Source organism: Gymnoscopelus braueri, assembly GCF_963280865.1.
Source record: "Gymnoscopelus braueri genome assembly, chromosome: 22".
Lineage (NCBI taxonomy): Eukaryota > Metazoa > Chordata > Actinopteri > Myctophiformes > Myctophidae > Gymnoscopelus > Gymnoscopelus braueri.
In genome coordinates, this window is record NC_137624.1 from 34,421,866 (window position 1) to 34,566,044 (window position 144,179).

The 144,179-nt window shown below is 41.2% G+C and overlaps 5 protein-coding genes across 6 annotated transcripts in view; 3 read left to right on the top strand and 2 right to left on the bottom strand.

The window, feature by feature from the left end:
- Nucleotides 1-1,557: 1,557 nt before the first annotated feature.
- On the top strand, nucleotides 1,558-2,292 carry LOC308078980 (ubiquitin domain-containing protein 1-like; the record flags this gene model as incomplete). The annotated part of the gene is made up of 1 exon (XM_080420319.1): nucleotides 1,558-2,292. One exon carries the CDS (start codon nucleotides 1,558-1,560, stop codon nucleotides 2,290-2,292), a length of 735 nt encoding a protein of 244 aa, XP_080276445.1.
- A 7,645-nt stretch (nucleotides 2,293-9,937) lies between these two features.
- On the top strand, nucleotides 9,938-39,326 carry agpat2 (1-acylglycerol-3-phosphate O-acyltransferase 2 (lysophosphatidic acid acyltransferase, beta)). Its single transcript, XM_080420076.1, has 6 exons — nucleotides 9,938-10,514; nucleotides 23,642-23,775; nucleotides 30,152-30,327; nucleotides 31,773-31,868; nucleotides 35,162-35,234; nucleotides 35,811-39,326. The coding sequence occupies exons 1-6, from the start codon at nucleotides 10,339-10,341 to the stop codon at nucleotides 35,987-35,989; spliced, it is 834 nt and encodes a 277-aa protein (XP_080276202.1). The 5' UTR covers nucleotides 9,938-10,338; the 3' UTR covers nucleotides 35,990-39,326.
- A 624-nt stretch (nucleotides 39,327-39,950) lies between these two features.
- On the bottom strand, nucleotides 39,951-62,804 carry egfl7 (EGF-like-domain, multiple 7). Of its 2 annotated transcripts, none has more exons than XM_080418713.1 (9): nucleotides 62,561-62,804; nucleotides 54,638-54,928; nucleotides 52,838-52,960; nucleotides 49,626-49,738; nucleotides 49,092-49,187; nucleotides 47,747-47,980; nucleotides 42,449-42,525; nucleotides 41,137-41,299; nucleotides 39,951-40,469 (listed from the first exon to the last, which is right to left on the bottom strand). In XM_080418713.1, the coding sequence occupies exons 2-9, from the start codon at nucleotides 54,721-54,723 to the stop codon at nucleotides 40,450-40,452; spliced, it is 912 nt and encodes a 303-aa protein (XP_080274839.1). In that variant the 5' UTR covers nucleotides 54,724-54,928; nucleotides 62,561-62,804; the 3' UTR covers nucleotides 39,951-40,449. The 2 variants fall into 2 exon arrangements, with proteins under 2 accessions (XP_080274839.1, XP_080274840.1); XM_080418714.1 differs by lacking the exon at nucleotides 62,561-62,804 and adding an exon at nucleotides 58,971-59,131.
- Nucleotides 62,805-102,991: 40,187 nt separating this feature from the next.
- LOC308078745 (torsin-1A-like) lies at nucleotides 102,992-109,132 on the top strand. The gene is made up of 5 exons (XM_080420078.1): nucleotides 102,992-103,325; nucleotides 104,951-105,216; nucleotides 106,105-106,280; nucleotides 106,977-107,104; nucleotides 107,553-109,132. Exons 1-5 carry the CDS (start codon nucleotides 103,190-103,192, stop codon nucleotides 107,795-107,797), a joined length of 951 nt encoding a protein of 316 aa, XP_080276204.1. The 5' UTR covers nucleotides 102,992-103,189; the 3' UTR covers nucleotides 107,798-109,132.
- A 24,722-nt stretch (nucleotides 109,133-133,854) lies between these two features.
- The window catches only part of LOC308078746 (disabled homolog 2-interacting protein-like), a 209,859-nt gene continuing 199,534 nt past the window's right edge, over nucleotides 133,855-144,179 (bottom strand). The window contains exons 17-19 of the mRNA XM_080420079.1: nucleotides 139,418-139,620; nucleotides 138,319-138,406; nucleotides 133,855-137,005 (exon numbers count right to left, since the gene is read on the bottom strand). Of these exons, the coding sequence (XP_080276205.1) occupies nucleotides 136,838-137,005; nucleotides 138,319-138,406; nucleotides 139,418-139,620 (459 nt within the window). The 3' untranslated portion in view covers nucleotides 133,855-136,837. The remainder of the gene's footprint in view (nucleotides 137,006-138,318; nucleotides 138,407-139,417; nucleotides 139,621-144,179) is intronic.

Genomic DNA, 144,179 nt, shown 5'->3' on the forward strand with positions numbered 1-144,179 from the left:
TGGGATCAGGGCCCGCTACAGTGGTGTCTGATACGAACAATCAGAGAGATTTATCTTGCCACTTGCGTGTGATCCAGAGACGATTTCTTTAGCAATAACACTAAATAGCTCAATGGTAGGCTTGAAGGTACTGATGTCATTAATAATATGATGTCATAGTGGTGAAGACATAGTCTGGCCTCCAAGCATGATAATGGGCACTGCACTAAGTACTCTGACAACGGGTACAACGGGTACCCTGACAACGGGTATTGCAAAATTTCACCAAAACATTTCCCTCATAATATGGGGTCGTGGAATAAAAAGGTTTGAGAACCCCTGTACTAGACTAACTAACTACGCGGCCCGCACATCTAGAATTCGGGCGGCTAAGCGGCCCTCACACCTACGTCATACCACTGATCCGAATGATATGCCCATATATGGAGATCTCTCTATCTGTCAGTCCTTGTCTCTTTTATGCCCATATACGGAGATCTCTGTATCTGTCAGGCTTTGTCCCTGTTATGCTCATATATGGAGATCTCTGTATCTGTCAGTTCTTGTCCCTTTTATACCCATATATGGAGCCGACTGATTTGTTTACTGATGCCATGACGACACATTGAAGTTAGACAACACACTCCATATTTAGGCGTAGCTACATTGGGAACTACATTGGGGTTATGGCTGACATGAGCGTGATGTCAGAGGTCCGTCCCTTAAGCCAATTTTAATATAGGAGGATACTATACTAACTGGAGGTTCGGAGATCTAGAGTTTATGGTGTTAATCTGTATTGAAGTAAATTATTTTCTGGCTAAGGAACTCAATTCCCTAAAAATGTTCAAATCAGTCAACAAAAACGATGTCATTTTTGTGAATTAATGATCGCAGAATAATTGTTCTTTCGGTTAATGGGATATGCGCCATGCGAACCCATGGACACCATGGTCAGTCGGGCGTGAGCTGTCTGACCGGCATATGGGATCTTCACTACTACTAATTACAATGTGCCTGTCCATCCGGCTGTCAGCCATGCAACAATACACCGGCACAAGCCAAGGTTCCAGACTGAAACACAAACACGTCAAACATTAGTTTGAATGAAACATAGTTGATCATCTATGCATGTAAAAACATATATTTTTCAGAGAATCCCTTTCACACCAATACTTTCTACTGTCCAAACCAGGTCGCTCTTGAGAATGACACTTCAGGTCTCAATGAGATTAATAAAGGTTAAATAAATCACATAAATCTCACGTCTCACATCCATGCTTGTTGATAGCAGGTTGCCACGGTTACCCAATCCCAACCAAAATGTGAAGGCCAGTCTGGAGCCTTGTGGAAGTCCATATTTGGGCAAGGCTGACATCATGTTTGATGTCTACACACAGTGTGAGGGGACAAATTCTTCATAAATTGATACACCCACTTAGCCACTCCTTCACACCGGAGTGAAGAAAGCAAAAGGCTGTTTAGAGAGTTCTAGTAGTAGCTCATGTTTTTTAATGTCGAACTGAGACCAGGGAACAGACAGCCAGTGAAACATTTTAAGAGAATCCAGCTCTCACCATGGGAGGATGTCTGGCCAGAATAAGTCGTGCATACACATCACCATCAGCCCACAGCTCTTCCGGGAACAGCAGAAGGAGAGGCCTCAGAAAATTTGGATTTCGTAACGAGTCTCTGAAGAAAAAGCGCCCTAACGAGCGGGTCGTCACTATCATTCCTAAGTGGAATAGCGATGAGCGGATGTCGGCGGCTCAGCTCAGGGGCAAACGGGACGAGTTCTGGGACACGGCTCCGGCCTTCGAGGGCCGCAAGGAGATCTGGGACGCCTTGAAGGCTGCAGCCTCCGCCCTGGAGGGGAACGACCTGGAACTGGCCCAGGCGATAGTGGACGGAGCCTGTATCACGCTGCCACACGGGACTCTGGCAGAGTGTTACGACGAGCTGGGCAACCGCTACCAGATTCCCGACTACTGCCTGGCTCCACCCGCCAACCTCATCCCAGAGCCAAGTAATAAGGACCAAAGCAACAGCTCCAAACGCCCCGTAGCACCCAAGAAGGAGTTTCAACTTAAGGTGCGTCTGTCGACGGCGAAGGACGTGTTTCTGAGCGCTAGCATGACGGACACCATAGGCGAGCTGAAGACGCAGCTCCAGGCACAAGAGGGCATCGACGTGTCACACCAGCGCTGGTACTTCTTTGGGAAGCTGCTGACGGATAAAAGCCGCCTGCAGGACACCAAGATCCAGAAGGACTTTGTTATCCAGGTCATTATTGTGAACCCGGCGGGCCATTGACCGTAGTACATGAGGTATATAGGGTTTAAAGGGATAGTTCACCCCCAAAATGACTTATTTCTATCGATTACACACCCCATGGAGACTTGAATCCATTGAGATTTTTTTGTTTTTGTCGTATTCCTAAACCGATAATTTGATGATTGGCGGCGGCTCCGGTAGGAGACTCAATGTGTAAACTTTGAGTCATTAGCATCTTTCCACTGGTCATCAAATTATTGGCTTTAAACTAAAAATGTCCATGAATTCAAGGCTTCATGGGGTGAGTAATTGATAGAAAATAAGTCACTTTTTGGGTGAACTATCCCTTTAAGTGGTTAAGGAGAGGCGTGAGAAAATATTATTTCGATGAGCAAAAATACATGAGAAAGAAACTCAAAAGTGCTGCTTGTTTTTTTACAGCGTGTAGGAGGCACAGCCGTCTAGAAGGGGGTCTGCGTGTTTGTCTCTGTGTTTGTCTGTCCAGGGCTAATCTCGCAAACTACTGGTCCGATAATTGCCACATTTATTGTACGCTCTGTCAGTAGGCCAAGGAATTAAGAATCTCCACTACTTTGTTTCCCCCCCACACATTATGTTCTATATTTTCTGAAATATTTAACTCTAATTATAGAATGGATGTTAATGGTGGTCGGATCTGGCTGAAACCTTGCCCACATATGGAGTCACGTCATAGATACGTCATAGATTACTGACCACATGAAGTCTGAGATCCAACTGGGTGCCATTTTTGTTTATTTCATCACTGACCGAGGTTATTGGTCATTATTTGTATTTTTGGGACAACATTGATATTGGCAGTTATGCAGCCGATATGTCCCACTTTTTAACCACTTTCAACCTGTCGTCCATATTTGGGCATGTCATTACAGGCATCATTTTCAAAAGACTTTCGAAAATATCAGATCTACAAGCTCACGACATGCCGTGGGGCTTGTAGATTATTAGCTATAAAAGTAGCTAAATAAAATAAGGTTTGTGTTTAATATTTATCCATTAAAAAGTTAGTTGTTATTTTTTTTATATTTCTCAAATATAAACGTTAATAAAATCTAAATTAAAAAAAAATATTAGAAAATGTTGCACCTTTTCAAAGAATATTGGTCAAAACATCTGTAATCGGTGGTCTAGGACTCCAAAATTGGAATAGTCATCGTACCCAGAAATCTGGCATTGGTCAGACTCTAGTTATAAGAAGTCATTATTTTTGACGTGCAACTATCTTCTCTGGCTCTGCTGATTTCTATCAGGGTTCTGTCTGATATACAGTAATAATCACGTCTTTGGGCCTAAATCCATTGTGTGTGTGTGTGTGTGTGTGTGTGTGTGTGTGTGTGTGTGTGTGTGTGTGTGTGTGTGTGTGTGTGTGTGTGTGTGTGTGTTTGTTTATCCTTTTAGCGTAGCTTTTGACTGTACTACTTGTACTGTTAACAAACTTGTTAATAAAGTATACAATCAATCAATCAATCAATCAATCAATCAATCAATCAATCAATCAATCCATGAATCAATCAAAACCTCATTAAAGTTCCCAACTTCAATATCTGTTCTCTTACCGGAAATCCTGGAATCATCTTTTGATGTTGGAATCCACTTTGTCGGTGGGAGAAGGTTAAGCCTCACAGCACCTAAAACAGACACATGAACATGTAAAAGTCATGTTTCTGGCTTAGTTGGTTTCTAAAGAGGTTCTGTTGAAATGTCAAAATGTGAGTCGCAAAAATAGCCAATTTACAAGCTCAAAACGTGTCATGGTGTGATGTGTTTTGAGCTTGTAGATCGGCTATTCTTACTTTTGAATTTGAATCCTGAAAAGTAACAGTTTTGGACATATGAGAGCAAAGATAATAAGGTTCCTCTTTGCTTGGCCACTGCTGATGAACACAGAGCATTTAGTGGCCAATCTTCATTGGTACAGAGACAGTTGCAAAAAAAGGGGAACTGGTGTGTACATCCAACCCAAATGAGTTCAGATGCAGGGTACAATGTGTGACATCACAGGATTTTTTTTATTCCTGTGACAGCTAGTATCAGTGTATATGGGGGTCACACCACATTGTGTGAGTTTCTGTGTGCGAGAGAGAGCGCCATACATTTAATGTAATGTTACTGCAGCATAAAAAGCTAACAAACAATAAATTGGCCGGCCTAAGGACAGACTAACCCTCTGAGAATATTATTAATTTGATTTGTTATTTTACAATATGATTTTTTATTGACTGTTGCTGTGTATTCCTTATGGCTATACTTTATCTTGCTATCATAATGCACTTTGCAACCCTGTTTTCCACAAGCGCTTTATAAATAAAGTTTATATTGTTATTTATATTTTCCCCAAACTTCCCGATGGCCAGTTATACACATTATACATGTGTTAATGGTTTGAATGTGAATAGACAGGCAGCCGTTGTGTGGAGTGTACATTCAATGTATGTGTAGGTTCTGGCTGTGTGTGTCACCAGCGTGCATTTGTGTGTTGGTGGGGGGGAGCAGGTCGGGGGGCTCTGAGGCAGTCTCAGACCCAGAGGCCTATGGACTCAGGATCCGGCCCTGGCAAGGTGGAGTTTATTCCACAGCTTGGGAGCCAGGAGAGAAAGGAGTCTAGGATGTGTGGTTGTCCAGGGTTCTCAACCCTGGACAACGTTCTCAACTTCAATATGTGTTCTCTTACTGGACATCCTGCAGCGTGTCTTCATGTCTTCTTCTCATCTGCTCTTTCCTGCCGCCAGCCCTGTCAGGAGCCAGATGGAGCCATCCTTTGATGTTTGAATACACTTCTTTGTCGATGGCCACAGACGCCTCACAGCAGCTGAAACATACATGAACACCATATTCATGGTTTAAAATGAACTTTTTGTATCACCAGCTAATGTGGCTATACTGCATTTAAAGGCCTGTACCCAGGCCCTATTGACAGACATTCTGGTGTGAAATCTACAAGACCAGAAATTTGTAGCAACTGTAAGTACAGTAATAAGTTGGCAACTTGCCATCATCCTACTAGGCTCCAATGGCATGGACCTGACTGCTGGTATGTCTCTGCATACGGAATGGATCTCACTGCTGACATGTCTCGGTTTAAATGGAGCAAAGGGAGAGGGCAGTGACCAAAATAAACAGACATGTCGCTCATGGTGTCATGTCAAGAACATATAACATAAATGGATGACATGTAACCACTTCACACACAATTCCCCCACAACATAAAAGCATAACTTATATTCAAATGATTACACTAATAAACCAATAACCCAAATCTACGCCATGGGACATTCTGTGAAATCCAATTCCCCTTCTAACCAGCCAGGACCGGGATGCCCTTTTCACAGCAGCCATATTGGCATGAAATAGCAGTGTAATGTTACTTCCTTCACAGGTTTTACCAATGACACCAATTATTAAGGCTTTCCATTTCCTGAAAAGTAATGGTTTTGGACATACAAGGTTTCCACCCAACAATGACTATGATTATGTTAAATCACCCTCCATTCCGGTTATGTACACCGTACCAAAGATCCACATTCAGGTCAAACAGTGTCTGAGTGCTGCTGCTATTGTGCATGTTGACTCACTGGAAAGACTCTACTACACTCACAATGTGTCCCGATGTGGCTATTCATCGTACAACAAAGAATATATACCATATATACTTTGTTGCACGATGAATAGCGAAAATAGCCACTATATATTATATAGTATAGTGGTTAAAGGATATACACCATGAATTAAAAAAATCATAATAATATTTAATATCATATTGTTTATGTCCCTCAAACGTTTTTCAAAAGGTTTGAGCCTAAATCAAGCCTCAGATATACTCATTCCAACTAACTTCTCTCTGGCTTATAAAGCACTTTCACCTGCAATACCACATTGTCCTGTTTGGCACGGGGCGCTATTGAGCCAGTTTGTATGCATGTTATCTCCTGGTTCTGTGTGGGATAAGTAAAAAAAGAAAAAAGAAAAAGAAAAAAAAATGGTTGGAACTGAAAAACGGGAGGTATTGTACCCTGACGTGACATCACGTCAGGGTGCAAATCAGTTTGGCCTGTTTTTAAACCAATTTACAGAAAACCCCAGATTTGCTGTGAAAGCCTGAGTGTTCAAACTGGGGTATTTTTGGGGATAGATGAGAGGTAGGGGAGACCAAAAACACACAAAAAAGAAGAAAAAGTTCAAATTCATGGTGTAGACCCTTTAATACATCTTCCCAAAACAACCGTTCTGAAAGGGGTCATTCTGGGAACTCATTCGGTAAAAGTTTTCAACTGAAGGATCTGTCTTGAGAGATTAGACAAGGGTAAACCGTGGAAAGGAATTTTAACAACACAACAAAGGCCAAACCGCTTTATCTCCCTCCACCTCAAACTGACAGGAACACGGTCACACATGAGGAGTTTATGCTACTTCAGGGTTTCTGTCTCTGATAAGAAACTTGCAACAAAGGTTTTACAGTCAACACCAGACTTCAGACTCAGAAAAACTCAGGTAGCCAAAAGAAAGCCAGATTAACCACATGAAACCTAGTGTCCCTACTATACTCTGGGGTGAACATTCCTCTATTTTTAGCAAAGTGATTTGGAGTGCATAGAGGGATAAACGGAGCGGACCAAGTACTCAAGTACTGTACTTGACTACAATTTTGAGGTATTTTTACTTGCTTCAGTATTTTTTTCAATACTTTTACTTCTACCCCACTACATCTCAGAGGAAAATAATGTACTTTTACTCCACTACAATTATATGAAAACTTTAGTTACTTTGTAGATTTTGATTATTATTACAAAACACACTAACCACTTCAGCCGTGTAATTGTATATATTTCGGCCATTTGAAAATAGCCGATCTACAAGCTTGATCTACAAGTGATTTTAAAAATATGTTTTATGCATTTTTAACAGGTGAAACTTGTGATGCATGGACACCTGTGCAAATGTGATGTAAGTCATCCTACAGGTGCGAATGACAGCGGGCCTGTGGCTAACATCAACTCCTCCAGTGACATGGGTCCTTCCTCTGTAAAACAAATACACAGCAAAATCCTCAGTGTTAGTTTAACTCTGAGGATGTTCCACATGTAACCAAATGGACCCATTTGTACACTCCCAGAGTTAACCCATTAAGACCTGGAACGCATCTGTGTCACTTAAGATTTATTTGGCTATTCAAAAATAGCAGATATACAAGCTCATAGCGCGGCACCGAGTGCGCTATGAGCTTGTAGATCTGCTATTTTTGAAAAATCGTGATTTTTTTTTCCCCAAAAACTGTTAGTATTTAGATTTTTTTTAAGAATCGCCTCAGAACTGACAAATAAATGGTATAAAGAGTCGTTCAAGGCTCTGTAGCAGTCAGTCTCAGGTCCATGTGACAGATCACTGGGACTAGTCCACCAGTGCAGTGGTTCTCAACCTTTGGGTTGGGACCCACAAGGGGGTCTCCACATGATTTTGGGGGGGTCCCCAGATGACAGTAAAGTGACGATTTAAGGACTTTTAAGACCTTTTTAATACCTCGAAAAAGAAAAAAGACCATTACTGCATCAAAAGTAATCAACAAACTATACAATAAAAGCTGGTGAAACATAGGCCAAATTGTCAAATAATATAAGAAAGAGGCAAAAAAAATAAAAATAGCCAATCTACAAACCCACAACGCCTTGCTTTGTGAGGCGTTGTAGATCTGCTTGTAGATCTGCTATTTAAAAAAAAAAATCTGTGGAATCGAAAATCGAATGCCTCAACTCCAACAATTCCAAGTGCTTGTCAGGGTGGGGGGTCCCCAGTTCAAATATGATTATTTTGGGGGGTCACGGCCTGAAAAGGTTGAGAGCCACTGCACTAGTGCAGTACAGGTATACATTACAGGTTGGCATCCAAAAAGAGTAAACTTGCCAGTCCATCTTTGAATTTAATCAAAAGGATGCAAAGTGAATTGTTACAAGTAGTAAAACTAATATTTTTGTTTGTTTTTCATGAATAAACACCAACATTTAAGACATAATAGGACTAAACTTGACAACGTGTGTAACATGTTTTATGCAGTGCATGTAGTCATGCAATGCATATAGTATGAATAATATATATAGGCCTAATTGTAACGGTCATGCATAACTAGGCATAGAGCATACAGTTGTACACTGTACTGTAATGCACTAAGTACAGTAACCTGAGCATTCCTACAGCAGAGCAGCAGTGCTTTTTTCCTTTAATTTTACTTTTTACCTTTGGCTAATTACTACTACAATATAGGCTTACTCATATAAGCTCTGTAATACATGTATTGATCAATATTGTACAAAAATAAATCCAGTTCTTGGTCTTAGTTTTGAGCATAATTTGTTTACGCACTTTGATGACGCAATTTGTGGTTGAGTAAAACTGATGCCAAGTTGATGGTACACCATGATCACTGTATTAAATTAGGATTAATGAACAATTGATCCTAAGCTTCCAAATGATTTCAATGTGAGCTGTTCTACATGGATTGAGTCTACTTGACAGGCCTGGGCTACTGCAGTGTCAGATTACAGACAAGGACTGGATTATCACCACTAATCTAATTACATGTAATCGTCTGTAAAACGGACTCATATAATCATCTTAACAGTATAACCGTCCAGAGACAGTGGATTTCAGAGTCCAGTGATGGCATAATAACGTCCTTCAAATATGCTTAATTTATATACACAATAATAAGCAAGCAATATATAGCCTTTGATGTTCTACAACTGGACAGGGCGAGACAGTGACAGTCACTGTCATGTGATCTGCATCATGGCTGTTTGAACTACTTAATATATACTTTGCCATATGGACAAACAGCGGAAATAGCTGATCTACAAGCTCCCAACGCATTTGAATAAAAAAAATTGAAAAGATATACTGTACAGTACATAGAAAACAAATATATAAATGATATACTGTATAACCTGTACTTTATAGTAATCTTTGCCACACTGACTGTTTGTTCAGTAACAGGGGTCTCTTCAGCGCTTTAACAGGAAATACATTTTCAGCTCAGGAGGATACCAACAGGATACCGGTTGAACACTATGGTTGAACAAGTGAAACTGGAAGTCATGAAAAAAAAGCAGACAAAATTATCTTTGAGGGGTTCTCCTGATTGGATGACATGTGCAACCCACCAAAGAATATATCTTCTGCTTACTAAAGAGCTGGAGAGACAGGAAGGAAGAGCCCTATTACTGAACAAATACTCTAGTATATTAGAATATAGTTGTTTTTGTTTTTTTACAATAAACTTTGTTACCAAAAACATATCACTTCAGTTACAGCGCCTTTAAAAAAACGAGGTCAGAATCTGTCATCAGCAACTTAACATCAACAACTGCAAACAGCAGTAGCCCTACACATCATCATCACCTAAAACCAATGCTTCTCAGTGGGGTCCATAAATGGACTCTCAGGGTCCCTAGAGGGGGTTCCAAAGGGGGCCCCCCCTAACCCTTTAAAAGGGGTCCTTGAAATGAAAACGTTTGACACAAACACACCACTACCTCAAACCAACAACAGGCAGCACGACCACATCTGCATTTCTGCAACGACCGGAAATGGAAGAAAACTTCGAGGCTCGCCTCGACGATGACGCCTGGACTTTGACTCCACCTCATGATGATGCTATTTAGCAACAGATGAACAGCCTCACACTTCTTCCAGCAGCACCACGTTCATTTCTCACCAGCAGAACGCTTTATGATCGAACCAACAACAACACTATCGACCCTCTCTATCCCTCTCTCTCTTCTCATATGTGGTGTAAACGGCTCAAAGAGGAGGAGAGACAGAGCACTTTTACTTTTCAACTTGGTAATGTTCGCCGGGGGACCCTGCTGTGCTCGCCTCACACAGTGACAGTGAAGTAGACAGTGGCCAAACCCGCCACCAACCAACCAACCCACGACCACCCGAGAGAGTCCAGGGAGAGTCTCCTTGCGCCGCTGTCCGCTCTCCTCGAGTCCCCGTCAAACCGTGCGTGTTCCTGGGGGCTTGGTGTGTGTATTTTCTCCGCCGTGGTCGGCTGCTATGGATGCGATATGGATCCCTCCCCTGCTGCTCGTTCCGCTCCTGATGTTTTGCAGCACCACGTTCGTCTTCTACTTCAAGAAGTGCTTCTACGTGGGATACATGATGTGCCTGGCCCTGGTGTGCATTCCCCTGTGCGTGCTGAAGAGCGGCGGGAGGGACGTGGAGAACATGAGGTAAAGTTGTGTATTATGTGTTTTTTATGTTTATAAACAGGCGTGAGGAAGGAAGGAAGAGCTGTGCCCGTTGGCCGTAGCGTGGGATCCAATTCGCCTCGGCGGTTGTGCGTATCCGGTGCCGGGAGAGAATCAGCCGGATACGGAAACTGGCTTGTTTGTGTGCCTGTATTAATAATAATAAACAATAAAACTATTTATATAGCACCTTTCAAAACTGGGTTACAGAGTGCTTTACAAGGCAAAAGAAAACTCAACACACAGAACAACTGTGTTAACATGTATTATGTGCGTGGACATTACCGGATACACTCTTTAGAGTAGGCGGGCTTTAGGCCGGATGTCACTGATTACAATGGGGAATGGGAACCAGGCTTTCCAACAGTCCTGCGCGAAACAAGCCTGGTTAATTGGAAGCACAACCCGTTAGCCACTCGGCTAGCCCGTAAAGCCGTTATATTATGAAACTAATGCACATCATAACATGCTTCCACTCTCATGTAACGTTATTATGTTGCTTTAAAAACGTGATGGTGGCGTTGTGGTGGAGCTTTTTTTCAATGAACGTGCTAAATCTTCCTTTTTGGAATGCAAATGAGCAGCATGGACGTGCACAGATTGAGTGATGTTTTATTAAAACTATGATGACAGGAGGTATGCAGACAGAGGCAACACGTTAGCACTAAACGTTAACGTTTACCTCCTCGACACAGTTGTAATGCTAATGTTAGCAGGCTAACGTTTCTCATAACAACAGAACTATTGTATCCTGAAGTGGGGTTGTGTTGTCAATTTGTAGTGTAGAGTGGGAAAGGGCAAAGTTGCCCCCACAAATCTTAAAATGCCCCTGAATTTACCAAAAAAATCAAGCCCTAATTACCCTAACAGACAGTAGTATAATAGGCCTGCTTATTTTTTCTTATTAGTTGAATTAAATGTGTAGATAAAGCCTTGTTTTTATATATGAATGAAGGTATTTTATGGCACTAGGCCCACCATTATTTCAAAAAATACTCTCAGATTTTAGGCAGCAGAGGTTTTGCCCTCATAACATTTTTAAATTCCTTCACATAAACCATCCTACATGGCTTAACGTGTTGGTTGATTCCCCTAGTGGTTGTAATCAGAGTAAATCTATTAACTACATTACTTGTCACTTGTTAATGTTATCAATGTAGGCATGATGGTGTTAACATAGCTGTAGTATACAACCCTCGTAGACGTATTTATGATTCTGACGTCTTCAATCTATCAGAATCATAAATACGTCTACGAGGGTTGTATACTACAGCTAGTGTTAACATAGGTTAATCTAGTGTTACCGTTACCCTTATCAAATGTGTGAGGCCAATAATATTGCCTCCTTAAAAACCACTTAAACCCGGCTATATACTTCATTGACTGGGGTTCCCCAGGGGTCCATACTAGCACTCCCTCCTTTTTTCCCCCTGTACCCCACATCTCTTTGGCAAAAATAGCAGGTATGTGAGCTTGTAGATCGTCTGTTTTCAGAGATGCTACGCTAGGTTCCACGTGTTGGTTAAGCACTGTCTTCTTAATGTTTAAGGAAGTTTGTTATGTCACTGGGTCAACTGCCCAGGATATAGAGACACTACACCTTCAGTCTCAGTGTCCACTTCCACTTTGTGTCAGAGGAACTCTGTGTTGTGGCTGCTTGGTCAGACTGTTGGACATGGAGTAACTGCATCTGGTAATTGGGTTGAAAGAGGTCAGATCATGTGTTCCTCCTCACTAGGTTTTACATTACTGGTTGTAGAGGTTGAGCCCACCCCAGTAGTACACCCTGGCCAGTAATCAATGCCCAGTTCTCCTCGACATTGTTAGCTCTGCCAGTAACAACAGAAGCCTGTCTGCCCCCCAGTACTCTTAGAATAACTGTTTCACAGTCATGTTGGCCAGTCTGGCGGTGTCATGTTGCACCCAACACACCATTCTGTTAGCTCAAAGGTTATCTGGAATCCATTCACTGTGACTAATAAGTGTTGGACAGGGAGAGAATGGCGTTGTAGACACAAGCGGTCAGTTCAATTCGAACTTTATTCCAGACTCTCCAGAGGGTCAGTGGAGTTACATAAGACATATAAAACATGCAGTAATTTTGTCGATACGTTGACAGAGTTTTTCAGAAAGACTTCACTGATTCATTAAGGACACAGCAGCCTGTCGCAGACATAATTGCCTTCTTTTATAAGGAAGTTAAGGCCTTCATTCTGGCTGCTTTAAATGTTGGGGACCTGGAGCAATAGATTATAGCAGGGAAGTAAGACTGTGGTGGTCAGTTTAAAAGAGGAAAAAAGTGTTGCACGCTCTGGCTGCATAGTAACGTTTAATGGTTGACGTTTCGAACCACAGGCCTTCCTCAAAACCAACACAACCGTTATGGTGGTGGTTAGGTAATATTGGCTAGATCAGTCCATTACACTACATGTAACATTAGTTACTCAACACTGGCTTGAAGTTGCCAGCAATACTGTCCTGAAAATATTTTGTTGGCTTGAAAATTTGGTGGATATAGGCACAAATACACTTAGTGTTTGTTGGGTGAGCCTGTTATATTTATTACCATGGAGCATCAGGGGTGCTGTTATTTGCTATTATTCTAATGTCGACCCATTTAAACCGGGAAAGCATCTGTGTGATTCTCGATTTTCTTTGGTTGGCTATTCAAAAATGGCAGATATACAAGATATACTTGAGATATTGAGATATAGATATCTGCTATTTTTGAACATTTTCTAAACATCTTGAAGGTGTGAGAACTGTTGGTTTAGAATGAATTTGTAGAGTCGGCCTCAGGTCTTAATGGGTTAAAGTCCTTGGTGTGGAATGTGGACAGGCCTTTACTCTGCTCATCTCATTAGCTATCTATCACATTGGACGAAACCAGAAACTGAGATACTTTGGCACCAAGAGTGTACTTTTCAATGTGTTGCAAGATCGATTTATCATATCGACTAAATATTGAAAAATCCTTCTAACTCGACTACTAAAGTGGATGGCAGGGTACACACCACAACTACAAGACAACAGATGGTGCTTGCCTTGGGGTAAATGGCCCTTCATGCTAGTGTGTCTCTGGGTGATAAAGAGTGATCATTTAACAACTTAAGTCCTAGTTTGTTGTGCGCTGAACAGCGCATTCCCCCTTTTGTGACCAAATATGGAGCCGACTGATTTGTTTGCGCCTGATGCGGCCAGGACGACACATTGTTGAGGTTAGACAACACACACTCCATATTTGGGCGTAGCTGTATTGGGAACTCCTTATATGGTTATGGCTGAGTCATGAGTGACATGAGCGTGACGACGAGCCGGTCCTCCGTTAAGCCAATTTTAATTATTGTTGTAGTTCTTTGCCTTTTTTGCAGCTATTTATTTTTTTAATACATTTTTAAGTTATGTAATCTTCTGTTCTATCAATGATTTGGAACATGTGGGTAACCTTTTTGGCAACAGGTCATCATTCTGCTCATGTGTAACCTTTATCACCAGCAAGGTTCTTTTGTGTCTAATTTTGTCGCAGGTGAATAAGATAAATTTGTTTTCTACTTTTTAATCAAAAGGGAGTGTTAAATGGATTTGACATAACCGCACACAGTTAATATGGCCACTTCATTCCTCTTTACAAATCTTAATAAATTGCTTCAGCCCTGCTAGAGCCATTGTCGTTGCATTACTAAGAGGCCTTTCACACAAGACTAGCCTAGATGTTTTATCACACTTTCTTGACAGATAGTGGGTGCAGATTGCACCCTGGCTTGAAATGTGAATCAAATGTATGTTATTTTAATGCATGAATGAAGTGTAAATCGCAGGCTATTATCCACATCTTCGTGTGCCAGTAATGTGTGAGGATAACACTGAATTGGAGTCATGAGACATGGGGCCAATGCGAACAGGCTAAGTGAAAAAGGCTCACATGTCTGTCATTAGTTTAAAACACTGACAGCTCTAAGTCTGGTTACATCTGCCTTGAAAAAAGCCCAATCATCTAGGTCAGTGGTTCCCAAACTGGGGGTCGGGACCTTTTTTAGGGGGTCCCCAGATGATTAGCTTAATGTGCAACATTGTTAACCCTTCTCACTCAACAGTAAACAAACCAACATACAGTATAAGTGCATACGTATATCTGCACATATGTAAAGTGACAATTTAATGACTTTTAAGATCTTTTTAATATTAAATTGGCCAAATTGTCAAATATTACACAAGAAAGAGGCAAACATTGTGAAAATAGCCGATCTACAAGCTAACCGCCTCGCAGCTTGTAGTTAAGCACATCTTCACAATATTTATCTGTGGAACCGAGTCTACAATTCAAGTGCTTGTCAGGGTGGGGGGGTTCATTATTTTGGGTGGTCTTGGCACTGAAAAGTTTGGAAACCCTTGATCTAGGTTACCCAGGCCAGCATGATTTAATTATAGTCCTGAAGCTTGACTAGTAAGATACAAAACATTTAAATATTTTAGTTATATTGAATACCGGGAAAATGTTTTTCAATAGCCAGTGATCTGAAAGCTCAAAGCTAAACCACTTATTGGATATGGCTGGCTGCATGAAACTGTCTTGTAAAAGACTACTGATCGTTGCATACATTACTGAAAATATTTTGGAAAGTTGTAGCCTAATGTGACTCCGTCTGGTCTCTCTCTGCTGTGCTGTATGCCATATTGTGAGATGGCAGCGAAACTCAACTAACAAGCAGCAGCCTTTTTTCCCCAGGCTTAAAATGCATGAATTGAAATAGCATAAATGTATTTGAACAGGCAAATTAATAGACACATGTTGATGTGTAGCCAGGCCTAGGACTAAATGACTGTTCGATAATAATGGGAGTGGGTGACTGGAGGAAAAGTGGGGAGGATCATGCTTTCTTAATTTTAAAGATGTATCACATCTCAACCAATAAATACGTGTTTATTTATATTTGAACTCAAGTGCTTGTAGCTGTTTTTTCCCTCTTTTTTTCCAGCATTCTTTTAAACAAATTGTCAGAATTGTTCAGGTGTGAAGATATTTCTAAAAGTGGATGGATGGATAGGTAAGGTAGGTAGGTAGCTAGATAGATGGGTGGATAGAAGATAGATATACAGTACTACCGTGTACTGTACAACATAGCCTGTCTGTGTATTACACACACACACAGGCTATGTATACTGTAGTGTACACTCACACAATTTAATTCTTTATTTGGATCCACAAATTACAATAAATTTTCAGGGAAACAAATATAACGGGTTGATAGTTCATGGTCCCTAAGGATACACATGGCACCTCCTCCTCCACACAGACAAACTGCCTATAACAGCTGAAACAGAGCAATATTTCGCAAGTTGTTTGGCTTTGTTTTTTGTCATGCCAGCGATTGCTAGGCCACTCGTGTTCAGCTTATATACATGGCCCAGGCTTCCAAATATGAGTACAGAGAATCTGCATCTGTACCCAAGGTTTGTTATGATTCTCAGTAGCGGTTGATGGTTAGAATGCTTATCTTGGTAAGAGACACACACACACACACACACACACACACACACACACACACACACACACACACACACACACACACACACACACACACACACGTGAGACATATAGGGGGAAACCGTAAATTAACTGTAATAAATGTGTTGTGCTACCATAAGCTGCCAGGAGAGCTTCATTGTGCCGTGGCTTAAATTATACAATTCTCTGGAACTGTACTGGAGGGATGGAACACCATTCTGACTAAGTGAACATATTCTGCCTCATTTGCTCTTTTGATGATGGTGGTGGAGAGGGCGCTGTCCAACATGTCGTCGGTCCTAAGTATCCCATAGGTGTTCAACTGGGTTGAGATCTGGTGACCGTGAAAGCCATAGCATATGATTAAAATGATTTTCATACTCCTCATCAAACTATCAAAGAGACCCCTGGTGTCCTGTGGATGGGGGCATATTGTCATCCAGGAAGAGACCACTCCCATCAGAATAGAGGTGTCATCATTATAGGATAAAGGTGATCACTCGGAATACGTTTTGTATTTGATTTGTAGTGACTCTTCCCTCTTTGGAGATTTGTAGTGACTCTTCCCTCTTAGGAGACCAGTGGACCCAAAACCATTGCACGAAAACACCCCTCACAGCATAACAGATCCACTAGACCCCCTCACTGTCTGTGTGAGGCATTGAGGCCTGTACCGTTCTCTTGGTGAACTGTACAACATGCCCTTTCCAACCTGTACTAGATGGTGAACCGTTGACCGTGACACTTTTCCCACATCTCTGTTGACCAGTGCCTATGGTTTATACACCACTGAACTCTCAAATGTGCATTAGTCTTTGTAATGAAGGGTTTATGCACGGCAACCCTACTATAACGTCCCTCTCTGTCGTTGTCATGGACTGTGTTCTTGCTGACACGGGTCTAATAATAATAATCACGTCCTGCAGTGACCTGAGGAAGAGGTGCTCCTCTGTTTTCCTTTACATATTGCACTAAAGCAGGAGTATCGCCACCGCCATCAAAGGTGCGCTTTTGAGTCAATTTCCAAATCTTATTTATCTGATGTCTTTCCCATAGCAGAAGGCACTTTAGTCATTGTTCCTACTGAAACGCCTGCCAGTTGGGCAGTCTCTGTGGCTGAAACTCCTGCCATTCGTACCCAATAATCAACGAACCCTCTATAATAGCCACTTAGATATTTTCCTCGTCATCTCAATTCTAAATTGAGCTGAAATGGACCTACTCAGCATTTTTATGCATGCCACAGAGAGCATGATGGGATGTTAATTGTTTAACCAAATAAACCCTATCGTTGACTGGGGTCTAATTGTATCATGCAGTCAACCTGTATGGAAGCAGATGCATTTGTACTTTATGTTCCCCCCCCCCACTCGGTTATTCATGTTTTATGTGTGTGCATGCGTGTGTGTGTGCATGCGTGTGTGTGGTCATACAAAAATAGTTTTTTTCATGGCATGTGAACTTTGAAGCAAGCAGCCAGTGCAACCAAAATGTGTACCAAATACCTCTGTGTGTGTGTGTGTGTGTGTGTGTGTGTGTGTGTGAGAGAGAGAATGCAGGCCAGAGCAAGTTGATGTCATTGAAAGCAAGGCAAGAAATATGTCTCGTGACGGATTGCACACTACTAGCCTATGCCTGTAACGTCACAGCTTGCAAAACAGCTCTGCCCCAACTAAGCGTATTATAACTAAAAATCCAGACATCCATGACCAAATAAGCTAATATTAAGCTTATTTGAACATGTATTAGTTCATTTATGCAGTAAACTGTCTATCTTTTCTGATTTATTTGTATTAGTTCTTTTTTTTTAACCCAGGGTAGTAGCTGAGCACAAGTGCTCATTTTCAGCAACACCCTGCACATAGACACACACAGACAGACACGTATTAAAACCTGGGAGCAGACCAGTACAACCACAGTCTTATACTGTGAGCAGCTCCACTGGAGTAATTGGGGTGCCTTGCTCATGTGCACTGACTTCAGTGGTGTTGAAACCAAGCCTTTATGCCTGCATTCGTCGTCATTTCCATAGACACAGTGAGTAAACAAGGCTGCACAGGTGCTGTGAAAATTAAATTATTTAACCTTTTCAACTCATTTTTGGTTATTTATATAAGAGACTAAAAATATGTGGTGAACAATAATATATTATTCATTCAGTATGATAAGGGGGAATGAAACGAGTATAGGTAGCACCGCACCGGATTGTTCACATCCTCTTTGGACAGAGAGAGATGTTTGACAGTGGAACATGGTCCAGCTCTCTGCGTAGGAAATGTCTTCATAATAATTTGTTGGTTGATTGATATCTTTATTGATCATGAAATTAAAACTTGTTGTAACATACATCTGACCCACCATAATCAAAAGGATAACGCAAAAAAGCTTACTGCTTGTTTCAATTGTGGTCCTTAGTTTGAGGTGTGTATGATGTCATGTAGTGTCAAACGGTGTGTATGATGTCATCTAGTGTCAAAACGGTGTGTATGATGTCATCTAGTGTCAAACGGTGTGTATGATGTCATCTAGTGTCAAACGGTGTGTATGATGTCATCTAGTGTCATACGCTGTTGTTTACAAGTGTGGTTTATGTTTTACTTCATCTAACAGCCAATGAAGAAAAAGTCAATTGACTGCAGTTCTCCTTTCTAGTTCCGTAGTGAAATGTACATGAACATCCCTTCTGTTACTGTAGGGCTTGTTTGAAGGTATATTATACACTTATTTAAATGCCTTTTAATGGAGCGCCTGGAGAGCAGTTAGCGGTCAAGTGTCTTGCTCAGAGGCATTTCTTTGACACATAGAATGGGGGGCGGGGGGGGGGCAAACTGGGGACCTTTTGACTACCAGGCGGCCTCTACCCATTTAGCTACAATCTGATGCTTTTCAGAGGCTAGAAGCAACAATATTATTACATATTACACTTGACTTTTACCTCAATGAGGCCAATACGTGCTGACGTCCTAACAGTTTTCTGAAAAACTTATGTCACGATTTTTGAATAGCCAAAGTATAAAAAAGTATGCTTTTTGGCTGCAATCTAAATTGACAACGATTCTTTCCCGGTTTTAATGAGTTAAAGCCTAAAATACACTCCTGAATGAATTCCTGCGTTCCAATCAGGACATTTTGGGGCCGATGCCAACTGCTGAGCTCATGTAAGCAGATTCAGTGAGCAGAGATCCTGCAGCGTGGATTGGATTCCAGCAGAGTGTGTGTGGATTGGATTCATTAAACTTTAACAATGTGCTACACATTCTTATGCTAATCATGCTAGTACATTAGCATTCAGTGTTCTGTACGTTAGGGTAGTGTCTGAAATCCAAGCAATTAAACTGACTATAAGTAAGTTGTCTTTGCCCTGGAGCCACCTGCCAGATTGGACAACACCCAGTGTAAACAATTCTGTTATTAGGTATAGGCGATTGCCATTATGCACGAAATGCACTAGAATAATCTCCCAGGTCTATTATTTGGCCATAGCCTACTATTTAAATAACTAGAAATGCTAAATTCTAACCAAGGATTATAACAATAATTTGACTTGGCATGTCATCTTCAGTGAATGATAATAAATAAACTCCTTGGTGTATATGTCACGTATATTTGCACATACCTACCCGTCCTAGCCATTTAGGAACATTGGGTGTTCACGTGGGCAGTGCCCGGGGAGCAGTTAGGGGTTAAGTGTCTTACTCATGGATACTTGGCAGTGTTCAGTGTTGGGATTGTTTTTCTATAAAATTGCTTGTAAATATTGGTAGTTGCAGGTTGTGTTTTTTTTTTGGGCTTGTTTCTAAAGTGTAGTTGCTTATTTGGTCTTGTTTCCTAAATGTTGTTTAAACCAGTGGTTCTCAAACATTTTCATGTCAAGAACCCCCACATTAACTCTTTGACTGCGGACGACGCGATAACGCGTCAAGTGCTACTTTGTCCAGTTGGCCGTCGACGCGCTCGACGCGCTGGACGCGCGTTCATTGTTTAATCTCTGATTGCGCTATGCTGCTTAATATTCAATGTTATTCTCGAGTTCCACTTACTTCACGGACATCTGCATCCGGTTTCATGACCTGGATTCCGTTTCCGGTTTTTGATTCTTTTCCCCAGTCATTTTCGTCCAAAATAGGTAAATAAACGGTCTTTCACACGGTATGACGGACAAACGGACAGTTTCTCTTCTATAATCTATGGTCTGGGTGACGATCAGTCATCGCCGTCGTATATCACAACGTAATTTTCGCCGATCAAAACAATGGGGGGGACGTCACATCCGTTTTCATGTTTTTCCTTGTCTAATCTATGAAGAAGGGTGAGAGAGACCCAACGACATGATCAAAGCTGTCATGTGCTGCGCTCTAGTGGCGGATTTGTGCTGGGTCTTTACATTATGTGTCCTTAAATTATTTTCATGAGAAAAATTCAAAATATAAAAATAAAAATAAAAAAACACGAAAATTGCTGGCACTGGGGGAGTACTTTATGAAAATACTCTGGCAGTCAAAGAGTTAATATGTAATTGTCCGCGGACCCCCATCAGAAAATAATTTGTGCCAGGGACAAGATTTGCGTTGTTAAAAATTACCTTAAAAAAAATATATAAATAGTCTTTTTTGTTTTGGGAAAATAGCAGATCTACAAGCTCACAATGCGTCGCGGATGCGACTGGTTGTGCGCTTGTACATCGGCTATTTTCAAATAGCCGTAGCCTAGTTGCTTCTTTTGGGCTTGTTTTCATAGACCTGGTTGCTTATTTCTCTCACAAAATCTCTTTCCTAGGACTAGAGCGCATCTCTACCCACTCCGCTTTGGCCGCCCCTCTTCAGTGAATGACATATTACTCGTGACATTGGACTTCTGTCAATAGTTGTCCGTGTCATGATACTTTATCTTGTACAGCTTAAAACGGTGCCTAGGCCACCTGTCCACCACAACTGTTTTTTTTTCTTTTTCAACTGAAAACGCAAGGCACTCTCATCCAAGCGGCCAGAGTTAAAAAATATTTGAACTGTCTGCGACCAGGTACGAAACCCCATTGGTGAACAGTGATACACAGCACAGACTAGACGCTCAGCGCCTCGTCACGCCGCTGGTGTTTCCAGCATAGCGTAAACACGTGGCTCTCCCTTTTTGAAAACAATTAATAACATAAGCTGCAAAAACAACTTGGTGGACACAGCCCCCTTATCCTATATATATCGTCACTGTCGGGCAGAAACCTCTTATCTCCATATTCTAACTTTTTGTGTTTTTTTTTCGTAAATTAATGCCCTACTTGATCATACTAGCGATCTACAGCGTCGCACAAAAGTAGCAGATCCACAAGCTCGAAACGCAGAGCGAAGCGACGCGTTTTGAACTTGTGGATCTGCTACTTTTGGATTTGAATCCTGAAACCTGAAAAGTTTCAATTTTGGACATATGAGGTTTCCACCCGACAGAGACGATATACTGTATGATTCCCTGGCTAATGCAATGTTTGTCTTTTAAGGGCCAGCTGTTGACCATGTCAACAGGCATTGTTTGCCATGCAGCCCGAGGCATGCCAACTAAAATAGTCCCATCCCATTACCCAGAATGCCATGGAGAGTAATACAGACTTGACCACAATTACTTTACAAAATAAAGCACATTCCACGTTTTATTCCACACGGACAATGATGTGTATCCAAACAAACAAAAGCTTGTTTGACGATTTAAATACAAAAACGGCACATTGAATCTGTTGTGGAATTCTGGTTCGACCAGTAATTGATGAAAAGGCAAATGGAGTCAAGAGACGCTTATTGAAAGGTGGTGGTGTTTTAATTAATGCATGATAACAGGGCTCCCCCAAGTACATTGACACAGGCATGTGGTCAGGTAGTTCTGCTACGAAGTACGAACCGAAGGGATCAGGGGGATCAGACCATGGGCCCTATTTTCACCGGTGCCTTACCCATTATCTCTAAACTTCTTTGCCATTTCTTACTATTTTTTGAACTATTTGAAAATGTTTTTTAAAAAATGGAAGAAGTTTAGGGATAATGGGTAAGAAACCGGCGAAAATATGGCCCCAATAGTTACTCTCCAGTGTCACAAGGACAAGCTGTACCAAAACAAGAAGAGCTTTACCAAAACAATCAGGGATCAGGCCTAAGCGAAGACATCTTGACTCTTAATAACATGAAAAATATCAGATCACATCATAATGCAAAGATGAGCATCATAAGGAAAAGGATACATGGTAGCAATCTAGTATATAATTCTGCCACGATTCCTCCACAGAACCCTTACACTGAACAGTGACTGTAAAGATGAGCTACTTATGAGTGCACTGAACCATGGCACTACTACTGTCTGTACTCGTCAGCTAACTCCTCTAAATCGATATAATCAGAGGAGTAAGTGTGTACATGCATTTCTTTTTACCACAGTTTTCTAAATTTGTATTAGATAAAGTTCAGTCAGAGTGACATTTTGCACAGTGCCAAATGTTTACAGAGAGCAGGACAAACTCATGTTTGTGTACTTCTGACAAACTCATGTTTGTGTACTTCTTACAAACTCATGTTTGTGTACTTCTGACATCTCTCTTGGATCATATATCGATTCGACAAATTGGGCCGTCGAGACAGCTTAACCCATTAAGACCCGAGGCCGATTCTACAAAATGTCTTCTAAATGCTAACGGGTTTTTGAAAAACTTCCGCTATATCGGTGGTTCTCAAACTTTTTCAAGGACCTCCAAAATTATATGTATTTGGCCGCGGATCCCCATCTCAAAATATTTTGTTCCAGGGACCCCCAGAAGCAAAAAATTTAGTTAAAAATGTTTCCTTTAAAAATATATATATATTCAAAGAGTTGCACTAATGTCCCGATTTTTCCAAAATGGCATTCAAAAATAGCATTCGTGCCACGCTATGAGCTTGTAGATCTGCTATTTTTGAATAGCCAAAGTATAAAATAATGGTCAAAGTGGTTACACAGTTGCTATCCCGGTTTTAATGGCTTAATGAGTTGAATGAATCTTGGGTTTTGCTGTATAGTCTAATATATGCAGTGTCAGAATCGGCCTGCTTATTATAGTATGTCAGACAGATGGTAACACTCCTTTGATAAGACTCATTGGAGCGTTTTGCTTACTGCAGGCTAATAATTAACCAGCCAAGAAACACAGCAGAAATGCTTAGCCTAGATTTGGCTCTCTGGTTTCTTGTGCTCAGAATTGTGTTTTGTATCATATTAGGTCTGAGGTAGAAAATCATCCACACTTACTATAACCACCGCCCAATTTTGGGCCTTTCATTGTAGGTGACATTTTTCAAAACCTCAGGCTCGTCGTAACGTTATGAGCTTGTAGATCAGCTATTTTTGCTACGTCTTATGATTTACGATTAAGTGGTTAAAATATCAATTTCTATGCATTCTTACATTTCTATTGTGAATTGTCCCACTAAAAGTTATTTTATTTGAAATATATTTGAATATTTCTTTGGTTATAACCTTGGTTCATATACACGGATGGCAAGGCTTTACTGCACTTACTAGGTTGTAGTGTACTGTTGTATTGCACAATAAACCATACGTTATCTGTACTTTAATGAGCCTTTCCTTCCCTCAGGATAATCCGCACCCTGGTACGTCATGTGAAGTACTACCTCGGTCTTCGCTTTGATGTTACTGGATGGGAGCATCTGCAGACAGAAGGACCCTACGTCATCATCTCCAACCACCAGAGCTCCCTGGATGTTCTAGGTGGGTTTTGGGTTTATCCTTCATTGCAACAACAGTAGTCAAAGATGTGTCATGTTTGCCACGCTATTAAAAATAAATGGATAAATAATAGTAATTATACATCAAACTTATAGAGCGCTTTTCTGGGTCCTCAAAGATGCTTTACAAAAAAAAGAATGTTGCTATATCAGTGGTTCTCAAATTTTTCATTTCAAGGATCCCCAAATGTCAAGGATCCCCAAAATTATATGTATTTGGCCGCCGACCCCCATCTCTAAATATTTTGTTCCATGAACCCCGAGAAGTAAAGATTTGAGTTAAAAATGTTCGCTTAACAAAATATAAATATTCAAAGATTTGCACACATTTTCAAGATTTTTCAAAAATAGCAGATCTACAAGCTCTATAGCGCACCACTCCGTGCTGCGCTATGAGCCTGTATCTGCTATTTTTGAATAGCCAACCAATGTTGGCTAATCAGAGCTTGATCCTGGGGACCACAAGGAGGTTGCTGTCACTGGACCGGAGGGAACAAGAGGGGACATGATGTTGGAAGAGGTCAACTTGGAGAGCTGTGCAACAAAGTATACACAGTTTAGTGCAGTTCACCTGATTGATTTCTGTTCCTGTTCTAGTACAGCAGTGTTTTACAATGTTTCTTTTGTATGTGTGTGTGTGTGTGTCTGTGTGTGTGTTCAAATGTTTCACTTCATATTTCCGTATACCCCCTTTTGAGTACTTTGTAGACAACATCAAGCAAAAGCTAAACTGGTATATAGATTTTTCCTTTCAAGAGTCAGATTCAGTAGGTTTGTGTGCATAGCCATACATGATGACATTAGAAGATAAGATCTATACAAAATGCATTATGCCTGGCATCAGGGGGACCCATGAATGGCACAAAACAGTGAGTTCATAGCTGGCTGGTAGGTTACTGAATACGATATCAAATGGATTTCGATTATCAACACTAAGTTACAAGCTTCCAGTAAGAGTAAGCTGCAGTGCCCCTCATTCAGTAGAGGTTAGGTTATTGGCTTTTGTATGTGTGTTGACCAGGAGTGTAGTGCTCGCATCACGTGCCACCACGGCGTCTGATTTGGTAGAGGGCTAAAAAGAGAAAAAACTAGAAAAAGTGCTCCTCGGAGCACAGGTCTCCGCCAGGTCAGGTAGGTTATTATGGGGCAGCAATGTTCAGAATTTGCCAATCAGGATGGAATATGAAAAATCGGACAGAACCATCTTGATCACTTGACTATAGAGATAATGGGTACCGATTTGCATGATTGGACAACATTTGTAGGAGTAATATATAAAAGAAAAGTGTTGCAAAAATCGGCCTCCTGGTGGCGCTATAATAGGGCAATGTTAAAAGAGTGTTATTTGTTCTTCAACGTAGTGCGAATGTTCGTGCAAAGTGTCACCGCAATCGGACGCTGCGTTCATGATTTGTGGCATTTTGTTCAAAACGGGCCACTCCTGCAAACTTTAGATGTCAATGTTAGCCAATCAGGATGGAATATGACAAATTAAACAGATCCATCTTGATCACATGACTATAGAGATCATGTGTACCGCTTTGCGTGAAATTTGGATACATTCTGAAGGATTAAATCAAAACATTTGTTTTACATAAGTCGGCCTCCTGGTGGCGCTATGAAAGGCAAATGTGACAAAAGCAGGGCAGATGTTTTTCCTTGGCCTCTAGGGAGTGTGCGTGCAAAGTTTCACGCAGATCGGTGCAGCTATAGTTCAAAACACAAATCGGCCTTTTATAGCGCCACCATGAGGCTGATTTGAAACATTTCAATTGGCATTTATTCCTCAGCCTAGTGGGAATGTGCGTGTGAAATCTCACAGACATCGCAAGCTGCGTTCATGATCTGAGGCATTTTGTTGAAAACGGAGCAATCATGCAAACTTTGGAAGCCAACCTTAGCCAATCAGGATAGAATATGGAAAATTGGACAGATCCGTGTTGATCACATGACTATAGAGATACTGTGTACTGAATTGCGTGATGTTTGGATAAAATCTGTAGGAGTACTGTCAAAAAAAATGTTTTGCAAAAAGCGTCCTCCTGGTGGCGCTATAACAGGCCCATGTGAAAAATTTGGGGCAGAGGTTCTGCTCTGGCATCCAGGGAGTGTGTGTGCACAGTTTCTCTGCGATCAAGCCAACGGTGCCAGAGATTAGCTGTACTCAAAATGACAGAATGACGGACGGACGGACGGACGGACGGACGGACGGACGGACGGACGGACGGGGGGTAAAACATACTCTCGCCATGCCTTTCGGCCTGGCGGAGACGATAAGCGCTGCAGGGATCAGTCAGTGGCTCTGATAGATGGGTGCTCTTTGGTGATACATACAGGTACTGTAGGAACATATGAACAAAAAAGGCTTTTCAAATAAGTAGCCTACTGCTCAACTCCCAAATGATGTGGACTGCAGACTTGCAAAGAAAAGAATTCCAAGGCACTCCGTCTTTGATGAAAAAATATAAAGGATTTATTTTGAGCAAGGCAACAAATTATGACCCAACGCATGTCGACCTAGAAGGTCTTCACCAGGGTCTGTCTCAGGGCTAGTTTTTTTTCCATCACTTGGGAAAGAGTGTGTGTGTCAGTCACTACTGAGTGATGTGGGCTGGCTGAAGACCAAGAGGAGATCGACGCCGAGGGAGAGCCGGTTCCATGTAATTAGGCCTGAGAAAACTCAGCAGGAGCCTGATCCCGGGGTCTGGGTTACCATACCAACTCCTGCACAGCACGCGGCCAATTAAATCGTCCGCTCCTGAATCGGACGTGATAATGATGATAAGGGCGTTAGTCTCCATGAGCTTCACAGCATGGCTTTGTGTCCTTGAGAAAGAGACACCCTTAACTACAGCTCCGGATGAGCAGGTCTGTGCCTTGCATTGGTTGTCTCCGCTACCATCAGTGTGTGTGTGTGTGTGTGTGAATGTGAAGTGCACATGTTGTAAAAGTGGAAAAATAACAGAGAGCCGAGTTCAGTGATTGACCAGTCAGAGTCAAGCATTCAACCAAGCTGTGTATTAATTAACTCATTTACTGCCAATAACGCATATATGCGTTCTATTGAATACATCACTTGCCTGCCAATAACGCATAAATGCGTTCTATTGAAGAAAAAAAAAAAAGAAAAAAAGGTTTTTTTTAACTTTTTTTTTTTTTTGACCCTAAGACCTAGGAGATATGATTAGTTGAAGATCTAGACTCCTATCCACTTCCTTGTTAACTTAAAACTTAAAAATTCTGTATCTCGGCTCCTGAGTACTTTTTGTTTTTCAATTAAAAATCTCTGGCAGCCAACAGCTAAAAATCTGAAATAACTCTGGCAGCTGGTGAGTTAATGAGCAGAGTATAAGTGTTTAATCCATTAAGACCGGGAACACATCTCTGTCATTTTAGATTTCTTTGGCCATTCAAAAATAGCAGATATACAAGCTCATCGCGCGGCACCAAGTGCCGCGTGATGAGCTTGTATATCTGCTATTTTTGAGAAATCTTGAAAATTTGTGCAAATCTTTGATTTTTTTTTTTTTTTAAGCGAACATTTGTAACTGTCAAATGTCTCAACAAGTGTCTTATTGAGACCCCCCCCCCCCCAGAAGCAAAGTTTGGAGTAAAAGGTTTTGTTTATAAAAAAATATATATATTCAAATGTACAACATTTTTCAAAAATAGCAGATCTACAAGGCTCGTATCGCTGCACTCGGTGCTGCGCTTTGAGCTGGTACTGTATATGATTATCCACAGAAATCTGTGACAAATGACAGAGATGCGATCCCCGGATTGAAGGGGTTAATGAGCAGCGTATAAGTGTTTTAAGCAGCAGTTGGTGATTGCGGCTCTCGTGCGCCGCTCTTATTTCCCACTGCCAGGTGCGTCGGCTGTCAGTCCTGAGAGTCCTCCGTGTCCGGTTGTGTATTTTTACTGACATCTGTTATTTCCGATGTCACCCACACACGGCGAGGTGTGGGTGACACATCCTGTCAGTCTGCGGTCTTTTCTGACGCTCTGCTTGTGGCGTTTTACCTGATACTGTGCTGTGAGATCATAATGTGTGGGTGGCTGCGCGTCTTTCATGTGTCATCCTTCAACTGTACCATTTTATTTTAGCGAGTGCAACAGTTAATTGAAATAATAGATTTGATTGATTATTATAATAAACAAATCTAATCAATAACTTAATCAAAAATATTGATTAATAATCGATCCCTATTTAGGGCATGTCATAGGTGACAGAAAACTTTCAAAAACAATCTAAAACATTTAAAATAGCAAAGCTATAAACGCTTTGCCCAATGCAATGGGTTGTGACTAAGCTTGTAGATTTGCTATTTTAAGTATTTTTGCCTGTATAAAATGAGGCTTTTTTTTATTATCAATTTGTTGATATATAATTATTTTTTAAGCACTTCTCGATCATTCGATTAATCGAAAAAGTAATGGCTAGAATAATTGCTAATAAAATAAAAAAGAATAGTTGTAGCCCTAGACCACACATGGGCAACATACGACCCGAGGGGACCTTTGACCATCTCAGTCCGGCCCGTAAAGTCCTCAAAGGAAAACCCTCTGAATTGGGTTTTGAGGGAACTTATTATACTCCAATTAATGGTTATTAATATTTACCTTTTCAGTGCATACCTGCATTCCATATTCCTCAAATGTAAAATGTTTATAATGTAACGGTGAAAGTCTGACTTGAGTCCATATTTGTAAACCTAATGATATGTGTTTTATCAGTGACCTATGGAATGGTGCACAATGCATATCAGACTATCAACTCAGTAAGATATAAATTAATAGGGTAATTTAAAAGTTGACATGGCATTGAAGTGTAAGTAATCTTTTAATTGTAACCTCAGAGTACACTAGAGTGATACAATACAGCTGTAAAATAAAAACTAAAAGGTATTGTATTGTGAAGCAAGGACCCTATTGTAATGTCGTCATGTCTACCATGCCGTTTCAACATAATTCAGCACTACAATATGCGTTTCAAGTTTCACTTCAATTGTCTAGTGCAGGCGTCGTTTTTCAGCCCAAGGACCCCTTAGCTGAGAGAGATGAAGCAGGGACCCCAGTCCCCCACAACATATTGTATAAAAATGTGTTGCAGACTAAACTATTTCATAGATGGCTTCATAGACTTCATAGAGTTTGACAGCACTATCATTGTGTTGTGTTGTGTAGTGTTGTGTTGGATTCATGTTAATGTGTATTTTCATACAGTTAAAACCTCTAAACTTGCACTTAGTCTGCTCTTTTTTCCCTCTTACACCAAACCTCTTTGCCAAAAATAGCCGATCTACAAGCTCACAACGCCTCGTGCTGCGAGGCGTTGTGAGCTTGTAGATCGGCTATTTTTTCGGCTAAAGTTCCGAATAGGGATGCTAGGGTTAGAGTGGTTAATGTAAAAAAAAAGTTACAATCAAACAAAGATTTGGACGCCCCCCTGTAGTAACTCTGAGGACCACCTAGGGGTCCCGGACCCCCTGTTGAAGACCCCCTTCGTTCACTTTAGAAGTCAGGATGGCCCCAATGACATCCCTGCTTGATAAGGCTGTGTGGAGATAAGAATGGAATGGCCAAAGTTCATCTGGAATGGAGGCATTTGCTGTTACACACTTATAAGCTATATTATACATTGTGTGACACTAGCAAACCATTTGGAAAATGTTTAACCTCTTTTCTACTTAACATTTTTTTGTGTCCAGGTATATTTCAAAAATAATCTTACTGTGGGATCCTTGCTCTAATAGAGCTTTATCCGAAGTGTTAATTAATGTACTGTAGATTTGGACCACCAGGCGGCCAAATGGACCCTTATTATGGGTCCGTAACTTTGAGAATGAACACCCGTAAAGGTTTTAGATTTTCCCTTTTGGTTTGCCAGTGTCACATATTGGAAGAATATAACCCTGTAAGGGTCCATTTCGTTCCATTTTGTACACTTTGTAGTTTGGGGTACAAAATAATTTTATCAAATGGGGGTCCGTGGCCTAATGCATTCATTGCTTCTTAAAGTAGGGTCCAGGGACCCCCAGCCGTCCTTGGGGAGGTTCCAGAGGCTCCCCCACAATAATCTTTTTTTAAACCACCTTGAACCATTATTTTATACTTTGGCTATTCAAAAATAAATTATCTACAAGCTCACAGCACGTCACGAAGTGACTCTGTGTTCTCTTCTGGGGGTCCCTGGAACAAAATATTTTGACGTGGGGATCCGTGGCCAAATACCCATCAAGTTGGGGATCCTTGACATGGAAAAAGTTTGAGAACCACTGGCATATTATATTATTATATATTGAGACGAAAAAAGGTTGAGAATCACTGAATTATAGATGATGTGTTGTGTTTGTCAGGCTTGATGGAGATGCTTCCAGACCGCTGTACCATGATCGCCAAGAAGGAGCTGATCTACGCCGGCACGGTGGGCATCATCTGCTGGCTGGGGGGCATCGTCTTCATCAACCGCAAGAAGACTAACGACGCCAAGACTGTCATGGCGGGCGCCGCCAAAATCATGGTGGACGACCAGGTAAACCTTCCATGCCGGGCAGAAACCTCTTCTCTCCATGTTTTAAATTTGTGTTTTTTCGTAAATGAACGCCCATACTTGATCATACTACAGCGTCACACAAAAGTATCAAAAGTATTAGATCTGCTAGCTCGAAATGCGGCGCGAAACGGCGCGTTTTATGCTTGTAGATCTGCTAAAGTTAGTTTATTTCTTTCCAGTCGTTCACAGAATTATTTCCAGACAAAACATGAATTCATCTAAACTTTTTTTTTACTGGAAAAAAAAGGTATAGACTGAATACTTGGACAAGGTGTATCTAAAAAAAAGTTGAATAACAAAAAGGGTTCAAACACATCAATTCATGTAACAAATTTCCACTCGACAATACAATGTTCAAAAAATAACTAAATTCATTCAAAACTATTATTTAAAAAATTGCTAATAATAACAATTTTAATAAATAAATAGTTAAGTTATAATAAAAACGTATCAAAAACACCGGCCGGTGGACATCATGCATTGGCATTTGGCTATTTTAGAAAACATGATGTCAAACTTTGAAACATGCTGAATATGGTTCAGTGTGGTTAACCTTGGTAAATGTGCTTCCTCTTTCTGTCAGATCTATTTCCTCTCTTGGCCCGCTTCAGGACTTCCTTATATTCGCATCTTGAAACAAACAACCTGTTCATGCTTTTAAACTGCTTGTATTTACATTGATTTCTGATCTTGAGTTAGGTCATCATGTTCTATTGTATACTCCCTTTTTTTGGGGGGGTTGGAAAAACGGTTGAGGGCTGGGGGTGGGAGAGGGTGAGCAAGCTAACTGTATTTGTATGTGTGTGTGCATTGGGTATTTGTATTGTATGTAATGTTTTATTTGTGTGTGTGTGTGTGTATAGCAGTGGATTTCAACCCTTTTCATATCAAGTTCCATTATTTATTCGGCATTTGAGCCACAGACCACCATTTGATGAGATTTAGCCTCAAAACTTAGAATATTTTGTTATCATTCGATAAGATTTTGTCAAAATAACAATTCTTCTACATTCTCTAATGATGTAGACTTCTTGTAAATTAAGTAATGCAGATGTTTAACAATAATTTAATTTAACTCTTGAGAGAGTAAAATGTTACGCTCTCAAGAGTTCAAGGTTCAAGTTTATTAATGTCCCAGAAGGGCAATTGGGTTTACAGCCAGAGTAGTGGTTTAAAACATACAGACAGTACAGGACGACAGCAGACATGAAACACGACGAGTTAAAGATCTAATAAGGGTTAATTTGGTTAACAACTCCATCATTTAGCTGGGGACCACCTGGAAACTCCTCAAGGACCACCGGTGGTCCCCGGACCACTGGTTGAGAACCACGGGCGTATAGGACCCCCTGGAAAATGACATGCTGCATCTCAAGGGGAGCTTATCCTTTCAATAAATTCTGACCAAAAATTGTGCTTCACAGATTCGGCTGTGGGTCTTTCCAGAGGGCACCCGCAACCAGAGAGGCGACTTGCTGCCGTTCAAGAAGGGAGCCTTCCACCTGGCAGTGCAGGCACAAGTTAGTAACTTTATAGGCTTTAATCCCTCTTTATTGCGCCCTTTCTCTGTGTGTGTGTGTGTGTGTGTGTGTGTGTGTGTGTGTGCCTGCATGGGCTTGTTTTATTTGTTTTAATCCATCAAAGGTAAGGTTTGAGAACAAAGGAGGTTTATTTGCTTAGTGGGCATGTCGGTGAGACACGTGTATTTACACATGACCCTCTCTGCCCAAAAACGGGTGCTGACACTGGGTTTATTCAAGGGCCCTTTATGCCTTATTTTGTCTACTAGTAGAGGGGTCATTTTGACCAGTGTTGTGCAGTTTTTAGACACATGAGGGAGCTAGCAACAATAACACATAAAGACTAGTAGTTTATGAACTAACAGTCATGTTATCTACTGATACTAAGCCTATAGAGTTCTGGGTTGAATTGATAACATTTGGTACGGTGTCATTTGGAAAGAGGAGACCATTACCCTTCTGAACATCACCCTCTGGACTACTCTAAGAGACAATTAAGTTGTTCTCTTCTTTGAAATTGCCCTGAGGGGAGCAGCAGCATCACATACAATTGATTTCATGCCTGGGTACTTTGCAGGCTCTACCATTCTAATCAGGAAAGGCTGTTTTTTTTTTAATAAAGAGAGCCCTTTTTAACCACATGAACCCTATCGTCTGTATTCTGGGAATGTCATAATAGGCAAACATTCATAAAAAATAGGCGAACATTTGCGGGAGCTTGTATATTGGCTATTTTCGGTTTAGAGATTTCGTGTGGGGGTATAATTCTATGGGGGGGGGTATAATTCTATGGGGGGGGGACCAAGTGTAGAGCCCTGGGGGACTCCAGTGAAATAAATATATATATATATATATATATATATATATATATATATATATATATATATATATATATATATATATATATATATATATATATATATATATATATATATATATATATATATATATATATATATATATATATATATATATATATATATATATATGAGAAAAAACAGAGCTACTGGATCACTGTGTCATGTATATTTGGGTGGTCTTTTTTAATACAAGTTTAACTTGTAGCATCCATTTAAGATCATGCAAGTGGTATGAATTAAAAGAATGAAGTAAAAAAAATAAGAGAAAAAGGTAATTGTTCAATTAAACCTTGGCGATAAACCACAAGGAGGCCTCCCCTAGGCAAACGCAGTGGGTATTTGTTTGAGTCCAACAACAGGCATCAGTGAGGAACCACAAAAATGAATACCTGCTGCTCCCTATTAGCACAAACCCTAGAGTTATATTAGAACTGTCATATAAACTGACTTAAGGCACTTGACAGGACCCCAAAAAGAGTATTGCTGTTTAAGGTGATGGATTCTTTGTTTTTGTTATGAATGGAATCTCTGTCTTGGTGTTCCCTATTTTCAAGGCTGCAGATTGCAGTCTCGTTTGGCAACATAACATGTCACAACATGCTCAGCATAGCCCTGCCTATTCCATTTGTATTCAGCCAGCCAGATTGAGTGGAAACAGGACAGCCCCCAGGGGGCGCCACTTTTGGCTCCACCGGTCCCGATGGAGGGCCACTCGGGGCCTCAGTCTCTATTAGGAGCACTGGAACATATGGGCTGAGTCTCAGGTCCTTATTCTGCTCTATCCTCGCTTGAACCGGAAGTATTAGTCGGTCGGCCATTTTGCCGCACACATGCCTTCACTGTTCTCACCAGCAGCTTTTTCAGAGCGCATTTGTAGTTGCAGAAAACGGCTGATGTGAAACGTTGTCATCTACTTTAGTCTCAAAGCCTATACCATACGTGGGCAACATACGGGCCGACCATCTCAATCCGTCCCTTGAAGTTCTCAAAGAAAGAATTGCATCCTGAAAGGCAGCATTATGTTTATGCTTTTGAGGGAATTTAATTGGACTCAAATTAATTCTCCAATTAGTGTACCATTTGACTACATACCTGCATTCCGTATTCCAACCGTATGTACTCAAATGTTTACAATGTGAACATTACAACAGTGAAACAATCTGCCCTGGACCCACATTTATAACAATGCAATATGTTGCATGTTGTATGATAATAATGTGAGTGATGCAGTACAGTTGCAAAAAAGGTTTACCCTATTGTGTAGTTGTCGTGTCTACCAAATTCACGCAGCTTTAACATTATTCAGCACTACAGTATGTGTTTCAATTCAATAGTCCAATGTGTGGCCCTTCACTCACTTTATCGAAGTCAGTATGGCCCCCCGGAACAAAATGCTGCCCACCCCTGGCCTATACCAACAGAATATGTCATAGACAAGAGAAAGTAAAAATGTTACCAGTTATTTTCCATTCTATCATAGTTTGTAGGTGGACTATAATTTCTGTAGGTTTTTTGGAACCGCAAGCTCCACCTTCGGACATTCGGTGATGAATGAACATGAATACGGGTTGATGTGATGCCGATATTGTGCTTACAATCTATTTACGTGCACGAGCGAAGCGTCCATGCGGGGCCAGTTGCGAACGGCTACATTAATTAACTCATTCCCTGCCTAGGACGTAAAAAACGTATTTTTTTCCAATTACCAAACTTGCCTAGGACGTAAAAAACGTAATTTTGAAAATTATTTTTTTTAAACAAGATCTCACGTTCCTTCATCTCTCGCCACAACACATTTCATTGTAGCACACCCGGATACGGAAATACGTCAAATCGAAGATTTTTGTTTCCGTCCGCTTCCTGTTTAGGTCCCGCCCTAAAACGGTCTTTTCTCGGCTTTGCATTTCTACGCCGTGGAATGCTGTTTAGCGACGCTGTTTTGAAACTGCTACTACTACAAAATGGAATGTCGCCGATTGAAAATTTCTTCTCTGGGCCACTCACACAACTACCCTGTGTGTCTACAAACAGTTGAACACGCGATCATAAGGGATTTAGCGAGGTCTGTGGCGAGGTGGAAAAAGTAAGTGAGTTTTCCGTTTACATAGCGAAACATGGTGTTTTTACACTGGGCTGGAGGAGAGAGACTCCGCCCCGATCGGAATGTTTGTTGTTTGAGCGGCGTGCACGACTCGCCTGTGTGTTTAGAAACGATTGCACTTGCGATCATAATGGAAAAGAAAATGTGTGAATTTTTTTAAGTTATAAAAAACACTAAATCGCTGGCAGTGGGCAAACACAGCCAGAAATAAGTCTGGCAGGGAATGAGTTAACATGGGAGCGGAAGAAAAAGCAGAATCCATTTTCTTATTTTGGTATTTTGTTTTTGTGTTAACCGTGTCTTTCCCTGTTTCTGTGCGTCCTCCCTCACAGGTACCCATCATACCTCTTGTGTTTTCATCGTATAGCAGCTTCTACCTACGGAAAGAAAAGCAGTTTAATTCAGGTACTTGGGATCAGCACTTAAGCTATTCATAACTCTGTATTGATTTTGGTATTCTAAAGTGGATAGTTCCATTGCTTGATTCTGCATAAACAAATACTCTAGAAACTCTAGAAACAAAAACCTAGGACTGCCTGTATCGGGTATCACTCTGCCAACATCTTCGTTGGCAGTGTGCTGCGTACGTCCTGCGTATGTGCAAGGTTTTTCTGTTCGCTACCTTCCAAGTAGTTCTTCTTTATGCCATGCTTTATGCAGGTCAGAGTGACTGAAACGTTGTCCCTATCAATACGTTTTTGTAAGTGAAGACTGTGTGCAGGACTACCCTTTTTCTGCTCTTCAATGCCATGGACCCCCAAAATGATATGCATTTGGCCGCGGACCCCCCCCCCACCATCTGAAAATGTTATTAAATAATTAAAAAAATTTTTTTGAGAACTACTGTTCTACATCCTAAGGGTTTTCTGAAAAAACGTATGTTGCTATATATATATACAGTGTATAGCTAAAAATAAAAAATGTCACAGATGCTTTCCCAGATTTAATGTATCACTGATCAATGTTTTGTGACCTCAACAGGAACCATCAAGGTGAGGGTTCTTCCAAAGATCGACACGAAGGGCATGACGTCGGACGACGTGGCGTCCCTCACCGAGAAGGCCTTCGACGTGATGCGCACCAACTTCCTGGAAATCTCCCCCAACGTCACCCCCAACAACGCCGTGCCCCAAAGCAACGGCCCCACCACGCGCCACTGAACAATAATTACCCTTGCTCCTCTGTTCCCCAACCCCCAAATCCCTATGCCCCCCACCCACACACACACACACTCTCCCCACCCCATTTTGTTCCTATTAACCTGGCCGGGAAACAACATAACATGACACAAAGGTCGTATGTCATGCCAATTCTCACGTTGTGTCTAATTTGAGAGCCCTGCTCCCCAAATCTGCCTCTATATAACGTGGGTCCGTAATGTCCAGGACACGTCCCGATCCTCACGGTGTCAGAAGCGGGATCCTCGGTAGCAGAGCCTGCTCGACACGCCAGTGAGCGGAGTGACGGACGGCGGTTCCAACAGTATGGACGCTTATTCATCAATGCATGCCTTTTTTTTTCTTCTTTATTTTTTTTGATAGTTCTGGCTTCCTTTGTCTTGGTTTGTTTGTTGTCTGGCTTTAATCCGCTTTAAGCCCTATTTGAAAAATATGGAAGTAGCTGATCTACGAGCTCACAATGCGTGGCATCGCGAGCTTGTAGATCTGCTATTTACGCTATTTTTTTTTGGAACATTTTTTTGAAAAACGTTTTAAAAATAGGGATGCCAGGTTGGAAGTGGTCAAAGGCTGTCTTTATTATTGTCTTACTTGGCCACTCATGTTTATTAATTTTGCCTTAAGTTCTCCTTTTACTGTCCTTTTTATGTTTGTGAACCTTGGGTGTTTTCCCTCTGTTCTGCTTCTAACAAATCACAAATCTTTGGATGTTTCGGTGTTGCGCTGATGTTGGCCCTTGTCCTCTTGATCCCACTCACATGTATTCCAATACCTATTTCAGTGAATTCTCCTCTCTCTCTTTCTGCAATCCACTCTCTTGCCTTTTTATTTTGTGAAAGACAAGAGGAGCTGGCTCTCCAGGACAAGTGTAGGGCTTGGGAGTTGAGAGGTTGACCAGGTGAACCAGGGACGTCTTCAGATATGTTTCCGTGAAGTCAACTATATCCATATTTTGGCTTTTCATTTTCAACTCGGTGACCAATAGCTCAATGACATTACAGTACTTGACGCCAAAACGCAAGGGATTTAAGGTAACAATAACGCCAATCTTTTTCTTTAATTAGTGGACTGAATATTCAATGTGCATTGTTGTCGTTGTACATACATTCTTTCCTTTTTTGTCTTACTTTCTAATGGAAGAGAAATAATCTGCATGGTACATTGAACAAGTGTCTTCTTGCTGTGTTCTCTATATTTGTTTTCGCGCTATATTTATTTCTTCATCCAACGGACTTGATTTGATGTTTTAAAAAAATGTGGTTGGTTACACATTTCGCACCTCAGAAGCAACTCCATGTGAAACTTCTCAAGATGTGTCAAAGGTAATTTCATAAAAGTGCAATGTCCATCGCTCTAGCATTAGTGTTCCAAAGTGCAAGCTACCTGTTGTGCCATGTCAAAGTGTTATTTTTGTTTAGTTTTCTTTTGGGGGGGCTTCAGATAAGCCACTATTACAGTATACCGTGATGGGTCAGTTATGCCTGATTTATACTTGGTTGTGAGTCATGTCTCGCCAAAGTATAAATCGGCCTTTAGTTTTACAGTTCTCATTGATAAACATGGAAGTTGTTCTTGCTGTGAAGACGTAGGTGGTAGCAAGACAGGCATTGAGTGGATTAGATCGCAAACCTTCGGCTGGTTTGTTTTCTTCAATTTCCAATCAACCGAAATCAATTTATCTGATTACTAATGACCATGGCTTATTCCGGTCAACATCACAGGCATCTTAATTACTCAAACGTATTTTTGTTCAAGTGAAATGAGGAGGGATAGGCCTACAGTTAGAAGGGAATTCTATTAATAACAAAACCTATTTTGTTAATCAAAAAACAAACAAAAAAATCTAACTGAGTAAAGTTTGTGCCAGTCATGGCATTTGCTATATTCTTATTTTAACGTAACACATTTTTAGGTAAATAACTGACTACTCATTCTGTAGGTTGTCCCTATATTAGAGTTGGGTTTTCATGTCACTTTGGCCTGTTGGTCTATTACACTTATGAGAGGATTTATATTTTGTAATATGTATTGACAATGACATTTAACCTGGTATGAGTGAAAATGCAGCATCTTGGTTTAATTTGACGTTTAATTTCGCTCGCTGCCTTTATATTTAAGTTTGCAAAGACGCATTAGTTTGCAGCTTTTGCCCCCCCCCACCCCAAGCACCATCTTAAGAATGTATTTCAACATTCAGGATATTTGTGTACTAATGGGATAAAACTATTTTATTGTATTTCGGTGGGATGTTGTCTTGCATACAGCTGGTATCAAGTATAGGAAATGTATTTATATTCGAACATTTAAATGTAAAATTTAAACCCCTACATTGATTTGATGTGCACAGAAACGGATCTACTAACAAAGAGGCCTGTATAGCTGAGTGGTTTTATTTATACCTGCTGGGTTCATGGCATCAGTGACCCTACTGCAGTGTTTCCCATGTGTGGGTCGTGGGCCCATATTTATGGGATCGTCAGCCCATTTTTTTTGTTATCTACATTTTGTTTTTAATTATTATTTCAAAAGATTTGAAAAAATGTCCCCTCCAAAAAAGAGAAAAAAATCTAACTTTTAAGAAATAGTGAAAATAGCCGATCTTCAAGCTCACGACGCGTCTCAATGCGACGCATCGTAAGCTTGTAGATCTGCTATTTTCACTAGTTTGGGTCCAGGGGAGACATCAAATTTCTCTTTTGGGTCTCAAGCTAAAAAGTTTGGGAACCACTGCTATACTGTAAATTATGATGGTCAGGGTTTAATTTTTGTTCAAAGCCAGCACCCCTGTGTACTGGTGGTATATGCCTCAATTAATAACAAATAATCAACTTCTGTGATGTTTGGCTTTTCTTTTCTTTCATATATTTATAAGCATATTACTTTCTGCTTAACATAAACTGCATTTTTTTTTTATTGTTACACGAGATTTGAATGTTCACCATTATTGCTACCAAGTTGGTTTCTTCCAAAATGTAAACTGTCATTTTTTTTTTGCAGTTGTTGTACCCTCTTTTTTTTCTCTCCCTCTCTTGTTTTCTTTTACATTTTTAAGTTATTTTGTAAAATACAATTTCCTGGTTTGTAAGCTTTGTCTCATGACCTGAAAATGACTGATGGCTAACGGGCTCGGCAACAACCCTGCTGGTTGATTTGGCCGTCGTTGACTAAATTATATTTAAAAGCTATTGGAAAAGATTCAAAGTGTTCACATTCTAAATAAAGCACTTTTCATGTTGAGTTTAGATGGTGTATTTGTATTAAAAAAAAGAAAACAAATGTTGTGATTTTCACCAAAGCTATTAAAACACCTTAAACCCTGTATACGTCGTTGGACGGAGTCCCCCAGGGTACTATCCTTGGCCCCCTCCTTTTATTTCCCTGCATAGTTTTTTTTTTTGCTTGGTCAGTAATGGCTACGTAGAGTCATGTCTACATTTTAGGTTTTACACATGCATTACCAGTGGTGTAAACTCAAGTACTGTACAATTTTGAGGTATTTTTACTTTACTGGAGAATTTCCAATACTTTTACTTCTACTCCACTACATCTCGGAGGCAAATATTGTACTTTTACTCCACTATTATTTGAAAACTTTAGTTACTTTGCAGATATAAATCATTATATCATAAAACACATTAACCCCTATTTTATACATAGGCTATTTGAAAATAGCAGATCTACAAGCTCACAACGTGTCGCAAGCGTGTAGATCTGCTATTTTCAAACATTTTAGTACTTTTACTTTTGGTACTTTAAGTTTATTTTGATGCCAATACTTTTTGTACTTTTACTCAAGTAACATCTTGAACACAGGCCTTTTACTTGTAAAAGATCATTTTTATATTGTGGTATTACTACTTTTACTTTAAAATATCTGAGTACTTCTTCCACCACTGTGCAATGCTTTACACACACACACACACAAAATAACACACACACGAGACGATATCGATTAGCACATTTTATTAGAAAATTATACAAAAACACAAAGAACAACATTTATTGGACAAAGTGAGAAGTAAATAAAAAGTAATCATAACTTAAATAGATAAATACGGATGTTCACGTCTGCCCCTGGACATGGGGGGGAGGGAGGGCAGACATCAGCTGCACTGATCTCAAACATTCATGGAAACAGGATACAGAGCCAGTTCCACTCTGAAGCCTGTTTTTATACTTTGTCCTACGAAGTATAGATGAAGCATGGACCCTAGGTGGTTTGATTCATATGTGCTGGGGGGATGAGGTGTAACATTGTAATCACACCCCTACTGTACCAAGGATACTGTCACAAAAATGGCCACGCCACGTGGCCGAACGTGGTCAATTCTCCCAAAAAACTAAACTAAACCAGTCAAACATCCCAAGAGCAAACGATCTACTAGCCATGATGTCATGGAGTCGTGTGACGAGCCCTCAAGTTTCAGCCGTGGTCCAGTTTTCTAATTTTCCTGACAGCCACCTACAGTAGAAAGAGGAAATAATTGATTATATTATGTAGTATACACACATACATGATACGACACAAGAAAACCTTTCAGAAATTTACGGTGAGTTTCTGAACCTTTTAACTTAACTACAGATTTTTCGCGAGTGCTTTTCGTAGGATATACAAACCGCTTTGAGAGACAAAATGTCAATGTATCTATATATATATATATATATCAATCAACGTTCATGTATAGAGCGAAAGCAAGAGAGAGAACCATGGCTACATATCTACTGACTGACTGAAATACAGTATAATGTCTAAAGTATGTCTGTATGATTATTAATTACATGTCATGCATACCCTCACTGTGTCCAGCCCACATCATCTTATAAGACACGCGCGCACACACACACATGCACACATGCACACAAACAAACACACATGCGCGCGCACACACACACACACAAATGCACGCGCACACACACCTCATGTGTCAAATTCATTTTTCAGAATTCAAATTCCAAAAAATAGATCGACAAGCTCAACACGTGCCTCTCTGCGCCACATTTCGAGCTTGTAGATCTGCTATTTTTGAATACTTTTGTGTGACGCTGTTGCGTGATCAAGTATAGGGTGTTAATTTATGGAGAAAAAAACAGAAAAAGTTCAAACATAGGAGTTAAGAGGTGTCACTCACAGGTGCCCAGGCGCTCCTCCAGGAAGCCGATCTGCTCGCTGAGCGAGTCGATGCGATCCAGCTGCTGGAAGGAGTGGGACAGGAAGGTGGTCTTCTCTGACAGACCCTCGTCCAGTGACAGTGGGAACAGGCTGTTGAAGGGGGCCAGCACCAGCTGGAGCTTCTGTGGAAACAAACAGTGGTGTAAAGTAACTAAGTACATTTACGCAAGTGCTGTATAGTTTAGAGGGTATATTTACTTTACTGGAGTATTTCCAATTTTCTGTACTTTTACTTCTACTCCACTACATCTCAGAGGCAAATATAGTACTTTTTACTCCACTACAATTATTTGAAAACTTGTGTGGGACATTCAGCATAACGAGTACTTTTACTTTTGGTACTTTAAGTACATACTTTTGTACATTTACTCAAGTACATTTTGAATTCTGTTACTACATGTAACAGAGTATTTAGAAAAATGTAGTACTTTTTCCACCACTGGAAATGAAAAACCTTCATTCAATCCTTCACTGCTGTGTTTACTTTACATTTCCACTGGGTACCAGAGCAAAGAAGAATGATTCTAAAGAAAGACACCAAGTATTTTTTCTTTTTTTAAAGGCTACTGCGTGGGAACAAAGCAGTGGTTCTCAAACTTTTTCGTGTCAAGGACCCCCCAAATTGATATGTATTTGGCCTCGGACCCCTTTCTGAAAAGGTTTTGTTCCAGGGACCCCCAGAAGAGAAGATTTGTGTTAAAAAAAAGACATTAAAAAAATATTCAAAATCTTCCTAAACTATTATTCAAAATCTTCCCTCCAAGAAAGGACAAAAATAGCAGATGTACAAGCTCGCAGCTTGTAGATCTGCTATTTTTGAATAGCCAATATATAAATGGATAAAGTGGTTAAAGTGATGCTGTGTTAACTACTTTTGCTGGGGACCCCCTGGAACTCCCCCCAAGGACCCCTGGGGGTCCCCGGACCCCACTTTGAGAACCACTGTTCTAAAGAAAGCCAGTAAAGTTTTCCTTTTCAAGGCTACTGCGTGGGAACAAAGGATCTGTTTACGCTTGTTTGGCAAGCATAACGAGGACTACATTTTTAGTAACATCTTAGCCAAGGACCAGAAATGTTCCTTCCTGGATTGTGTCTGCCTGTTTTAGAACATACACTGATATTTGTAATTCAGAGAGGGTACAAAAATGTAACCAAATGGACCCATACGGCCCGGATCCCTTTGGTTCCATTTGTACTGTACACTCTCAAGAGTTAAATGAACCCTGAAGATTTGACTGTGCATGTATGCATGCATGTGGGAAAAAACATACCTGTTCCAGCAGCTCCACTCTGTTCCGTAGGCTCTGGACCTCCTCTGTCACGTTCTGCACCAGGCCAACTGTCTCATCTACACACAACATATAGAAGAAATAAAAACATACATTAACATAACAGCCACATCCATGCATTATTATATTAGTTGATTTAGAACAGTTATTCTCCACCTTTTTAACCATTTAACCATTTGACCATTTCTCAACTCTTTTTAACCCAACCTTTAATCCCCCTGTCTACCCGAAATCTCTTTGCGCAAAATAACTGATCTACAAGCTCTACAAGCTTGTGAGCTAGATCTGCTATTTTTTGCGGAATGATTGCCCCAGAATAGGAAGTCTAGGGCTCAAGTGCAAGGTTAATTTCAAGAACCCCCCATTTGATATGAGTTTTTATCTCTGGGACCCAAATCCAAGAGTGTACAACTGGAACCCTTTTTACACTCTCTGAGTTACAGACTCGTAGTCATATAACGGTCCATTTTGGTATATCCTAACTAATATCAATCATTTAGCTGGGGGACCCCCTGGAACCCCCCTCAAGGACCCCCCTCTCTGGGGGTCCCCAGACCCCCCGTTGAGAGCCATGTGTTTTAGAAGAGTGCAGGGGAAAAGGTGGGTTTGGAGTTTGGACCGTAGATCAAACGGTGTGGTTTAATCCTCTTTGTTTGGATCAAAAGTTCATACGTTTAAAAGCATCCTGCCACACCATCAATCCTTCCAGGATGATTCATGGCCACACTGAGGTGAGGTGCGCTGAACTGAAGTACTGAACCCATAAGACATAAAGACACACACTGGACCGGAGGGCGACGATGACGAGAGTTCAGGCCTTGGGAGCGAATATCTACGATAGCGCTTTACCCGAGAGAACCACCAACACACACACACTGACAGAGAGGGGCACTTTAAATAGACAAACAGCTCCATCATCCTTTCTCTGAACATATGTACCCTCACCCCGTATCAGTTTTCAGGGGACAAGAGGTGGGACCGGTTCGTGATCCCGACATGTCACCGACAAGTGTCTGCTTCCACCCCGGGGGGGGGGGGGGGGCTGTCTGGTAGAGCAAGCGGTCAGATCAGAACACTGAATTAAGGAGACCCCCACAGGTCCCCCAGCCGACCGGGCCCGGCCCCAGAGTCGAGTCGGGCCGAGAGAAACAGCTCAATCTCTCCCAGATGTGGGCCATTACTGAGACAAGAGTGAGTTGAATAACAGGGTGAGGAGGGGAGGGGAGGGGAGGTGTGCGGGTGTGCATGGGGGGGCCGATGACCCCCAGCAGACAAGGTTGATGGAGCTGGAATGAGAACTCGAGTCTCGGCCAAGAGCTGAAGGAAGAGAGAGCGAGAGAGAGAGAGAGAAGAAAAACTAAATTCTCTTGATACTTCGTTGCATGCCAGTGTCGTGTGACTGGGGAAAAAGAGACGATCTACAAGCTCAAAACGGGCCACATTGTGATGCGTTGTGAGCTTGTAGATCGGCTCTTTTTGGCGGGTAAAGCCGTTTAAATTAGGCTAAAAGGTGAGTTCGTGAATTAGACCAAGAGGTTCTATCGAAATCCAATCCTTCAGAACAGCTCAGTACTCAGTCAGATGGAGAGATTTTAGGTTGTTGTTGTTTTTTTTTGGTCTGAATGAAGGACTCGTTACCGTGTTTATCTTTGTAATCACTATCAACACCCCACATTACACACATGCATAAACAATTAAGGAGGAGGGGGTTTGATGTGAAACCTCTGTTGCTGTCTCCTTGCATTCCTGATGTGAAAGCTGCTACGCTGATGAAACTCAGTCCAAAATAACTCTAGAGTTCACTTTAGCCAAGTTGAGTGTTTTGTTATATATCCTTGCTGTCGGGCAGAAACCTCTTATCTCCATATTTTATTTTTGTGTTTTTTCGTGAATTAACGCCCCTACTTTATCATACTACAGCGTCACACAAAAGCATCAAAAGTAGCAGATCTACAAGCTCGAGCTTTTTGGAATTTTTTGGAATGTGAATCCTGAAAAGTAACAGTTTGGGATATGTGAGGTTTCCACCCGACAGAGACGATGTGTTCCTTCTCTCTTTCTCTCTCTCTCTGCGCTGATTAAGCAATAGTTCAACAGTATGTCCCTCATCAATTCATTTCCAGTGAGTGCACTCTGCAGGGGGTTGAACAACCTCAGTCTGGCTATAAACAGATTCATCTGTAAATCTGGTATTAAAACCTTCGTTTTTTTGAGCTGAAAGAAATAGATACCGAGGAATCGTATAGGAGACACTGGAGGAAAAAAACTGCATGGGACACGGGCCAATATCCCCTTTTATACCGTACATCCTTCATAATTGTTTCATCTCATTCCACATAGGAACATATACGCCATCATCCCAAAACGTCTTCTGTGAGCGTTTTAAAGCTTCATTTGCATGTGATCCTTAGAGGTGCACACATAGGCCTACATAGTGCTGACACGCGATGGGAATTAAAGAGAATTTCCCTAGGTTTTAACTCCAACATATTTTTGCTTGTTGCTAGGATACAGTAAACACACACGTAGTACGGGAATGAGATAAATGCTTTTGGGAAGGGAACAGTGTGGGAGTTTGGGAGAGAGAAGTGTCCTGGATCGCTATGGTAAAAAGGAGGCTCTGCACTACACAGTAAAACACTGAATAATGTGTTTGATTTATCTATTTTTAACTCTGAGAGGGTCCATCTGCTTACATGTGTACACTCTCAGAGTGATATGTGTGATATGTGTTAAATAGCTCAATATTCATATCAGATTGATATGTATTTGGCCACGGACCCCCATCTGAAAATGTTTCGTGCCAGGGACCCCCAGAAGAGAAGATGTATGTAAAATAAAAATCTAAATCATTCAAAATGTTCCAAACATCTTAGATATTTTTCAAATATTTTCAAAAATAGCAGATGTACAAGCTCGCAGCGCGGCACGAAGTGACGCGCTGTGAGCTTGTAGATCTGCTTTTTTTGAATAGCCAACGTATACATGTATAAAGTGGTTAAAATGATTGTGATGCTGTGTTAACACATTTTTCTGGGGACCCCCTGGAACCCCCTCAAGGACCCCACTTTGAGAACCACTGCTACAAAGTGTTCAATAACCAGGGGTCTCTCCGGCTCTTTAAGTAAACAGAAAATACATGTTCAGGTTGGACCTCCAATCTAAAGAGCATGGAGAAACAGGGAGAGACCCCTGTTACTGAACAAACACTCTTTAGCAAATGATTGCTGTCAGAATATAGAACTGTTTTGTTTTTTAATCCAGAACATATCATTTAAACAGCCAGGCTTTTCCAGTGTGGTACACTACAGTCAGTGGGATGTTTGCGTTGCTCACACTGTATATTTACATTGCATCAGTCTCTGTTAGCTCAGAACGCTATCAGAGGGTTCCATCAGGGTCCCTGCGTGTACGGTAGGAGGAACACTCCAGCTCCTGGTGTCTGGACCACATCACAGCTGTTCACAGTCAGTGGTGTAAAGTGTGTTTACTCAAGTCCTGCTCTTAAGTACCGCAATGGAAATAAGCTTCCAGTACATTTTACTCCACCTTAATTAGATTTAGATTATTAAAGGGTTAGTTCACCCCAAAATGACTTTTTTTCCTATCGATTAGTCACCCCATGGAGAATTGAATTCATGGATATTGTTTTGTTTTTGTCGCATTCCCTAAGCCAATAATTTGATGACTGGCAACGGTTCCGGTAGGAGACACAAGAGTCTCCTGTGTGTCTCCTACCGCAACCGCTCCCTACCGGTCTGCTGGTCATCAAATTATTGGCTTAGGAATGCGACACAAATTAAAACAAATACCCCAGTCTCCATGGGGTGACTAATTGATAGAAAAAAATGTTTTTTTTGGGGTGCACTATCCCTTTAATAATTAATCAAATTATTAATGAAAGGTTTTCAAAAATAGACGATCTATAAGGTCACACAATGCGTCGCCATGCGATGCGTTGTGAGCTTGCAGATCGGCTGTTTTCGAAGTATACAATGGGACTTATGGACTGAAATGGGACATTCTGCATAATGAGTATACTTTGACTTTTACAACTTTAAAGGACGACTTCACCCATTTTCAACCCATCTTCATACGAAGATAGGTTGAAAATGGGTGAAGTCGTCCTTTAAGTACGTATATTTTGATGCTAATACTACTTTTGCACTTGGGTAAAAGTTTGAATGCAGGTACTTTTACTTGAATATCGGAGTACTTCTTCCACCACAGCTCCCATGTAGTCTGGACCACATCACAGGCGTCTGCAGTCGGCACCAGTCGCAGTGCATTATTACTCACGGTACGAGTTGAGAGTGGCATAGCGCGTACCAAAAGTAATAATGGACCGCGAAGCTGGCTATGTTCCCATCTTCTGTATTCCGGGCTGCAATAATACACACATTCATACACTGTACATGCACCAGGATTCAATTTGTAGAGAAAACAGAGGGAGGGGGGGGGGCATTTTCTTAACCACTTAAGGCCCTATGTATACTTTGTCATACATACAACAAAGTATATTAGAAATATAAAATTTAAAAAAAGAAAATTTTGCCCAAGATAAGGAGGCCAGGGTTAATGTGGTTAAGATAGATTTTTTTTTATTAAATTGATGAATTGTGATCCAACATAAATATCATAACATATCATCCCAGAAGTTAATGCTTGTATTCAATTGAGTCTGACCAGATGCAGGGATAAAACTTATCTCCACCGGCCGTAAAAATAAATAAATAAATGAATGAGCAGAGGGGAGGATATCAAAAGCAGAGGCATGAAATTAGCCCCCCCCCCCTCCTCGTCCATTCTCCCCTGCAAATCAAACCCTGGTTGCTATGCACTCTCAGACACAACACACGGCAACACAAATAACACACACAGATCACAGAGCAATGCTATCAGTTCATTGGTTCTCAAAGTGTGGTCCGTGGGGGGGGGGGGGGGTTCCAGGGGGTCCCCTCCCCAGCAAAAGTAGTTAATGTAATGTAGCAACACAATCCTTCTAACCACTTTATCCATTTATATGTTGGCTATTAAAAAATTACAAGTTTGTACATCTGGCTGTTATTGAAAATGTTTCAAAAACATCGAAAATGTTTGGAAATCTTTTGAATAATAATGTTTTTTGTTTTTTTTTACACAAATCTTCTCTTCTGGGGGGTCTCTGGCACAAAACCTTTTCAGATGAGGAGGGGGGGGGATTCCGCGGGCCAAATACTCATCAATTTTGGGGGTCCTTGACATGAAAAAGTTAGAGAACCGACTGTATTAGTTTTTTACCTGAACCACTGGGGCGAGGTCTGTGTTCATTGATGGCTATCTGGGTGGGGGGAGGAGGATGATGATGATGATGATGATGATGGTGAGGCAGGTTGGGGACGTTAGGGTGGGGTCTGTGACAGGAGCGTCCGTCCTCTGCCAGCGTGAAGCCCTCTGTACACACACACCTGTAGCTGCCCGCCGTGTTGACACACTGCTGGGGACAGGGCTGCTGCTCGCTGCACTCGTCCATGTCTGGAACACAACGGCATTGTGACACGTGACACATTAGCCCATTTAGACCTGAAGCCGATTCTACATGTCTCCTAAATCTCAACAGTTTTCTGAAAAACGTATGTTTCTATATCAGTGGTGCTCAATCTTTTTCATGTCAAGGACCCCCAACATTATATGTATTTGGCCGCGGACCCCCGTCAAAATATTTTGTTCCAGGGACCCCTTAAGCAAAGATTTGAGTTAAAAATGTTCGCTTTAAAAATATATATATTCAAAGATTTGCATTAACGAATTTTCAAAAATAGCAGATCTACAAGCTCGTAGCGCGGCACTCGGTGCCGCGCTATGAGCTTGTATATCTGCTATTTTTGAATAGCCAAAGTGTAAAATAATGCTTTCTTAGCTCAAATCTAAAAATGATCAACAGATCAAAATAATTGATTTAATAGGTTACAAAGAATCATTGGTAAAGTAATAAAGTCATGATTTGTAATATTTTCCCTCCTTTTTTCCCCCTACTTTTTTGTGAACTTGTAGATCGGTATTTTTGCACAACAACGTATAAAGTAGGGCTCTAGTGGTTAATCAGACCCTTCAGACAATTATCCCACCCAAAAAAATGTTTCGCGATTATTCGATTAACCGAAAAAGCAATTAATCACATAATCGCTGAGCCCCATCACGAGGACTTACAATCTAGTGGACCTGTGATTGATCTGGATTTGTTTTAGTTTTCATTATTTTGCACAAACCGCACAACAAACAAACACAGCAACAGCTGCAGTAAATACAGATTGAGCAGGGGGGGAAAAGCCTAACAGTACTCTTCTAGTACTCTCTGTCTAATAACACAGCAATATCCTCTGTGTTAATATAACTCAGAGCATGTACAAATGTAACCCAAATGTGTTCACTAAGACAATTTTACTGTGTGCTCAAACATTAATAGCCTACCTATGTGATAATGTCTGTGTGTTTACAAGAATGTGCATACATTGTGTTTCTGAGCGTGCATGTGTGTGCGTGTGCGTGTGCGTGCGTGTGCGTGTGCGTGTGCGTGTGTGTGTGTGTGTGTGTGTGTGTGTGTGTGTGTGTGTGTGTGTGTGTGTGTGTGTATGTGTGTGTGTACCTGTTTGGCATTGCTGTCCTGTCCAGCCCATGGGACATGCACAGTGGTTGGGTCGTAAACAGGTCCCTCCATTCACACAGGACTGGCCACACACTGCTGTGATATAGAGTGTTCAAGTTTAAAACCACATCAACAACAACTTAGAGAACGTCGCAACATGATACTTTGTGAGCTTGTAGATCGGCTATTTTCAGTAAAATGGCAAAAGAAAATAACATTAGGAGAGGACCAAGTACAGTCCTCTCGCGTACCCTGGTCAACGAAGCATATAGGGTTTAAGCTCTTAGTACAATATAACTAGTATATCTGCAGTGGTTGGATATGGTCTCCCTACTTGGGTAGGACACCTACTGGTTGACAAGTAGTACTGCCTAAAGCAGGGATTGCCTCTTGGATGAGCGCTAAAGACATTTGATTTCATGCGTGAGACAGAGAGAATCCCGGGCAAGACATAAAAATGATGGATTGCAAGTTTAAGTGGATCTGCATCCAACCCTGACCCGGTCATACTTATAACATTCTCCTTCAACTTACCTTGATTACAGTTGTGAGAGTGAAACCGACGCCACCCCGGGCAGCACTCCGGGTGGGAGTGTGAGTGAGGCGCTGCCTTGCTCACCTGCCGGGACGCAACCCTGTACACGGTCCTGTTGAAATAAAACAGGAAACAAACGGTTTAGGGTTTACCAGTCATTCATTATACTGTCATCACCATTACGTGTGGTTTAAGCTACGCTAGTCATTTCCATGTCATATCGGACCACAAGAATGCTAATGAGAGAATGGAAATGCACGAGGATATTGAGCCGCATGTGTGCCACTGCCAAGGCCCAAGCCAAGAGGGAGCGGGTGACGCGCGGAGGGAGCGCTCGTTTTGCGTCACGTGATAAGCTATTCTGTCCACTGTGGCCTGCCAACTTGGACGGTGCGTTCGGTGCATGCACTCGCTCAACTGGCTCCCTTGGGCGCACCTCACAAGGCTCAAGGCCTTTGCTGTCGGTGCGCCTGCCTTGTTTTAAAGTGATTAAAAAACATAAACCCTGGCCTATATACTTCGTTTACCAGCTTTTTTCCCTCTGCACTAAATCTCTTTGCACAAAAAAATTGCTGCTCCACAAGCATTGTTTTTACCTTCTTCTCCTTGATATTTGCCTCGATGTCCAGCACCTGGCCTAAATACAGGTACAAGATGTGCACGCAATCTCCTCTGTGAACTATATAAATGCACCATTTACCATTTTGTCGTAAAACCCTGCACGTATACTACGCAGGACGTTGAGTGAACCAAAACGAGCGCTCACCCAAAAAAACCTTGGCTTGGCAGTGACAGACAGTTGAACCGCAGACCACTGACATCCGAGTGTTTGAGAGAGATGAGGAGAGGATGGAGTGGAGGAGGACGGGGGGACAGGGGACGGAGGGGGGATGAGTGAATGATGCAAAGCCAAATCTACACTCGGAGCCTTCACTGGTGGCAGAAATGTCCTGATATATTAGGTATTAACCCATTCAATCCGAGAACGCATCTGTGACATTTTAGATTTTAGCTATAACCATTATTTTTTATACTTTGGCTATTCAAAAACAGCAGATATCCAAGCTCATAGTGCGGCACCGAGTGCCGCACTATGAGCTTGTAGATCTGCTATTTTTGAAAAATCTTGAACATTTGTGCAAATCTTTGAATATATATATTTTTTTGAAACAAATCTTTTTACTCAAATATTTGCTATGACCTAGGACACAGGTCATAGTGCCGCGCTATGAGCTTGTAGATCTGCTATTTTTGAATAGCCAAAGAAATCTAAAATGACAAGAGATGCGTTCCCGGATTGAATGGGTTAACTGGCACAGGCCAAGCTACAGAATGAATGAGGTGTGTGAAGGAAAGAAAGAAAGACGTCCCACTAAAATGCATCAAACAAAGCTTATATATTAACCATATGAAACTCGGAGTTGCCTGCCCTATCTGGGCATGTCATAATAATAGAAGAACAACAGAAGAATTCAGTAAAAAATAGACAAACATTCAGTCCCCCCCCAAAAAATGTGCAGCTCTAAAAGCAAATAAATGGTTAAAGTTGTGCAATTTTATACAGTTGTTAGAGAGTGTGTCTCAGAGCAAAAGAATGAAGAAAGTGAAAGTGAGCGTAGAAGAGTGTAGAGAGGGGACGAAGGCTGGAACAAAGAGGGGGGGAGAGAATGCAGGGAGTGTGGAAGAAGAGGGGGGGGGATAGAGGGAGAGAGAGAGAGAGAGAGAGAGAGAGAGAGAGAGAGAGAGAGAGAGAGAGAGAGAGAGAGGGCAGAGATGGAGACTGCGTAAGCATGGAGGGAGAGGTTGTCCAAGATAAACAACGCCGCGGTCTCTGTGGGCAGGCAGTTCATTTCCCGTAGTTACACAGAGCACTTAGATATTTAGAATCCGACCAAATATGCGATGCGATGCCCTGACCCAGTTCTGTATTTATATATATATGTGTACCGTTATGAGAGAGAGAAAGACGCAAAACTACACCAAGCAGCACTATAACTATAACTATAAATAATATCGTCCCTGTCGGGGTGGAAACCTCATATGTCCAGAACTGTTACTTTTTCCCGGATTCAAATTTGAAAATAGCAAAAGTAGCAGATCTGCAAGCTCGAAACGCGACGCTTTGCGCCGCGTTTCGAGCTTGCAGATCGGCTACTTTTGATGCTTTTGTGTGACGCTGTAGTGTGATCAAGTTGGGCGTTAATTTACAAAAAAAAAGTATATGGAGATACAGAAGAAGGGTTCTATCCGACAACAACAACATATTGTTTTAAAAGTGATTCTAACACAAGTGGATGGCAGAGACCCCACCACAACTATAAGTTGTACACAACAATATAGTAATTGTAGTTATAGAGCTTGTTATGGACGTCCCTCAACTCTTATCTGTGTTTGTTACCCTTTCAACAAATAACGATCTTCTGTAGATGTGATAGTGTTGATATTATCAGTATGGTCTTGTTAAGACTACTGTATGTGACAGATATTATCCACTTTGGGTGGAGCCGTCGGTTATGGTTGACATGTCACAGAATGTATACATGGCTTTGGCTAGTAGAACTCTCTTAGAGCTGGAAGTGTCCTGTTTGCTGCACAACTTTTTTTTTTTCAATAACACATTGTGGCAGCCAGGGTTTGATTTGCTGGGGCCTGGGGGGAATCCATGCCTTTGATTGATCGATTGAATACTTTATTAACATGCTTATTTACAGTTACAGTGTAGTACAGTCAAAAGGTTATGCTAAAAGGATAACTCAAAAAGCCCCAGGGGCTTGTGACCATTGTGGTCCCCTGCTTTTGATATCCCCCCACCCCCCCTGGTCATGCAATTCTATGGACAGTGTAGGGATATGTTTTATCCGCTGCTTCTGGTCAAACTGAGTTAGATAAACACATTAACTTTGGGGAAATGGAGACTGTCTGACGTGTTTGATATTTATGTCTGATAATGTCAGTTTAACAAACATAACGAACAAACAAGATTATAACAACGCGTCATGTTGCGTTATGAGCAATTTTTGGCAAAGAGATTTGGTGTGGAGAGGAAAAAGATATCCAAGTACGGTTGTAACTCAAGTCTAATAGAGTGTTTAAGTGGTTAATATATATGGTCCCTTGCAAATAAACACATAAACGAAATGAAATGTTTTTCTTTTTAAAAAGTGTGACCCATGGTGTCAGCAGCGCGGTCAATGTGCGTGTGTTCTCTTACTTGTATGTGCTGCAGAGGCGATGGCCCTGACACAGGGTGATGTAGGGCTTGTGCACCGGCTGGATATACGACTCTGTTGTCGTGACAACGCGCTGACGCACCTCGTGGCCGCACACTCTCCTCCTGCGAAAGGTGAAATAAAACATCAGAATCAGAATCAGAATCACCTTTATTGTCGCATCACAGCTTTACAGGTGTAATTACAGTGGGTGAAATTTGGGTGGGTTCAAGGGAGTCACCAGCTAAATTAGTTAATACAGCATCAAAGTCAGTTTAACCCTATACAGATCTACAAGCGACATGTTGTGAGCATTTTTTTTTTTTTACGTGATATTTTTTTTTTTAAATGTGGAATATGTTTTAACAACACAAATATTGTCTGCGGGTTAATTTGGGGGCGTCCTTGACATGAAAAAAGTTTTGAGAACCACTGGCTTTAGCTAACCAAGCAATTAGCTGTGGGCTTCCATAAGAGACTGCACAGCAAGATGATCTGTGACAGTTTCTGGAATAAAAGAAGCATCTTAAAGGGTTTACCAAAGAATGCTGAGGCGAGGACAGACTGCTGTTGAACACGACAGTGGGGTATGTGTAAGCTCTACACATTCCGCTCTCTGCTTTTACCAATATTTAACAAACTACAGATTTTGAGCTTTACATTTCTGTAGGCCTCTGAAAGATGATATGTTAATTACTTTTGTTTGGCCTATGATCAGTACAGAATGCATCTCAATACATGAATTAACCACTTAAGTCCTATATACTTAGTCATGCGACGAATGAGCAAGCCAAAATAGCTGATCTACAAGGTCACAAACTCACACTGAGCTTGATCTGCACATTTTTGCTATTTTGCTAAATGTTAACATTTTATTTTTTGCAATTCTTGAAAGATCTTGAATTTTTTTAAACAATTTTTGCCTATAATGCCAGGCCTAAAATAGGGACACCAGGTTAAAAGTGGTTACAAGTTGATCTTTGGCCCTTGTCATTTCTCTCTGACCTCTTCTAAGGATTTCAGTTTGTTTTGGCGTCTGGTGCGAGAGCTTGAAAACGTAAATGAGTAGTTTATGACCAGAGGGTTGATTTGAGGTCAGGGACATGGCAGTCGTTAGATGTGTAATGTTATCTGAGCGTTCAACATACTTTTTTTTACTGAGGGTGAGGATGTCAGGTCAAGCATTTAGGGTTTTGCAAACAAAGCAGCCTAATTTAGGCTTGAACTAAAGATGTTTAACTACAGATTGAGGCAGGAGGACCTAGTCACTGTGAGCCAAGGCAGTCTAAGTCAATCAAAATCAATCAATCAAGTCAGGGGTTGGTTACCAAACTTCTCCATGTCAAGGACCCCCCAAGTAACCATAGCCTCAGGCTGCGGCCCCTCTATTGTGAAATGGCTTTAAAATAAAATACCGTAAATTTCGGACTATAAGCCGCGACTTTTTTTCAATTTTTTCGACCCTGCGGCTTATATAACTGTGCGGCTTATCTATGGATTTTTACAGCTAACGGCCACTAGGGGACCTCCTAAATCTATGGATTTTACACCCGCGGCTTATAGTCCAGTGCGGCTTATATATGTACAAATCATTCAATTTAGCTGCTGCGGCTTATATTCAGGTGCGGCTTATAGTGTGAAAATTACGGTACATTTATTTTAAAATATCACAACGCCTCGTGTTGTGACATTTAGCGAAAGTTTTTGAAAAATCTTTTCCAATTGGCCCCTTCGAAACCCACTGCTCTATAAGTGACAGGTTAAAGAATAAATACAGTTAAGTGTATAAAATGAGCAGTTACCCATGGTGACCAAACAAGTGAGGAGAAGCCATCGTCACATGATGGAGGATGAAGACAGTGGACGAGAGGAGCAGTGTTTGGTACATGTCTTCTTCTTCTTTCCCACGTTCTCTCTCTCACTCTTTCGCTCTCTCTCTCTCTCCCTCTCTCTGCCAGTTGGACGGGAGGAGACACGAGGAGGACGGGGGGAGGAGGGGACGTCAGTGGCCGAGGTCTTCAGGTCTTCTTCTACACAGATGATGATGATGTGTTAGGACTTCTTCTTCCTCCAGGGGCGATGACTCCACCTACCTGAGACACAGACAGAACAATGGTTAGTGTTAATTGATTGATTGATTGATGTGTGTGTGGGGGGGGGGGTCTGGCAGAGACATACAGAAAATAATCAATAATAACCTTACTAGACAACTAAAACAGCAGAAATCTACATACATGGGTACTGTAAATGGAACCTTTAGTGAGAAAGTGACTGGTCCAATCGTCACACACATTTCACTGCACATACATTTTCCAAATATCTCAACAACGTTCTACAAGCTCATAATGCATTGCATTGAGAACCCATTGTGAGTACGTCGGCTATTTTTGCTGCACGACACCGTCGCAAAACGAAATATAAAACAGGGCCTGTGTGGTTAAGCCAAGAAATTATGATCAAATCCATGCCAATCATCCTCCAAAAAACTACACTTCAACATTCTCATTTTTTCAAGTGTCATTGTAAACCTATCATCTCTAGGCTGGCCAAGTTTCTATCCTTTGAAGACAGACCACTGGAGAGATGAGCTCTGCTCTGGCCAATCCTAACAGAACCTCAGCCGTACCAAAGGCAGTTGTCATTGGAAAAGAAAATAAGACCCCATGGACTGGCACTATGTATGATCTGTGTACAACAAAATACAAGGGTAGCCAGATTGTCTTTTGCGGAGCTTTACTGAACTATAAACAGTGTATACAGTAGCAGAGTAGAGACCTTTTTTTCTTTTCTTTTTTATTCAAAAATAGAAACAATAGCCAATCTACAAGCTCACAAATTGTGTGCTTGTAGCTTGGCACTTTTTACTATTTGTCGTAGTAGTCGATAGTTTAAGTGGTTTTAAGAAAATGTTCCCCCGTCTGTTTCTTTTACAAATCGAACCTGCAGGTCTCTGCTCCGCAAACATTATTTACACTGATTAAGTTTCAGTAAAGCATCCCAAAAGACATTCAGGTGATCCTTATGTTTTGTCATGTAATGTAAAAGAAAAAGTTCAGCTATCTTTCCCCACTTTGAGAACCAGTGAGCTAATGTTTTATCAATTTCAGAAAACTCAAAAAACATGTGCACCTGTGTGCTATACCTTTCAACATGAGATGAGACCAGACCATTCACTGCTTTTCAAAGCACTAGGGTGCATTAAATGAGGAATGTGGGCATCAGACATATTAAACTGTGCCAGAATCTCAGCTATCAATAGCAATTCATACATCACTGCCTTTATACCATTAGAGCTGGGGTCAGATGGGACAGCATGATAAGAACCACATATGAATATAAGAAAGAATGAATGTAATATTACTTCACATACAGTAGCAGAAATGGCTGATACGGCAAAACAGTCCCTTCCTAAGTTGAGGATGAACTTAACCGGATACATATTTACATGTATTAAAGGGACTAGTATACATATTGATCTAATATTATTCTGCTGATATTTATCAATCATTAGTCATTTTAATGTGATCAACTATGTTATGTGTCGGCATTGCCATTAATTGACATCAAGGATGGAGGGTGGTGAAAGTAGCATAGTGGGAGGTTTAGATGCCCAGATTGAGCACTTTTGGCTCTGATTTATGACTGGCAGTAAAAACGCCTTATGCCATATTTGCACGTCATGTTCTGTTTTACAGCACTTACTTTGTTATCGCTGTGGTATTACGATTCCTGTGTGTGCGTGTGTGTGTCTGTGTGTGTCAATGATGGAAGGGAAAGGGAGGGAGTTACAAGTTTATCTCAGGAGGTTAGGTTACCGCTCCCCCTGTCTGGTGGGAACCCATTTGGTTAAAGGAAAAAGTGTTTTTTTCTGTCTTCAGAGAATTCTATTCCCCAAACATGGCATTTGCACTGGCTGGGGGTCTGCCTGGCCTAGAGTAGGGTTGGTTGTTCAGGAAGTGGCTTTGTGGTATCAGCCCGGTTTTAGTGGTTTTTACGCTGAACTTCTGACCCACCTTCAACACCCACCCACAGAGGCCCCCGTACAGAAATAGGCACACACACATGTAGCCTACGTAAGCATGCTTGTAAGCTCATACTGAGGAGTTCCTATGCTCCTGGGGACAAACCAAATAGAAGTAAGGCTTGATTCGTTCTTCTATATGTGCGACACCGGTGCTGAAAATAGACGATCTACAAGCTCACACAACAACGCGTATAGCGCTGTAGATCGGCTATTTTCCAGCATGCAACGAAGTATTTAATCTTCACACTCACCTTACAGATTGTGGACTGTCTGTGACACTAACAAGGAGCAATACATAGATAAGTAACGTGTGTTTGCAATTTACATTCCCCCCCCTCCTCTATTTCATAGGCTATATGATTAAAATGTCATGTGGGATCAAACAATTGTTGAACTTCCGTCCTGCAAGACAGCTCTCTGAAAATATGAGTCTGACAAACTAATGAAGACTGGTGTTGGAGTCAAACTTGAAGCCTGCTCTTGGCCTGACACTAGACAGTTCAGCGGGGACATTTTGTGGAGAGCTAGCCTGCCTGGTGTGATAGTATAGGTCAGGAGAGAGAGTCTAGAGAGGATTCAATTGATGCTCTCTAAGCCCTGCATGGGTTGACAGTTTGCATGCTTCTCTGATTCGCTGCTGCTGGCTCGACGCCTGGAGATTGGACATGCACTGCTAAAGCCCTGCGTTCATTCACAAATCACCACAGACTCTCTGCACTCTGCCTGTGTGTGTGTGTGTGTGTGTGTGTGTGTGTGTGTGTGTGTGTGTGTGTGTGTGTGTGACTGTGTGTGTGACTGTGTGTGTGTGTGTGTGTGTGTGTGTGTGTGTGTGTGTGTGTGTGTGTGTGTGTGTGTGTGTGTGTGTGTGTGACTGTGTGTGTGTGTGTGTGTGTGTGTGTGTGTGTGTGTGTGTGTGTGTGTGTGTGTGTGTGTGTGTGTGTGTGTGTGAGTGTGCGTGCACGCAACTGTGCTTGTTGGAAAATAGACATACAACAATTACAAAAAGCCACTCACACTAAACTCTGACCATAAAGTGCAATGACATCAAATAGCTTTGGATGTGGTATTAACTGTACAGTATGATTTCAGACTTGAGGCATGCATTGATTAGGCTACAATACAACATTGTAAATTATGGAAAATGTTGTCATTGTTAAGAAGAGTGCATGTGGTGGTATATTAAGAAGGTCCAAAACAAGAGTTTTATGACATTCTGCATGGATCTTGGACTAGTTAAATATGTGTGTGTCATCGAGAGAGCGTTTGTAATTGGCTGTTATCATCATACTGTATGGCATGCTGCGTCTAATATGGAAAGATAAGGTCATCAGTTGTCAATCACACGGCTACTATGACCAACAGGGGGCGCTGTTAGCCGGACAGATAACGTCTAACACAGAGGTTCCCAAACCAGTTTTAGCTCAAGACCCAAAAGAGAAATTAGACGCTTGCCCGGTACCCAAACTAGTGAAAATAGCCGATCTACAAGCTTGTAGATCTGCTTATTTTTATTTTTATTTTACTTAATTTAGTTTTCTAATTTATGGATTTTTGTCCTTTCTTTTTGTTCATGAATTATTATTTTTTTAAATCATTGAATTTGTTTTTAATTCCAAGAACATTTTACCATTGTTTTTAATATTTAAAAATGTACATTGTTTTGAAATGTACTCGTCTTAACCCATAAAAATGTGTCCATGACCCACAAATGGGTCCCGACCCACTATTTGGGAAACAGCTAGTGGTCTAGCGAACATAAGTCTTCAAACAGTAGCAATTCACACGCAATCTACCTCCTAACCCCCCCCCCCCCCCCCCCCAGCTCCATCTCTCTCTCTATCTCTCTCTCTCTCTCTCTCTAGTCTCTCTCTCTCTCTCTCTCTCTCTCTCTCTCTCTCTCTCTCTCTCTCTCTCTCTCTCTCTTTCTCTCTGTGAATGAGTCAATGAGTCCACAAATAATAGCTATTTCAACGTTTCCACAAACAGTTATAATAATAGACGCTATAGAAGTCGCACATCAGTATAATAATAATAAGCACTTGGTCAATGCGCGCGTTTCCAATTGTCTCGGCACGCAGTCGGCAATCAATTAACTTAAAACAACAACTTACAATAAAACTTTTGATCAATTCCACTGGAAAAAAGTGCTTGAACAAAGTAAAAGTCCCGCAATATTCCACTCGCGAGTAATAAACGTCCCTCTTATTGTTGTGATGATAATAAAACTCCGTTGTTTGTAGTAACTTGTTCCACGGATAGATTCCACGCGCAGCTTCGCTCAGCCTCCCTCCACCCAGAGACTGTCTGTCAGCAGAGCGCATGCATGGGGGGTAAGGTTAGGTAGAACAGCTGGAGGATGGGTAGGGTGTAGCTCTCTGGTCCATAGCGTTAGAACAGTGGGTTTCGACCCTTTTCATATCAAAGTCCATTATTTATTTGGCGTTTGAGCCACGGACCACCGTTTGATGAGATTTAGCCTCTCAGACCCAAAACTTTGAACATTTCTTCTACATTCTCTAATTGTGTAGAGTCTGTAGACTTCTTGTAAATTAAGTAATGCAGAAGTTTAGATAATTTAACTCTTGAGAGCATAAAATGTTACGCTCTCAGTCTCAAGAGTTAAAGATCTATAAGGGTCCATTTGGTTATCAACTCTCCATCATTTAGCTGGGGACCACCTGGAACCCCTCAAGGACCACTGGTGGTCCCCGGACCACTGGTTGAGAACCACTGCGTTAGAGGGAGTTCGCCTTAACGCTATGTTACTTTTCAGTCGTAAAATGTAAAAATACACTTTCGCTACTCACCAAAACAAATACGGTTTTAAGATGTTGAAAGCTTACTTTCCTTTAGTGGGAACACTTGGAGACCCCCACCTTCCGTGTAAAATACACTTTTTGGCTAGAAAAGAAAATATTCCACCGGACGGAAAAATGTTTTAGTTTGCTCCACTGCGCTCCCTACAGATCTGGTCAATCATTTTTTTCTATTGACAAGATCAGTAGGGGGCGCAGTGGAATAACTAAACAAGTTTTCCGTCCGGTGGAATATTTTCTAAAAGCCAAAAAGTGTATTTTACACGGAAGGTGAGGGGCTCAGAGCGTTCCCACCAAGGAGTGTAGGCTTTCAACACGTTAAATCGTCTTTGTTTTGGTGAGTAGCGAAAGTGTATTTGTTATTTTTTTTACTACAGACGAGAGGCTGCGCAGCCTGCACTACCGGGGGTGTGCGGGCAACGGCTAGAGAGTAACATAGCATTAAGGAGAACTCCTTCTAACGCTATGGACCAGAGCTAGGATGGGTGAAATTGGCCAAATTGTCAAATATTATGTAAGAAAGAGGCAAACATTGTGTAATTAGCCGATCTACAAGCTCACAATGCCTCGCAGAGTCGAAGTTTTGGAACCCTTGACCTAGGCTATATACTCACGCCTTTCATGTTAGACTTTATTTAACCACTTGAATCCTGGGGGGGTCCCCTAGTTTGTGCATGATGTCATTAGCCTACAGATTTAAAAAAATATTATATCAATAATAATCAAACATTTAAAACGTTCAAAAATAGTGAAAATAGCAGATCTACAAGCTTACAATGCATTGCGTTGTGAGCTTGTAGATTGTAGGGGGTTCCAAAAGAACCCTTAGGGGTCTGTAACTCTGAGAGTGTTTGGCAAATGGAAATGGAAAATAGATTGCTATTCGTTGAATAGTCTATATGGTTTTATTGGGGGGGAAACCCCAAAACATTTCCAAACTTAAAATAGACCTAAATATACAAAGAAGGATCATAGCCAGCCTCTGGAAATATCTGCTTGTCACTCAATTCATTAAAAACACTGTCAATAATACTTAGTCAGGAGGATAACCCTAAAGTAACTCTTCTGTGTAGCTATTACTACATAAAAATACATTGGTTTGTCCAGGAGGAGAAATTATGTCCTTTGGGAGTTTAGCCCTCACCACTAAACCAGAGGTGGAAAGTATAGTACTTTTACTTAAAAGTACTGTACTTAACTTTGACTTTACTTCAGTATTTCAATGTTCATGCTTTGCTATACTACTTGTACTCCACTAAACCAGAGGCAAATAGAAGCCTACTTTTTACTCCACTACAATTATTTGACAGCTTTAGTTAATAGTTACTTTTCAGATTTATATTAAATACAAAATATTCATTAACTGATATATTGTGACGTATTCTTATAGGTTACGCTACTCAGCACAAAAAGCAGCCCCACCTTTCCAGCTGCAACATATTAATGCCAATACCTTTGCCTATTTCTTAGTACATTGTGAGGACATTTACTTAGAGTATATCCACATTGTGGTATTGTTATTTTACTCAACCACTTAAATCCTATATGGTTGCCTGGAGTCCCTCAGGGCTCTGTACCAGGGTATTTTTTAGTTTTCTGTTATTTTGGGGAAAGCTTTCAGTGAAAATAGCCGATCGACAAGCTCACTTGCGACGCGTTGTGAGCTTGTCGATCTGCTATTTTCCTGCGAAAGCTTTCCCCACAATTTGGATGCAGTATAGCCTACTTCTTCAATCACTGCACTCAACACTGTAGCCCGCAAAAACTTGGCTAAAATGATTTTCTTTTCTATTCCTCCAATGAAGCCACAGTACAATGAAGCTACACACTGAAGACATATTGTAGGTTAGATATACTGTAGGTTTACTGAAGCCATATGCAAATTACCTTCTGTATGTGTTATCTCTTAATATAATGTAAATTAAACTATTGCTACACAAAACTTTTAGAGCTAATCAAGGCCAAAAGCACTGACCAACAAACATGACTAAACTAATCACGGACATGAGAACTTAACATACATCCTTACAGATAGGCCTATGGGTTTTTTCATATTAATTTTAATTGACCCTCAAGGCCAGCAACATATTTGGACCAAACCATGGCGTCACTTGCTTCCTGTGTTTGTTTATGCTACCAAAAAATAAAAGATAAAACGGGCATCAGCATTACAAAATGACACTCAGTATCCAAGAGGGGTTCCCAAACCTTTTCAGACCGAGACTAAAATAAATTTGGTGTCTCTTCTTCGGGACACAAAGTTACAAAAATACATTAACCACTTAAGCCCTAATTTTTTATATTTCTGAAAAGCCCATGTTTGGGGAAACAGCAGTATAGTCTATTATAATAGAGCAAAGCTTTGTGTGCATGAGGACCAGTGTTGCCAAAAATTGCAAGAGAAATAAGCAACCAGGTCTCTGAAAACAAGGCCAAAAGAAGCAACTAGGCCACATGAGCACTTTAACACCTATACTGTACATCGGCAATTTGAATATAGCCGATCTACAAGCTCACAATGTGTCGCGATGCAATGCGTTGTGAGCTTGTAAATCTGCTATTTTCAAAAAATCTTGAAATAAAATGTGGAATATTTGGAAAGATGTTTTCAAACATTTTAACAACACAAATCTGGCACGAGGGCTTGCTGCTGGCACAAAACATTTTCAGATGGGGGTTAGGGACAAATACATTTAGGTTTAAACAACATTTAGGAGACAAGCCCAAATAAGCAACTACACTTTTAGAAACAAGCCCAAAAAAAAACACAACCCGCAACTACCAATAAAGCAACTTTACAGGAAGAAAACAAGCCAAAAGTCGCTTATAATAAGCAGACATGGCAACACTGATTAAGGGACATTCAATTAACATTCAAGTCTTACCCCCCAAGTATGCAGTCATCAGGTAGGTGGGTGTTTGCGCGGGATGGCGGCGGGCGAGCGGAGGTCAGAGGCCGTGCTGCGGACCAAGCGTGCCTGCAGCTGCCGGCCCAGTGGATGACTGGGTTGGATTGACTCTTCCACGGTACACATTCTTTCTTTTTAAAAGCTCGTCGTCCCACGGTTTTTTATTATTAGTATTTAGAAAACCCTCAGTGGTGGCTTAATTGTCGGTGCTCCCCGTGAACCGACCGCGGAGAAATGAGGTGTATTTGGGCGTCATTCGCTTGCTTTTTATGCAGCGTTTCCTGTGGAACGCAGGAATTGGACGGACAATCCCAAACCGGACTTCCTGTGAGTGTTTCGCGCTGATAAAATCCTTCTCCTGCACAAACACTCCCCATCCTGCTCAAACCGCTTTGTGAGGCTCATTTTCAAGCACTTTTCTATCCTCTCTAGTCTGGTATAGGCATCTTTTAAAGCTGTGATCAGGAAACTGATTTTAACCGCTTTTTAAACCCTATATTCTTTGTCGACTGGGGGGGTCCCCCAGGGCTCTATACTAGATGCTCTAGTATTTCCCTCTATACCAAATCCCTTGGCCCCGTTGTGAAGATCTTCTATTTTTGCCAAATGTTCACCCCAGAATAGGGACACTAGGCTTTTTGTAGGTTGTTAGAGTATGTCAATACAATATAGCTACATCTGCATGTATGTTAATACAATATAACCTGTACATCTGTATAGAGCAGGTATGTCAATACAATATAACTGTATGGTAGAGTATGTTAATACAATATAACTAGTACATCCTTAATCTTCCATTGAGACATTTAGATCCTGGGACATAATAACGTTTACGGATTCCAGCTTTAAGGGGGCATGGACCATTCATGTTGTCAACCACTGGTTGATCATGGGCTCATATACAGTACACAGTAAAATTTTAAGTGTTAATTTCACTCTGAGTATTCAAATGTAACCAAATGGACCCTTAACTCTGGATAAACGAACACTGAGGATTTTACTGTGCACAATCTGCACATACCCTGGGTCCCCTCAGTATTTGTAACATCATTTGTTGAATTTTTTTTTAATGTTCAGAACAGTTAAAACGTGTTAGATAATCAACAAAAACTCATTCCTTCCCAACAGCCCAGTTGATGATAAGGCCATATAATCGAATGTGATTTAGAACCGTGTGAAGCCAACTGTGAAATTGTGGCTAAAACCAAAAGACAAGATTCTGCTGAGGATTTAGTTTTGTGTTTTACTGTGTGGTACCAGAGAGGTGGGACACTCTGCAGGCAGCTGACAATGGATTCTCTAAAATAACTGTCTGTTTCTTGTTCAAACCATATCCTGCCTTTATCTGACCAAACGCGTGGGCCCTCTGTTATCAAGAAAATAGCAACCGGGAGACAAGTTTGACAAAATGCAGTCATTTTATGGGGCTGAAGATGTTTCTATTCTACTGTATTTATCATGAAATTTGCTCTAGCAAAAATATTAAAAGATAAAACGGGCAGCATTACAAATGACACTCCAGTATCCAAGAGCAGTGGTGGAAAAAGTACTCAAATGTTTTTCTTACAGTAGGTAAAAGTATCAATACTGCAATTTAGAAATACTCTGTTACAAGTAAACGTAAATTAAAAATGTACTTGAGTAAAACTACAAAAGTATTGGTATCAAAATGTACTTAAAGTACCAAAAGTAAAAGTACTAACATTTTTGAAAAGAGCAGATCTACAAGTTCACAGCGCGTCGCGACGCGACGCGTTGTGAGCTTGTAGATCGGCTATTTTCTAATAGCCTAGGTATAAAATAGGGCTAAAATGGTTGATATGTGTTTTATAATGTAATAAGTTATATCTGCAAACTAACCAGTAACTAAAGTTTTCAAATAATTGAAGTGGAGTAAAAGTACAATATTTGCCTCTGAGATGTATAGTGGAGTAGAAGTAAAAGTACTGAAAATTGGAAATGTACTTAGTTACTTTGCACACTGTCCTAGGCTAGGGAGTCCCAAATCCAAAGATCTGTGTCATCATGCATATTTTGTTTAAATCAAAGCCATTCATCACTTAGGCTATACCTCTTCATAAAGTATCAGGAAGGCCCCTGGCTTTGGTGCAGGGACAAAATGAATATGGAATTGAACATACTGTATAACGTTGTTTTCTATTTTCTAAACACAAGGCAGGGCAAGGAAGGTTTATTTGTATAGCAGCACAATTCAAAGTGCTTTACACAAAACATTAAGCATTATTAAGACATTAAGACAAAGCATCAAGTCAGCGCAAAAGGAACACATTAGCTATAAAAGATAAGAGAATACATCTACTGCAAAAAGAAAAGTCTTCAGCTTCGATTTAAAACTTTAAAACCCGGGAAAACATCTGTGTCATTTTAGATTTTTAGACTTTGGCTATTCAAAAATAGCAGATTTACAAGCTCATAGCGCGTCATTTCGTGCGCGCTATGAGCTTGTAGATCTGCTATTTTTTTAAAGATCGTGAAAATGTGTGAACCTTTGAATATATATATATTTTTAACTCAAATCTTTGCTTCTGGTGGTCGGCAGCCAAATCATTTTGGGGGTCCTTGACATGAATTTCTTTTTTTTGAATCGGTCTCAGGTCTTAATGGGTTCAAAGAAGTTGCGTAGCACGCAAGCTTTCTGGGAGTTTGGTCCAGATATGTGGTGCATAAAAACTGAACCCTGCTTCTCCACGTTTAGTTTGTGACTCTGGGTCCAGAAAGCAGACCTTTCCCAGACAATCTGAGAGGTGTGGTGTGTAATGACTTTGTATCACTGAGCATGATGCATTGTGCATGTGAAGTTGTCAATATGTATTACCCTGTAACATATTATCTCTGTAAGACCCAGGTGACATATTATGTGGGCTCTTCTTCTGTTTATTGTGTAAAATCGTGCAAGAGAAAGGGGAAAGGGCGACCCGACAGCCGAGTTGTCAGGGTGCGTACCACATAGCCTCTGATGTCTGACACCATTTGATTCCCGGTCAGCTTGACCATTTGCTGCATGTCACTCTCCTACTGTCTCTCTACACTGTGATCATCAAATAAGCCCCAAACATAACTTGGGGCAGAGTGAAATTTCATTTCATGGGAAGGGATATAATCTAGTATTTGGTATCAAATGTTTATGCAAAGTTAACCTGTCGTCCCTTTCCTTTGACCGGAGATTAACTAAGAATTGTCATCATGCACGCAGACATGGATGAAGACTCACAGAGGCCCCTGGGCCAATTATCTTTTAGGGGAGCCTGGTAGTACTGGGTACTGGCCCTATTGGCCCGGTCCATAATCTGTCCATGCATGCCACCGTTGATCATTTGTCATGTATGTTACCCAACCTCATACTTACACGCACGCATGCATGCATGCATGCATGCACGCACGAACGCACGCACGCACGCACGCACACACACACACACACACACACACACACACACACACACACACACACACACACACACACACACACACACACACACACACACACACACACACACACATAGACACACACACACACAATGACTTGAACTTCTCTTTATGTTTGTAACCTAATGTGCCAGTGAAGAGAGTTTGGAGTGCTTTGTCCGTGTCTGTTTGTATTATTGCTTGCGTTGAGTTAAGGACCTATTGAATTAATGTACGCCGCGACCCTCCCTGCACACAAAAGAACTGTTTTCACTTTGATAACAAAAAGTGTATACGTGCTGGAATGCCATGGGACCGCCTCGATATGGGGTCGCAGGTGACTATATACACAGCTCGACACACACCTGCTTACCGTGAAGAACAAAGCCACATGCATGTGTGTGTGTGTGCGTGCGAGAGTGAAGCCTGATATATATGTCGTAATACGCGTCTGCAACGCCTTGTGATCTTGGAGATCGGCTATATTTGGTGTGCCACACCGGAACGGAGCATATATTAGGTGTGAGTGAAAGAGAGCATGCACGTGTGCTCATGCATTGGTGTGTGCAGACGGAGGGGAATGGTATCCTTTTTCTTTTTTTTAAGGGAACCAACTCTCTCTTCATTCTTTGAAATCAGGACTTGGCCGACATGCAAAGTTTTGTCGTCGGAGTTCCAGATTTGGCCCAGAAAAGTTGGCGGGGCGGGATGGGGATGGGGGGGGTGAATGAAGCATTGCAATACTTCCTTTTAAAGGGGAAACAGGAAAAGGCTGAGGGACCGAGATTCTGGAGTCTGCTCCTTTGGAACAATAGAAATCCCACTTGGACAGGAAGCGGACATGCGTCAAAGGGGGCCTGACAGATTTCGCCAAAGGGCAGAAAGCAATGACCCTGAATGGGGCATGAGCATGAACAGAAGGCAGCAGCGGCCATGCCCCAACGCTACGCCTGATTTATTAATACGTCATCGCATGACGGTGTCGTGCGACAAAAATAGCAGATCTACAAGCTCACGACGCGGCGAGTCCGTGACAACGTTGTGAGCTTATATATCTGCTACTTTGGGCGCGCGACACCGGCATACAATGAAGTATAAGTCAGGCTTAAAGATACTGTAGGCCTACCGGTAAGTTATGTTTTCTTTTTTTTGGTTAAAACATTTTTTTTTTTGTTAAAAAGTTAAAGCTCTATATTGCGATAGTGACCGTTGCTATAGAGGGTTTGTTCAGTAACAGGGGTCTCCCTCCCCGCCCCTCCAGCTCTTTAGTAAACAGAAAATTCATTTTCAGATGGGTCAATTTCATCCAATCAGGAGAGAGAACCCATTTATCAGCTTAAATGTTATAGTGTTCCACTTCAAAATGGGTCTGCTCATTGTTTGTGTTTCATCACTTCATCCTCTATCCGGTATGAGTTCTACTATTTTCACGATTGGGTGAAATTGGTATCCTGACCTGAAAATGTATTTTCTGTTCATCAAAGAGCTAGAGAGACAGTGAGACTCCTGTTCCTGAACAAACACTCTATGGCAATGAGTACTATCAGAACATAGAGCTATTTAACACCTATCTTAATCAAAGAATATCACCGATACACCTGTGTGAATGTTCAAATGAAGAATAGTGAATGACATGACATTCAGAACGATAAGTAAAGAAGGTTTATGAGAAGAAGAGTCTTGAGAAAGCAGAAAACACATAAAGACGTATACACAGGGAGAGAGGTGGGCTATAGCTAGAGGACCTCCCATAGAGTAAATATTGGTGTTGCTTACAAGCATGTTGGACTGGAGTTTCTCTACCACATACTGCTTGTTTATTGTCTGGACACAATAGCCTTAAGTGTGTATGTCATGTGGTTTGGTTTCTTTTCCCACCTTAGCCTGCATGAGCGTGCATGTTTGTGTATGCATACTGTATGTGTGTGTGCGTGTGTGCGTGCGTGTGTTGGAGACATAGGGTGTTGTGGCCATCGTAAACATCTTCACTGTCTTCAGAGGTTGATGCTGAGACAGTCCAAGATAAGAGTATACTGATATGTGGTCTTCATACATCAACACAGTACAATCCTTTGATTTAACTCCTCAGGTTCCATTTTTAACCCATTTAGACCTGAGGCCGATTCTACAAACGTCTTCTAAATCCTAACAGTTTTCTGAAAAACTATTGTTGCTATATTATAATATCAGTGGTGCTCAAACCTTTTCATGTCAAGGACCCCCAAAATTATATGTTTTTGGCTGCCGACTCCCATCTTAAAATATGTTGTAATAGGCACCCCCAGATTTGAGTCAAAAATGTTCCCTTTAAATATATATATATATTTTTGCACAGAATGAAAAATCGTGAGAATTTGCACAAATCTTTCAATATATATATATAGTTTTTTAAAGCGAGCATTTGTAACTCAAATCTTTGCTTCTGGGGGGTCCCTGGAACAAAACATTTTGAGATCCGCGGCCAAATACATATCTAAATTTGTTTTTCTAAATCCTAACAGTATATTGCTAAATTAGTGGTGCTCCAACTTTCAAGGACCCCCAAAATTATATATATTTGGCCTTGGACCCCCATCTCAAAATACTTTGTTCCAGGGACCCCCAGAAGCAAAGATTTGATTGAAATGTTTGATTTAAAATATATATATATATATATTCAAAATTGCAGATCTACAAGCTCATAGCACGGCCCTCTGTGCCGCGCTATGAGCTTGTATATCTGCTATTTTTGAATAGCCAAAGTATATAATAATGGTTTAAGTGGTTACACAGATGCGTTCCCTGTTTTAATTGGTTAATTGAAGTAATACTGAGGATATTACTGTGAAGGAACAAACAAACAGCTAACTGTTAGAAACCAACCTAAACCTGTCTCCTTCCATCCAGCACTGTGTTTCAGCATCACGCCCTCTATAGCTGGAGTCAAAATGTCAGTTTGGATCCAGTGTTGTGTTTTAGCTTCTTTGGCTGTTCGTCTGTCCTCGACAGAAATAAAGGAATGTGAAGGCACAAACATAGACAGCAGAACTGGCTGTGTTTACCACTCTCTGGAGCTTTTAGATATGTGATACTTTAATATACTCGTGTTGTGCGTCAGTCTCTGTGCACACTGGAGTATAGATGTGAGCTCAGGCTTTAGTGTCTGTGTGGGATTGTTATTTGATAGCAACGTTCTGCAGAGTTTATATAGACTTATAGTCCCTACCTATTAATTCTACTATGGTGATGCCTGTTGGGATCTATGCCCGCTGAGCAGTGGTGTAAAGTAACTGAGTACATGTACACAAGTACTGTACTTAAGTACAATTTTTTACTTTACTGGAGTATTTCCAATTTTCTCAGAGGCTAGATACTTTGTAGATTTCGATTATTATTACAAAAACCCACTAACCACTTCAGCTCTATATATATTTTGGCCATTTGAAATTAGCAGATCTACAAGCTCACAATGCGTCGCGATGCGACGCATTGTGAGCTTGTAGATCTGCTATTTTCAAATGATTTTTTAATACATTTTGAACTTGTGAAATGGGACATTCTGCACGATGAGTACTTTTGCTTTTGGTTCTTCAAGTATATTTTGATGCCGAAACCTTTGCACTTTTACTCAAGTGCATTTTGAACACGGGACTTCTACTTGTAACAGAGTACATCTGCATTGCAGTATTGATACTTTTACTTAAGTAAAACATGTGAGTACTTCTTCCATCATCACTGCCGTTGAGAACAAATGCTCCTCTGGTTGTATACACACTGTCAGGGTAGTGAGTGCAGTACAGTACCCATTATCATTACTTACTTGGTATCAGTATTGGTATAGTGATGGAGGCCAGACTATGACGTCATATTGATTACATCAGGGATCATACAACGGGCAGAAAAGGCAGACAGACACATAGACAGACAGACACATAGACACATAGACACACACAGACACACACACAGACAAACCGATCCACGGAGATTTGTGGATTTTCGTTTCCAGACAGCCACTGATCCGACCGGCTTCCCGCTCTGCTCTGCTCTGCTCTCCACTCCCTCGGGTCCACACAGCGATACACATGCCAAGTCTGAAGTCAATCGGTATATCGTCTCTGTCGGTTGGAAACTCCAAAACTGTTACTTTTCAGGATTCAAATTCCAAAACAGCAAAAGTAGCAGCTTGTAGATCTGCTACTTTTGACGCTGTAGTGTGATCAAGTAGTGCGTTGATTTACAAGAAACACAAAAAGTTCAAATATGGAGGTTTCTCCCCAGCAACAATGATATGAGAGATATGTGGGGGACACACAGACACACACGCACACACAGAGATTCTGTGAATTTATAGATATATAGATATATAGATGATTAATGTCCCTATATGTTGTGAATTTATAGACCATCCATGTGGTCCCTAAGAGTCTCCCTCTAACTAACGGTGGTGAGTGATGGTTCGGTTTGAGTGGCGAGCTCTGAGAACAAGATGACACCAGGCAGTACGTATCACACGACAAGTTCTGGAGTTTATTACACACACAGAGAATACAGTCCTGGACACACATGACGTGACCAGAAGATATGAGACACAACAGATGCATCTGGTATCATTGTGCACAGGCGTCAGTCTATGTGATAAAGCAGTTAATGGTCATGGCGTCAAGTGTATCAGTATGTGCTTACGTGGATGAGAGTGAATCAACAAATGTATTTATTGGGTCAAGCAATCATATAATCATAACACTCTACCTATCTTAGATTTAACTACAACTGTCCTTTAGCTTTTGTCACAAAGAAATGGTAGAGCATATTTTTTGCTGATTCACTTTCGAAGCAGCGTCCACGGTCGGTAGACGTGATGCACACGGATCTCTGGTCTGTACGTATTCCATGCTGACCAGACAAAGAGGATATCCTGTACTCCCAAGGCCTAACACTGTCCCCACCCCTATCGTCAACCCCCCCAACCCGGTCACCCCAACGTCCACACACACACACGCACACACACACACGCACACGCACACGCACACGCACGCACACACACACACACACACACACTCGCACGCACGCACGCACGCACGCACGCACGCACGCACGCACGCACGCACGCACGCACGCACGCACGCACGCACGCACACACTCACTCACTCACTCACTCACTCACTCACTCACTCACTCACAAACAGTAGGCATAGGATTTTCAGACACTTAAAAAAACAAAACCAAAAAAACACTCTCGCCTCATTTTGACCATCAATGACTATATTTCTCTGCTGTCGGGCAGAAACCAGCTATGTCCAAAATATTAACCTTTCAGGAAGTTTAAAAAAATACATGTTTTTAGAACAACACAATACTGCCCCATCAAAGTTGGTATGGTGACTTTATAACATCGTCAGATACTTGAATGTGTCCTTATATTATCATCACTTTACCCAAATACAGCTCAAGTGGAGTTGGGAGGTCTTTGGCCATTCATGTGGAGATTTGCTGACTTCGTCATTCTAATCAATGATGGAAAAGAACAACTATCTCCAAAGTTGGAGTTATAGGTGGTTTTACCGACAGTTTTGAGGATCCAATGGAGTTAGGAGGTTTAGTCAGAAGCACTCTTTAATACTTTTCATTGATTCAATATTTGTAAAACCCACACACAGAAGTAAAGGGTTCAATAGCCCTGATTTATAAAAAAAAAGACGTTTTGAATTGAGATAGCTGGTTTCTGCCCGACAGCGACAATTTACTATGTAAAATCATTTTTAATATGCCTTTTTATGGTTCTTCCGCAGCCTATTACTTTCTTGTCCAGCGCTTCTCATCAGTAACTGTAATCTATTTTGACACACCAGAAACACATGTGACAGATATTGGCTTATTTACAAAAGTGATCAAATTCTCCCACTATGAGGATAATGCGTGGAGCAGCCAGGATCATGTTGACTTTGATCCAATATCTCCCCACAGTTATTGGCTGGAACACTGATATGTGTAGACATTCACACGACCACAACAATCCTGAGCAATTCCCCATACGGTTAAAAAAAAGTGATCTAATGTTCTATTCTTACATACAAATGTATTGCCATGAGATATAAGTAATACATTGTATTACATTACATAGAATGTATGTTTTGTGGGGACCTGTCAATGATAGTATTTGGTTTGTGAACTTAGTTTCAACCTGGCATCCCTATTTTGGGAATTTGGGCATGTAATTATTGGTAAAAAACTGTCAAAAAATGGCTTATGGTGATGTTTAAAAGAGGGCGGCAGTGGCTCAGGAGGTTCAGTGGCCGCTTGGTAATTGGAAGGTTCTATAAGCTCTAGGTTCTACAAGTTCTACAAGCTCACAACACCTTGCGCTGCGAGGGGTTTTGAGCTTGTAGATCTGCTATTTTTGGCAAAGAGGTTTGGTGGGGAAGGGGAAAAAGAGCAGACCAAGTTTACTAAGTATTGACGGTTTAAGTGGTTAACATGATTCCAACAATCATTGTGCTGTCAAACTAGTCTATGAAGCCATCGATGAAAAGGTTTCATCGGCACAATTTTATACAATATGTAGTGGTGGGGGTCCCTGCTTCATCTCTTTCTCAGCTAGGGGGTCCTTCGGCTGAAAAACGTTGTGGTTAAATGGGATGTATGAATTCTGCTGTTGTTGGCATGAGGGTGTTGGTTAGTTTTAGAGAAACAAAACACCGTGAACCATATTTCAAGGTTGTTTTTTATTGTTACATCTTGTGTACTTAGGAGTGAAACCTTTTTTAGTTTGGCTTCCTTCAGACAATGCAGCAGTGCAGGTAATAATAATAATGGTAAAATAAGAACAAAAAATAATGATGAGAACCGTGAGAATGGAGACGATGGGCTTATATTTTTCATTATGCTGGATGGACATGAAAGTTAGATGATATCAGTATGTTCGAAGTAATAGATTTATGTTGATAATTACTGTTTGTCTGACTGATTACGTGGTTGACTTGTGGGTCAGTATTTATGTACGTAGGCCCCGAACCAACGGAGAAATGAAGGCTCAACGCTAAGGTGCACCTCATTGCACGTTGGAAGCACATTGCGTTATTATGGAAGCACAATGGAATCTCATGTACTTTGGAAGCACGGCTCAAAATTGTGCTTACATTGTTTCAGCTTTTTTTTCCACCAGGCGAGGAAGGATATGAGCAATGTTTCTGTTGTCTGTGTGCATGTTACATGGATTAAAGTTATCAGTCATTTGGATTCCATAGAAGCCAGCATGTCTTTGTCTTCTATGGAAGCATGTTGCGCAGTGAAAACAGCCATTCTACAAGCGATCAGCGCTAGTGTGGGGGGGCTCCTTTTTTTGTTGTGGACCTAAGAGTTGTGTAGTCGCTAAAGCCTTATTTATATTTCAGTGATAGCGATACTGTCGCGTGACACAATTTTGGCTTAAGGTGTCACCTATAATGGGTATCCTGATAAGGAATCAAGTATAAAACAAAGAACTAATTTATAGTAGATCAATGCACCACTGGACACTCACTCCACTTTCCTCTACTGCAGTGGTTCCCAAACTGGGGTCAGGACCCCCCAGGGACATGATTTTAAAGATATTTTTAATACCTCAAAATAAAAGAATATAATTAAATTAAATAAAAAAGAGACCCATTACTGCATCAACAGTAATCAACAAACTATATAAAGACTGGTCAAACATTGGCCTAATTGTAAAATAATATAAGAAAGGCAAATATTGTGAAAATAGCCGGTCTACAAGCTCACAACGCCTCGCATTGGGAGGCGTTTTGAGCTTGTTCCACAGATAATTATTTTCACGACATTTATCTGTGGAACGGTGTCAAACTAAATGTAATGCCTCAACTCCTACAATTCCAAGTGTTTGTCAGGGTGGAGGGTCCCCAGTTCAAATATGATTATTTTGGGGGGTCGCGGCCTGAAGTTTCGCCAATAATGTCATGCCCAAAATAGGGACACCCGGGTTGAAAGTGGTTAAAAAGTCACACAGAAACAATGAGCCCAAAAGGCGTGAACGAGGACCCTCTATATTAAACCTGACAACATGCCTGTGTGCACCGTTGCAAACAGGCCTGACAAAGTGCTCTCTTTGGTAATGGTCTGGCCAGTATACTGGGCGCTCGCACACAGGCTTTATGAGGCAAGGCGCTGTCATAACTATGTCAAAGACATTAGCAGTAGGCCTCTAATGTGCCATAGTGTTTAACCACTTAAACCCTATATACTTAGTTGACCGCGGCGGTTACCCAGGGCTGTATACTATAACTTAAGAGGTTATCATACTTGCTGTCCAACTACCTGTGCTTTAAATGTTTTTCTATCTTAAATGTAATTGAAATTTTTACTTAATTACTTCCAGTATTATATTCCCTTACATCCAGTATTATACTTAGTGTATTATTATTATATTGTTATTATTATTATTATTATCATTATTCAGTGGTGGAAAAAAAGTAAAAGTATCAATACTCCAATGTAGAAGTACTCTGTTACAAGTAAAAGTCCAGAATAAAAAAAATACTTGAGTAAAAGTACGAAAGTATTCGTATCAAAATATACTTAAAGTACCAAAAGTAAAAGTACTAAAATGCCTAGGTATAAAATAGGGCTAAAGTGGTTAATGTATGTTTTATAATGTAATAATTTATATCTGCAAAGTAACTAGTAACTAAGGTTTTCAAATAATTGTAGTGGAGTAAAAGTACAATATTTGCCTCTGAGATGTAGTGGAGTAGAAGCAAAAGTATAGACAATTGGAAATACTCCAGTAAAGTAAAAGTACCTCAACATTGTACTTAAGTACAGTACTTGAGTAAATGTACTTAGTTACTTTACACCACTGTCATTATTATCTTTTTTTCTGTGCTAAGTAACTGTGAGCTTGTAGATCGGCAATCTTTCTCGAACGTTCCTCCCAGAATATGAACAAATAGGGTTCATGTGGTTAAGTGGCAGAACAAACCAACTTCAGTATGGAGCAGACTGCTACAGACAGCGTGGGGAGGGAGGTGAGGAGAAGAGAGGAGAGGAGAGGAGAGGAGAGGAGAGGAGAGGAGAGGGGATGAAAGAAAGGTAGAGCGGGCCAGTGAGGAATGGATGACCGCCGGTGGTTGAGGGAAGGTGATAAAACAAGGGAAGGAAAGTTCAGTGGTCCACAGGTAAGACAAACAAACCATCTAGCAAGTGAAGTGCCTGCTGACAGCATTTCTTATAGTGGGGTCTTTTTGTTGTGTTTTCTCAAGTGGAGTCTATACTGTCTGAGAGAGTCTAGCAGTTGTGATAGTAAAAATAGTTGTGAATCAACGTTGCCTCCTTATAGATAGAAACACTCGTGCACGCTCATGCGTGCACGCACACACGCAAACATTTCTGTCACTGATTTATCTCACATAAAGTTATAAATTGACTCTATGTCAACACTCAGGGCACTCGGCATGGACTTGTCGTATTCCACTTTAACTCCCATGGCTGCTGAAAAGCAGTTTCCTAGAGAGTCGTTACTGAGATTGAGGCCTCTTTGTGGAGGACCGAGGATTAGCGGATGTCTGTGTATCTCTGAGGAGTGACATTCCTTTCTACTAATACAAGTTTGGTGTGGTTGGCGTCTTATCTTCATCATAACTCAGTGTACAGTAAATATGAGGCATTTGCAGTCACAAGTAATTTATGACTTACAGTATGTTATGCGTGAACGCACGCACACACACACACACACACACACACACACACACACACACACACACACACACACACACACACACACACACACACACACACACACACACAGAATCACATTAATATCCAAGTTGCACACACAATTTGATTAGGTAGAAAAATATAGTAGAAATGATTAAGGAATAGGGTGGCTCATCTTTATATTGCACGCGCACGCGCACACACACACACACACACACACACACACACACACACACACACACACACACACACACACACACACACACACACACACACACACACACACACACACACACACACACACACACATACACTCTTCAAACACGCATTGCACTGTGCAAGCATGCATTCATGTATGCACAGTTGCACACACACACACACACACACACACACACACACACACACACACACACACACACACACACACACACACACACACACACACACACACACACACACACACACACACACACGCATGCACGCACACTTCCTTTTTAGGGGTCTGTGTTTATGTCAGTGTGCTGTGGGATTGTGGGATTGTAGGGCTCTGGTATGCTGCTCGGGGACCCTGGCCTGAGACACAAGGACAGCCTGGGCTGGTACAACAGGATGTGTGCATGGGTGTGGTAACTCCGCTTTCTCAGTCTCCCACACAAGCCTACAGATTACTGCCTGCCTACTGCACAGGCAAAGCCTCTCTCTGTGTCAATTGAACTCTCTGAGAGCGTACAAATGTAACCAAATCAAATCAAATCAAATCAAGCTTTATTGCACATTTACAGCTATCTAATTGACCAAAGTGCTGTAGATAAAAGGCATCAGCGGAACAGCAACAACATAGTCACAGGACATGCACAAATAAAAACATATGAAACAAGATAAAAGACTCAAACGACGTTAAAAGCTAGAGAAAATAAATGAGTCTTGAGAAGAGATTTAAAAACCCCAATGGTTTGAGCCCTTCTAATGGGGAGGGGTAGGCTGTTCCAGAGCCTGGGGGCAGCAGCAAAGGCACGGGGCACCTCTGGTTTTTAGTCAAGTTTTGGGAACCTCCAGGAGCAACTTGTCAGCAGACCTCAGAGCCCTGACTGGGGCGTAAGGTTCCACAAATGGACGTACGGGTCCATTTGATTACACGTTTGTACGCTCCACAATGACACCGGGGATTTTTCTTTTACCAGTATAGTGTTGGAGGGAAATCTAATCTAAATCTGATGTGATTTAAATGTGATTACAGTAATCTGTTTAAAACTGTAATCCATTGTGACAATGCAGACAGCACATTCTCTGGTACATTTGGTTACATATGTTCTTTTTTTTTCTTTGGACCGGTAGCATTGGATGAGAAATGTAATCTATCTAATTGAAATGGGAATACATGGGATACATAACATAAGTTAATTAGCTGTCCATAAAATCCATGAATTAGTGAAAATGCAGACAGCATATATTAACGCATTGACAGAATTCCAAATGCATGCACAGGCTCGATCAAAAGTACTTGTTTACAAATCATCAGCCTCACAGCATTGCCTAAGTATAATTTCTCTACTCTCCTAACACTGCTTATGCCTTATTGCCTATGTGTCCTCAGCCTATTAGAATGCTTGTTACGGTACATCACTTTACTACATCTACATCACTTTCTGCCTAAGTAATTTTAAGTCAACTTTTTGACTTAGGCAGAAAAGATTTTTGAATGTACTGTAACAAGCATTCTGATAGGCTGAGGACATAGGCAATAGGCAGAAATAAATAAAGGCAGATAAACATGACCTAGGCAAAATTAGTTTTTTTTCTTATGATTGCCTAAGTCACCTAGATAACTTAAAAATATGGCTTAGGCAATTATGCTAGGAAGCTAACGAAATGTTATACTTTTTTGTTAAAGAAAGAGGTCACACTGCTCGTCACGATGCAACGTTTCAACCTGGCAAAGTAAGGTCTTCCTCAGGGTTTGGAATTCAATCGTGAAGAAGACCGGTGTCTGGTCGAAACGTTGGTTATTTTTCATTACAATACTGTTTGCATCGCGGCCACGAGCAGTGCGGCCTCTCTCTTCGCTTAAAGTCTTCCGCATCGTCGGCACCTCAGCTACATTGGTGTGCGCCCTTTTTGCTTGTTGGTTTGCATGCTTTTTTGTTACAAACCTTTTTGAACTCATAGCATACACACACACATGCATGTACGCACGCACACACACACACACACACACACACACACACACACACACACACACACACACACACACACACACACACACACACACACACACACACACACACACACACACACACACACACACACACACAGAGGTTAATGAACTTGTTTTGAATTCCTTCACCTCTCGACAGGAACTGCATTCCAATCCTTGAAAATAGCAGCTTGGAACAAAGAGAGGAAGTGATGTGAGGGAACTTCCTATCTGCTCCCCTCTGAAATTATCTCAATCCTGCAGGCTGGCTAACCCCCACCTTCCCCTGAAAGCCCCACCCTGTCACCCACCAAACGCACACATTCAGGTATGTTTGCACTGGGTGTTCACTGTTCAAGCACTGGGTGTTGAGCCCTATTTTATCCTGGCTTCAGCTATTCGAAAATAGACGATCTATAACTCTACAAGCTTTTCACATCGCAGCGCATACGGTTGAATAATCTACCGATGATGTCACTGGTAGGCAGGCCTCCAAACCGTCCTCACAGCCCTCCTTGGAGACACGGAGTGAGCAGACGGAAATTGTGCCATCTTGAGCATCAGTGAGGAGTGAGGACCAATTACATGAAGCTAGGTTGAAAATCGGTCAAGTGGTCCTTAATCCACTTAAGCCCTATTTTAAAAAAAGGTCAAAAACGTTTTTGAAAATAATTAAATTTTTGAAAATGTTTCTAAATCTTGCAACGTGCTTGTGAATCGGCAATCAACTTTGAATTGAAGAAAACATCTGTCTCTGCACCAGAAATCTGGATTTTCCCGTTATCCCGTCATAATCGTGCAGCCCTGGCTGGCAACCATTAAGAAGAAACCCACCACTACACAGGTCTCGGTGAAGATGATGTTCTCTCTTGTCTCCACACTGTGAATGCCCGAGGGGACAGCCATGCTGTACTGGCCATGTGTGCTCTCCACTGATCCAAATGCCATTTGGCTGTGGGGACCATGACTTGTGTGGGAGACAAAATGTAAAATCGTCATTTAATGCTGCTGAGAGTACAACCAAACGTCTGTTTGGTACATTTGCATACTCTTACAAATGGATAAATGGCCACAGAGGATTCATCACGACTGCTAATTTGATTTAAATTGACACAAATTCTGATCATGCAAATTGCTCCCCTGCACAGTAAAATCTCAGTTATATTAACAATCCGGTTTTTGCTGTGTGGTCCATTATTCCCACGATAAAAAAAAAATAAAAGAATATCTCATATGTTCCATTCTAGTCCCTGGGGATGCACAATAACAGTTGGAACTTTAGCGTTTGGTATTTAGCACGAATGACATTTCAAAGAAGTGTTATTCATCTTATATAGCAGTGTGCCTGTAGTCTCCATTTTGTGGTGCCACATTTTTCCCAAAGATTTCCCCCAAAGAATTTTATAAATTATTTTAAGCCTGGAACCAAGCCATCCAGGATCCTGGTGAATCATGAAACCATAAAACCAGGCACCAACCAAAATGGCCACCACTGCTACAGTATGCCCTATAGCGCCAGTATAAGGCTATAGTAGGCTATAGTATGAGGACATTGTTGATGTAAAGGTTTTGCAGGTCACATTAGTAGAGGGAATAAGAGGTGGGGAGGCAGGAAGAGTCATTTAGCCACCAACTCAATCTCCAGAAGCAGATTTCCCGGGCCGACGGGTGCTTCCCTGTGTTAACGCTACAATAATACATGACTCACACTGGAGGCTGATAGACGAGGAGATGGACTGGGCCGAGGAGGAAGGGTGGGTGGACGGCCGTACACACACGTATAAAAAGACCTTATGTGTTGCAGATGAGATCAGAAATCGCGGGCGAGGTGTCAGGGATGCATCAGATTGCTCTCTTTGGAGAGAATGACATTATACTATTAAGCTCTTTTCTGCATGTGCAACAGTCTTTGTGTTAAAGGGAGTACCGTACGTCAAGTGGTTCTCAAACATTTTGATGTCGATGGACCCTCAAATGTATAAGTGTTCAGCTGTTTAAAAAAATTATTATCATGGTACTTTTTCTTTTTTACTTTGAAAAATCATTCATTGTGATACAGATACCTAGGAACTTAAAAGTACACTACGTTAGTTCCATTAAAACACATGCAGCCCACCTATCCGACCACTTAAGAGGTCAGATAGGGTTTGCGATTTTCGAGTTGCAGGCCCTGATGCAGAAAAGGTTGGTCCAAAAACTTGTCTACACATTGCATTGAGGACGACCTGGTGAACATGCAGCTCAACTGAGAGACGCTTGCTTATTTTTTAAACGGTCTTAAGTTAAACAAACGCCTGTGTTTTCTTGACCACCCTCGGTCTGGATTGAGTTGCGTTCACGGATACAAAACAAGAGAGAGCATGGTGAACAGATTTGTCTCCGTCTTGCCACCTGCTACTGCATCTGTAGCGTTTCAGAGCATGTCATGTAAACTTTAAAAACACATGTCAACAGCAAAGAGCTCGTCTGAGGGTATCAGTGAGAAATCATCCTTTCTGTCTCATGAACATAATAGGCTAAAGACTGAATATGACCGATATAACCATTATACTGTATAGGCATACCTGTGTGTGGAGATCTGGTTGTCCAGAATCACAGATATACTGATGACTTGATATCAGGGCGCTCTATATGGGCATAAAATGGAAACAGACGGGTACAATGGGTAGCAGAATGGTTATTCTTCGCCTACTGCCAGCGTAGTCCAGTGGTTTGACAGATTAGGCCCGGAGTGTCACGACCTGTCTGCCTCTCCACCCGTCTGTCTTTTTCTCTCCCTCTGTGTCTGTCTCTGCATGCTGTCTGTCTCTCCACTCCGGCCACTCCCGCCCATTGTTGGTCGAGTCTGTTTAGCTTGTCAATGTTTTTGGCTGAAATGTGCAGTACCAGAGTTGGCCACGTGGAAACTATTGCTTCAACCTGCCTTCCTCCTGGTCCTGGGGGCTTGGTTGCTACCATAGTAACCATGATGACCTCTTCAACAACCATGATGACCTCATCAACATCCTGTCCAATCAGCTGTGACGCCACCTTCTCGGGACAGTTAGGACATATAAACGTGTTAGTGGTTCACTAAACCATTTTTAGAGTTGGACCATTATTGAGGCTTGTAGAGTAGGCTACTGAATCACTGCGATGTTTAATTTCATTAGCATTTACATTTACATTGATGTTCTGGGGTTGGTGGGGTTGGTGACATTGGTGACATACCTGTGGCCTCTGTGGTCCAGGTCCAAGTCTGTAGAGTTGGCAAACTCTCCGAAGAGTGCATTTAGACAGAAACCAGAAAGTGGTGCTCCGCAGAGTGCATATCTCTGCCAGCCTGGGCTGCCTAGCCTGGGCGGTCGGTGTAAGGCATAGGTTGCAGCCATCAGGAGATGAGGAAGCAGCGAGGAAAGTAGCAATTTACTACATGGAGATGTGCTCTAGATAAACGATTACATTTAGCGCTTTATTTGAGGTTGCGTTCATGCTCTATGGCATTTTTTTGTAAGAAATAGGCCCCTACCATGAATTTTGGAAGCCAATTACAGACAAACAGCATGGAATATCAAAACCCTGTTTGAGGCTCATTGTCCATGCATGACGTCAAAGATCATGTGTACCTAATTTGTTGAAACAGTGCCATTTGTGATGTGTTCATCATTTTTGTAATTTTTTTGTAGAAAATAGGTCCCCACAACCTTTGGAAGGCAATTATAGCAAATCAGAATTTGAGTTTTGGACACAAGAAATCTAGGAGTAGGGGTCAAAAGTGTGTTATGAAGAAAATGTAAGAAAATGGAGATGACCATGGCCTCCATGATCCAATGAATCCATTTTATTTGTATAGGACGACTTTCTGTTCAAGAGTTATAGGCCACATTTGGGGTGGAGTGTCTTCCTTAATTGGCTTGCTGGCAGTGTAGTGTGCACAAAAACTGATATAGAATAGAAAAATATAAACCGACGTGGTCCATTATAAAACAAACCCAACCATACAAACAACCATACAAAAACACAATATACATACTAAAATAGACAATTTCTGATTTTTATAATCCTATCCTACAACTTTAATTGACTTTAACTCTGAGAGTGTACAAAGGGAACCAAATGGACCCTACAGGTCCATTTGGTTCTATTTGTACACTCAAGGGGGTCCATTTGTACACTCAAGGGGATCCATTTGTCAAATCAAAGGGGTCCTTGAAAATAAAACGTTTGAGAACCACTGTCCTAGTGGACTCCTAATGTGCCATACATAGTGTCATAGTAAATCAGTGTCATACATATTCTGAGGAAAACCTGGATACTGACATTAGTAATTGGGTCTTATGATCAAAATAAGAACATTATAATGTTATGTAAAAAACAATAAGATCTAACATTTGCCACGGACAAGGACAAGTCTTGCCACGGACACATTTGTCTGTGTACGGACACATTGATGACCCCTGACTAGGGCTGATGAAACCATCCAAATCAGATGCCAGAGCCGGCCCACATCATCATCATCAACACATCGCCATGGGCTCCGCCCGCCTTTCCCCCGGCGCCATTTTCCCCCTGGTCTGAGAGCTCTCCTCTGTGAGTCGTCATCCCAGCGAACGCTCGCCTCCTGAGAGAGAGGAAGACGTGGGGATGTGGCACATGAAGTCATTTCCTGCCCACGGTCTCGATATAGACGCTGTATGAATTATGAGGGGGATGTTTACTCGGTGGCGGCTCTGCATCAGCTGACACAATGGGGACAGGCTAGCTCACATGAGCGTTTGTTGCATGAGAATACATACTTTGTATTGTATTGTATTAACCCATTAAGACCGGGAACGCATCTGTGTCACTTTAAGATTTCTTTGGCTATTCAAAAATAGCAGATATACAAGCTCATAGCGAACATTTGTAATTCAAATCTTTGCTTCTGGGGATTCTACAAATGTCTTCTAACAGTTTATAAAAAAAACTTATGTTGCTATAATATCAGTGCTTAAACCCTTTTTCATGTCAAGGACCACCCAAAATTATATGTATTTGGCCGCAGACCCCCATCTCAAAATATTTTGTTCCAGGGACCCCCAGAAGCAAAGATTTGAGTTAAAGATGTTTGCTTTAAAAATATATATATTCAAAGATGTGCAGAAATGTTCACGAATTTTCAAAAATAGCAGATCTACAAGCTCATAGCACGGCACTTGGTGCTGCACTATGAGCTTGTAGATCTGCTATTTTGGAATAGCCAAATAAATCTAAAACCCGGTCTTAATGGGTTAAATGTCTTATGAATGCAGGATCTGTCACTTGTATTGTATTAAGACTTTGTGTGAATGCAGACTCTCTCACTTCTATTTTTCTTACGAATGCAGGATCTCTCACTTGTATTGTATTAAACTTGAATTGCAGGATCACATGGCACTCAGTTTACACACTCATTCGCACTCAAAGGACCACAATGGAAAGAAGCTCTTGAGCTTTTTTTTGTTTTATCCTAGGTTTTGAAAGGAAATATGTACAAATATATATATATAATGGTCATTAACTCATGGGTATGCATTCTTCTCGATATCACTCACCAATCGATCAATCTCTCACGTATTGTATTGTAACTTTTTATGAATGCAGGATGTCTCACCTTTATTGTATTAAAATAATGCTGCGTTCACACTGGCAGATGCAGAGATATACAGGCTACCATTCTTTTTCAGTGGAAACCAGAGACATGAAGATACAAAGATACAGTACATCCAATGTTTGTAGCTGCTACAAAAACACTACAAAAAAGTTGGGCTGGTTTCAACTTCAGATACAAAGATAGAAAGTTACAAATACACTGTGTATCTTTGTATCTTTTGAATCTGCCAGTGTGAACGCAGCATTATACTGGCATCCCGATTTTGGGCAAATTTTCATAAAGATTACCCAAAAAAAAAACTATCATTATTATGATGATTATTATTATTTTCAAAAATAGCAAGTTTGTAGATCTGCTATTTTGGGCACGTGAAACCGTCCTACGACGGAGCATGAATGGAGCAGAGTGGAAGGGCCATCCGGTACAGTAGATGGGTTAGGGTTAGCATGAATGGAGCAGAGTGGAATAAGGGCCATCCGGTACATGCAGTATAGATGGGCTGGAGAACAGGTGTTACAGCTTATGTGTGTCCAATGGACGTTTCCTTCCTCAGACTGAGCTATATGTCTGTCTTACCCTGTTTGATGCTCTCTGTACTTCTCCAGGGCCACGCTGTTGGGAAGCTTTCTTTCTTTTCCATTCAGGGCTTTTAATACAATAAAAACATGGTGCAGCGCGCGCACACACACACACACACACACACACACACACACACACACGCGCACACGCACACGCACACGCACACACACACAGAGAGAGAGAGAGACTGTCATTCTTTTGGTGTGTGTGCCTTTGGTAAAACAGACATGCTCATTAGTTGCTCTGCATCAGAAGACGGAGAGACAGATGGCCTGTTAGAAAACATGTTTGAAATCTGGATAGAAAGAGCTCGTTTCAAACGTAATTGAAGAATCCCCTGGTTTTCCCAGCAGCTCCGCGTCTCGTCAAATAGAGACAGACATTGTGAAGTGAAACAGACTTGGGCATATCTTCTTCTGTAATCTACCTACAGAATTCTTGTGTGTCACCAGCGAATGAGAAGCCACATGCATACACACACAGTGGTGGAAAGTAACTAATTACATTTACTCAAGTGCTGTAATTAAGTACAATTTTGAGGTACTTTTTCTTTACTTGAGAATGTTCCAATTTTCAATACTTTTACTTGTACTCCACTACAATTATTTGAAAACTTTGGCTTTTTGAAAATAGCCGATCTACAAGCTCACAACGCGTTGCGATGCAATACACATGTTGCGATACACATGATACCCTGTGAAACGGGACATTCTGCATAATGAGTACTTTTGCTTTTGGTACAATAAATATATTTTGATGCCAATGCTTTTGTAGGCTACTTTTTACTCACGTAAATTTTGATTACCCAGACTTTTACTTATAATATAATATATAATATTTCTACATTGCAGTATTGATACTTTTACTTAAGAAAAACATAAAAAAGGTAGTTTATTTGTACACACAAATAAACTACCTACCTACCTGCCTGCCTGCCCCCCCTCTCTCTCTCTCTCTCTCTCTCTCTCTCTCTCTCTCTCTCTCTCTCTCTGTGTCTCTCTCTCTCTCTCTAATTCACCAGATCTCATCGATCTGGACCAGAGCTTTACTTTTGTCCTATTCTACTAGTTTCATTCATACCCGAACTACAAAGGGGTGAGTTTAATCAATGCAAAAGTTAGATGAGGTGAAGAGAGGGGGGCACATGGTTGGAGGGGGGGTGAGAGAGCACTGGTCTTTGTAGTGCTAATAGATTCTGTTTATACTGCGATTAGCAAATGACCTGTCCCCGTACCCTTTAGACCTCCACATATGCCCTCTCTCCTTTCTCCTGGACATGAAAGAATGAATTTAGGGGGGGAAACTGATGCAAAGTGACATAGATATATTATTTTCCCCTTCCAACAAAACAATAACAAAACTAGACTTTCCTAAATAACGTGACAGAGCCGGTGTTTTCATATAGTTATTTATGCACAGTCAGACATGCAAGATTTGAGGACCACATTCGGGTTTTATGTAAATTTAAACACTTTTAAGTACAGACATAATGTTCATCTTCAGCCAAAATCATCAAATGGTTTTCCAATGTCTACAGCGAATAATGTTTTCTCTCTGCATTATTCTTCTCCTTTGGGTGCCTGTTAAGATTTACTTGTCTCTCTTTACTTGAGGTCAGGGCACACACAAAAATTCCCCAGTGTTCATTTATCCATTTGAGTTCTCAGATGAGTGTACAAATGTAACCAGATTTGGCTACATTTGTACCCTCTCAGAGTTAAACTAACACTCACTCATTACAGTGTACTAAACTCTGCAGAGGTAAAGGGGGTATATTTATGGCTGTATCACTTGTAATAGATTGCATTTATATAGTGCTTTATCTCCAAAGCGCTTTACAATGTACATTCACACATTCGACATTCACACACCGATGGCGGAGGAAACCATACAAGGCACCAACCTGCTCATCGGGAGCGGTTAGCGGTTTAGCGTCTTGCTCAAGGACACTTCGACATGTTCAAACCTGGAACCTTCAGATTCCAAGACGGCCACTCTACCCTCTGAGCCACTGTCGCCCACTTGTGTTCATTATATAGGAGATATGTAAATGTACTGCCTCAAAATCATATCCTTTTGTCAAATAATGTAAGTCAGGTCAGTCTTCAGACTAAAGTCACAATAAAGATATCTAGTCTGCAAATGTAATCTAGTACAAATACTGATAATGTATAGATGTGTACTGTGTACCACAAATTCGATATATGTGATAGCTACAAAATGTTCCCCCGCTTCCCAATTCTGAACATCCCCTAGTCACTATTGCACATCCCCCACTTCTAATAAGGGTTTTCGCTGGTAATGTTCCTTTTGCGACATGCCACACCAATATTTCACTGCTTGTACCTGTATGAGTGAGTGACAAACAAACCCCTCTTGATTCTTGACTGTTGATAGTCTCATAACCACAGCAAAACATTCCGAAAACAGTGAATAAATTATCTCGCTGTTATGTGATTGTAAAAAGATGCATGTGCAAATGCAAATGTATTCATATAAACGTTTATATTAAATAAGAATAAAAGGAAGCCTGCCCTTATATACAACAAATACAATTCTCACTGAAAATACATTCAACTCTACAAGGCACTTTCCCGTCTCATCAAGAGCTAATGACCTTTTCTTTCCTGAGAAAACAATGAAGTTATATGGGGGTTTATTTTATGAATCTGGCCCGAGTGTTCGTGCAGATTGTCACGGATGACATATAGGAAACCAGTGCCAGGAGGAGTGGAGCGGAGCGGGAACAGACAGAGTGTGTGTTGGGATGTAACCTCTCAGCTTTCAGCCTCTCCAAGCTGCTTCTTTTTACAGCTTTTGCACTATCAAAGGAAACTCAAATCCCTCTTTGCCCCTGACTTATCTCTGCCTGTAAGGGCCTGGGCTTCATCAGGGGCCACGGCCTCACTGCCCCCCCCCACCACACACACACACACACACACACACACACACACACACACACACACACACACACACACACACACACACACACACACACACACACACACACGCGCGCACACGCACACACACACACACCCTTAGCAAACACGCACGCGCACACACACACACACACACACACACACACACACACACACACACACACACACACACACACACACACACACACACACACACACACACACACACACACACACAGGTTTGTATTGCTATACTTGTAAATTTTTAGGATGGTGATTTTATAAATGCCATTTTTACATTGCCAATCTACAAGCTCACAAAAACTTCTATATCGGCTATTTTCGGTGCACGACACTATAGCGCACAACTAAATATAAATCCGGCATAACTCTAATCTCAACCCCTAAACCTAATCTCTAAATGTCTAATCCTATAACCCCAACCTGAATCTTTTCGTATATAAGCTTAACTCTAAAAATCACTTTTTTTAACCATTAAACAAGCAATCGATTTCTCTATCTACTATGCTTGTGAAGACATTTGGAAGTCAGAACGGATGCAAGTACACACACACACACACACACACACATACACACACACACACACACACACACACACACACACACACACACACACACACACACACACGCACACACACACACACACACACACACACACACGCACACACGCTTACACGCACATGCACCCCTGTGCCCTTTCCCCACCCCCATGGGCCACTGCAGGGACCCTAAGGAAGGGCCCTGATCCTGAAACATAATGAACACCATTTGACCCCCTCAGCGTGTCAGGAAAGCCACACCACCCCTGAAAGTGAGGGAGAAAAGAGAAGAAAAAACACAGAAACAGCAGAAAATACAGATCCTTTGTTTGTGTATTCTCCTCTGGAGGCAGCTTAAGATGGCAGATTTATGCCCATCATCCTGAGGCGTAGTTCAGACCAAAGATTTGCGCCGAAAACCGTTTATAATGCTTTAATTCATGCTTCGTCCTACGACGGTGTTGTGCGCAGAAAACAGCAGATGTACAAGCTCACAACACGTCACGGATGTGAAGTACATAAATTCAGCTGGCTAAATGGTTTCATCTCGGTCGCAAATCTTTGGTCTGACTCTGAACTATAAGCTTGAGTACTATCAGCATAACTGAGGATCACCTGACTGAGGCTGATTTATATACTGTACACCTGAAGAACACAATTATATGTTGTTGTTTTGTTTTTTGATTTTTTTTACAGCGCAAGCTACTGACTTCCGTTATGCAAAAAGTTAGCTATATCTTGTGTCTTAACTCACCTCACTTAAATCACTACACTTTATTATTACACTTAAAGGACAACTTTGTTTTTTTACAACCAAGGTTTATGTTTTAGCTTGTAATTAAAGTAAATAAAAGATGTGTTACATTTTTTTCATTTACAGCTTTCTATAGTTTTAGCAATTTTCGTTCTTGTTTTTTTTACAGTGGGCAGGTGGCTAAATGTATTTTCTTTACACAATAAAAAAAAGGTCCCGTGATCTTTGATGGCCAGATGTGAGTTATTGGGGGCTAGAAGAGCTACTGTAAATAATAATAAATAAATCATCGGGTTATTGTGTAAAAAAATACATATTTAGCCACCTACCCGAATGCCCCCACCCACTGTAAAAAATATCTGAACATTTCTAAAACTATAGAAAGCAGTAAATGAAAAAAAAATTACACTTTTATTTACGTTAATTACAAGCTAAAATATAAACCTTGGTTGTAAAAAAAAACAAAGTTGTCCTTTAAACAAATATGTTATAGTATTCTTCTGAGTTACTCTGCTGTGGTTCCCAAACGTTTTTCCTTGGACCCTCCTTATATCGGACAAAAGCTGAGATCCCCCCACACGTGCACGCACACACGCACACATGCACGCACGCAGGTCCATGCACACACACACACACACACACACACACACACACACACACGCATGCATGCACGCATGCTCGCATGCACTTGTGTTTTTCAGATATGTTGAGCCCACTTGAGCCCTATAGTTCTCGTATGACAAATAGCACAATTTATGTTATGATCTACAAGCTCACAGTGCGTTGTGATGCGACACGTTGTGAGCTTGTATGGACTATTTAAAAATGAAAAGATTTTGAAACGCATTTGACAACTTTTGACAATACAATGACCTGACCAAAATAGGAATGCCAGGTTTAAAGTGGTAAGATTATTTTCAATAATGGTATTACTGGGCTTCACAATGTTACATGTGCGAGAGTCATTTATCGTTCATGTCAGGTGGAAAGCCCAGTTTTGGACATTGAGGTGGAATGTCCAAAACTGTTACTTTTCACGGTTCAAATAGAAAAATAGCCTACAAGCTATTTTTGCTTCTTTTGTGTGACACTGTAGTATGACACAAAACATAAAAAGTACAAAATATGGAGATGAGAGGTATCTGCCTGACAGCAACGTGATATCTCAATGAGGACATACAGGCAGACTGGATGAAAGCAAGTTATTATTTTATGCAACACCACTGTCATGGTTTGAGGACTTGTCATGGTTTGAGGATTTTGGGGACTTTTTGGTAGCTCTCTGGTGGCCATTTTGGACAATATTTTTGGCTTTGCTTTTGTGTTTTGTTTTCCCCATCTCCTTGTTATCTACCACACCCCCTTGTTTTGTTTCAGTGTCATTGCCTTGATTTGTTTTTGTATTTAAGCCCTGTTTGTCATTCAGTTGGGGCTGAGTCCTTGACAGTACATTACAGGTGGTACAACTGGTGTCTTTGAAGGTTCACTCTCTACTAGTGTTTGACATTTAGTTTTTGAAGGTATGCTGTCGCTGAATGACTTTAGGCTTACGTTTGGAAAACTGTGGTTTGTTTTGGGATTTGTCTTAGATCTAGCTGGGCTTTTGAATTTTTGCATTCTTCAGTTAAGTTTTTGTGTTTCAATAAACGTTTTGTCTCTACACCTGAAGCTTCCACCCTTTTTGGGCTTTTAGAGTTTTCAACCCTGACAACTACCTCCAAACAGACATGGCATCATGTGATCTTTGGCGCCCCCTCAAGGGGGCTCAGACCCCAATGTTGGGAAACACTGCAAGCTCTTCCTCTTCTCCTCTTTAGGCACATTTGTTATTATTATTATTATACACTGTAACTGGAAACACAACTGGGTTCAAACCAGTGGTGGAAAGTAACTGAGTGTGTTTACTTAGGTGCTGTACAATTTTGAGGTACTTTTACTTGACTTGAGTGAGTCCATTTTTCAATACTTTATACAGGTACTTCTCTTCCACTATATCTGCGTGCGTGTGTGTGTGCGTGTGTGTGTGCGTGCGTGCGTGCGTGCAGCTCTGAGAGTGAAACAGAGCCTGGCTCGGGAGGCTATGCGTTATGCTAAAACCTGACATGGGAAGGAGCTACAGCGAGCAAGTGAAACATAAAATGCAGGGGGAAACATTTGGTTTCTATAAACTGGTCTATCTCAAAATAGATGTGCTTAATCAGAAGAGCCAGGATGACATCAAAGTACAAGATGAATGCCAGGGGGTTCATGGATGGGGCAAATATTATTGATACAGAGCGAAACGAGAGCATGACCTCATATTTAAATATAAACTATAAACCATTTGACCCTTTGTGTCTAAAATGCATAAACAGGACATGAGTGCAAGAGGTCATTGTATTGGATTAGAAGTTTCAAAGCAGAGCTTTCCCTTTCCCTGCCCCAAATATCCTTTTTAATGTCCACTGCAATGGGCCATACCATTGTCAACATGCCTACTACTATGCTGAAAACATCATTAGGCCTTCACAGATTCTGTATCTATGTCGATTTTTCCACAAGGGACCCTCCACTCGCACTCAATCTCTTTCATGCCATATATATTCAGCTGAAACAGCTTGTCAGTAATCAACAATGTGCTTCTTTTTTTGTATTAATAGTAATAATACATTTTATTTGTATTGCACTTTTCATTTCAGGGAATCTCACAGTGCTACCTAGTTAAAACATATAATCAATCATAGAAGGCTAAAAGCAGGGTTTAAAAATGTCAAGCACAAAAGGATATTGCAGACAGTTACACAATAATTTAACACGAAAAGGCCTTCCTAAAAATGAAAAAAGATTTTCAGGCCTGGACATGATTGCTTTTATTATTTTAGAAACTCAGAGACACCACAATAGACTGTGAATAACCACGGAACACATCACAATGCGTTGTGAACTTGTAGATAGGCTATTTTTGCTATTTTTAAAATCGGGTCAAATGGCCCTAAATGTTTTATGAAATGCCTCCCACCTCATGCACCCCCCCCCCCCAAACCTCCACCACATAACACCCCACCTGTGCATTAATTGATTGCAACTTTACTTTTAACCATAGGCCTATAGATCCTCTATAGTCTATAGCATCCACTACAATTAAAAACAATTAACCACCATTTGATGCATTCTGCATGCATAAGTATGCACATCTTTTATACAGTACATGTATAGTATTGTAAAATGTGTATAGCCTACATTTTATATTACACAATAATATTTCACACTCAATCATTGACAATTGTCTCATGTCACTGCATGTCCAGTGATCCTGACAACAACCATGTGTCTCTCTGCTGCCCTCACCAGGTCTTTGGACTATATTGCATTTTAATAGAGAAACTCAAAGCTCATACATTTATCATCAATACAATCGCTTTTCAGTGGTGGAAGAAGTAGCTCAGATTTTAGTTTTCACTCAAGTACAAGTAGTAATACCACAATGAATAAATACTCCTAAAAGTAAAATTCCTGTAATCCTACTGTAAAATCATAAAGATAGGCTATAACTTGAGATACAATAAAACCTGCACAAATTGTATTTTTTTACAGCAAATCCAGTACAAAAGAATGACAGTATAGCTAGTTGGTCTTAAATAATAATACCTGAAAGGTAACGAAAACAAAGTTGATTCAGACAATATAGAGCATCACCAAACCCGGTACTGTTTTTTTTTTTATAAAAAGATTTAACTTCCTGTTGATTTCGCTATTTTTATAAGAAAGAAAACCCAGACTGGATCCGCGGATCCGGATCTTCAAATAGTAAAATGAACAGGAAGTTGTCATTTTTATTAAAAAAACAAACAGTAATGGTTTTGGTGATGTTCTATATTGTCTGAATCAGCTTTGTTTGTGTTAGTTTATGTGCTAAAAGAGTGACTTTGAGAGCTGTTCCATTGTACAATGTAAGTCAATGAGGAGGAGCAATTATGTTTGATTTCTTGTCTACCTTTGGAGTTACATCATGGCAAGGTAACTACACAACCCAAACCTCTACCAAAGTGGTCTTGCCCTTTAAAACTTTCCTTCCATTTCCTTCCAACTTTCCTTCATAGCCATGCAGTGCAGTGCACGTTTGATTACCTCATTAACAAATGACATGACCTGCCTGGTGAAACATGTTCAACAACTCTTATTAAAGGTAGGGTAAGTGATATTTTTGGGTTAAAACAAAAAGTTTTTTGTTAAAAGGTTACAGCACTATATTCTGATAGTAATCATTGCTATAGAGTGTTTGTTCAGTAACAGGAGTCTCCCTGTCTCTCCAGCTCTTTAATAAACAGAAAATACATTTTCCGGTAGGTGTCAAAATCTCAGCCAATCAGGAGAAAGTACCTATTTTTAAGCTTAATTTTTATAGCGTTCCAGTTCCAATTTTGCCTGCTCATTTCTTAGTGTCATCACTTCCAATTTCACTTGTTTAATCTGTATCCTGATTGAGTTCTCTATCCTGATTGGATAAAATAGGAAATGAAACTGAAACTGAAACAAAAATATATTTTCTGTTTTATAAAGAGCTGGAGAGACATGGAGACTCCTTTTACTGAACAAACACTCTATAGCAATGAGTACTATCAGAATATAGAGCTATTTAACACTTATTTTAACCAAAGAAAATCACTTACCCTACCTTTAACTTAGGCTAAGATTGGCTTCCAAAATTTGCAGAATTGGTCCGTTTTGAACAAAATGCCTCAAATCATGAACGCAGCTTGCGCTTTCCGTGCAATTTCACACGCACATTCCCACTAGGCCGAGGAAGAAATGCCACGCTTTTCACATTGGCCTGTTATAGCGCCACCAGCAGGTATAATTTAGCAAAACACATTTTTGGAACAAATTGCCTGATGAAAGGTGAAAGCATGGCTACAAAGGTGATCAAAAGAGTTAACCAGAGAACCAGATTTATGGGCAGAGTTTCCTCTTTTATTAGCAAGGATGCCCTCAGGACCCTTTCAGGGGCCCTGATCTTGCGTGCACCTCTTGGTACTCCAACATCTCGATGTCACTGAAGACTAAGCTTCAGCTTCAAACATCCCAAAACAAACTGATTCGGCTACTCCTCGTACTGGCGCCCATGACCCACCTTTCTCCCACCCATTTTGCCAGCCTAGGCTGGCTCAGGGTAGAAGACAGTGTTAAACAACTAAAGATGGGATTGGTCTTCAACATTGTAAAGCAAATCTGCCCGATATGCCCCCTATTCCCGCATATCTGAGTAAATACCTCCAAAAAGTTAGCGACACCCACAGTCACAAAACTAGAGGGAGCGTTAACAACGATCTGGCACCATAGGCCTATATAGGGGATGAGTGGCGCAATGTCTTGTGTATTGAAGTGACAGAGGATGTCAGTTAGTTGCCATATTAATTGGGAGGCAGAGGATGGATAAAAATGGTAGAGCTCTACATGGGAGAGAGGTTGTTGGCAGCAATAATGTGATGATTATTATATAATGTATTTGGTGTGAAGTCTTTTAGGATTTGTTTTTCTCTTCTGTGTTTTTGTTTTTATTGTATTGTTATGTTGGGCTATGTTGTGCCCTCTGTCCTGTCATACTCGTGGTGGATTGTCTACTTTTTTTTTGTCTAATAAAAATATTGAAACACAACAACGATCTGGTACCACCCACCCATAAAACAAACATGGGCAAATTATCCTTCTACGGCACTGCCACCCAGGTTTGGAATAGTGTAACCCCATCCCTCAAAAAGTGCAGTTCGCTGGGCTCATTCAAAACAGCCCTGGAAATTCACCTTTCAGGAGGCCAAAAAAGGAGGTATACTATTTTTCCCGTTAGACGACCCCCCCCCTTTTGTACATATAGCTTTATTGTTACTTTTTTCCCTGCTTTTCTTTATCTTGTGTTTGTACATAGTGCTATCTTTTTCTGTATTTTTGTATTGATATTTGAACTGTGGTGCCACTATATGTGACTATGAATTGAATACCAAGGACCTCATTGGAAACAAGACAGCAAGGACTTTTTTGAACGGACCTTTTAGACAAAGTATTTTAAATGTAACTGTGCTGTTTTACATTTTTGCCTAATAAAATATTCAACCGATCAATCAATCAATGACCTGCTACAACAATATCATGTGCCCAGCAGGACCCTAAGGTCAGCTGTCCAGAGTCTATTGGTCATTCCTCGCACCAGGTTGGGCGGCCATAGTTGAATGGTTAGAGAGCCCGCCTGGGAAGCCTAAGGTTCGAAGTGTCCCTGAACAAGACACTTAAAGACGGGGTGCCGTGATTTTCAGTGATTTTTCCCCCGCCGAAAACATAATCATCAGGTATTATGGTTATATTAGGAGGAAGATGTTTTTCAAAAAAGTGTACAGAAATTGTTAAAATTATGTTTTATGTGGACATGCCTCCAGTTCATTAAGTATACCTGGTTCTCACCTTAGCACCTCCTCCACCACCTTAGCACCACCCACCTGTCCTAGTCTCTCCTCCTCCTCATGCCCACACCTGTTGTGTTATGATAATGAGGGGGAGGGTATGTTTTTACTATGTCACTAAAGCGCTGTTTCTCTATTGGCACGTTTGACCCTCAAGGTTTCAGCCTCCAGGTAGAAACTCAAAATAGTCAGAGAAGACATAAAACACCATAAAAACACCACCAGGGGGCTTAATGAAGTTCTATCAACCTCATAGACACATGAAAAACAGAAAAAGTGCAAAACCATGGCACCACCTCTTTAACCCCTAACTGCTTCCCCCTCCGCAGCATTCCCCCAAGGATGAAGAAAGATAATAAAAAAGAAAAGAAAATGTATGGAATGTCCTTCCACAGGTCTTGAGAGCTGGAACTAAAAAAGGTCAGCCTCTGTGGAATTTAGAGCCACTTACAAACATTACTGTTTAAACAAGCCAGGGTTTCCGCTAGGCATTTTTTGGGCCGGCCACCATGGCCGGCAGGATTATTTTACCGGCCAAAGAGTAAATTTACCGGCCATATATTATAATTAACGTCACATGCGTGTTTGCACTGCATACATGCACGCACTGATCATTACACCTTGTTACTTTAGAGCTGCGCTTCTTTCCACTTTATCACAGATGCAATCTGTTCCTGTTTTTATAGATAACTAAATTATATCATGCAGAGATGTCGCTTGCCAAAAATGAAATGAATAAAGTGGGCATGAGTGAACTGCTGCACAACGAATACCGCCCGCTCGCCCCAAAACACAGTCTCCCCGGGGAAAATCCGGCTGTATTCGCCTGGTATTCCTAAACATATCAGTAAACTATGCCTAAACCTAACCTTATTCCTAATCTTAACCTCAGTTAAACTATACCTAATCCTAAACCTATTTCTACCCTTATCCTTGTAAAACAAATACAAGAATACAAGAACTGCTGGTCCGCCTGAAAAATGGGGGCGAGGGTGTTTTGGGCCGAGCTGCGGCTGAGCCTTTCCATGCGCGACACCGTCGCCCAACTTTCACCACTTTATCCATTGCAGACAGACATTCACTGTGCTTGCATAATATCCACGACCCACACGTGTTCGGGTCCCTTTATCGACAATTGGGTCCGGTTTGGTTCAGATTCTATCACCTCGGAAAATCCTGGTTCTGTTTATCAACACACGCGAGCGAACCACACTGGCTGATGAGGAGGAGACACAGCTGGTCTATCAGCTGTTTTGTGGCGTATCAAAAATAGCACACATACAAGCTCACAACACGGCGCGTTGCAACGTGCTGTGAGCTTGTAGCTCTGATATTTTCAATGCGCGACACCATCATACAACGAATAGGCGAATCTACTACTGCAGTGCGCAGCAGCAGCAGAGCAGGCTGTCGGGAATTAAACCTGCAGTCAGATCATGATAAAAACTTTAAATGATTATGATTATTTTAATGGTTGTTTGTAGCCAACCACTTTATCCAAATAATAATAATAATAGGCTTAAATTATAAAATAGCCTAATAACACCATTATAATTACCGGCCAATTAAAACTTTTACCGGTCAATGGCCGGTAAATACCGGCTAACGGAATCCCTGAAACAAGCATTTGTGGAATGTCTTCGATTTTTAGTTTTTTTGTTGTTTTTAAGCTGGAGGAGGCGGAGGAGGCGTTCCCACGCGGGACGAAAAAAGGTCAAAAACTAAAATGTATGAAATGCCCTTCAACAGGTCTTGAGAGCTGCAGCCTCTGGAAATTTTTAAGAACCACTTGTGGAATGTCTTAGATTTGTTTGTGTGTTTTTGTTGTTTTTAATCATTTGAATGTTTCATGCTGTGTTTTTATTTCTGTTGTATGTCAAGCACTTTGTGAGTTCTCTCTGTGAGAAGTGTTATATAAGTGGAGCTTACTATCAAACCGTGCTCGGGTTGTGTCTCCGTATCTCTGTGTGCAGTATTTGGCTCATGGCCCCATGTGACTCACATGCGTGCACTGCCTGTAAGCAGCCACCCGAGTGCGCCAGAGTGCAGGAATTTAGACACTAATGCTCTCATTACAATGCACAACACACACACACACACACACACACACACACCTCTCCCCATCACGGTGAAATAACACGGATTACAAGTCTGTAAATACACAATATTTTCGAGCTGCGTTCGCTTCCAGCGTTCGCGCGTGTTACTTGTATATACTGTACAAATATAATGTACATACTTACTTACTTCACCACACCACACGTTCATAAGAGTTGTTGAACATGTTTCACCAGGCAGGTCATGTCATTTGTTAATGAGGTAATCAAACGTGCACTGCACTGGCTATGATGACATTAGAGACTATGGATGATGATGATGGTGCTGTTGTTCCCCAAATGGAAGGAACATTTTAAGCATAGCCTGCTCTTAAACTAACAGTGTCTGCCTCCTGGACCAAACCTCGAAGATGGTTTCAACAGGAGAGCAGCCTGATAGTTGAAAGTTCTCTCTAGGTGATTCTAGGAGCCACAAAGTAAGCCTTCATAGCCTACTGGGAATGCAGGGATGCACACGTGTGCACTCACACTCACACACGCACACGCAATCTTTAAATACACACTCCAAGGATTATGAGATAATAGTCGGCAAGAAAACTATCAACAAGTATTTAGTAAAAAGACAAATATAGATGTAATCTGAACATTGTTGGCCCAGTTTTTATTTTTTTTGCACTAAAATAGAGTCAAGATTATGATACCAATTTTAATACATTCCTCAAGTCCAAATTGTATGGAATATGTGTTTGTTTGTATATTGTATACTTCCAGATATTTGCTATGTTTCCCTTTTTGGGTGTAACATAGGGTTAAAAATTAACCCTGTGGGACATTATTTCAGTCTGGTACATGGCAGAATCTTAAATACACACGTCAAGGATTAAGAAAATGCAGTTGGTAAGAACTATTTAGTAAAAACAGAAATATATGATATAAACATTTTCAGCTCAGTTTTTTTGGTGCTGTTTTTGTCCTGTAGCCTAATATAGAGTCAAGATGTGCTTGAATCTTAATAATTAGGCTACCACTTTATTCCTTGGGTCCAAATTGTATGGGATTTATTGTACTTGTCTCTGGAAGTTTCCTTCAAAAGTTATGGGCGTGTGGCGTCTGGACAGTCCAATGTTGGCAGCCCTGCAATTATGGCCTGATGATTCTGGTTTTACTTATGGATCTAGGCTGGCATCTATCCACAAGTTTCCTAGGGCGTTGTGGGCATCACTTCCCGTCGATTTCATTGGATATCATTGGATTTCATTGGATCAAATCGACAGGAAGTGATGCCCACAACGCCCTAGGCCTAGAAGAACAAGGATCCAGTTTGAAAGAGGGTTTGTCCACAGAAATGCTTTTATTTCCACAGACGTGACAGATGACACCTGCATTGCCAATCCACAGAGTGTACCTGAATCACAACAACATCACACTTTATAGAGAACGGGCGTAGGTACGTCACATGTTTGAGACTCCGTTAACTCCGCCCACTTTGGCCGCCATTTTACTTAAGCTTGTTTGGTCGCGCTGGTAAATCACTCTGTAGTCAGCAAGCAGCAAGTGTGGACGGTGTACATGATCTTCCATCTCTCTACTATCTATCTATCGCGCTGGTACATCCTGATACATCACTCTGTAGTCCTGTACTCGTTGTTCAGCAAGCAGCAAGTGTAGACGGTGTACATCATCTTCCATCTCTACTATCTATCTGGTCGTGCTGGTACATCCTGGTACATCACTCTGTAGTCCTGTGCTTTCCACCGCAGCCGCCTCTGTCTCTGTTACTGCTGCAACGTCTTTAAGTCCCTCACAGTGCTGCAGCAGGACTGACAGCTCACAAGCATCCATGCTTTTGTCACGAATGACATGCAGGGGCCTTGGCAGTAGTGATGGCTTCGTAGGGTGTCCATAAGTCTGGTGGTAGCCTGTCATCGACGCCACACCAACCGACCCAAAGGACTGCATGTGGACACGAAACAAATGCTCTCTGTGATCAAATGATCCTGGACGTCCTGACACTTGTGGATGGCCGCGGCGAGTGCGATTCCCTGCTACCGTATCACTCTCTCCACTGATGCACCTGTCAAGGGCTCTCTTCTTCTCTGCAGCAGTTGTGAAGTCGATTTCCCCCGCTTTTCCCCCTTCGACATCTGCATTACTGGGAACCATCCAGTAGGCTGCAACGTCAGTGCATGTCCTGATGGAGAAAGAGAGAGAGGAAGATTAATAACAGATATTACCAGGTTTTATCAACACAATGAACAGATAGATAGGCCTGTCACAATTTAATCATTTCCATGTTGAAAAATGTTCATACATTTTAATAAAAAAATAGCAGATCTACAAGCTTACAACACGTCATGGAGTGACGTGTTGTAAGTATGTATCGTCTCCTTTTGAAATGATGAATTTCATGTGACTGGTACTCAGTTAGATGGGCACCCTTTGTCAGTCAATGCAGGTGGAATGTGGAGCTGACGAGGAGCGAAGTAAGCATCGACTCCTTTTGAAATGGTGAATTTCATGTGACTGGTACTCAGTTAGATGGGCACCCTTTGTCAGTCAATGCAGGTGGAATGTGGAGCTGACGAGTACATCAAAATGTACTTAAAGTACCAAAAGTAGAAAGCACTCAATATGCAGAATGTCCCATTTCACATGTTTTCAAATGTATAAAAATCGTTTGAAAATAGCAGATCTACATGCGATGCATTGTGGTTAATGTGTGTTTATGAAGCTTGTAAAAAAAAAAAGCAACTAAAATAACTTACATTTGTAATCGTGACAGCCCTACAGATAGATCATAGTTCAGTTGCCGTGGGAGTACAATGCATCTATGAAGATAAGTACCAAAAAACACACACCTGCTGTTGGTTATTTTCACCAAATGTGCAATCTTGAACAGCAGAGCAGCAACATGGGAGCAAGATCTCTCCTAATCCAGCCATGCAGTCGCAGTGTGCAGCACCAATTCGGCCACTTCCGATGGTGATGCTGACCCATGGCATGAGCTTATCTTTTTGCCTAGAGAGATCCTTTTGAGAGTGCAAAACCTACAACAAAAACAACATTGAATTAAGCGTCACTCAAAAAAAAAATCGCCAAAACACAAGACTCAAAATAGCCAACCCATGGCTCACTAGCCTACTACAAAAACAACAGTAGCCTACAGTATGTTTGGCTGGACCGTTGTGTTTTGTCTGTAATGCACACTTAGTGATAGTACGTAAAACAAATATATTTTTTAAACACATGCATGGTTAAGTGACTGGCATTAGCAAAAACGTTTTTGACGTTTGACCCACCTCTGTTCGGACGACGATGTACTCAGTGTTGACTATGTACATTTGGAGATGACCAACCCAGCCCACTGTAAAACGATTATGACATTCCATCGATCTGCGGTTGTTAAAGTCTTCAAGGGTGCAAAAGCTCATTCCACAAACAAGATATTGATAAATGCTGACTTCTGTCAGTGGTGGTAGTTGATCATAATCCTCCATCACCGTCAGTGTGTCCCACTCTGTGTGTTCATATGGATCGAATCCACCCAGTTCGGTCGTTTTTTCCAGGTAGCGTGCCTTTGCGTCCACGTTCAGCTTCTCTCTGTATGGTATGTCTCTGTCACGCATATGGTCCATCTTCTGTCCTTAATGTGTTGTAGACTTCACACAGACTGTGCTGCGTTCAGGAGACGTTGTGAGTAGCTGTCAATGTTGTTGTTGATACGACCCTAGCTAAAATGCCCGCCGAACTACGTCACTGGTAGCTAGGCTCCTCCTCGACTCCTCCCTACGCCCGGAGTCTATACAGACAGACAGACATTTGACTTAGGACCTACCTCCCAGTCCTCCTTCTTGACCACTCACAAACAGGTTTTTAGAAACAAAAGGCTTCTTGGGCCAGCCTTCTCAATCGGCACAATAAATGTGCATCTTGACTTGGTTTAGACATGTGACAATTTACTTTAACCCTATTTATAAAACTATACTTTTACACAAGCTCATATTATTAAATCATTGTTTAATATCTTATTACCTTCTAAATAAGACCACACATATATGTATTCAACCTTGTATGAATGATTTAGACAAAAAGAGATGATTTAAGAGGACTTGACATTTTCCTTAGATTCAAGAAGAAAAGTTTACATGCAACTAACTGGTTTCTTCCACCAACCACATTTCACCAATGTTCATTCATTCTTGTGTACTTACTACAAAATAAGCTTTTACTGTGAAATAAGAATATTCACATGAATTCAATTTGAGTCTGCATGACTTTACCCCACTTCCTGGGGACAGAGGGAGATAACATATGTATTCACCTTAGCCATCACCTTGCATAAGGACAATAGTATTATAATCAGCCGCTTGGTAACAAAAGACTTGTTTTGGTTCACACTTAAAGCTGGGAGCTTCTGCTCCAGGACAAAGACCAGGATCTTAAAGGGTTGACTGATCAACACATTAATAGCAGATTCAAATTAAGGAGCTTTGTTGCCTGACTGTTAGTGACTGCCTTCTCACCCTCTTGAATCCAAAAGGTCACAATTTTCAGGCGAGGGCCTGAAAATTCCCACAATGTTATTAACCAATAATAAATATTACTTTAGATTTCCTAATCCATGTTTAATAGATACTTTTAGTCCTGGATATACCATATGAGTCAACATACTCTTTACTATAGCTCCCAGAGTGAGGGGGTAGTTTTTCGGTCGTAAAGAATATGTTGAGGATTTTACTCACTTCCCGATTTGTTGTAGTGAGTCTCCTTCACCTTGAGGTTTATGTTTGTAAACCTGGTTTTCATTTTTTTGCTGCAGCCTAGTTGGTTGTTGAATAGCTTGACTGGGTCGTTCACTTGCTGTGCGTTGATGGCTTGTTAACGACCTTCATTGATTCTAAATAGACCAAGTTGTTACTTGATTTGAATTCTTTGTATCCTTTGAAATAGAGAGGGGTCATTGACCACAGTTCTGCTGTACTAAAAAGGTATATAAAAACGGACTATTTTATCAATTCAAAATTGCATGACCCTCCCTTGGATTCAAAGTCAAATTAGCTACCCTCCCTTGGACTAAAATTAGAAAGCCATGACCCGGCTATTTTCCTCCAGGGACCCCCTTCTGTAAATTTCGACTGGTCCTTAAATTATTTTAAGCCTGCAAGCCATCCAGGCTCCTGCTGAATCATGACCATAAAACATTTTATTCTGTGTAAAATTAAATATTTATATATATATATATTATATATATATATATATTCGTTTTCATTGACCTGGTTGGTTGCTTATTTCTCTCGCAAACTCTGGCAACACTGCTGAAAGGGTCTTCCTGTAGCCTGACACTCAGCCTGAATTTGAATTGAATTTCTGAAGTTTCACTCCATTATTCAGTCTGAAAGCCCTCTCATAGACCATATTCACACGGCGGCCATATTGCCATTAAGTCAATGAAATGCCACCCCAGTTGCCACCCCAGTTGCCACAGCAACACAATGTTAAATTCCAAAATGGCCGCCTTGTGAATATGGACTTGATATGGACTATAGCAGCCCATTTCTGAGATGGGGGCGTGGCCAAAGTGGGACTCTTTGGCAATTGGTTCATACTGGATGATCCCGATCCCGATTCGTCATACAGATTTTCAACCGAGAAACACCCGCCTTCGACAGCGTTACCAGCATAGATATATATGTCACAGGACGATTGAATAACCAGGACGATTGAAGACAGAGCGCTCGTTTTTAGGCACAGGGCTTCGGGGCGAGGCGGGGCTTTGATGCGACGCGGACCTGTCTGTTGTTGTTCCCATAGATATATCTATGGTTGTTCCCCCCCACTTAGCAACCAGGAAGCTATTATTTTTATAACATTAAATATGCAGTATCATAAATACATCTTTGGTGTTTACAACACACCAAACCGTTTGAAAATCGGATGAAAATTGAGCACGCTATGGTTATTTCAAAGTATATGCACCATAGACATAATGTTATGAATGACCGTCCCAAGATGGCCGCCATGTGGCAACGTCGTACTCCATTGGCCAGCAGCGCGGGTGAGTCATCTAGCCTTTATATATGCGAGGCAAACGATTCAGGGGGTGGAGCCAGGCTAGTCTTCCTGATTTTTCAACACACTTTCACTTTTGTTTTTGTTTTGCTGCGGGTTTTAACAGGAGGAAATACGTGGCCTACATCCTGGTTGAAGTTATTATATTGTGTTGATAGAACTCTTTGTGGAGTGGTGACGTTGACCACAACAAGTGGTTCACCTGTGGGTGTGTGTTACTGGTCACATCAAACATGGAGTCCCGGAAGAACCCAAGATTGCATGTTTAAAGCATAGGTTTAAAGACGTTCCCAACAGACCCCCATAGACAGTACATCAGTCGATGGCTGGCATCGTGGGTTTCGCGGTGGTTGTGTCAGCAGCAGCAGCTCTCCTCATCTTCTGCTATCCCAACACATTTGGGATAGGAGGTGTTACTGAATGCTGTCGATCCAAGTGGATCTCTTTCAACAGATCAGGTAACGTTCATCACAACGGCACTTCTTGTTACTCTCCGCCAGGCCGTACTAAATAAGTTTTCTCCCCTGTTTTTGTCTGTCCTGTGTGTGTGTGTGTGTGTGTGTGTGTGTGTGTGTGTGTGTGTGTGCAGTGTGCATCAGTGGTGGAAAAAAGTAAATAAGTACATTTACTCTCAAGTTCTGTAGCTAAGTACAATTGAGTTTTTTCTCTTTTAATTTGTTTTCCTTTTATTGTTTTTCTTTTTACTCCACTACATCTCAAAGGTAAATATTGTACTTTTACTCCACTATAATTATTTAAAAACTTGACTTACTACTTTGTAGATTTTGATTATAATTACAAAACCATTTCAGACTTATATATATTTACTTTTGCAATTTGAAAATAGCCGATCTATAGGCGTTGTGAGCTTGTAGATCATCTATTTTCAAAGGATTTTTATATATTTTACACATTCGAAAACTTGTGAAATGGGACCTTCTGCAAATTGAGCACTTTGGTACTTTATTTTGATGCCAATACTTTTGCACTTTTACTCGAGTACATTTTGTAACAGACTATTTCTGCAATAGAGTATTGATACTTTTACTTTTACAGAGTAGCACTGTATGGCAAGACACAATATTCTCTCTCTTTCTCTCTCTCTCTCTCTCTCTGTGTGTGTGTGTGTGTGTGTGTGTGTGTGTGTGTGTGTGTGTGTGTGTGTGTGTGTGTGTGTGTGTGTGTGTGTGTGTGTGTGTGTGTGTGTGTGTGTGTGTGTGTGTGTGTGTGTGGGTGGGTGGGGGGGTAGACAAAAGGACGCAATACAGTACAATAATACTAAATAAGACATTCCCTCTAAACTACATCTATTCTGTCATTTATTTACATGAATAAAAACAGAAATAACACAAAGTCGGGTGACTTACGTTGGGTCAGTCAGTTGGGACACAACTTGGATATCCTGTAATGAACTGATAAACTTGTGTTTCCGGGGTTTTCTCTCTTTAGTTGAGTTCAAAGCTGCATATCGGTATGTTTCACTTATTTGCTCGCTAGTGCTACTGCTGCCCAAAAATATCTGATCTACAAGCATACTGGTGGTTGTGTGTTGTGTCGTAGATGAGATATTTTTGGGCAGCATAGGCAGAGGGCCGGGTCAAATAAGTGCAAGTGAAACTTAAGTGCTGCGTGCTTGGAGAGAGAGGAAAAGAATGCACTCCATTTATAATAATAATAATAATAATACCACCTGGAATATATATATAGCGCTCTAAGTACTCAAAGTCGCTTTACATGTGTGTGTGTGTGTGTGTGTGGTCAAGGGGGAGAGGAGGAAAAAAATAACAATTTTATTAGGAAAAAAACATAACAGTACTTCTACAGGCAAGACTACGGTAAACTTTAGTTTTATTTCATAGGATTAATGAAGGAATAAGTCGGTCCCTCTGCGCCCTTGCAAGCAAAACCTCGGGGAGCAAACGTCGATCAGATCGGGGGCTTTGCTCTGCAACCTCCAAAAAAGGTCACGGAGGGGAAGATCTGGGCTATAAATGGTGTATTGTGAACTCTGCATAAGTATATGGGGTTTGGTGGTTAGTGTGGAGATGTGCTGATTGTTGATCTTATACTTTGCGTTAATTAGGTCTGGAGGCTGACCTGGAGCGCAAGCTGTTTGGGCAGCATATAGCAACACGCATCATCCTGAAAGCGGTGTCTGGATTCATGAACGACAAAAACCGCAAGAAGCCCCTGGTCCTCTCTCTCCATGGGTCGAGTGGTACAGGGAAGAACTTTGTCAGCCAACTCATAGCTGAGAACATCTACAAAGAAGGCATGAGCAGCAGATTTCTCCATGTGTTCTCAGCTGAACTTCACTTTACACATGCAAGTCAAATTGAGACCTACAAGGTACATCTAGCTCTAGAATCAACAAATCCTCCTTTTGGTTAAATCTGTTACTACACTGGTTCAACAGTTGTGTCATTCTAACTCGTTGGTTTTCAAACTTTGTACCCAGGGCACACCAACAAGTAAGTCAAAATCTCAAGGCACTAGGGATGGCCATCCTGAAAAACAAAAACAAACGAAAAACCTCAACCTTTAACCACAACTCGTTAAGCCGATAAGAATAAACTATACTATTTTAGAATGGATGAATGTCTGTGAATCACTCAGGGTCCCAAATTAACACTCGCCAGGGCTGTTTGCGGTTGTGAAACTGTTACTCGAACCCAGTATAGCCAAATGTGAGTAAAAGTAGTCTTTGGTGAGTAAATAAGTTTCACTTATTACACAATTAAATGTGTTGTTTTGTGTGTGTTCCTGCATGCAATTGAATAGCAGACTGGGATCAGATTTCATTCACAGTCGTTCACTCGCGCACGGAAATAGTATTGACTTAAACCACCTCAAATCGTTCAGTAGATGAATGATTTGATGTGGTCTCGGTCAATACGGTTTCAGAAGCACTGGCCCTGTAGCGCCCGCTGCTCCCGATACTTAGGATGGGTTAAAATGTTATGCAGATAACGCACTGCATATGCAAAATACACTGTGAGAAATATCGAAGGAGTATATATATTATTTTATATATAGCAAATAATAAGAATTATAAATCATAACTTTTTGTACAGTTGTATATATTGCAATAATGATGGTGTGTGGTTGTCTCAAAATCCCAAGACACGCCTGGGCTTGACTCACGGTACACCGTTTTGGAACCACTGTTCTAACTGCACACAGATATAATTGTTTTTATCGTCCTACAGTATTTATTTGTCTGTTGTTTATCCCCAGTCTCAGTTACAGCAGTGGATCAGCAGCAACGTCACCGACTGTCCGACCTCCATGTTCATCTTTGATGAGATGGACAAGATGCATCCTGGCCTGATTGACAGCATTAAGCCCTTCCTGGACTACTATAAAAGACTGGATGGAGTCTCATATCGGAAAGCTATATTTATCTTCCTCAGGTGAAGACAAAACTCATTAGTTTCTTGAATAACAACTATTTCTTACCTTAGGAAGGAACAGGTTGAAGGAACACAAACCAAGCTAAAACATTTTGGAGAGAAAGTGATACCTAGCATTTTATGTAACTATCCACCTGATACTCCCATAATCTGTAATATTATCTTACATTTCAACATTTAAATGTATAGGTCTTGAGTGGGGAAGTCTTCTGTAGGCAAATGCCTGAGAATGATCATTTTGGGTTGAAATGACACAAATAAAAGCAGCTTTAATTCCAGTGTAGGGATATGTTTTCTCATGCTTTCATATACTAGTACTAGTAATAGAGTACCACTCTTTCAAGCCTGGCCAAGTTACTATCACCAACACATTGTCTTTGTTATTATGCAGACAATCAAAATAAATATAATGGTTCAGAAGCAGGTAATTACACAATGTCCATCCCTTTTTATCCAATGTTCAACATTAAATTAGGCTATATTTATAATTTCTCAACACATTGAAGCACTAAGCATAGTTGAAATAAAAGGAGCAGAGCAGTAGCAAAATCAAGATACCCCCCTGGTGTGAAAATAATTAACTTGATCTTATTCTTATTTGTTTTTAATTGTTTTTACTTGTGTATGTGTAACACACTGATTTGTCAATTGTGAATACTACAGGTGTTAATACAACGTTAATTTTGTTTATAATAGTAATGCTGGAGGTAACAGTATCACAGAGACAACTCTGGATTTCTGCAGATCAGGACGAGACAGAGAGGAGATTGAACTGAAGGACCTCGAAACAAATCTTTCTCTGACTGTGTTCAACAACAAGCAAAGTGAGTACTTGATGCATTCATACTGAAATGCCTATATAAATAGAGCTACATTGTCATTAAAATAAGATTCATCTGACAACGTCGTCAGACGGGGGAAGCAAGGGGGTCGTCTCGGTAAACTGTGTAGTGTGGGCCATTCTTCAATCAAATACCTCATTGTACTGCGAATGACGCACCTTCTTTCTGCTGCGCTACTGGCGGCTACTGCCTAGTTGTTTAGATCCCATATGCCGGGTACTGCCTAGTTGTTTAGATGCTATATTCTGAGAGGACATGGGAAGCCATTGGCGAGCCCACATTGGCTGGCCTTTTACCAAAGCCAGCCAATGAGGAGAAAGTGATGAGAAGTGACGACTAGTGGCAGCATCTGTTTATTGACAGGTTTGGCAACCTGTAAAAATTCTGACAGCTTTTTTTTCTGGGACTTTTTTGTACCCTTATGGTGTAGGTGGGCTATGGCATACCAACGTGATAGACAAGAACCTGGTGGACTTCTTCATACCCTTTCTCCCTCTGGAATACAAACATGTTGTCCTGTGTGCTAAGGCTGAGATGGCTGCCAAGGGCCTGATACCGGACCAAGATGTGGCTGAAAAAGTGGCCAATGACCTTGCCTACTTCCCTAAGTCAGAGAAAGCCTTCTCTGTCAAAGGCTGCAAGACTATAGGGAGCAAGCTAGACTATTATCTCTAGATCTATTGTTGTCGTGCAGTTATTAATATTGTGTCTTGTGGGGGCAGACCTTGTAGTCAGTGGGTGTCCACTGATTTAAATAGATAGACATAGACCTATTTATTACTTGATGGGGGATCTGAGGACATCCTTTAACATCTTGAAAAGTTCATATTTCATGCTAACTATTATTTTACACTAGGTCTGCACGAGATGGACACGATTACCTTGATATTTATGCAAAATATCAAAATAGTGTTATCGCAATTAAATACATGATTTTTCATAGTTAATCATGATTCATGATTAATTGCAAATTCATCGCAATTGTTTTTATTATTGGTCGTTAGTTAACATTAACAACCAATTGATACATACATTCTTTTTTTTACAAGTCAACTACTATTTCATTTTCAATGAAAGGTGAGCGAGCACTGGTCCTGTGAAACTGTTATGGTCGTGTCTCACTCGGAAATGCACTCAGAGAGCGCACGACTACTCTGATGCTGTAATGTGAGTAATTAAAGTATTTACTGTACTGTATAAACACTTTAGATTGTCTCTGTCGGGTGGAAACCTCATATGTCCAAAACCGTTACTTTCAGGATTCAAATTAATAAGTAGCGTATTTACAAGCTCAAAACACGTCGCTTTGCGCCGCGTTTCGAGCTTGCAGATCTGCTACTTCTTTTTTAAATGTTTTTTGGGGCTTTTTCTGCCTTTTTTTATTGATAGTTTACAGTAGACTGACAGGAAATGGGGAGAGAGTGATGGGGAGTGACACGCAGCAGAGGTCGTCGGGGTCGGGATTCGAACCCGCGACGCGTTGTCATTAGCAGCCTAGGTGCCCGGACCACTACGCCAGCCGTTCGGGCCAGATCTGATACTTTTGATGCTTTTATGTGACGCTGTAGTATGATCAAGTAGGGCATTCATTTACGAAAGAAAACACAAAAAGTTAGAATGGAGATAGGAGGTTTCTGCCCGACAGTGACGATATATGTGAGAGGAGACAAACATTTTTGTTCAAAGTTTGGTGTGACTGCACCCTTATGCTTTTTTTGTTTTAATTTAATTTATTTCATGTCATGCTGCTGTAATTTTGTTTTGTGAAGTACCTTGTTAACCTTGTTATAACAAATAAAGATCGACATAATGATGATGATTAATGAGAAAAATTCTCCCAGGTTGTATTCATTCTGTGATATACAGAAGTCTATTCTTACACAGTGGTGGAAGAAGTAGTCACATGTTTAACTTGTTGTTTAAAAGTACTAATACCACAGTAAAAATACCTCAAAAATTGTACTTAAGTACATATACTTAGTTACTTTGCACCACTGGTCTTACAGATGATTGGGGTATATGGGAGAGGTGGCACAAGCTCTAACTTTGGTTAGGGTGCTGTTCTCCTGGGCACAGCAGACACCCCATACATCACCCCACTAATTATCACCATTATTGAAACAGTTTTAGGTGTAATGGTAATGGCAAACACCAATTTACCCCCCCCCCCCCCATCCACATTTCAAACAAATGACCCTTGATGCATTCTTAATAAGTACATCTGAAACGTTGTAAATTACTTTCACCGTAAACAAAGTATATTCCATTGTGAAGTATGATTTCAGACCTCAGAGTGCTCCATCTCGTCCTCTTGCAGGTCTATTCCGCCCTCTGCTGGTGCTGTTAAGGAAGTGGTTTGATTCGTTGATTGGATCCTAGGTGGAACCTGGAGACTCAAAGTGGCCTCTATTCAGGTTAAAAACAACCACAGGTGTAATTGTGTATTGCAGTGCTTCTCAAACTTCATGTCAAGGACCCCCAAATTAATATGCGTTTGGCCGCGGACCCCCATGTGACAATATTTAGTACCTAACCCATTAGAAGTTTTAAACTGATGTTGATGCTGTATTAACTCAATTTGCTGGGGACCCCCTGGAACCCCCTCAACTTCCTCAAGGACCCCTGGGGGATCCGCAGACCCCACTTTGAGAACCACTGGCCATTTGGAGAATTTCTGACCATTAAGCCACCACACTGTTGGTATTTCTGTTGCTTCCAGACTGCTTTAGATAGGATTACTGTTAAAGTCTTGAAAAACTAGATGTGTAATGACCGTTTGATTTGATTTGATGTGATGTATTTATTCGCACAATAAAAACAAAAAAACAGAACAAAGGTAACATTAAAACAACACAGAAATAAGTGCAGGTGAGAAAAGGAAGCCCATAAAGGTTCTCACCTAAAAATAATAAACAAGTAGTTAAACATAATAATCAAGTTAAACATAATAATGTAATTTGTAATTTACAGTTTATAGTTCTTAGTTACCATCACATTAATGCTTGTTGTTCCATGTTGCTGATCCATCTTTCATGAAGACATCATTATATTGTTTCTGCATTAAGACCACCTGACACTTTGATGTATTTAAATCTACACTGACAAATAAAGGGAAATAATTAATATCATTATAATGTTATAACATTCTATCATAATTAGTTATTTTATTTGTTTATGTTCAACTATAGTGTTCGACACACAACAGAGCAGTTGCAGTAGCCAATCACAATGCAGCTGTTCCTTCAGCTTCTTCTGGGATCAATTCTACTAACTAGTAAAAAACAGTAAAGATGGTAAATGAAAATACTTCAATTTCAAAATTCAAACAGCTGAAAACCTATATTTAGAAGGAGTATCATTTGACGGCAACAATCAACAAACATCGAATTTTCAAAGATGCAGAAGAAAACCAGCACGCAATAAAACTGGCAAATATCAAGAAGCGATACAACAAATGTAAGTTTACCCATATGTGTGTGTGTGTGTGTGTGTGTGTGTGTGTGTGTGTGTGTGTGTGTGTGTGTATGTATATATGTATATATATATATATATATATATATATATATATATATATCATTTGATGATTTTCATTGATCTTTTATTAATGCTATTTCATATGGTTTGGGCCTGTACTGCCCTGTACTTGTTGACGCCCCCTTCAGGATTTTTTGGTACACCTAATACAAAGCAGCCCTACAAAGCAGTATAACTACTTTTTTGGACACACCGACTTATTTGTGTATCTCAAAGGTCAAATTAGCCTTCGTGATTTTAAGGGATAAACAAATTCCAATAACAGATGTAGGCCTACAGTTCGTGTGTAAGATCATTTATATGCTGATATCTCATTTGCCTGACCAGTTAAATCACTTTTAATCCCACTGTTCTGTTTCTTTTGTTCCTACATAGTAACTAGCCAATCACAATGCAGCTATACTTCTAACTAGCCAATCGCAATGCAGCTGTCCCTTCAGCTTATGGGTTCTATACTTCTAACCAGCCAATCACAACGCGGCTGTCCCTTCAGTCTATGGCACGGTGTTAATCAGCAGGCAGCAGCACCTGTGCTGAAAGACAAACGTGTCTGATAGCAGGAGGAGAAGGAGATTCTGTTTGATCTGTGTTTATTTAGATGAGAGATGGCTTTGAATCAAACACTGAAGACCTTAATTGACCAGCGACTCGCTGTGGCTGCAGATGAAATCTTTAACAAGCATTTCGCTCCAACCAGAAAATTATGGAGCAACAATGCAGGATTCTGGACTTGGCATTAAAAGCAGACGAGCAGGTCGTTAACATCGTGTGTGTGTGTGTGTACACAATGTTGCACATTAACCTAATCATCTGGGGACCCCCCAAAAACTCTAATCACTATTTGTCCTGACTCCTTTGCCTCGGCAGGATGCCAATAATGTCAATGGAGTGGTCAATGGAGTGGTCCTTGGGGCTGACACCAGGACCACTGCTGTATGCAGACCTAACTTGCCTTACTACTTTGATTTTTCATCATGTTGAACTGAACTACACTGACAGAAGTGCATTCTATTTTCAGATATGGAGAGTTTGATTTGGTATAATTTTTTTTCCTATACTGTATTTTGCAGCCCCATAAGAGACAGCCAAGGGATGGAGACCTGATTGAAATCTTCAGTGAAGGCTACGAGCATTGGGCTGTTTATGTTGGGGATGATTATGTTGTCCACTTGACAAGCAACTGTGAGTCTGTCATGTACTGTACCTTAATTCAAATACTGATGAAGCCCAAAGATGGACAGATAATAACAATGGGCCTCATGCAGCAACCGTTCTTAAGAGGACATTTCTTCTTAAACCCACTTAAGAAGTTTTTAAGAAGATTTTGGTATACTCCGATGTTTTCTTAGCTGTGATCTGTTCTCAGGTAAGAACAGAATCTACACACAGTGTCACACACTGAAGAGCACTCTTAGTCGGCGACGTACAGCTTGAGACCTACTCTGGGAGACTTCTCACAGCTGAGGAGTGAGTGAGAAGTTCTATCACACGAGACCGTACATAGTTTATGAAGGCAAGCAATGTGAATGTCATATCATAGCATATTATGTTCTACTGTTAGGTCTACATTTTCTCTGTATGTTAGTCCATTTTATTTATATTATTATTTTTGGTCTATACTATGTTCTAACCTTTGTGCCAATGTTATATATATATATATATATATATATATATATATATATATATATATACCGTAAATTTCGGACTATAAGCGACCAATTTTTCGACCCTGCGGCTTATATAACGATGCGGCTTATCTATGGATTTTTACAGCTAACGGCCACTAGGGGACCTCCTAAATCTATGGATTTTACACCCGCGGCTTATAGTCCAGTGCGGCTTATATATGTACAAATCATTCAATTTAGCTGCTGCGGCTTATATTCAGGTGCGGCTTATAGTGCGAAAATTACGGTATATATATATATATATATGTATGTGTTGTACACATCGATGACATTGTTTTTCTATATAATGCTGACAGTGATGATTTGTAAGCAAGGAGACTGAAGACAGACGCAGGGAGTTTGCCAGTGTGGGAGACAGTCTGGGGATCACTCCCATCCACAGGGCAGAAAACAGAAATCGGGTGATGACTGGCCTGAGTCTGACAGCCACCCAGGCAGTCACCATGGCCACACCGCTGCAACGACGCTGGGCTGTCAGCAGCGCCTCGTTGCTCATGTTGGCGGCAACCACCGTGGGAGCCCAGGAAGGCTCTAAGGATCGTGGCTTCATCAAATGCGTGGAGGACTGCAAATCCCTATACTGCGACAACGACAGCATCAAATGCGTGGAGGACTGCAAATCCCTATACTGTGACAACAACCCTAGGGATCCGTTCATGTCTAAGAAGGAGACGTGGTACATGCAATATACATGTGATTATAATTGTTGCCCAGATTGGACATGTGATCAGGGCTGCAACTACCGCTGCATGTGGGAAACAGTGGAGTCTTTCCAGAAGGAGGGGAAAGTGGTCCCAAAGTTCCATGGCACGTGGGCGTTGATACGTGTGTGGTGTCTTCAGCAGCCAATAGCTGCCGTGGCCTGTGTGCTCAATTAGGGGGTTTGCCTTTTTGCGCTATGGAAATGCCACCGTGAAGTACAAATGCACAGTCTTTTGAAGATCGCCGTGACAGTGCAGCAATGTGCGTGTCTTTTTGCCTGGTTGATGGCCTCTCTGTTTCATTCCTTGGGGAACAACATTACTGAGGCACTGGACTGTTTCTCCATAACAGCATACATCCTCTGCTCAGAGAATGCTGGACTTAAAGAGAATACCCTTGAAGGTACTATATTTCGTCTTCGCCTGGGTGTATGTTGTCTACCTCCTTGTCATGTGGATCAACTGGAACTATACCGCCCACAATGTATTCAACGGCATATTTGGTTCTCTTAACACGTGGGGGCTTGTCCGGGATCTGTTTACTGTATGTGTTGAACACATTGGCATAATTTAAAACTGAAAGTTGTTTGTGAATATTAATGATGGTCTAAATATTGTCACCATTTAAAAGTGCTCTATTTAATGTGTTATAGTTCTCTGAGTGTATTCAGGGTGGGGGCTCAAAAGCTACAGTAACATTTTGGTGTATCCTACTATAGTTCCTCCCTCCTTCCATTAGTTAATGTAAATGAGCCAGGTGGATGGGAGGGCTACATGTGTATCATAAGTTTCACACTTCTATTTACTTCCATTTATCTGGGATTGTTCTGAACATAAAGGATTATTCACATGCACGCTAAAAGTTAAGTGTCAACTTATAGCCCATTTATCAAGATTGATCTCATCATTATTTGTGAAAATTAGGTGAAAATTACACCATGTGCATCAAATAGGATGCAATTCAAAGAATAATAAAATACATGAACGCATCAGAACATTGTGTTTAAAGACAGTCCATCATTGAAACCTTTAGGAGCATAGACTAAAATAAGCAAGCCTATTTAGTTAAACATCAAGATACTTAACATAATCTTTTTCAAAAGAAAGAAGCTTTACTTTTTCATTTTACGTACTATGCTAAGATAAAGATGCTTAGTGTAAAATGAAACTTTCTTGTTAACATAATTTACCATAGTGTGTGATTTTGAAATTGACAGTACCATCTGACGCTTGTTTCTTGCCCAACACATTATAGAAAGTATTTAACACAACTTTTACTGCTCATTTAGGTCATGAGGAACATGCCACAGACCCAGCAGCAACAAAAGCGGTGTGGTGTCAGATTCAGGGTAAAGTATATATAACCAAGGAAGTACTGGTCCTGATTATGCAGAATGTCCCATGTCCCATTTCAAGTTTTCAAATGAATAAAAAGTATAAAGATCTTTTGAAAATAGCAGATCTACAAGCTCACATTGCGTCGCATTGTGAGGCTGAAGTGGGTAATGATTGTTTTGTAATCAAACTCTACCGGGCGCCTGCTGGCCTAGCGGTCCAGGCGCATACCACATAGGCTGGTTATCCTGTCTGACAGCGTGTCGCTATTTGGTGTTTACATAGTGATAGCACAATGTATTCTGTGGTTCTTGAAACATTAGTCAGAATGCTTAAAAATGCTGGCAGAAGCTACAGCCGGTTTTACAAAACCCCTGGCAGTGAATGTGTTAACAAGGTTTTGAAAGGTTTTGATTCTAATCTTGATTTGTTTGTTTTGTCAAAAAAGCAACACTGTTGCACGATGGAGAATAAATTAAGCTGAACATTACAACAAACGTAATCCTTTCATTGGAATGTGCAAGGACACATTTGTAAGATCAATCTTAATAATGATCTTGCATGTTCATCCACAAATTCTGCATGCCTTTTCTGTTTCCCATTACACCTTGTATCTCTGTACTTTCTCCACCAGGGGTCAGTTTAACAAACGTTTGGTGGCAGTGAAGAGAATTCCCCTAGATGAGTCTAGATGTACCGACCAGGAGCTGGACCTGATGAGGGAGGCAGACGACCAACATCACCCCAACATTGTTCGCCTCTTTGTCTCCACTAAGGACCATCAGTTCCACTACATGGCCTTCAGTTCATCTGACGCAACACTGGATGAGGTACTGCACTGCATAACAGATTGACTGACCTCTGTAGAACATTATGTCTGTAAAACCACTTCAAACCTGGTGACAAACAGTGAAGCATCTTATCATTTAGAAATGCACTGGACCACACTAACACAGTTAGTTGGACAATGTCATCACACTTTTTGTCCTTCTTTTACTACAATGGTGTCTTTTTCCAGTACCTATTCCGGTTTGATTATCGGGAGCCAGTGATGGTGCTTCAACAGATCATAGAAGGACTAGATCACCTACACACTCTAAAAATAGGTAACTATTACTGATTGCAGTACAAAATCATGTTGGAATTATTTCTTATTATTTATTGTTCATGTACAACATCTTCATGCCCAGTGTAAGTCTTGGCTTCACATGATTCTATCCTCTAGTTCACAATGCCATAGACGCCAGAACCCTCCTGGTGTCCACCCCTGATCCCAGTGGTCAGTGGAGGCTCATGATCTCTGGGTTTGAAAAGGCCGAGAAGGTTCCTGTGGGCAGTGAACTCGAGGTCAGTCAGTTGTAATGAATGATCAGAAGCAGAACTATGTGGAGCACAAAATCATAATTTCAACTTATAAAATATGAAATTCTCACAGCGCTACTAGGTCATGACCTTCACTCTTCTTCTCTCTAGTTCCGGTACAAAGATGACATCGTGGGAGCGGACAATGCATTCGGGCTAGTGACATCCTTCTTTGTTATTGTTAAGGCCGACCCAAGCGGTGGTGAGGACAGTTACATCATGTCCTCCACTTTACATAAAGGACGTTTATATGGTTTGTGAATCTTTTTTTATTAATTTTTTTCTAGTAATAGTATGTAGCAAAACTAAATACTTTATTTAAAAAATGAACATGGACAAATGCAAATAGAACTATACTGTATGGGAAGGATTGTAAAATGGCAATGAAAGTCACTCTGTTATGAGGTTATCATAGTAGATAGAGACCACCTTGTAATGACCCTCATGCTTGTTTTAACACTGTCCCCTCCAGATGAGTTGGCCGCGATGCAGTTTGCATCGAAAATGAAGTCGAATGAAGTATGGACACATTCACCAAAGGAACTCCTGAAACACCCCTTATTCTGGAAGTCGAAGAAGGTGCTAGACTTCATCCAAGACTGCACCAGCAGGGAGGAGATGATTGATTGATGAATTGGAGGAGGATTTCAGAACCAGACACTAGAGGACACCTGACTGAACATATTGTCAATGTTTTTATACAGGCAGTGAGTGACAGACTTCAAAAGGAGCGGCTGGATGGACCAATCATGAGACGGCTGGAAAGAGGGCAGCAGGACCTTGTCGAGGATGACTGGTTACATCACAGAGCCTCTACAGACATGTATGGGACCTAACATAGCACACATACTGATATTATCTTCTGTGCTGTGCCATCCTAAATGTTAAGAGCATTATGACCGGAAAGATGGAGGTTTGATACACCAGACTGGCAGGAAAGAAATCAGGGTGAGGAAGTAAATGAGTAAAACTCACCCCTCCCTCAATATCCACCATTAGTAAAGTACCCTCGAGCAAGGCATATACCATAACCCCAAAACTGCTCCAACAGTAAAAGACCGGAAAGCTCCCAGGTGTGAAAGTGTTATATTATATTTTGACTTACCCTGGATAAATACTTTTTTTAACACATTCCACGCCAGAGTTTAATATCATAATGTACTCATCAGTGCCAGCGATTTATTGTTTTTTTGTTTTTTTCACGTCGCCACAGACATCGCTAAATCCGTGAAAATCGCGTTCAACTGTTTGTAAACACACTGGGGATCTGTGTGAGACGCCCAGCGAAAACCGTTTCGATCTGCGATCCGCCATCTTGAAGCTACAGCGGTTTATGCTAAACAGCGATCAGCGATGAGAAAAACAACAACCGAGAAAATGGACATTTAGTTTCCGCTTTAGAGTGGAGGCAGATGGGAACGAAAATCTCCGGATATGGATACTTCCGTTTCCGGTGGTGCTACAATGAAATGTGTCGTGGCGAACGAGGCCTACAATGAAATGTGAACCTGTGAGTAAAAAAAGAAAGAAAAAAAGACCACTTCGCGTAAATCTACACGACTCACTGGCACGCTGCGCAATTAAGTAGGTTTGTGTAGATCGACGCGATTGGCACTCAATGTGTTAACACATAAGCTGCCAGGGACGCAGATCTAGGTCCTATTAGATAAAACCGTGGGCTGCCAGAGTAATCTAGGACGCAGATCTGCGTCCTAATGTTTAATTTAGTTAATAGACGATCACGCTGTTTTATTTACATTCCGAGATCATTTTCGCTTCCCAGTCATATCCGCTTCACCCGGAAGCAATTTCAGCGATTTCCGGTTTCCGGTTTTAGCTTGAAAAATGCAGCCAAAACACGTTTTTTCACACGGTATAAAAAACGAACGGACAGCTCCACTTCTATTTTCTTTAGTCTGGGTGACGATCAGTCATCGGCGTCGTGTATCACATCGTATTTAAGCCGATCAGCGATTGTCGAAAACGTCACATCCGGTTTATGACGTATTTGACTGTTTGAGCCTGGGGGGGGGGGGTCAGCGAGTCATCAACGTGTCATTTTGCTGCTCTCTGGTGGTTGATCCTCGTATGTGTTTAAAACCATGGCCAGATAAACTTAAATGCATTTAAATAACAAAATAACAAAAAAAATAACACGCAAATCGCTGGCAAGGGGGTGAGTCCATTATGAATAAACTCTGGCAATCAATGTGTTAACAGGTCAAGGAGGAGACAGGACTTCAAGGCTGACGGGTACATTGAGATGATTGATGACCCGGATGGACGATTCCGCCTATACAACATCCAGGACTGGGCCAATGGACAGTTAAAAAGGAGACTTACAAGACTCGGAGCCGCACAAAGCTGGCCATGTGCGTCATGCCTGCATATGTACATAAGACCAGAGTATCAGGTAGGCCGTTAATTTACAGGAAAAAAACACTAAGTTAAAAAATATGGAGATAAGACGTTTCAGCCGGACTCACTGCAACGAAATGAAGTGTTGTGTGTGTGTGTGTGTGTGTGTGTGTAGTCATAGTGCTCGTGGTGAGACGCCTGTCTTTCTGATTGGCGGAGTGAACCAAGGGGTCGCTCCAAGATCCGAACTGCCACATCAGATGTAATCGCCTCCAATCTGGCCGATATCAACTCCTCCCAACCTCACCTGCTTGTGATCCTGTTGATAACTCCTCCCTTATCCTACCAAGCGAAGTAAGGGTTGTAATTTACACCACACCGTGCCCGCCTGCATTCATGCTCAGTTTTCTTGCATCCCGCCCCCACTCCATTCTCCTCCTCATGCATACAACTAACCTTTTTCTCCTCCTGTGCATGCTTCCTTTCACAGGTTTCCAAGGGGGGTCTCGTGCGATCAGATCGGCAAGCTATCACAGGCCCCAAAGCCAAATACCCCAGGGTCTGTGCCCCGAACGGCCCGGTCCACCGCCCCCTCCTCTCCATCCCTCCTTCCTACCTCCCTTCATCCCCGCTCGCCCTCCTCCCTACCACCTCTATATTCGGCCCTTCATCTCACCACTGATCCCTCCCTTTCACTCACCCACAAACTCGCCCCCTAACCACGTCATCCCGCTACCATCCCATCACCATCCGACTCATGAAAGGGGGAAAAATGTTAATTTATGGTGATGTTTTTCGGTTAAAGTTAAGCAGTCTATGCGCCAGTATAAACCACCACTGGTCCTCTAAAGACTTAATCCCACCACTCCCCTTCACTCACCCACTAACTCCCCCCTAACCACGTCATCCCGCCACCATCCCATCACCTCCACCTCACAACATCCCTCACCCCCCCTTTCCGCCCATGGATGCTCGCAACATACCTACGACGCTCTGGAGTGTGGGTCAGTACACACACACACACACGAAAATAATCATTAGCATTTACAAACTGAATAAAAACTAGATTCAGAAGAAAATGGACCCCGTGAGTCAAGCAGAATTGTACATTGCATTAGTAAAAGATATAGACGATAATGATTATTGGATACTAAAAACCTGCTTCTCGACAATCCGATTAACCTACATAAGCTAAATTAAATCGGTTATTGGTTCTAAATATTGGTTTCGATATATTTTCGGTTAACTGCCCACCATGAATCTGTGTTGTTTGCACCTCTAATGGCTCCCAAACCCTGTACTGTGTGTGTGTCTGAAAAAATGATTGTTTGTTCTGCTGTTCTCAGGGTCTGGCAGGTCTCATGCGATACCAGTGCTGCAGAGAGAAGCTACCAGGCCAACATGACGGTGGGTTTATGCCAAGTAAGTAAATGTGCTTCATTACTGTCCACCGATGGTAGAGGCTGTTCTGATACCAGTATCGGAAAAGCTGCCGGTACTGCCTAAAATGCTGACGGAGAGAGTGTCAGTCTATGCCAATCCGATACCACGTCTTTTATCATATTTTATTTACAGTAATATTTTGAATGCTTCAGTTGATGTTGCACGACTGTTTTATAGTCTTACTGTACTATTTACATTGTTATTTTACTAACATGGTGCGGCACTTTAACTATTATTAATAGATTTTTTTTATTCCTAGTTCAGTGATTCTCAAACTTTTTAATTTCAAGGAGCCCATAATCTAACCACTGTTTCTAATGGTCCCAGGTGGCTAACGCCATGCAGCTGATGGTGGACGCCGTCAACGTGGGCGTCAATGCCGATATGCGCTCAGGCTGCAACATCAATATGGTTGTCATTACAGATGACGGCCAAGTCGGGTCCGCCGGCATCGCATCGCTCCACCAGCACACAAAGAAAAGGTATGGAAAAAAGAAAATGAGCTCACAGCTTGTAGATCGTCTATTTTAGACAGCGTCGGTGGTTAAAGGGATACTTCACTTTCAAATAAAATAAACATTTAAAAAATATATTTAAAAAAAATGAAAGAAATTATGGCAAAATCACGGCCCCCTCACACATTAGTAGGACACTCTAATGCGTGAGGGGGCCGTGATTTTTCCATTACTTTTTTCATTTATTTTTTATATATTTTTTAAATGTTTATTTTATTTGAAAGTGGAGTATCCCTTTAATTGATTTGTATAAGCTACACGCAGTGGCTCCCAACCTGTGGTGGGTCAGGACCCCCAGGGGGGTCCCCACATGATTTTGGGTGGGTCCCCAGATGACAATTTTTTGACTCCTTTTTTTTCCTTCTCAATAATCCCTCACACCCGTCCACACCCCCCCTTTTCTCTTTCCACAGCCTGTCCAGTGGACCCACCACCGCCTAATGCGATCTCCAGGAACCCCAAAACATCCCTCCGCAACCAGATCCTCCTGGGCAACAACGTTGACCTGGCTTCCCTCCTCCGGCCCTTCCACCAGCAACACCGAGCCACGCTTCCTGGACTGCGGCGGCATCTCAGTCCCAGCTCCGGCAACTGCACCCCAACACGATCCTCTCCACTCACCGTCGCAGAGTTCTGCCTGGCCTTCAGCATTTTCCGTGACGTCATCTGCTCCGTCTTCCCTGCCCAGCGCCAAGAGCTGGACGACTACCTGCCGGTGGTGCTCGACCTAGCCGTACGATTCGGAGGATCCCTCTTCCGAGAGTACCACCGCCTGTTCTCCGCCACAGCCGCTGCCAGGCTCCAGCAGTGGAACCTGGTCACCTATTGGGGACACCTGGAGCCAGTTGCACCACCTCACACTAAGTTCAAACTTAGCCTAGTTATAGCTTAAATGGCTATTCAAAAATAGCAGATCTACAAGCTCTATGAGCTTGTACAGTATATCTGCTATTTTTTGAAAATGTGTGCAAATCTTTAAATATATATTTTTTTCACATTTGTAAAATATTTTTGTTCCAGGGACCCCCCAGAAGCAAAGATATGAGTAACAAATGTTCACTTTAAAAATATATATTCAAAGATTTGCACACATTTTCACGGTTTTTCAAATGCAATAGTCATAACAACGTAATAAGAAAGATACTTTTGATCGTTAACCATAGCATCATTATCGCTGCATCAGATTTACCGCTAGATCACAGAGTGAGACAATGAATAAATAAAGAGTCATCTTACCAGGTCCCGCTGAGCGTATATCACAATCGACCAATGTGGGGGGAGCCTGCTACCTCTGTCTGTCTGAAAAGGAGCGCAAAGAAAGGACAGTGTCAGATAACATGGCATAACATTACGAGCTACAGCATAACACGGCAATGATCATTTCCAATGCAATAGTCATAACAACGTAATAAGAATGATACTTTAGACCTCGCGTTCGACCTCGCCCACACCGCTCTGGAAGTTGGCCTGGACTGTGTAGACGTATCCCCGGCCGAAGAAGGTCACATCCTGGATCCCTCCACATCAGCACCATTCCATCACGAGCATCAGTGAGGACCAACTATATGAAGATAGGTTGAAAATGGGTGTCGTCCTTCAATACGCTAATTATTTCTGATGGCAATACATTAGACTAGAGAACATAGAGTTAAATGAAATCAAATTGAAATTTGCATGGATTATCACGGCTGAGCAACAAACCAAAGATGTTTATGACATTTCATGTCATTTCATGGACCACATCAGGTGGATCCTCTGGTCCCGGCTGCGGATGCTCAGAGCCGCATGGACCGAGAGGAACTGTGCTTTTCCCTGCGGGACAAAGTCCTCCAGCATAAAGGTCTCGCCAGATTTCTGACCAAACTGCGCGAGGGTCCTCAAGATCCTCAGCCCCTCTGGCATAGCGATTGCGCCGATGGTGCGGTCCAGCAGCCCGAGCACTCTCTCCTTGTCTTCCTGCACCACGGAGATGCGCCCCCCGCCGTGCACGGTCATGGTATTTGCCTCCATAATTCACAGACTACTTGAAATATCCTAGTCATCTTTTGCCATAAGAAACATATATATGTGCCCCAATTAATAATAAAAATTTTAAGCTTTCACTAATAAGGACAAGACTAAAATATTAATTTTAATGCAATGAGTCACAGTGTTACGATTGCCCCCGTGACGGGGGCAGTTGTAACACTGTAAAAAATAAGTCATATTAACACACTTTATCTCAAATAAAAGCACATCACTAAGTAAAATGTATTTGTTATAATTTAACATTTATACTTAAAAATGTTTTATATACATAATTACAATTATTTTGTATTTTTATTCAAATAATTTATTTTTCAATTTTGTTTTTTCAAATGTCAAATCCCTCTGTTTGCTCTCAATGAAAGAGTAAATCTGGGTGCAGAGAAAAAATAAGACATTTTAATTTCAATGACTCCCACATCTCTGAATACAGTTGTGTTCCTTTACGTTTTAAAGAAATGTATCTTCTTAGTTCTAGTTTTAATTTACACTTGTGTACCTTTTGTTTTGTAGTGTTGTCTGAGTGTTTCCTGTTTGCTGCTACCTGTCTTGTCTCACCCTGTCATTTGCAAATGTTGTTCACCTGTGTCTTGTTTAGCCCTAGCCAATCGTGTGTTGATTGTCCATACATATGCACCTGTGTCTCCAATATGGTTCTGTTTGCCCTTCACTGCCAGTCTGTTTGTCTATATAGTTGTCTGTGAGTATCTTAGTGTTTGATCTAGTCTCCTTGATTCGGTGTATGTAGGCTATCTTCTTGTGCTTTTACAAGTGAAACGTGCAAGTGCCTTCCTAGTCCTTCTCATGCTCCTTGTGTTCCCTGGTTTTTGTCATCATAATAAAAAAATGAAAACTTGTATCTGAACTTCTCTGCCTTGGTCTTTTTGTCCTGCACTCTCTCCTGACATAGTGACAGCAGTCTTCATTACTTTTGGAGTGTCTCATTCTCCCCTCTCACAATTTGGCTTGTTTGTCTTTTGGTTTGCATCCATCATCCAACTCCTTACTTCTAAGACATTTTAATTTCAATGACCCCCATATCTCTGAGAGTGTACAAATGGACCATGTGGGGTCCATTTGGTTCCATTTTGTACACTCGGAGTTACAGACATGTAAGGGGCCATTTAGAACCCCCTCAAGGAACCTTGAGGGTCCCCTGGACCCCACTTTGAAAACCACTACTTTACACACATCCACTACAGATTCTGCAGACTAACTCACTCATAAACAATTAGTTAATTAGCCTTTGTCTTTATATTCATAATCAATTCTGTGTTTTGTGTATTGCTCTTATTTAGTTTGAACTCTGAGCCAGGTTCACACTCTTGGTTGATTAAAACTGCTTGTTTTGGTCTTCTGAAATTGATAAATTACAGATTTTTTTTTCTGTTCCACTTTTTTTTTCTCCAACAGATGGTTTTTTAACAATGACCTAAAACTCAAAAAACTTGTGTCATAATGAACCCTGATCATCAGTGAATCTAGTAGATTCAGTCATTCTGTCAGGGGGAGAGGTGTTTGCCGTAGACTTTCAACTTTTGACCGGCCACCTCTCCCTTAAACTTCAAATATTACCTCGAGTTTCTAATTAGTGTGAAAAGCCTGGTGGTGCAAGAGGAAAGGAGAGGCCTCGCAAGTGAAAGGTTGGGGGTTTGAATCTTGGTCCTGGTAAATCTCTTTCTTTGCTCTTTTTAAGGCGAGGAGCGTGGAATCAGCCCGCCTCCCTCCTCACGCCCTCTTTTAGCTCCAGTAGGAGGGGGAGGAGTATGGGTAAAGCCCACCTCCAGTGGGAGGAGCTTAATACATTTACATACTAAGCAAAAGCATCCGTGAGGTATTTCATTGACATTATTAGTATTCTAGGTTGACGTACTTGTTAGTTACCATTGTTTTATGTTTTTTTATTGAGGCACTTTGAAGTTTTGTATTGATTGTTGTTTTGGTTGTTTGAGATACTTTGTATTAGTTGTTTGAGTTGTCTTTTATGTTAGTTGAGATTTGAACCCTGCACCTTTGGTTTATAAACCCCTGATTCATCTATTGAGCCACGCTGGCATAGAAGATGAAATCGGGGATGTAATACTTAACTCACCTTTTACAATTTAGATGGAAAGTGAAAATTGCTCTCTGGGAGTTTTGAACCCAGAACCTTTGGTTTATAAAACCCTGATTCATCTATTGAGCCATGCTGGCATGAATCATACTATCAGGAATGTAATACTTAACTCACCTATCACAATTTAGATCGAAAGTGAAAAATGCTCTTTGGGAGTTTTGAACCCACAACTTTTGGTTTATAAACCCCTGATTCATCTATTGACCCACTCTGGCATAATAAATGTGAGTGGGAATGTAATAGTTAACTCACCTTTTACAATTTGAAAAAAAAAAAGTGAAAAATGCTCTTTTGGAGCTTTGAACTTAGAACATTTGGATTTGAGACCCGTGATTTATCTTTTGAGCCATACTAGCATGGAAGTAGCAACCAGGAATGTAATAGTTAACTCACCTTTTACAATTTAGATGGAAAGTGAAAAATGTTCTTTGGGAGTTTTGACCCCAGAACCTAAGGAGTATAAACCCCTGATTCATCTATTGAGCCACACTGGCATGGAAGATACATCGGGAATGTAATATTTAACTCACCTTTTAGAATTTAGATGGAGAGTGAAAAAGTTCTTTAAGAGTTTTGAACCCTTAAGAACTAGCTTATAAATCACTGATTTATCCCACATGCTAACTGGCATGAAGGTTGCAATTGGGAATGTAATACTTAACTCACCTTTTAGAATTTAGATGGAGAGTGAAAAAGTTCTTTAGGAGTTTTGAGCCCTTAAGAACTGGTTTAAAAATCACTGATTTATCTCACATGCTAGCTGGCATGAAGGATGCAACTTGAAATATCCTAGTCATCTTTTGCCATAAGAAACATATATATGTGCCCCAATTAATAATAAAAATGTTAAGCTTTCACTAATAAGGACAAGACTAAAATATTAATTTGAATGCAATGAGTCACAGTGTTACGATTGCCCCCGTGACGGGGGCAGTTGTAACACTGTAAAAAATAAGTCATATTAACACACTTTATCTCAAATAAAAGCACATCACTAAGTAAAATGTATTTGTTATAATTTAACATTTATACTTAAAAATGTTTTATATACATAATTACAATTATTTTGTATTTTTATTCAAATAATTTATTTTTCAATTTTGTTTTTTCAAATGTCAAATCCCTCTGTTTGCTCTCAATGAAAGAGTAAATCTGGGTGCAGAGAAAAAATGAGACATTTTAATTTCAATGACTCCCACATCTCTGAATACAGTTGTGTTCCTTTACGTTTTAAAGAAATGTATCTTCTTAGTTCTAGTTTTAATTTACACTTGTGTACCTTTTGTTTTGTAGTGTTGTCTGAGTGTTTCCTGTTTGCTGCTACCTGTCTTGTCTCACCCTGTCATTTGCAAATGTTGTTCACCTGTGTCTTGTTTAGCCCTAGCCAATCGTGTGTTGATTGTCCATACATATGCACCTGTGTCTCCAATATGGTTCTGTTTGCCCTTCACTGCCAGTCTGTTTGTCTATATAGTTGTCTGTGAGTATCTTAGTGTTTGATCTAGTCTCCTTGATTCGGTGTATGTAGGCTATCTTCTTGTGCTTTTACAAGTGAAACGTGCAAGTGCCTTCCTAGTCCTTCTCATGCTCCTTGTGTTCCCTGGTTTTTGTCATCATAATAAAAAAATGAAAACTTGTATCTGAACTGCTCTGCCTTGGTCTTTTTGTCCTGCACTCTCTCCTGACATAGTGACAGCAGTCTTCATTACTTTTGGAGTGTCTCATTCTCCCCTCTCACAATTTGGCTTGTTTGTCTTTTGGTTTGCATCCATCATCCAACTCCTTACTTCTAAGACATTTTAATTTCAATGACCCCCATATCTCTGAGAGTGTACAAATGGACCATGTGGGGTCCATTTGGTTCCATTTTGTACACTCGGAGTTACAGACATGTAAGGGGCCATTTAGAACCCCCTCAAGGAACCTTGAGGGTCCCCTGGACCCCACTTTGAAAACCACTACTTTACACACATCCACTACAGATTCTGCAGACTAACTCACTCATAAACAATTAGTTAATTAGCCTTTGTCTTTATATTCATAATCAATTCTGTGTTTTGTGTATTGCTCTTATTTAGTTTGAACTCTGAGCCAGGTTCACACTCTTGGTTGATTAAAACTGCTTGTTTTGGTCTTCTGAAATTGATAAATTACAGATTTTTTTTTCTGTTCCACTTTTTTTTTCTCCAACAGATGGTTTTTTAACAATGACCTAAAACTCAAAAAACTTGTGTCATAATGAACCCTGATCATCAGTGAATCTAGTAGATTCAGTCATTCTGTCAGGGGGAGAGGTGTTTGCCGTAGACTTTCAACTTTTGACCGGCCACCTCTCCCTTAAACTTCAAATATTACCTCGAGTTTCTAATTAGTGTGAAAAGCCTGGTGGTGCAAGAGGAAAGGAGAGGCCTCGCAAGTGAAAGGTTGGGGGTTTGAATCTTGGTCCTGGTAAATCTCTTTCTTTGCTCTTTTTAAGGCGAGGAGCGTGGAATCAGCCCGCCTCCCTCCTCACGCCCTCTTTTAGCTCCAGTAGGAGGGGGAGGAGTATGGGTAAAGCCCACCTCCAGTGGGAGGAGCTTAATACATTTACATACTAAGCAAAAGCATCCGTGAGGTATTTCATTGACATTATTAGTATTCTAGGCTGACGTACTTGTTAGTTACCATTGTTTTATGTTTTTTTATTGAGGCACTTTGAAGTTTTGTATTGATTGTTGTTTTGGTTGTTTGAGATACTTTGTATTAGTTGTTTGAGTTGTCTTTTATGTTAGTTGAGATTTGAACCCTGCACCTTTGGTTTATAAACCCCTGATTCATCTATTGAGCCACGCTGGCATAGAAGATGAAATCGGGGATGTAATACTTAACTCACCTTTTACAATTTAGATGGAAAGTGAAAATTGCTCTCTGGGAGTTTTGAACCCAGAACCTTTGGTTTATAAAACCCTGATTCATCTATTGAGCCATGCTGGCATGAATCATACTATCAGGAATGTAATACTTAACTCACCTATCACAATTTAGATCGAAAGTGAAAAATGCTCTTTGGGAGTTTTGAACCCACAACTTTTGGTTTATAAACCCCTGATTCATCTATTGACCCACTCTGGCATAATAAATGTGAGTGGGAATGTAATAGTTAACTCACCTTTTACAATTTGAAAAAAAAAAGTGAAAAATGCTCTTTTGGAGCTTTGAACTTAGAACATTTGGATTTGAGACCCGTGATTTATCTTTTGAGCCATACTAGCATGGAAGTAGCAACCAGGAATGTAATAGTTAACTCACCTTTTACAATTTAGATGGAAAGTGAAAAATGTTCTTTGGGAGTTTTGACCCCAGAACCTAAGGAGTATAAACCCCTGATTCATCTATTGAGCCACACTGGCATGGAAGATACATCGGGAATGTAATATTTAACTCACCTTTTAGAATTTAGATGGAGAGTGAAAAAGTTCTTTAAGAGTTTTGAACCCTTAAGAACTAGCTTATAAATCACTGATTTATCCCACATGCTAACTGGCATGAAGGTTGCAATTGGGAATGTAATACTTAACTCACCTTTTAGAATTTAGATGGAGAGTGAAAAAGTTCTTTAGGAGTTTTGAGCCCTTAAGAACTGGTTTAAAAATCACTGATTTATCTCACATGCTAGCTGGCATGAAGGATGCAACTGGGAATGTAATACTTAACTTGCCTTTTAGAATTTAGATGGAATGTGAAAAACATTATTTGGTAGTTTTGAACCCAGCACCTTCAGGTTTTAAACCCTTGATTTGTCATTTGAGCAATGGTTAGTACTCCTGACTCATGTGCCATGCTAGCATGCAAGATGCAATTGAGAATGTAATGATTAACTGAGAATCCCACCTTTGAGAATTTAGACGGAGAGTGAATTTTTTCCTTCTGGAGATGGTCCTTAAACTTTCTGTTCATAAACCCCTGATTCATCATTTGAGCCATGGTTTGTACTCCTGACTCACATGCCATGCTAGCATATCCTCAGACAGATGTAGTGTCTGCTGATGGACACTAGATGGCGTCCAAACAGCAGTTTTTAGTCTTTTTAGTCAGTCTGTCCAAAAAGAGGGTTAAACACTCAATCAAACATACCCCAAACACACATACACAAAACGTCTTTTTAAAAGCTGTTTATTTAAGATATGACGGATGTCAATACAACAATCTGAAGGGAACATCTTTATGTATCAGCTAACAGTATGGAAACTGTATAAGGCTATACATATGATTTGTAATCAAACTGTACAATTTATTCAGTTAAATACAAAAATGTACCAGTCTGGTATTCACACTGTCACAAAATAATATATTTAGAGATTAAGCATCATTAGAATAATCTCATTGCGTTTATATACAAATGATAAATTATCAATACAAATAATCAGTTTTCTTCCCCTACATATTCATAATCACACAGGGAAATATGTTTTGTCACAGTCAAGTCCTGACAGGAGTACTGTATATCTGTGCTGTCGGGCAGAAACCAGCTGTGTCCAAAATATTAACTTTTCAGGAAATGAAATGTGTGAATGTGTGTGTGTGGTCGCGGCCATATATGTGTGTGCACTTTAGTTGGGAAGCCTGGCTCGTGGCTCCCTCTAGTGTTGTTTCTAAATTGAAAGCATGAGCGCGTGCGCGTGTACGTGCGCGCATGTGTGTGTGTGTGGTCACGGCCATATATATGTGTGCACTTTAGTTGGGAAGCCTGGCTCGTGGCTCCCTCTAGTGTTGTTTCTAAATTGAAAGCGTGTGTGTGTGGTCGCGGCCATATATGTGTGTGCACTTTAGTTGGGAAGCCTGGCTCGTGGCTCCCTCTAGTGTTGTTTCTACAGAATTGCTTGGGGGGCGGTGAAAACGAGTGCTCCTTCCCCAATTTCCCTGGTTCTCCAATTTCCCTGTCACATATATATACCTCTGATCTTCATCTTCACCTACACACACAAACATTTTTTGTTTGTGCTATATCCTTTCAAAAAAAAAAAATAAGATATTTTTTTCTGGCTTTTATGCCGTTATTTATAGCTTATAGTGGAGATGGACAGGAAACTGGGAGAGAGAAGAGGAGAGACATGCAGTAAAGATCGCCGGGAACGGGACTCGAACCCACTATGCACTGTCAGGCTACATTGGAGTGCCAAAAGTGTTTATCCTTTTGACCAATAATTATTGTACAAATATATCTTCATATGTGCGTTTCTTCCTATAAAAACATCAATCAATCAATCAATCAATGTCTGAGTGTTTACCTGGTATAATGTGCAGTGATGTTGAGCTGGTAGTGTGTGTGCGTGTGTGTGTGCGTGTGTGTGTGCGTGTGTGTGTGTGCGTGTGTGTGTGCGTGTGTGTGTGCGTGTGTGTGTGCGTGTGTGTGTGTGTGTGTGTGTGTGTGTGTGTGTGTGTGTGTGTGTGTGTGTGTGTGTGTTTACCTGGTACAGTGTGCGTACGTTGGGCTGATATTGTGCGTGTGTGTTGAGCAGGAAGTCTTTGAGCAGAGGTTGCGGGTACGAAGCCAGCTGAGCCAGCAGGCCGGTGAGCAGCAGGTTGACAGAGATGGAGTTCTCTAGAAGGTTCTCCAGACGAGACAACAGAACACTGAGGAACGGGCCTGATGGGAAACAACAACCAATAATGAATTTGAGCGGCGAAAATGAACACGAATGGCTGCATGAAGGAATGAATGAATGCATAATGAATGAATAATTTTATTTTCGTGTCTGGCTGCCTCAACCAGTGGTGGAAAAGGTATTTACATATTTTACTCAAGTAAAAGTATCAATACTGCAATGTAGAAATACTCTGTTACAAGTAAAAGTCCGGAATTCAAAATGTACTTGAGTAAAAGTACAAAAGTATTGGTATCAAACTGTACTTAAAGTACCAAAAGTAGAAAGTACTCATTATGCAGAATGTCCCTTTTCAAATGTATAAAAATCATTTGAAAATAGCAGATCTACAAGCTCACAATGCGTCGCATAGCGACGCATTGTGAGCTTGTAGATCGGCTATGTTCAAATGGCCGAAATGTATATAGGGCTGAAGTGGGTAATGTATGTTTTGTAATAATAATCAAAATCTACAAAGTAACTAGTAACTGAAGTTTTTGGATAAATGTAGTGGAGTAAAAGTACAATATTTGGATCCGAGATGTAGTGGAGTAGAAGTAAAAGTATTGGAAATTGGAATTAAGTAAAGTACAAATAACTCAAAATTGTTCTTAAGTACAGTACTTACAGTAAGTAAATGTACAGTTACTTTCCACCACTGGCCTCAACACAGCCCGTCCCTTAAGGGATTATTCAGACACATTTTAAGGAACTCAGTATTTCCAGTGCCAACATGCTGACACTAACTATAATAAACTAAATAAATACATACCACATACTGTATACCGTACATGACTCAAAAGTACAGAGACAGTTCAGTAGTCTCATTTTCAGACTAGATAGTGGAGGGCAAGAAAGAGAGAGAAAAAAGAACATATGCATGTTCAATGTGGTGTGAACCTAGTAAAAACACTTAAAGCCTCTAAACTTAGAAAAAAGCAGTCCAAGTACAGAGCTAACTAAGTTTACTGTCTGCCAAAGTACAAACTTGGGCAGGCTACCAATCCTACATACTTACACCTATAAACTTGATTCACAATTTAACAATTCCACCTTACTGTGGGCATGCATGCTTGAGATTTTTTACTTTGAAATAATTTGTAGTTTTTTTTAATATTTAACTTTAAGTGTACATTGACAACCATGTGGCAGGCCCTGGATAGCCAACCCGGCCTGGTGATCTGCACTCTGAGGCGCGCATTTTTTCTAGTTTCTCTGGCACTGCCTTCACCTTCTGTCAGTCTCTTTATTGTCTCAATCCATCTGTTCCTCTGATATATATTACAGTGGATTGTCATCGCCTCTCTGCAACTAAAGCTTCGGCTGTGCTTCTTCCTCCTTACTGTACAGTAGGGAGGTTTGTTGTACATGCTGGCATTTTGCAAGATTCAATATCTTGAGTAACTGAACCCAACGTAATAGATAGGAAGGGTGTTTTGAGATCCCTTTGCCAGATCAAATGGCAGCTCTTAGAAAATGGCTCGTCTGCGGAAAGCGTTTTCAATTGGAGGTGGAAATTTGAGACTTTTTCCTTTGTGTTTACATCTTGCTTTTGTTTTTTTCACAGAAGAAGCATGTAAGATACGCTTCTTCTGTAGTAACAAAAGGCTAAACATTTTTTATAATAGACGTCTATACAAATGCAGAAATTGAAGAAAGGAGGCGGGAATGAATAAACCAAAGAAAGAAAAATGTGAGAAAAGGTTACAGAGAGAATGGAAAGTGAGGTAAAATCAACCACATTGGAGCCAGTATTGATCCTCTCACAGTTATTCCTGCCTCCTCTTCTGCAGTATAAGTGTGTGAGCTCCAGTGAAAAGCTCTCTGTGCATTTATCTGATGCTGTTTGGAGCCTCTGTGTAAGTCATACACTGTAGACTCATTAGTTTGACCTCATGCTCTTATGGACCTCAAGGCCTGCAGGCTATTACTCAGCTCAATCGGGCGCACGCAGCCACGCACGCACGCACGCACACACACACACACACACACACCATAAATGGGACTTCATGAGAGGCACATAGCCTATCTCAGTGGCTGTCAAAGTGAGGGACACCGGGGGTCCTTGAGGAGGTTTGATGGTGGGACTGACACCTGAGCACCAGGGGGTATGTCATTTGAGGTGGACATTCAAAAAAGATATGAATAACCTACAGTAAAACGCTTTACTTACAAGGTCTTTTTCTTTTTAAACAAAGAGAACATACGGTAAAACATTTAGCTGCCTGACAAAGCAAGAGCCAGTACAGGGAGCAACGTGTTAAGACAGGGAGAAAAGTGAATGGATGAATGGTCATTTGGAGAAGACAGATGATATCTGTTATCTGCAATCTGTATTGCATTACAAAACATTTACATGAGTTGGACTGTTTGACAATATCCAGTTACCTAGAAGTGACCCCACTACACCCCCTGGTGGTAAGAAAGACATAAAGCCACGACTTAAAATAGCTAAATAAAACTTTAATAAGTCTAGTTGCAAATGTACATAAATTGCACAGCCACATTATTTTATCGTCAACACAAAATTCCTCTGTACATTATTGTTTCGTCACCGTCATTAAAGGAAGCAGAATCCAGCAAATACTTTTACTTTCAACATACTTACAAAAGTATTTTTCTACAAGATATTAGAAAACATACAACATCTTTTACTTTTATAGACATTTAATCTTTTTTTTTTGGTGTGTGTGTGTGTGGGTCTGACTGCACTATGAGTGGACATAGCTACTGAGACTGAAGAGTGATCTATACCTCACAGTTGCACGCCTGTGTCGCACACCCCAAAAAAATAAAAGCGGCACGCCGTGCCGCTCTGCGACACATTGTGAGCTTGTAGATAGACTATTTTCGATGGGCCATATATACGCAGCCAAGTCTAAATCAGGCATGATCCATCACGGCTCTTCTTATAGGGTCTCTGACTCTAAAATCGGTGACAGCGGAACAGAGATAGGAATGTTTGGGCACAACAAACAAATAGCTGGCAGATCAAATAAAAGAATAAAATAAACATGGCGAGAGGGCACCGTTTCACTTTTCTTTGTGTTATTGTGTGTTACAGCTGAATGGGATATGGCCATCTGGGAATCAGGAGGTCACTGGTTCATTCCCCCGGTCTTTGTTGTTGTGTGCCTGAGCAAGACACTTAAATCGCTAACTGCTCCCCGGCCGCTGTATTAACCGTTTTTAACAGTTAGGATGGGTTTAATGCAATTTTAACATATCGTTGCTGTGGGGCAGAAACCTCTCATCTCCATATTCTAGATTTTTTTTGGCGTTTTTTCGTAAATTAATGTCCTACTTTATCATCCTACAGCTTCATCACAAAAGCATCAAAAGTAGCAGATCCACAAGCTTGAAACGTGGCGCAAAGCGACGCATTTTGAGTTTGTGGATCTGCTACTTTTGCGACTTTTGAATTTGGATGCTGAAAATCATCATCGTTTTGGACATAATGACGTTTCCACCCGACAGAGACGATATGTACAGTAACAAAACACACCCCAAAGTTCAATGTTTGTGGTGTTATCCTCGCCTGATCTAATGCTGTGTCAATGAGCTGGTCATGCCATTCTCTTTTCTACACTCGACTCAGGAAAAAAAACGGGCGACTAAAGCATCGATCTTGTACTTTCATGATGAGGCTAGACCGGTGAGAAAATGGGATTGTGCTTGCGATTCTCTCAGCATTTTGTCGTACATCGGGGCCATTTGGACTCAGCCCGTTCCTGTTCTGAAACCAACATTGAGTATTAATCCAAGGTTATCCCGACCGTCGCCTCTAGTCACTTTTGTCTACTGATGTCAGGGAAAATGTTCAGACTCCGATACAAAACATGAGTTTTAACAAGGTGTGTATAGTATACTGATTGGAAGGTGAGCTAAAAATGCATAGGTGTTGAGCAATGGCGACAGATGATTGAGCTATATATTATTTACAATATCAATAGCATCGATACAGCAGAGTTGAGCACAAGATAACATTTACAAAAACAAAAGAAAACAAAAAAACTCTTGTTGACATAAGATAAAAATATTGTGAACATTTTATTTACAATTTCTCAGGCTTGTCCAGTCTCATGATACACTCAGTTTTTCATATAGTGACCATATACATCTGCAGCATCCATCTCAATCATCATCATCAACATCATCTTATTATTGGCGAGTAAAAACAAAAAAAAACTGTGATACTGACACTACCATTGGCTACAGTGCCAGGATGAAGCATGCTCGGACTCTCACGCTTTTTACTGTATATCGTAGGTCTGTTAAAAGGTAAGAAAAACAAATACAAAAATATACAAAATATAGATGCTAAAATGGCATGGAATCTGATGGCAATGACAAGATCGACTAGAGTTAAAGAGAGTACACACACCCCGTTTTAAGACCACCTGTGACTCAGCATCTTCACATTCAGAAGAGAGGGTGGGCGATGATGCGCAATTTATACCGGTGTGGTACGCCCGAAGATAGCAGATCTACAAGCTCACAACGCATCGCGTTGTGAGCTTGTAGATCGGCTATTTTCGCTGCCATACGACAAAGTATAAAATCGTGCTTGAAGAGGGACATAAAAAGTGGAAGAGTAAGTGTATGCCACCAGGATGAATGGAGTCACAGTCCTCATTTACCACTGACTGACAAGAACAGGTAGACAGAGAAGAATGTCACTTCATAGGGGGCAGTCGTTTCAACGACCCCCACCAGTCCAGTGTATTAGCATAATAACATCCGAGTGTCTAAAACACATTCCTCTCTTTTAGCCCCCCAAATCGTGCTACACGGATGAGAAACATGGCCGACATCCCCCCAAAAAACGGAGGAGGGGGTCATGTAACCAACATAAAACACAATAGCTGGCCGGAAGAACAAACAAACAGACAGACAAACAAACCCAAATACTATGAGAAAAGAAAGAGTTGTGTCATCTTCGTTCAATCCATCCAATCTGGCCAATTTTCTTTTTTACAGCAATGGTGGATAATGTAAACAAATATTGTGGGGCTGTGCTTGCTTAAAACAAATCAATTCATTGCCGAGGCGAAATATGCTGCATTTATGCACAGATTCAGCACCATTTTGGCTGCCCGCAGACAGCATGTCGTTCCAAACGCTACAGTAATAGTTCTAAACGTCAAACTCCTCATAATAGGTATGGATGAAGCTCGCGTGATTACGTGAAACCACGAGAACCTGTAGGGGGGGTTTCTGACAAACCCCACTGACGCAACTCTTTCCATCTCAATGGCTCTGCATACAGAACCATCTCTTTTGTCAGGTAGAGCAGTGATGCGCGTCACATCGCCAGTAGGAGAGTGAGCACGCTTGTGATGTGTGAGCTCACACACCATGCACACACACATCAGTTGAAGTGCATTCTACGTTGCTATAGCTGCAGACTCTTCCCAGTCAAAAGTTTTAAAGCATCAGGGCAGGATTAAGAGTTATACAGATTGTGTTTGACTGATGGGTGGCGCGTGACAAAATGGTGCCGATCAATCACTGCTCTTTTAGCCATTTATCCATACAGCACATAAAAGCTTCAGTCATTCGATAGGAGGGGGGGAGAGGGAGGGGGGAGGAATAAAATGATTAAAACTAAAAAACTAAAACTCACAACATATAAAGAATTCACTCCTAAATAAAGGGCTGCTTTTTCATATTTGATACTATCAAATATAGTTATGTATGTACTGTATATTCTATAGAGGAAAAGAGAAAACAAAATGCATACATCTATATTTCAATTTCATTAATATAGCATCACATAGAATTCATTTTCTTTACTTTAGTGTTTATAATACATTAAGTGATGTGTTTTGTACAATATATATTTCCATTTACAAATCCACAGTATAAGTTGTGCCTTTATTTTTTTTGCAGGGAAGTAGGGGGGGTGGGGGCAGGGTAAAGACGAGGTGTGTTCCGTTCTTAAGGCGTTTCTCATGTACCAATATCTTTCACAAAGTGCACTAACATGGGAGTTGCAAGCTATACCTCAATGGTCGCGAGGGAGGAGGGGGGGGGGGGGGTAGGGAGAGGGGAAAGGGGGTAGTAGGGGTAGTTGGGCACTTTGGAACACACCCAAGGACTGAAAAGGAAAAGTGAGTTGATTGATTGTTTTGGATTAAAAAATATCTTTTTAATCTCCTAGTTGTTGTTTTTTATATCTTTTTTGTTGTTTTTCTAAAAACCAAAAAAAAAGAAGGAGAAAAAAAAGGACATAGGACTGGAAAACAATCTTCTCCCAGTCCTGTAGAGTTATTTGTCACCATTTGTTTTGTCTTTTTAAACTAGGTCCATGTGGTTGTCAGGTAGGAAGGGAGAGAGAGAGAGAGAGAGAGAGGAGGGTTGCTTCTTGGGGGTGACAGTCTCTGACGCTCATTGTGTGTTTGTTGATTAATATAGTGGTTTGTCCCGGGGTGGGGGGGGGGGGTGTGGTGGTGGGTACAACGGTTCAAAATTGTCCCAGCAACTGTTTACGGCGTCGAAAACAGGCCGACCGACTGACTGACCGACCGACCGACCGACGCTGCTGCTGCTGCTTCGAGTTCATTATCTACAAGCTTCCTCCGACCGTCACCCTCGCATCGAAGGCCCTCTCTGGGTGATCAATCTGGTCCATTGAAGGGGTCGTTCTCTCTGTTAAACGGAAGTCCTGTCTCCTCTGGTTGGCCCCTCTTGTTTGTGTGGAAGTTCACACTCTTACACCGCTTAAGCCAGATTTATACGCCGTCGCATGATGGCGCCGCGTGTCGGAAAAAAAAGCCGATCTACGGCGCTCACAACGGGTCGCGTCGCGACCCGTTGTGAGCGTCGTAGATCGGCTTTTTTTCCCGGCACGCGACACCATCGTTCGACGGCGTACAACTTAAGCATTAACGTCCGTAAAAGGAAGTGTCTTCTTATAGGCACAGCATTCCCTCTTAATCATACATACGCAGACACGCAGGCAGACACACACACACGCACACACGCGCACACACACACCAGTCAAATGTCGGTCTAACAGTTGCTGCTGTTCCTGAACTCTCCGTTTTCGGTGATCTGCAGCTTGGTGGGGTTGGTGGGAGAGATGCCGTTGCGGGTCTGCATGCTGTAGCGCTCCTTCAGCTGGGTCAGGGCGCTCATCAGACGGGCGTTGGCGGCGTCCAGCGACGCTATGCGCTTCTCCTGCACACACACACACAGAGAACACAAGAGCTTTCATTATGTGTATGTTAACAAAATACACACACACACACACACACACACACACACACACACACACCGCAAGTCCAACGCAAGGAAGACCAAATAGAATCGGAATGAATTGATGTAATTTTGCTTTTCAACCTTTTCTGAACCTTTGATAGCGTTTATCTTTGTGTTTTGTGAACGTGTTGTTCTGTGATTACTATTGGTTAGTATTGCTTGTTTCATTCATTTCAATGAAAGTTGAACCCGGAAGCACCAACATTTGGTTCTCAAATGCGGAAGACTTGAGCACCGAGCAGGCGCACTAGGGTTTCAAACAGTATAAGCACGTGCAGTAGTGTTTAAAAAAATGTTTGCTTTTATTTTAATGTTGTTTTATGCTTTTGCTTTTATTTTTTGCTTTATTGTTAAATTAGTTGTACTTTTTCCCTAATTGTATTGCAGGTGCTATACAAATAAAGTGTATTATTATTATTAAATGCGGAAGTATTGCAATCCCAGATTTGACCACCAGGCGACGGCAGCTTCACTGTTCTACCGCGGTTCTGGGGGGTTTGGTTTACGAAGGTAAACGAAACAATAATTCTGGATTTTTTTCAGGCCGACAAAGTTGTTATTTTCTTTACTTCCTTTTTTCTTTTATTCCACACCTTTTTAAAAGCTCTGTGGATTAAAAAAAAAACACGATTCTACAGTATATATTGGAAATGGGTCCATTTGGTTCTATTTGTACTCAGAGTTCAGTTAACACTGAGGATTTTACCGTGCAGTATGAGGAGTACTGATTATGTTTATTGTAGCATGGCTAAGTCTCCATGGCAGTGCGAGCTCATGCAGCCAAGCAAGAAACTCTCTAATTGACTCCTAGTCTTTTCTCTCCCCATTAATGAGCGTTTCATTTTCATTCCCTCTGTTTCTTTACTGCGGCAGACAGCTCATTACCGTGGTAGTGCTGCATGTTTGTCTCCAGACGCAAAGTTACTCGAGTATAATAACTTCCCATGAACACAGGCATTCATATACATGAGCCCCGCGCCTCCTAATGTATGCATGCCTCTTGTATGTCTACTGAAAAAGGAGGTCTCTCCACAATTACGATCATTTATGTCTATGGGTAAGCTGTCTAAAATGGGTACTGACTGACTGACTGAGAGTGTGTCTGTGTCTGTGTGTGTGTGTGTGTGTGTGTGTGTGTGTGTCCAGGAGTAATCTAGCAAACAACTGGTTTGAATGAAGCCATGCAAACGCAGGGGATTTCGCTGCACAGCAGATGGCGCCGTTTGACTGACCTGTGCATCAATGATCTTCTGTTTGGAGTCCACCACCGCCTGCATGTCTGAGTGATCTTTCTTCAGCTCCTCTTCCACTGACATTAACCTGGTGAAACACAAACAATGAGTAAATACACTGACACTAACCTGGTGAAACACAAAGGACATGGTGATGTTTGTGGTCTTGATGTTTTGAGGAGACTGACAGGCTTATCATTAAGAAAATGTTCAGGATTAGGCATTAAGGAATTGGGGCTAAGAGTTATGCCTGATTTATACTTGGTTAATTGTGCTCTACAAGCTTGTAGATCTGCAATTTGTCGGTGTTTGACACCTCAGGCTTTTGTGTTAGGGTTAAAAAATGGCAAATAAAAAAATGGTAAAAATTGTATTTATAACATTTCAGCCTAGGCTAGAATGCTACTTCCCAATCTACTTACACTCTGGAAAAATTAAGTGCATATAAATAAGGTACCCTCTTGTGTTTGGTATTCTGTGTGGGTAGAATGAGTCTCTACTAACCACTACTAACCACTACATGGATGGACTTTTGAACGAGCGCTGGAAAGTTGGGTACACTTCTCCCTAAGAGCATGTACTCAGCTGTTCAGACTCATTTAGGCTTTAAGTGCTCTGTGGTAGACAACATTTTTGTTAACCTCCCCGGCATCAAAGACACACCTAATGTCTGATCCTCTGGCTCCATGTCTGGGGCTCCGTTCTCAGCTGGATATGTGATGTAATGCACAGATAATACTAAGTGGCCTCTAGCATTTGACTTGCATTATTGGATTTTTGTGTCTGAGCCACTCATGAACACATGTTCTCTTTTTTTTCTTTTCTCCCAATTTAGTCTTTACGCCAATTAATTTCTCCACACACATTTGTGTTGTCACTGCTGTTGTAATCCCACTGGTTCACCTGCCACATCGGGGGGACGTTGTAGAATTGTAGATCGGCTATTTTCAAATGGCCGCAATGTATATAGGGCTGAAGTGGTTAATGTGTGTTTTGATATAATAATCAAAATCTACAAAGAAACTAGTAACTAAAGTTTTCAAATAATTGTAGTTGCACTTTGAGAACCTGTAAAATAGTCAAATAAAATGTTATCTACCTGCTGATAATGCCCTTCATCTGCAGGTCTTTGTCGTCTTGCTGTCTGCGCAGGCGTTCCTCGGACTCCTCCAGTCGGGCCTGGTACTCCATCAGAACCTTCTGGGCCTGGTCGTCCTGCCCCTTCAGACGAGACTCGTATTCCTCCAGCTTCTGTACGGACGCACGCAGCTTGTCCTGCAGCACCATGATCTCCTGTTGATACTGAGCACAGACAGATGGAGAGGACGATTAATGTCCATCAGAACTGTTACTGTCCATCACGTGATAATCATTGTTTTGCTTAACAAAATATTGATCGAAACATCTATAATCAGTGGTCTAGGACTCTCCAAATTCGGTATCGGCGCATCAGACCCCAAAAATCTGGCATCGGTCGGGCTCTCCAATATAGCTAGTGCTGCTTCGTGCCATTGCAGCGACTGAGGAGATACACAGCACTGGAGTTTCGGGGCCCAAACCTCTAGAGCAGGGGTCTTCAACAGGGGGTCCTCAGAGGTACTACAGGTGGTCCGCCAAAATCTTTGTGTGATGGGGAACACCAGCCGAAAATAGCCGATCTACAAGCTCACAACGCCTCGCGCTGCGAGGCGTTGTGAGCTTGTAGATCTGCTATTGGTTGTAGAGGGAAAAAGAGCAGACCAAGTACAGAGCCAACGGTCAAGTTGACTAAATATTGAGAGTTTAAAAGGTTAACTGTCTGAAAATACACATTGACACTATGAAATCTATCAAAAAGTTTAATTTGCAACACAATTTTATACAATATGTAGTGGGGGTCCCTCTTTGCTAAGGGGTCCTTGGGCTGAAAACGTTGAAGACCCCTGCTCTAGAGTGAGGGCCTACGTCGCGCCGCCGATCCGACCGATAAGCCCATATATGAAGATCTCTATATCTGTCGGTCCTTGTCCCTCTAATGCCCATATATGGAGATCCCTGGTGTCATCAGTATATGCCCATACAGTATACTTCAGGCCTTTTCTGCCCATATATGGAGTTTGTTCTAGAGGTCCATATAGAGTTGACAGATGTGTTTGCGCCTGATGCCATGATGACACATTGAAGATAGACAACACACTCCATATTTGTCTAGGTAGGTGGGGGTGGTCGGTGTCAGGCATACCGTTACAGCTGCACTGTAACATTTACACAGCAATGGCAAACCATGTATTGCAAACAAATCGTACCTCAACATTGTTAACCGTGAGAAATTGAGAACAGTAGCGTCTCAAACCTGGTCGCTGATTTTATTGTAACTTAAAAAAACCCCTCTAAAGCCCTGGTGACGCTGAGCTTTAGAGGAGAGGAGAGGAGAGGAGGATGCAATTCGCAAACTCTACACAATTTTATTCCATCCAGGGACATAAGCCTGGAAAATCTCTCCTTGACCTCTTGCTGTACCCCTGGGGAGCTTTCTGGACAGGCTTTCTGCTGGTCAGGAGAAATGACCAAGCAAATCCTCCTGGATTTATAGGAGCACCACCCTTATAGCACACAGCCCCCCATCGCCAGAGGCAAAACGTTGCAGCTGTACGCTTCTTCTGGCAAGCCACGTTGCATCTTGACGTTTCAAGGCAGGCGCGCTGTCAGTAGCGGACGCTTTAAGTCCCGAGAGGCGCGGCCCAGGCCAGGCGCCAGCCGAGCGAGCGTCGGTGCCGAGGTGGTGCAAAAGAGGCTGATGCCGACTCAGCAACGATCAAGTTGTAAACAATTATGTTCTCAATAATCAGTCCTCAGTATAGTTTGCATTTCACCACTTAAACCTTATATCGTTGCTGTCGGGCAGAAACCTCTTACTGTATCTCCATATTCTTACTTTTTTTGTCTTTTTCCCGTAAATGAACGCCCTATTTGATCATACTACAGCGTCACACAAAAGCATCAAAAGCAGCAGATCCGCAAGCAACGGGTTTCGAGCTTGTAGATCTTCTACCTTTGCCGTTTTTGAATTTGAATCCTGAAAAGTAACAGTTTTGGACATGAGGTTTCCACCCGACAGAGACAATATACTTTGTTGACCAGAGTCTGCCAGGGGCCTATACTAGGCCTTCTCCTTTTTTTACCCTCTTCACAAAATCTCTCTGCTGAAAATAGCCTATCTGCAAGCTCACAAAGCGTTGTTGTTAAGTGCTTAACGATCAATTACACAATCTGGATGTTGTTAGGATCAGTAATATTTTTCTGTCACCATCCACTCGATGTTCCCCCGGCTCTCCCTTACCCCCGCCTCACGCCTGGAGAACGAGTGACCTCTCTCGGGCTCCGCACCACTTTCTCTTTCTTCTACTCTTTGATTCCTTTTCTCTCCACTCCCCTCCTACAATCAATTGCGACGGGGAAAAAAAAGCCTGAAGGCAGACAGCAGGCATGGATGAGCTTTAAAGCACACAGCCCATTACCTGGGACTGCTGTCTCACCTGCTGTGCAGTAATGTGACCCGCGCTTATTTTCCTCCATGACTTTCAACTTGAGGATGCTATTTTAACTCTTTGCCTGCCATGGACGCGTTAATGCGTCGAATTCTGCCAAGGCTTTCCCTGCCAACGATGAGTTTTTGTTTTCAGTGGTTTTCCACTAGATGGCGCTGTTACCTATCCTATGGATAATGCTTTCACTGCCTGATGACAACAGACCCGGAAATTACGTCATATAAAAAAATTAAAGATTGTTTACTTCCTGTTTATTTCCTGCAGTGAAATGGACATATCTCTGCTAGATCTCCGTTTCTCCTGCTTTACGGCCAAAACAAGCCTCATTGAAACGGCCATAGCTCTTGAATGGAGGATCGCGACCGGACGATTTTTCCCCCCTATACTACGACAACCCAGTGTGTGTAATGAGCCGATCTCCGTGAGGACGGCGGTCACATCAAATATTCCATGATTTTTCAAAGGTACAGTAAAATCGCTGTTTTTGCTGGCAGCAGTGGTTCACTATTACACTACTGATCTGGCAGTCAAAGAGTTAAGGTTTTGGCTGTGGCCTCTCTGTTGGACTTTTATGTCCACTTTGGTTGCTTTCACTTCATTACACCTGGCGCCCGCCCGGCGGCGCGGGTGTATTGTAGTCACCGGTGTCTGTTAGTCTGTGTTTGATTCGATTTGGATCAAACTTAAGCAGATGAGTTGGGGGGGGGGGGTTGTAGGGGTAGGATCAGGGCCCTGGGCTATTGATTTTTTTATATGCAACCCAACAGCTAGTAAAAAGCCTAATTTCAAGTGCCAAGCTGGTCGCAGGTTATCACAAATAATGTGCTTTTTTTGGGGGGGGGTTATTGTTTTTTATTGGTCAAAGGTCACAGCACAAGGTAAGTACATTATATAGTTCATATTTACAATGAAGCGGAAGGAGGCTCGCAACTCACTTTAATCCATTAACCCATTGACTGCCAAAATTATTTCTGGCCGCGTTTGCCCACTGCCAGAGATTTTTCATTGAAAAAAAAAAGTACTCAGGAGCCGAGATACAGAATTTTTAAGTTTTAAGTTAACAAGGAAGTGGATAGGAGTCTAGATCTTCGAAAAATCATATCTCCTTGGTCCAAGCTCATAGCAGAGAGTAGCGCAGCACAGAGTGCCGCGCTATGTACATCTGCTATTACATGTACATCTGCTATTACATGTACATCTGCTATTACATGTACATCTGCTATTACATGCACATCTGCTATTACATGTACATCTGCTATTTTTGAAAAATCGTATCGAATATATTTTTAAAGCATTTGTAAAATATTTTGTTGCAAAAATTGCAGATCTACAGTACATATTGTCAGCTTGTATATCTGCTACTTTTTGAATAGCCAAAGAAATCTAAAAATGACACAGATGTGTTCCCGGTCCTAATGGGTTAAATGCTCCAAACGTTATTCACAAGCAGCAAGAATCAAGAACGACATTAGACCGCAAGGTCGAAACGTCATCGTCGTTGAACTCGTTTCTGCCGCTGCGAGTACAGTTTGGAGCATTTAAAAAGTGAGTTGTGATGGGGCGCCGATGGCTTGGTCGTTAAGGCGCATACCACATCCATTCCCCAGCCTGACGACCTTTGCTGCGTGACACTCGCTCCCCGTCTCTCTCTCCCTGTCTATCTCAACTGTACAATCCAAATAAAGGCAGAAAGGCCAATAAATGAAAAAAGTTAGATGCAAGCCCCCTTCTTTTGCTTCATGATTTTGCCGCTTTCACCAAAGACGGGAGGATGTGCGTGTGTTTTTGTCTTTGAATGTTCATATATTTACCATATTTACCATGACCGTAACAGAGGACGTGGTGTGTGGGTTTAGTCTCTCATGCCAGACACACTTCTCCACAATCTTCCAATGCTACAGACAGTACTGTACTTAACGCCTTCCCCCAAAAGTCTCACAAAAGGAAAAGCTGTCATCTGTCATTTCCATTCACAAAAAAAAAGAATATTTTCAAAACATCGTCTTTAAAATATGCTTTTGAATTTCCATCTCTGCAAAGCAGCAAAGCTAAGATTCGCTTCAACTGTTTTGATTTATACGGTAGGAGTTTATTTATGCCACTTGAAAGGCAAAACGGAAGTCGGGGGGGGGGGAGGCGGGGCGTCAACTTTATTTTCTGCAAATGTTCAGTTCTTTCTTCTGTTGTATACAGACTGTTAGGCGGAAGCATCTTCAAATTGTGTGAGGCAACCGTCTGTCTCCAGAGACTAGGTGTGGGTGTTAGCATCTCTCTGAGTGCTTAAGTTTATTTAAATTTCTTGTTTCTTGTTGCTGGATTATATGAGCAATGTAG

Coding starts and splice junctions, on each gene's coding strand:
- agpat2 (XM_080420076.1), top strand. CDS start 10,339: ATGGATGCGATATGGATCCCTCCCCTGCTGCTCGTTCCGCTCCTGATG. Junction 31,869..35,161: donor ACCTGGCAGTGCAGGCACAA/GTTAGTAACTTT, acceptor CCTCCCTCACAG/GTACCCATCATACCTCTTGT. Junction 35,235..35,810: donor AGAAAAGCAGTTTAATTCAG/GTACTTGGGATC, acceptor TGACCTCAACAG/GAACCATCAAGGTGAGGGTT.
- egfl7 (XM_080418713.1), bottom strand. CDS start 54,723: ATGTACCAAACACTGCTCCTCTCGTCCACTGTCTTCATCCTCCATCAT. Junction 49,739..52,837: donor CGCCTCTGCAGCACATACAA/GTAAGAGAACAC, acceptor TTATTTCAACAG/GACCGTGTACAGGGTTGCGT. Junction 47,981..49,091: donor AGGACAGCAATGCCAAACAG/GTACACACACAC, acceptor GTTGTGTTCCAG/ACATGGACGAGTGCAGCGAG.
- LOC308078745 (XM_080420078.1), top strand. CDS start 103,190: ATGGCTGGCATCGTGGGTTTCGCGGTGGTTGTGTCAGCAGCAGCAGCT. Junction 103,326..104,950: donor GATCTCTTTCAACAGATCAG/GTAACGTTCATC, acceptor TGCGTTAATTAG/GTCTGGAGGCTGACCTGGAG. Junction 107,105..107,552: donor TGTGTTCAACAACAAGCAAA/GTGAGTACTTGA, acceptor CTTATGGTGTAG/GTGGGCTATGGCATACCAAC.